The 130,004-nt window shown below is 55.1% G+C and overlaps 5 protein-coding genes and 1 long non-coding RNA gene across 26 annotated transcripts in view; 1 reads left to right on the top strand and 5 right to left on the bottom strand.

Annotated features, from left to right (window-relative positions):
- The window catches only part of TALDO1 (transaldolase 1), a 17,942-nt gene extending 4,214 nt beyond the window's left edge, over positions 1–13,728 (bottom strand). The window contains exons 1-4 of the mRNA XM_045372450.1: positions 13,573–13,728; positions 4,371–4,494; positions 1,931–2,038; positions 394–525 (exon numbers count right to left, since the gene is read on the bottom strand). Coding sequence (XP_045228385.1) covers positions 394–525; positions 1,931–2,038; positions 4,371–4,494; positions 13,573–13,669 — 461 coding nt within the window. The 5' untranslated portion in view covers positions 13,670–13,728. The remainder of the gene's footprint in view (positions 1–393; positions 526–1,930; positions 2,039–4,370; positions 4,495–13,572) is intronic.
- A 15,542-nt stretch (positions 13,729–29,270) lies between these two features.
- On the bottom strand, positions 29,271–50,316 carry EPS8L2 (EPS8 signaling adaptor L2). Of its 12 annotated transcripts, none has more exons than XM_045372458.2 (22): positions 50,229–50,316; positions 49,717–49,921; positions 46,989–47,110; positions 46,832–46,887; positions 45,975–46,039; positions 36,933–37,094; positions 36,386–36,535; positions 36,223–36,302; positions 35,967–36,109; positions 35,818–35,888; positions 35,505–35,631; positions 35,201–35,289; positions 35,013–35,087; positions 34,634–34,782; positions 34,381–34,510; positions 33,688–33,800; positions 32,226–32,331; positions 31,206–31,325; positions 30,899–30,971; positions 30,586–30,766; positions 30,324–30,456; positions 29,271–30,120 (listed from the first exon to the last, which is right to left on the bottom strand). In XM_045372458.2, the coding sequence occupies exons 3-22, from the start codon at positions 47,030–47,032 to the stop codon at positions 30,040–30,042; spliced, it is 2,148 nt and encodes a 715-aa protein (XP_045228393.2). In that variant the 5' UTR covers positions 47,033–47,110; positions 49,717–49,921; positions 50,229–50,316; the 3' UTR covers positions 29,271–30,039. The 12 variants fall into 12 exon arrangements, with proteins under 12 accessions (XP_045228393.2, XP_045228395.2, XP_073868809.1 ...); XM_045372460.2 differs by having other exon boundaries at positions 49,729–49,921; XM_074012708.1 differs by having other exon boundaries at positions 36,223–36,298; positions 49,729–49,921.
- A 2,141-nt stretch (positions 50,317–52,457) lies between these two features.
- TMEM80 (transmembrane protein 80) lies at positions 52,458–62,324 on the bottom strand. 7 transcript variants are annotated; one of them, XM_074012782.1, is made up of 6 exons: positions 62,282–62,324; positions 61,732–61,897; positions 57,943–57,962; positions 56,609–56,702; positions 56,130–56,222; positions 52,458–53,640 (listed from the first exon to the last, which is right to left on the bottom strand). In XM_074012782.1, exons 4-6 carry the CDS (start codon positions 56,679–56,681, stop codon positions 53,435–53,437), a joined length of 372 nt encoding a protein of 123 aa, XP_073868883.1. In that variant the 5' UTR covers positions 56,682–56,702; positions 57,943–57,962; positions 61,732–61,897; positions 62,282–62,324; the 3' UTR covers positions 52,458–53,434. The 7 variants fall into 7 exon arrangements, with proteins under 7 accessions (XP_073868883.1, XP_073868884.1, XP_073868882.1 ...); XM_074012783.1 differs by lacking the exon at positions 61,732–61,897 and adding an exon at positions 54,406–54,510; XM_074012781.1 differs by having other exon boundaries at positions 61,732–62,324.
- A 750-nt stretch (positions 62,325–63,074) lies between these two features.
- On the top strand, positions 63,075–115,040 carry DEAF1 (DEAF1 transcription factor). Of its 2 annotated transcripts, XR_010581133.1 has the most exons (13): positions 63,075–63,372; positions 67,629–67,726; positions 70,663–70,792; positions 71,070–71,216; positions 72,128–72,267; positions 74,011–74,076; positions 79,538–79,664; positions 80,790–80,918; positions 81,534–81,662; positions 86,532–86,779; positions 88,602–88,699; positions 101,699–101,788; positions 114,619–115,040. XR_010581133.1 is itself a non-coding variant. In XM_015434222.3 (12 exons), the coding sequence occupies exons 1-12, from the start codon at positions 63,084–63,086 to the stop codon at positions 114,721–114,723; spliced, it is 1,698 nt and encodes a 565-aa protein (XP_015289708.2). In that variant the 5' UTR covers positions 63,075–63,083; the 3' UTR covers positions 114,724–115,040. The 2 variants fall into 2 exon arrangements, 1 of the variants encoding a protein (XP_015289708.2); XM_015434222.3 differs by lacking the exon at positions 88,602–88,699.
- LOC135967198 (uncharacterized) lies at positions 114,075–115,698 on the bottom strand. Its single transcript, XR_012422882.1, has 2 exons — positions 115,584–115,698; positions 114,075–115,478 (listed from the first exon to the last, which is right to left on the bottom strand). It is a non-coding gene; the product is annotated as an uncharacterized lncRNA (long non-coding RNA).
- Positions 115,699–118,952: 3,254 nt separating this feature from the next.
- DRD4 (dopamine receptor D4) lies at positions 118,953–122,847 on the bottom strand. 3 transcript variants are annotated; one of them, XM_005576764.3, is made up of 4 exons: positions 122,511–122,847; positions 120,174–120,286; positions 119,368–120,065; positions 118,953–119,272 (listed from the first exon to the last, which is right to left on the bottom strand). In XM_005576764.3, exons 1-4 carry the CDS (start codon positions 122,781–122,783, stop codon positions 119,070–119,072), a joined length of 1,287 nt encoding a protein of 428 aa, XP_005576821.3. In that variant the 5' UTR covers positions 122,784–122,847; the 3' UTR covers positions 118,953–119,069. The 3 variants fall into 3 exon arrangements, with proteins under 3 accessions (XP_005576821.3, XP_045228402.1, XP_073868820.1); XM_045372467.1 differs by having other exon boundaries at positions 118,953–119,222; XM_074012719.1 differs by having other exon boundaries at positions 118,953–119,222; positions 119,368–119,484.
- Between the last annotated feature and the right edge of the window lie 7,157 nt (positions 122,848–130,004).

Here is a 130,004-nt window from a genome sequence, read left to right as displayed (position 1 = left end):
TAGGCACTAGCCATCTTGCCCAGGCAGCATGTATTTTATATAACAATAGTTTACTTTTTAAAAATCATGTAAATACAGGCTTGTGTTGATCAGGACAGAGGAATGAAAGAATCTGCAGGTGTTAACTAGTGGCTTTTCTTCTCTGCTGGGTGGGTGGATGGTACTTCCTGGGAAATCCCTCATTTCTGATCACCAGCAAGTGAGGGAGCTGGCTCTGGAGCAGAGCGCAGATCTAGGTTGACATCAGCTGGTCAAGTCCAAGCTGTGGGCTGTGCTCCCCAGTCTGGCATTCCCCAGGGCTGAGAGAGTCAAACTTGCCTGATGCCATGTAGACCTTGCCCCAACAACAGGGGAAAAATCTCTGAAAGCTCCTTCCTTGTGGGGTCCACTTACTTTCCAGCCTGAATTCCTTCCCAGGTTGATGACAGCTTTATAAGAATTCGGTCCTTGCTGATCCCAGCTTCCTTATAGAGCTCGATGAGCCGCCTGGCTCTGGCCACCATCGCATCTTTATCAAAGGAGAGCCTGTAGGAGCAAGAAGAACCCATCCCCTCAGATCATGCAGGCTGCCCAACAAGCAGAGCAAGGTGGAGGCCGGGTGTCAGCCCAAGTCAGTTTTGAGCTGCACCACCGTAAGCACCAACCACTGCCCTCAACCTTCCCCTCACTTGAGGTTTGCAGAATGGCTGTGACAGCAACTCACACCCAGTCTCACAAAGGTCCTCAGTGGGATCCATAGGCTATAATTTGTATTAAAAAACACTAGGCCGGGCGCGGTGGCTCACGTCTATAATCCCAACACTTTGGGAGGCTGAGGGGGGAAGATCATGAGGTCCAGAGATCAAGATCTTCCTGGCCAACATGGTGAAACCCTGTCCCTACCAAAAATACAAAAAAATTAGCCGGGTGTGGTGGTGCGCATCTGTAGTCCCAGCTACTCGGGAGGCTGAGGCAGGAGAATCGCTTGAGCCTGGGAGGCGAAGGTTGCAGTGAGCTGAGATCGCGCCACTGCACTCCAGCCTGGCGACAGGGCGAGACTCTGTCTCAAAAAACAAACAAATAAAACAAATCAAAACAAAAAACACTAGTGGCCGGGCACAGTGGCTCATGCCTGTAATCCCAGCACTTTGGGAGGCCAACATGGGTGGATCATGAGGTCAGGAGTTCAAGACCAGCCTGGCCAAGATGATGAAACCCCGTCTCTACTAAAAATACAAAAAATTATCTGGGCGTGGTGGCGAGTGCCTGTAATCTCAGCTACTTGCCAGGCTGAGGCAGAGAAATGCTTGAACCCAGGAGGCAGAGGTTGCAGTGAGCTGAGATTGCACCACTGTATTCCAGCCTGGGTGACAGTGCGAGACTCCATCTCAAAAATAAATAAATAGGCCGGGCGCGGTGGCTCAAGCCTGTAATCCCAGCACTTTGGGAGGCCGAGACGGGCGGATCACGAGGTCAGGAGATCGAGACCATCCTGGCTAACACGGTGAAACCCCGTCTCTACTAAAAAATACAAAAAACTAGCCGGGCGAGGTGGCGGGCGCCTGTAGTCCCAGCTACTCGGGAGGCTGAGGCAGGAGAATGGTCTAAACCCGGGAGGCAGAGCTTGCAGTGAGCTGAGATCCGGCCACTGCACCCCAGCCTGGGCGACAGAGCAAGACTCTGTCTCAAAAAAAAAAAATAAAATAAAAAATTTAAAAAAAAAAAAAAATAAATAAATAAATAAAAATAAAAATAAAAAACACTAGAGATCAGTTGCTAAACAAGGAGCTCTTGGTCGTCAGTACCAACTGTGGGAAAGCTCAGAATAAACCTCTTGGGCCCCTGGGATGGAGACTATGGGTGCAGCAGCCCCTTGACCTCACGTTGACATCCACGTGTGCAACTGTGGACACCTGACCAGCCTGTCCAGCGCAGGAGCAAGCATCCTTACCTTGCATCTACTTCTGTGGATACTCGGCCTGGAATCTTCTTTAGTATTTCTGCTCCAAACAACACAAAAAGTTTATCAATAGCATTTTTAATCTGGTCCTGTTGTGACCTGAAATTCAAAGGGAAAAAAGCAGGTTAGAAGCTTCTAAGGTTCAAGTGCACAAGAGTCTACAAAATGCATTCTGTTATTTCTTTGCCAAATTTCCTTCCATCTTTTTTTTATCTTAAAACATTTTTTTATTGTAGCCAAATAATACATATAATGTAAAATTTCCCATCTTATCCTTTTTTTTTTTTTTTTTTTTTCCCCCAAGACAGGGTCTCACTCAGTCGCTTAGGCTAGAGTGCAGTACTGTGATTACACCTCACTACAGCCTTGACCTCCTGGGCTCAAGTGATCCGCCCGCCTCAGCCTCCCAAGTAGCTGGGACTACAGGTGCACATCTCCATGCCTGGCTAATTTTTAAATTTTTTTGGAGAGATAAGAGTTTTGCCCTGTTGCCTAGACTGTTCTCGAACTCTTAGGCTGAAGGGATCCTCTCATCTTGGCCTACCAAAGCACTGGGGTTACAGGCGTGCACCACTGCCCCCAACCTGCCATTTTTCAGTATATTCAGCACGTTCACAATTCTGTACGACCGTCACCATCTATCTCCAGAGCTCTTTTCATCATCCCAAACTGCATCCCTCTATCTTTTGGCACTTGCAAAATATTATATTTTCCATCTCTTCAGTCACTGGACAGACACTAGGTGAAGTCCATGATGCTGTTCCAAAATCTGAGTGGCCTCGTTAGCCCACTACACACAGGAAGCCCTTCAGCTAGACGCTCGGGGGTCAGAATTCTTGGGCCAGACCGGGTGCGATGGCTCACACCTGTAATCACAGCACGTTGGCAGGCCAAGGTGGGCAGACTGCTCAAACTCAGGAGTTCGAAACCAGCCAGAGCAACATGGCGAAACCCTGCCTCTACAAACAAATACGAAGATTAGCCAGGTGTGGTAGCGTGCACCTGCATGTAGTCCCAGCTACTTGGGAGGATGAGGTGGGAGGATGGCTTGAGCCCAGGACATCAAGGCTGCAGTGAGCTGAGATTATGAGACTGCTCTCCAGCCTAGGTGACAGAGTCAAACGTTATCTCAAAAAAAAAAAAAAATTCTTGGGCCATCTGGACATGGGGGCAGGGCTCATCTGTTGATCACCCAGCTAAGCAAAGGCACCAGTGTCATCCAATAACAAGAGCACCAAGGCCTCGCGGATGCCACAGGGGCGCAACACCACGAGAGGAGGAAAGGGGAGCTAAGAGGAGAGAGGAGAGGGTCAGACTCAGCGTCCAGAGTGGCTTTCACACATGGTCAGGGGAGCCACTCACCAGCCACCTGGACCTATGCAAGACCAGTACCAGAAAGGGACCTGCTCCTGTGTGGTGCCCACATTGTCTGCTCGGCACCATCTTCAAGCTTTGAATTATTACCCTGAAGAGAATCTAAAATGGCATCTAAAATATGCAAAGCCATGGGCATGAAGAGTGCTCTACAGTTGCTTGGTTGGGTAAGGGGGTGGGACCTACTGCAAACTGGTGCCAGAGAACATTCTGGGAGTTATAAAAGCTATTAAAAAATTAAAAAGCCAGGCACGGTGGCTCATGTCTATAATCTGAGCACTGCGGGAAGCCAAGGCAGGCGGATCACTTGAGGTCAGAAGTTCGAGACTGGCCTGGCCAACATGGTGAAACCCTGTCTCCACTAAAATACAAAAATTATAGCTGGGTATGGTGGCTCATGTCTGTAATCCCAACTACTTGGCAGGCTGAGGCAGGAGAATCACTTGAATCCAGAAGGTGGAGGTTGCAGTGAGCCAAGATCATGTCAGTGCACTCCAGCCTGGACAACAAAAGCAAAACTCTGTCTCAAAAAAAAAAAAAAAAAAAAAAAAAAAGCCAGGAGTGGTGGCGCACACCTATAATCCCAGCTAATTGGGAAGCTGAGGCAGGAGAATCACTTGCACCAGGGAGGCAGAAGTTCTAGTGAGCCAAGATCGCTCCACTATACTCCAGCCTGGGTGGACAGAGCGAGACTCTGTCTGAAAAATAAAAAATAAAATAAAATGACAGCCAGAAGATAAGTATTACCAGAGCTGGGGAGACTGACTGCAGAAGGGGAGGAGGGCCTCTGGGGGTCTGCGAGTGCCCTGCATCCGGACTGGGGTGGTGTTCACAGGGTGTGCACACATTGGCAAGACTCCAAGCTGCTCACTTACCACGGGTGCAGGTCACTCCATGCAGGTTACACTTTGATAAACAAAAACAGGCAGAAAGAAAGGGTTTTTTCTTCCCTTGAGTTCATGGTGTTTGAGAGCTAAAATTCAGTTAGGGAGGGAAACAAGGCCAACTAGACTAGCGTGAGGGCCTAGCTGGGACCCTCCCGAGTCCAGGCACTCACCCGCCCAGCTTCCGGCCATAGGTGATCGCCTCCTCCACCAGCTCCTGGTAAGCGGGCATCTGCGCTGCAGCCAGGATCAGGGACGGGTTGGTGGTAGCATCCTGGGGCTTGTACTCGTCGATGGCTAGGGAAATAGTTTTCAAAAGCCAAAGTAAGTGAAGCGCTTGCCTCCAACTGGAAACACGTGAAGGAACCCTCTAAGTCCCCAGGATGTTAGGGGAGTCCAGAGCATTTCCCAAAGTGGGGTCCAGCCACACTTCTCTCACATTCCTGGTCACCGAAGGTTCATCAAGATGCGGCTGTTTGCACAATGATGAAACAACAAGCACTAAGTGCCCAGAGATCAACTATGCCCCTGCAAGAGCTGACTTGTAACAGCATGGGAGTGAGAGGTGAGACAACTGGGAGAACGCTGGCCGTAGGAAAATATGCTTCCCGCTGCTGTACCACCACAAGGAGGCGCACGGCCTAGAGTCAGTGACCCACCTGTGAACGCGGATCTTCTGGGCTGGGTCATCATCACCACGCCCAGCTAGAACAGAGTCAAAAAGTCAGGGGAAAAGCACTGAGGGTACATAGCATTGCTCCAAAAATAATTATCTGCAAGCCTAGCTGCTGAAGCGGCCTCTAACCTGAAATCAGTTTATCTAATAGTTGCTGAACCGCACTGCTGCAACTTTAAGACTAATTTTACCCACTGCCATCACTCACCAATCATTCTTTTTAGGTTTCATAAAAAGACTAAATTGGCCAGGTGTGGTAGTGCATGCCTGTAGTCTCAGCTACTCAAGAGGCTGAAGCAGGAGGATCGCTTGAGCCCAGGAGGTTGAGACTACAGTGAGCCGTGATTATGCCACTACACTCCCACCTGGGCCAGAGAGCAAGACCCCATCTCTTTTTTTTTTTTTTTTTTTTTTTTTTTTTTTTTTTTTTGAGGCGGAGTCTCGCTCTGTCGCCCAGGCTGGAGTGCAGTGGCGCGATCTCGGCTCACTGCAAGCTCCGCCTCCCGGGTTCACGCCATTCTCCTGCCTCAGCCTCCCAAGTAGCTGGGACTACAGGCGCCGCCACCACGCCCGGCTAATTTTTTTGTATTTTTAGTGGAGACGGGGTTTCATTGTGTTAGCCAGGATGGTCTCGATCTCCTGACCTCGTGATCCGCCCGTCTCGGCCTCCCAAAGTGCTGGGATTACAGGCTTGAGCCACCGCGCCCGGCCGACCCCATCTCTTAAGAAAATAAATTCAGGGCCGGGCGCGGTGGCTCAAGCCTGTAATCCCAGCACTTTGGGAGGCCGAGGCGGGTGGATCACGAGGTCAGGAGATCGAGACTATCCTGGCTAACATGGTGAAACCCCGTCTCTACTAAAAAATACAAAAAACTAGCCGGGCGTGGTGGCGGGCGCCTGTAGTCTCAGCTACTTGGGAGGCTGAGGCGGGAGAATGGCGTGAACCCGGGAGGCGGAGCTTGCAGTGAGCCGAGATCACGCCACTGCACTCCAGCCTGGGAGACACAGCGAGACTCCGTCTCAAAAAAAAAAAAAAAAAAAAAAAGAAAATAAATTCAGGCCGGGTGCAGTGGCTTACACCTGTAATCCCCACATTTTGGGAGGCCAAGGCTGGTGGATTGCCTGAGGTCAGGAGTTCGAGACCAGCCTGGCCAACATGATGAAACCCCGTCTCTACTAAAAATACAAAAATGAGATGGGCATGGTGGCACATGCCTGTAATCCCAGCTACTCAGGAGGCTGAGGCAAGAGAATCGCTTGAACCCAGGAGGTGGAGGTTGCAATGAGCTGAGATCACACCACTGCACTCCAGCCTGGGTGACAGAGACTCTGTTTCATAAATAAACAAACAAACAAATAAATATCGCATTCAGTAGCTTCTGCCGGTAACTTGACAAAACCTGATCTAAGAATCCTTTTAGTTGGAGTGGGCAACTTTGACAACATCTCAAGTTTTTGTTCAAATTGTACTGGTGATCAAAGTTGACATTCTCTGCTTTAATAAACCCAGTCATAAAATGCTATTTAGTGGCTGGGCACAGTGGCTCACACCTGTAATCCCAGAACTTTGGGAGGCTGACGGGGGTGGATCACTTGAGGTGAGGAGTTCGAGACCAGCCTGAGATTGTGCCACTGCACTCCAGCCTGGGCAATGGAGTAAGACACTGTTGCAAGGACAAAAAAAAAAGTTGTTTTCTTCAGAGTAACCAACTAAACAGTTCAAAAAGTCCAAACTTGTAGCCACTGAGTAGCTTTTTTTCTTTTTGACAGAGTCTCACTCCGTCATTCAGGCTGGAGTGCAGTGGAAAGATCTCGCCTCACTGCAACCTCCTCCTCCAGGGTTCAAGTGATTCTCCTACCTCAGCATCCTGAGTAGCTGGCACACACCCTGACACCTGGCTAATTTTTGTATTTGTATTTTTTTATGTTTTATTTTTTTCTGAGATGGAGTCTTGCACCGTTGTCCAAGCTGGAGTGCAGTGGCACAATCTCAGCTCACTGCAACCTCCGACAGCCAGGTTCAAGCAATTCTCCTGCCTCAGCCCCCTGAGTAGCTGGGATTACAGGCACGAGTCACCATACCAGGCTAATTTTTTTTTTTTTTTTTTGTATTTTTAGTAGACAGGGTTTTGCCATGTTGGTCAGGCTGGTCTCGAACTCCTGACCTCAGGTGATCCACCTGACTTGGCCTCCCAAATTGCTGGGATTACAGGCGTGAGTCACACTGAGCCCAGCCTCTGAAGAAACAAACTGAACTGTGTTACTCTGCTCTCATATCAGAATAATCAACACAGAGGACTTCTGTGACCAAATGTGTGGGGATTTCTCCCCATACACCAAACAAGCAATTAATTCTTCAGTGGATACCAGCCGGGTGTCCTCCAATTCAACTCCAACCCTGTCTACCTGGAGACAGCCTCAGATCCCACAGGTTGAGGGCTTAGTCCCATCCAACCATTCTCCACTTCCCACCGGCCACAAGTCTGGGCTCCAGAACTTCTGATCCACTGGCCTCAAGTTGGAGGTGCCAACTTGAATTAACCTTCGTGTTCAGTTAATTTCTGGAGCAGATCACAGAAGTAAGGGAAACACTTAACACGTACTGGCTTATTATACAAATGACACAGAGGAAGAGATGCATAGGGCAAGGCATGTGAGAAGGGGCACGGCGCCTCCATGCCCACCCTGGGTGCACCACCCTTCAGGAGGCTCCATGTGTTCAGGTATCTGGAAGCTCCCTGAACCCTGTCCTCTTGGGCCTTTTATGGAGACTCCACTGGAGAGATATGACTGAAGTATGGGCAGCCCTGTTGAATTATTATCATCTAATGAGCAAGGAAACCCAGCAACACCTCTCTGTTCACATTCTTACTGTCCTCTGTGCAACATTCCTTCCTCCAGGGTATGTGGTGGGACCCCTTCTGAAATGAGGGTCTTAGGACCCACAATTAGAAAAGCAAGTAGAGGGCCAGGCGCAGTGGCTCACGCCTGTAATCCCAGCACTTTAGGGGGCTGAGGCGGGCAGATCACGAGGTCAGGAGATCAAGACCATCCTGGCTAACACCGTGAAACCCCGTCTCTACTAAAAATACAAAAAACTAGCTGGGCGTGGTGGCGGGCGCCTGTAGTCCCAGCTACTTGAGAGGCTGAAGCAGAAGAATGGCGTGAACCTGGGAGGTGGAGCTTGCAGTGAGCCGAGATCACGCCACTGACTCAAGCCTGGGTGAGAGAGCGAGACTCCACCTCAAAAAAAAAAAAAAAAAAAAGAAAAGCAAGTAGAGAATTTCTTTACGGACAGCTCCAAAACAGAAAGAAAGGCAGGAAAGATTCCTCCCTTGGAGAGAGAAAGGAGCAAGTGAGAGAGGAGAAGGTCAGCGACGGAAATTCTGTTTTCCGAGGCCTGCTCCTGAGGCCTAGAGTGCCCCAACATTGTAACAGGACTATAGGAGTTATGAGACAGGAACTGTCCACACACGCATGCATGCATGCACACATAACAATTACCTTCAAATGAGGTTCATGGTTTATTATTATTATTGTTATTTTGAAATGGAGACTCGCTCTGTCACTCAGGCTAGAGTGCAGCGGCGCAATCCCGGCTTACTGCAACCTCCATCTTCTGGGTTCAAACAGTTCTCTCACCTCAGCCTCTCAAGTAGCTGGGATTACAGGCACTTGCCACCATACCTGGCTAATTTTTGTATTTTTAGTAGAGATAGGGTTTCACCATGTTGGCCAGGCTGGTCTCGATCTCTTGACCTCAGGTGATCCACCCGCCTCAGCCTCCCAAAGTGCTGGGATTACAGGCATGAGCCACTGAGGCTAGCCCCAACTTTCTCTCGTTCTTTGGACAGATCGAAGACCACCCAGTCTGCTTGAATTGCAATTATTTCTTCCCAAATAAAATGTTAAATTTAGAGATTTGTCACTACATTTTGACTTCAACACAGATACCACATGGTTATCTTCAACAAGGACTGTTAGCTGGGAGTGGTGGCACACACCTGTAGTCCCAGCTACTTGGGAGGCTGAGGTGGGGGAAATCACCTCAGCCCAGGAGGTCAAGGCTTCGGTGAGCCGTGTTGCACCACGTGACTGCACCACTGTACAGCCTGGGTGACAAAGCAAGACCCTGTCTCAAAAAAAAAACAAAACAAAAAAAACCAAAAACAAAAACCCAAGGATTATTTTCTTTATTCTTAAAACTACTGTTTCTTGGCCGGGCGCGGTGGCTCAAGCCTGTAATCCCAGCACTTTGGGAGGCCAACACGGGCGGATCACGAGGTCAGGAGATCGAGACCATCCTGGCTAACACGGTGAAACCCCGTGTCTACTAAAAAAATACGAAAAACTAGCCGGGCGAGGTGGCAGGCGCCTGTAGTCCCAGCTACTCCGGAGGCTGAGGCAGGAGAATGGCATAAACCTGGGAGGCGGAGCTTGCAGTGAGCTGAGATCCGGCCACTGCACTCCAGCCTGGGCTACAGAGTGAGACTCCGTCTCAAAAAAAAAAAAAAAAAAAACTGTTTCTTTTAACACATTAGTTCTTTCTCACGTAACCAAGCTAGGAATTCAAAGAAGCCAACGAGGCTTAACCTGGGGTCTTGTTGATCAGGCTGTCCAAATGTAAAGTGGAGGTAAAGAGTTATGGCCACTGACACCCATAGAACGGCCCATCGTTCCAGCAGATTAGCCAGTTCAGTAACTTTATTTGGAAAATAAGTACCTTTTTTTTTTTGAGACAGGGTCTCGCTTTGTCTCCTAAGCTGGAGTGCAGTGGTGCAGTCACAGCTCGCTGCTGCCTCAACCTCCTGGGCTTAAGTGATCCTCCCAACTCAGCCTCCCAAGTAGCTGGGACTACAGGTGTGCGCCAATATGCCTGGCTATTTTTTTTTTGTAGGGATGGGGTTTTACCATTTTGCCAAGGCTGGAATAAGTACTTTCAAAGGGTCTTTCAATGACAAAACTATAGAGGTAGAGAACAGGTTAGAGGCTGCCAAGGAACAGGGAATGAGGTGTCTCTCAGGAACACGGGGATCTCAGTGCCTATGGGACAGCTATGTCCTGTCACAGCAGTCACAGGAATTTACACACCTTATGAAACTGTCACATAGCCTCCTTTCCCCAGTACAGGGGGAAACTGGGGAGCCCTGAGCCAGGCCTGCAGTCTATAACAGCATCAGCATCACAGCAGTGCCCACTTCCCGGTGTGGATACCATGCCGTGGTTACATGAGATGTCACCACGAGCGACAGTGGTTGAAGGGTTCATAGGACTGTATGGGCTGATTTTGCAACTTCTGTGCATCTATACCCATTTCAACATGACAAGTTAAGAAAAAGCCTGTCTTGGCACAGTGTTGACACAGGTCTGCCAGAATGCCCTGAATGAAGCACTGAAAACAGCCCATTTCATCCTGTAAAATCACCCCTTGATAAAGTCAGCTTTTAGCAAATGGCTTTTACAAAATTAAAACAAAACCAAGGTCCACTGGGGCAAAAATGGGTTTCAGGGTCCAGGGTCCCTTAAACCGAATGCAAACTGGGGAGGGTCACACTGTGGGAAGAAAAATGGGGAGGGTCACACTGTGGGAAGAAAAATGGGGAGGGTCACACTGTGGGAAGAAAAATGGGGGGTCACACTGTGGGAAGAAAACTGGGGAGGGTCACACTGTGGGAAGAAAACTGGGGAGGGTCAGATTGTGGGAAGAAAACTGGGGAGGGTCACACTGTGGGAAGAAAACTGGGGAGGATCACACAGTGGGAAGAAAAATGGGGAGGGTCACACTGTGGGAAGAAAACTGGGGAGGGTCACACTGTGGGAAGAAAACTGAGGAGGGTCACACTGTGGGAAGAGCATTCACAGCTTTGATTCTATTTTCAGTGGCCTGTGCCTCCCTCCCACAAGGAGTGAAGAATCTTCACTTCACAAAATACAGATCACAAACCCAACAGATTATTTTACAACTACATAACATTGATGAACATATACTATCAATGAATGTATTTTTTTGTTAATATTCATTAAAAAAATATGTCAGGACTTGGGTTTAGAAGATTTTTTTTTTTTTTTTGAGATGGAGTCTCCCTCTGTCGCCCAGGTTGGAGTGCAGTGGTGCTCACTACAACCTCCGCCTTCTGAGTTCAGCGATTCTCCTGCCTCACCCTCCCAAGTAGCTGGGATTACAGGCATGCAACACCGCGCCCAGCTAATTTTTGTATTTTTAGTAGAGACGGGGTTTCACCATGTTGGTCAGGCTGGTCTCGAACTCCTGACCTCGTGATCCACCTGCCTCGGCCTCCCAAAGTACTGGGATTACAGGCGTGAGCCACTTCGCCCGGCCAGAAGATTTCTTTCTTTCTTTTTTTTTTTTTTTTTGAGACGGAGTCTCGCTCTGTAGCCCAGGCTGGAGTGCAGTGGCCGGATCTCAGCTCACTGCAAGCTCCGCCTCCCGGGTTCACGCCATTCTCCGGCCTCAGCCTCCCGAGTAGCTGGGACTACAGGCGCCCGCCACCTCGCCCGGCTAGTTTTTTGTATTTTTTAGTAGAGACGGGGTTTCACCGTGTTAGCCAGGATGGTCTCGATCTCCTGACCTCGTGATCCGCCCGTCTCGGCCTCCCAAAGTGCTGGGATTACAGGCGTGAGCCACTGCGCCCGGCCAGAAGATTTCTTTAAAAAAACAATACAAGGCTGGGCACGGTGGCTCACGCCTGTAATTCCAGCACTTTGGGAGGCCGAGGCGGGCGGATCACGAGATCAGGAGATCGAGACCATCCTGGCTAACACAGTGAAACCCCGTCTCTACTAAAAATACAAAAAAAATTAGCCGGGCGTGGTGGCGGCGCCTGTAGTCCCAGCTACTCGGGAGGCTGAGGCAGGAGAATGGCGTGAACCCGGCAGGCGGAGCTTGCACCTAGTCGAGATCGCGCCACTGCACTCCAGCCAGGGCGACAGAGCGAGACTCCGTTTCAAAAACAAACAAACAAACAAACAAACAAAAAAAACAAAACAAAACCACGAACCCAGGACTCCCCAGGCCTGCTATGGGTATGGGTTTAGGAAAATTCATCTTTATTGGCCCTGCACTGCCGCACCAGCTCTGCCCTAACTGGTGAGGGCCAGCAAGGAACAATACAGATGAGGGCTCTGTCCACCAGGCAAACTGCAAATTATTCTCAGTGCTAAGAAGGGAAAAAACTGGCCGGTCGCGGTAATCCCAGCACTTTGGGAGGCCGAGGCAGGCAGATCACGAGGTCAGGAGATCGAGACCACGGTGAAACCCCGTCTCTACTAAAAATACAAAAAATTAGCCGGGTGCAGGGGTGGGCGCCTGTAGTCCCAGCTACTCGGGAGGCTGAGGCAGGAGAATGGCGTGAACCCGGGAGGCAGAGCTTGCAGTGAGCCGAGATCGCACCACTGCACTCTGGCCTGGGCCACAGAGGAGACTCCGTCTCAAAAAAAAAAAAAAAAAAGAGAGAAAAAAAGAAAGGAATAAACTGAGCAGCAGAAAAATGTGTAGCCCCTTTTCTGGAGCTTTCTTTCTTATAAAGAGAAAGGTCTGGACTACAACAGGGGGCTGTGTGTGTGAGGGACTCACAGCTCTAGCTTTGGATCTCCCAAAGAGGGGTCTGGAGCAGACTGTGGCACCCCAAGCCAGTCGCTGAATCCCCATCTTTGATGGTTAAGCAGCCAAATATGCCAGTTCACTCTCTAGGCTCTGCTAGATAAACAATGCCCTTACTCAGTTACCGAAGAGGAATTAAAGCCTGTTTCTCAAGTCACCATGAGAAAGCAGAAAAGAGAGGAAGTCACTTCCGTATTAGGTACTCACAGCATTCATCCATGAAGCGTTTCATGATTTTCTTAAAAAATATTACTTGTTCTCAACAAAACATACACACAAGGCTCGTCTACTCTGCACTGCAGAGGACAGAACAGCTAAGTATTAATAAAATAAGCCTTCTTATTCTCTCCAATGTAAACAATTCAAGCCCAGGAAAATCAGTATTTAACAGTGGAACAACCCTGTGCTGTCATGGGCACCGGCTTTTACCCACCCGGTGCGCCTGGCGGTGGCTGTCCACCAGGGCACCTGCCGCCCACAGGGTTGTCCCACTGGGCACCGCAGAGCTCAAGGGCGGTGGCGGCACTGGCAGCTTCTGGTCAGAGCTAGCTGATGTCCCCGCTCTACAGACAATATCAGCCCAACAAAATTGCATCTGGCTGACCACAAACTGGCCACGTGGAAGTCAGCTCGAAGCTCTACCCCGAATCTCTCCTGAACTCAAAGGCACTGAAAGCTGCCTCGACCCATGAGGGTGCAGAGGGGCTCCCGTGGGCTGCCCGCAGCCAGTCCCGGGGGCGGGGTCTGAGGGCGCAGCCGACCCCACCCTGGGAGGAGGGCGAGGGCGAGGCTGGGATACCGGTTTCTTGCCCCACGGCTCGCAAGGACCCGTCGGTCCCGCCCGCACCCGAGCCCCTCACGGCTGACCTCAGCTCCTCACTGCTGCCCCCGGCCCCGCTCCCCTCACGGCCGCCCCTGGCCCAAGCAACCGGCACCTGCGCTCATTCCCCCCGGAACCGAGCCGCCTGGGGCACCGCCACCCGGTCCGCGTCCCGGAACTGGGTACCCGGGGAAATCGGGGCGCCGGGGCCTCCGAAGGGCGCTTGCGCCGCGTGCCCGGGCTCCGCGCCGTCCTCACCGTGGAAGTCGCCCGTGTCGGCCACCACGGTGGTGAACTGCTTGAGCTGGTCCAGCGCGGACTCCATCCTCTGACGCTTCACGGGTGAGCTCGACATAGCAAGGCCGAGGGGGCTGCAGCTGCGGCGGCGACGCGACGGGCGCGCGGGCGGCCCACAATGCCCCGCGGGCGCCGGCCAATCGGAGAGCGGCGCGAGAGGGCGAGGCCAGCGGGTCCCTACGCGCCTGGACGAAGCCCCGCCCCCGAGGACGAAGCTCCAGCCCCAAGGCCCGGTCGCGCACCTCAGGGCAGAGAACGCCGCGCGGGTCCTACGGGCGGGGTTTTCCCGGGTCCGCAGCAGCTGCCGCGGACGGACCTGGGAAAACACCGGCACGACACGGGGCGGCTGGCCCTCGGCTCCTTCCTGCCCCGCGGGAAGCACCGGGAGGGCGGAAGGAGATGGACCCGGCCCAGGCGCCGACCCCGCGGGGCCGAACCCGCCAGGGCCGAACGCGGCGCGGCGAGGCGAGATCCCTGGTGGGGCCAGGACTGGGGTCGGGGGCCGCTGTAGGAAGCAGAGGAGGGAGCGGCGGGGGACGCCTTGCAGGTGCGGGAGGCAGAGCAGGGGGCGGCTGCAGAGCTCGGGCGCCGGACGCGGCGGGGAACATCCTTCTGGGAATCTGTACCCCTGAGTGCTAAGCCCAGAGGTATCCGGCCGAACGGCGAGGCAGGCGTAGGAGGCCCAGCTGCCCGGCTTCTTACCATCGCTGACTTGCAGGAGTTCCTGGTACATTTTGATAAAGTCTCTGTCGCTTGTGTCTGTGTTGCAGACACTGTAACCGCCCTATGGGTTCGCCTTGCCCGTTGCCGGTACAGAGTCTATTTTCAAGACAGGGGAATTGCAATAGAGAAAGCATAATTCACACACAGCCGACTGTTTGGGAAACCAGAGTTTTATTCCTCAGTCTCCCCCAAAACTCGGGGATCCGAGTATTTAAGGATATTTGGTGGGTAGGGGGCCAGTGAGTCAGGAGTGCTGACTGGTCAGCTAGGGATAAATCACAGGGAGTAAGCTGTCCGCTTATGGTGAGTCAGTTCCTGCGTAGAGGCCACACACTAGTTGGCAGGTCCCGGTTGTCAGAAATACAAAAACTTGAAAAGACTTTTTTTTTTTTTTTTTTGAGATGGAATCTCGCCCTTGTTGCCCAAGCTGGATTGCAGTGGTGAGATCTTGGCTCACTGCAACCTCCGCCTCCTGGGTTCAAGCGATTCTCCTGTCTCAGCCTCCCAAGTAGCTGGGATTACAGGGGCGCACCACCACGCCCGGCTAATTTTTGTATTTTTAGTACAGACGGGGTTTCATCATGTTGGCGAGGATGGTCTCTATCTCCTGACCTCGTGATCCGCCCACCTCGGTCTCCCAAAGTGCTGGGATCCCAGGTGTGAGCCACCGCGCCCGGCCGAAAAGACGTCTTAAAAGGCAAATCCTAGGCCGGCGCGGTGGCTCACGTCTGTAATCCCAGCACATTGAGAGGCCCACGCAGGCGATAACGAGATCAGGATTTGGAGACCAGCGAGGCCAACATGCGAAACCCCGTCTCTACTAAAAATACAAAATTAGTCAGGCGTGGTGGCACACAGCTGTAATCCCAACTACTTGGGAGGCTGAGGCAGGAGAATGGGGTTGAACCTAGGAGGTGGAGGTTGCAGTGAGCCGAGATCGTCCCACTGTACAACAACCTGGGCTACAAGAAGAGACTCCATTAAAAAAAAAAAAAAAAAAAAAAAAGCGAACCCTAGGTTCACAACAGTGTTGATTGCTATCTTTAGGAGTAATTGGGGAAGTTGCAAATCTTATGACCTCCGGAATAATGGCTGGTAATATTTAGACTTCCAGCCCCTGTCATCCTAACTTGGTGGCTGGTGGCCTTTCATTCATTTTACAAGAGCATTCTAGTTTTGGGGAACGGCTATTATTTAAACTAAACTAAATTCCTTCCCAAGGCTTGTTTGGCCTTTGGCCAGTAATGGACAAGGACCTTTTGACGGTTACAAGCAAGATGGAATTGGTTAAGTCTGTTATCTTTCACTGTCATAATTTCCTTAGTTATAATTTTGCAAAGGTGGTTCCAATACTTCCTCTCAGTATGTGTTCCCTTTTCATTTTAACAGTGTCTTTAATGAAAATTAGCTTTTTATTTTTATTAAGTTCAATGTATCAAGTTTTAACTTTATATTTACTCTTTTGGTATCTTCTCTAAGAAGTTTTTGCTTGCTCCAAAGTGACAAAAATATTTTCTTATGATGTCTTCTGAAGATGTTTTGGTTTTCAGCTTTTATGTTAGAGTCTTTGAGGCCACTCCAGTTGTTTTGTTTTTATTTTTTTGAGACAGGGTCTAGCTCAGTCACTCAGACTGGAGTGCAGTGGTGTGATCATGGCTCACTGCAGCCTCCACCTCCCGGGCTCATGCAATCCTCCCACTTCAGCCTCCTGAGTAGTTGGGACTACAGATGCATACCACTGTGCCTCGCTAATTTTTAAAATTTTCTATAGGGACACCTACTCCTTGTGTTTCCCAGACTAGTCTCCAACTCCTGGCCTCAAGTGATCCTCCGGCCTCAGCCTCCTAAAATGCTGGAATTACAGGTGCTCGCCACCATGCCTGGCTAATTTTCGTATTATCTGTAGACATGGGGTCTTACCATATTGCCCAGGCTAGTCTTGAACTCCTGAGCTCAAGCAATCCTCCTACCTGGGCCTCCCAAAGTGCTGGGATTACAGGCATGAGCCACCACGCCAGGCCCCCTTGATTTTTGTCTCTGACCTGGAAATGGAAAGTAGTTTTTCTCCACCGGTTTCAGCATCTGTTGAGAGGACTTTCTTCTCTCCATTGAAATGCAAAAATAGGAAATATACATCACAGAAGAAGATATAGAGCAGGTGGCCATCTTTTTTTTTTTTTTTTTTTTTTTGAGATGAAGTCTCACTCTGTAGCCCAGGCTAGAGTGCAGTGGCACGATCTCAGCTCACTGCAAGCTCCGCCTCCTGGGTTCATGCCATTCTGCCTCAGCCTCCCGAGTAACTGGGACTACAGGCGCCCGCCCCCACGCCCGGCTAACTTTTTGTATTTTTAGTGGAGACGGGGTTTCACTGTGTTAGCCAGGATGGTCTTTTTTTTTTTTTTTTTTTTTTTTTTTTTTTTTGAGACGGAGTCTCGCTCTGTCGTCCAGGCTGGAGTGCTGTGGCCGGATCTCAGCTCACTGCAAGCTCCGCCTCCCGGGTTTACGCCATTCTCCTGCCTCAGCCTCCGAGTAGCTGGGATTACAGGCGCCCACCACCTCGCCCGGCTAGTTTTTTGTATTTTTTAGTAGAGACGGGGTTTCACCGGGTTAGCCAGGATGGTCTCAATCTCCTGACCTTGTGATCCGCCCGTCTCGGCCTCCCAAAGTGCTGGGATTACAGGCTTGAGCCACCGCGCCCGGCCGTCAGGATGGTCTTGATCTCCTGACCTCGTGATCGGCCCGCCTCGGCCTCCCAAAGTGTTGGGATTACAACCGTGAGCTACTGTGCCTAGCCAGCAGGTAGCCATCTTTTGGCTTCCCTTGCCACACTGGAAGAATAGTCTTGGGCCACATGTAAAATATACTAACAATAGCTGATGAGCTTAAAAAAATTTGCAAAAAAATCTCATGTTTTAAGAAAGGTTGAGAATTCGTGTTGGGCCACATGCTGCCTGCAGGCTGAGGGCTGGACAAGCTTGGTGGTATACAGTATCAGGGAAATGCAAATGAAAACCACCAGGAGATCTGTCCACATGGATCATAGTGAGAACAAAAGACTGGCAACACCAAGTGCTGGTGAGGACGTGGAGCTGCAGGAACACCCATGTGCTGCTGGAGGGAATGAAAGTGGAACAAAGGCTGGGCACGGTGGCTTGCGCCTGTAATCCCAGCACTTTGGGAGGCCAAGGTGGGCGGATCACCAGGTCAGGAGATCGAGACCATCCTGGCTAACACGGTGAAACCCTCTCTCTACTAAAAATACAAAAAATTAGCCGGGCGTGGTGGCAGGCGCCTGTAGTCCCAGCTACTCGCAAGGCTGAGGCAGGAGAATGGCGTGAACCCAGGAGGCAGAACTTGCAGTGAGCTGAGATTGCGCCACTGCATTCCAGCCTGGGCAACAGAGCGAGACTCTGTCTCAAAAGAAGAAAAAAAAAAAGCTGGGCAAGGTGGCATGTGCCTGTAATTTCAGCTACTAGAGGAGCTGAGGCAGGGGGATCACTTGAACCTGGGAGGCGGAGGTTGCAGTGAGCTAAGATTGTGCCACTGCACTCCAGCCTGGGCAACAGAGCAAGACTCCATCAAAAAAAAAAAAAAGAAGAAAAGAGAAAATGGAACAAAATGAGCTGTGGAAAATGGTCCTATGATTTCTCATAAACTTAAGCATGTACTTACCATGGGAACTGGCAGTTCCACTCCTCAATAAAAAGTTATCCACAAGAAGACTGGCACACAGATCTTCATAGTGGCTTTATTGGCAAAAGGTCCAAACTGGAAACAACCCAAATGGCCATCAGCAGAATGGGCCAAACTGCAGCCCCTCCACAAAGGGAGCACTGCCCACCATACAAAGGGGAGCAGCCCCTCCACAAAGTGGAGCACTGCCCACCACACAAAGGGGTTCAGCCTCTCCACAAAGGGGAACACTGCCCACTATACAAAGGGATGGTTCCCAAGGGATGTGGTGAGTGAAAGAAGGCCCACATACACACAGAGTGTGGCAGCTCACACCTAGATTCCCAGTGCTTTGGAGGCCAAGGTGTCAGAGGTGTTTGAACCAGAGCAAACCCATCTTGAATAGAGGCAGGGTAAAATGAGTCTGAGACATGCTGGGCTGCATTCCCAGGAGGTCAGGCATTCTTAGTCATTGGACGAGATAGGAAGTCAGCACAAGATACAGGTCACAAAGACTTTGCTGATAAAACAGGTCATGATAAAGAAGTCTAACCCTACCAAAACCAAGATGATGATGAAAGTGACCTCTAGTCGGCTGGGTGTGGTGGCTCACATCTGTAATCCCAGCTCTTTGGGAGGCCGAGGTGGGTGGATCACGAGGTCAGGAGATCGAGATCATTCTGGCTAATACGGTAAAACCACCTCTACTAAAAATACAAAAAATTAGCCAGGTGAGGTGGCAGGCGCCTGTAGTCCCAGCTACTCGGGAGGCTGAGGCAGGAGAATGGCGTGAACCCAGGAGGTGGAGCTTGCAGTGAGCCCAGATTGCACCACTGCACTCCATCCTGGACAACACAGCAAGACTCCGCCTCGGGGGGAAAAAAAGAAAAAGGAAAAAAAAAAGTGACCTCTGGTCGTCCTCACTGCTCATTATATGCTAATAATAATGTATTAGCATGTTAAAAGATACTCCCACCAGGGCCATGAGAATTTACAAATGCCATGGCAATGTCAGGAAGTTACTCTATATAGTCTAAAAGAGGAGGAACCCTCAGTTCTGGGAATTGCCCACCCCTTTCCTGGAAAACTATGAATAATCCACCCCTTGGTTTAGCATGTAATCAAGAAAGAACCTTAAGTATGCTCAGTAGAGCAGCACACGCACCATGTCCCTGCTCTGCCTATGGAGTAGACGTCTTTTAGTTTCTTTACTTCTCTGATTACCTTTTCTATTTATTCTTTTTTTCTTGTTTTTTGAGATAGAGTCTCGTTCTTGTTGCTCAGGCTGGAGTGCAATGGTGCGATCTCGGCTCACCTCAACCTCTGCCTCCTGGGTTCAAGTGATTCTCCTGCCTCAGCCTCCCAAGTACCTGGGACTGCAGGCACACACCACGACACCCGGTTGATTTTTGTATTTTTAGTAGAGATGAGGTTTCACCATGTTAGCCAAACTGGTCTCGAACTCCTGACCTTAGAAGATCCATCCGCCTCGGCCTCCCAAAGTGCTGGGATTACAGGCGTAAGCCACGGCGCCTGGACTGATAAACTTGTTTTCACATTATGGACTCGCCTTGAATTCTTTTTTTTTTTTTTTTGGTTTGAGACGGAGTTTCTCTCCTGTTGCCCAGGCTGGAGTGCAATGGCGCCATCTCAGCTCACTGCAACTTCTTTTTTTTTTTTTTTTTTTTTTTTTTTTTTTTTTTTTGAGACGGAGTCTCGCTCTGCCACCCAGGCTGGAGTGCAGTGGCCGGATCTCAGCTCACTGCAAGCTCCGCCTCCCGGGTTCACGCCATTCTCCTGCCTCAGCCTCCCGAGTACCTGGGACTACAGGCGCCCACCACTGCGCCCGGCTAGTTTTTTGTATTTTTTTAGTAGAGACGGGGTTTCACCGTGTTAGCCAGGATGGTCTCGATCTCCTGACCTCGTGATCCGCCCGTCTCGGCCTCCCAAAGTGCTGGGATTACAGGCTTGAGCCACCGTGCCCGGCCGTGCTCACTGCAACTTCTGCCTCCCAGGTTCAAGCGATTCTCTTGCCTCAGCCTCTCAAGTAGCAGCTGGGATTATAGGCATGCGCCACCATACCCGGCTAATTTTGTATTTTTAGTAGAGACGGGGTTTCCCCATGTTGGTTAGGCTGGTCTCGAACTCCTGACCTCAGGTGATCTGTCCGCCTTGGCCTCCCAAAGTGCTGGGATTACAAGCATGAGCCACCATGGCCGGTATTTTTTTTTTTTTTTTTTTTTTTTTTTTTTTTTGAGGTGGCGGGCGCCTGTAGTCCCAGTTACTCGGGAGGCTGAGGCAGGAGAATGGCGTAAACCTGGGAGGCGGAGCTTGCAGTGAGCTGCGATCCGGCCACTGCATTCCAACCTGGGGGACAGAGCGAGACTCCGTCTCGGAAAAAAAAAAAAAAAAAAAAAAAAGACCAGCCTGGCCAACATGGCGAAACCCCATCTCTACTAAAAATACAAAAAAATTAGCAGGGCATAGTGGCTCACGCCTGTAATCCCAGCTACTTGAGAGGCTGAGGCAGGAGAATTGCTTGAACCCAGGAGGCGCGGGTTGCAGTGAGCTGAGATCACGTCACTGCACTCCAGCCTGGGCAACAGAGCAAGACTCTGTCTCAAAAAGGAAAAACAAACAAAGAAAAAACTAAAAATTGGACTCTAACCTCCCTTTGCCTTTGTCTTAGAGCTGGCCATAAATAAATTCTCTGACCTACCTTGTCTGTGGGCCACAAGACCCCCATTTCAGAAGGGGCCCTGCCCCATACCCTGGGGGAAGGAATGCTGCACAGAGAGGCCAGGAAGAATCTGCACAGACAGGCCCTGCTGGGTTTAGATCACACCCTTTTGGTCCAGTCCCATTTGTACATGGCTGTCAATCATGCCTATCCAATGAAGTCTCCATAAAAGGCCCAGGAGGACAGGGTTTGGGGAGCGTTCGGATAACTGAACACATGGGGGCCAACAGGAAGGTGAACAGGAACTCCTCTGCGTGCCAGGAGGGTGGAGCACCCCAACTCCACGGGGACGGAAGCTCCTGCTCTAGGAGCGCTTCTACACCCCACCTTGTGCGTTTCTTCATCTGGCTGTCTTTCTATGCTTTTAAATATTCTTTGTGATAAATCGGTAAACGTGTTTCCCTGAGTTCTATGAGCCTCTCTAGCAAATTAATCAAACCCAAAGAGGGCGGTGGTGGGAACCCCAATTTAATGCCATTTGGTGACACCTTCCAGAGACCTGGACTCACAACTGGTGGGAAGTGTGGGGCAGTCTTGTGTGACTGAGCCCCCAGCCTGTGGATCTGGGGCTAACTGCAGGCAGCCAGCCTCAGAAGCGAACTGACTGCAGGTAGACAGCATCAGAAGCGAACTGAAAGGGAGAACACCCAGCCGGTGTCTGTGGCAAAGCTGACGGCTTGCTCAGTGAGAGGGAGAAACAGCTGACTGCCTGCTCGGTGTGCGGGAAAACGGAGCTGGCTGCTTGCTCGGTGTGCGGGAGAAACAAAAGTTCTCTGTGCTGATTATTGCTGTGCAGTGAGAGCAGAGGGAACACGGTTTGAGTTTTTCCACTTTCTCAATGCCACTGAACTGTACAATTGAAAATGGTTAAGATGGTAAATTTTCCTTTTTTTTTTTTTTAATTATCCTTGTTCTTGACAGCCAATTTTGGGGGAAAAAAAAAAGATGGAGCCGGGTGCAGTGACTCGCGCCTATAATCCCAGCGCTCTGGGAGGCGAGGCTGGGAGGATCCCTTGAACCCAGGAGGTCGATGCTGCAGTGAACCCCAATTGCCCCACTGCACTCCAGCCTGGGCAGCAGAGCGAAACGCTGTCTCAAAAACAAAACAAAACAGGCCGGGCGCGGTGGCTCACGCCTGTAATCCCAGTACTTTGAGAGGCCGAGGCGAGCGGATCATGAGGTCAGGAGATCGAGACCATCCTCGCTAACACGTTGAAACCCTGTCTCTACTAAAAATAAAAATTAAAAAAAAAAAAATTAGCGGCCGGGCGCGGTGGCTCAAGCCTGTAATCCCAGCACTTTGGGAGGCCGAGACGGGCGGATCACGAGGTCAGGAGTTCGAGACCATCCTGGCTAACACGGTGAAACCCCGTCTCTACTAAAAAATACAAAAAACTAGCCGGGCGAGGTGGCGGGCGCCTGTAGTCCCGGCTACTCGGGAGGCTGAGGCAGGAGAATGGCGTAAAAACCCGGGAGGCAGAGCTTGCAGTGAGCTGAGATCCGGCCACTGCACTCCAGCCTGGGCGACACAGCGAGACTCCGTCTCAAAAAAAAAAAAAAAAAAAAAAAAAAAAATTAGCTGGGCATGGTGGCGGGTGCCTGCAGTCCCAGCTACTCGGGAGGCTGAGGCAGGAGAATGGCGGGAACCCGGGAGGCAGAGCTTGCAGTGAGCTGAGATCCCGCCACTGCACTCCAGCCTGGGTGACAGAGAGAGGCTCTGTCTCAAAAAAAAAAAAAAAAAAAAAAAAAAAAAACCGCACACAATACAACAAAACAAAACATAAAACAATAGTAGACCATTGAGCTGTGGAACATACGAGGAAACTTACCCAGGAAGATGAGGTTGTGAGTGGCTTATTTTGGGAACTTCTGAAAGTTGTTGCCTAGGACCTGTGAGTGGATACCTCAGCTGGGCTCACAGTCTCCAGACTCACTCCAAACTCTTCATAAATCCATCAATCCTGAACCAATTCCGTCCCAAACATGCCCAATCCTAACCAAGCCTGCTAAAGACTCACCTTAAGCCAGACCCCAAAACCTTCCACACGCCCACCCTTAGCCCTCCTTTCCCCTCAGACCCTGTGAAGACTCTCAGGCGGGTTCCGGCTCCGACAGTGGCGCCCACTCAGACCCTGTGAAGACCCTCAGGCGGGTTCCGGCTCCGACAGTGGCGCCCATTCAGGTCCTGTGAAGACCCTCAGGCGGGTTCTGGCACCAGCTGTCGCGCCCCCTCAGACCCTGTGAAGACCCTCAGGCGGGATTCCGGCTCCAGCAATGGCGCCCCCTCAGACCCTGTGAAGACCCTCAGGCGGGATTCCGGCTCCGGCAATGGCGCCCCCTCAGACCCTGTGAAGACTCTCAGGCGGGATTCCGGCATTAGCCGTCGCGCCCTCTCAGGTCCTGTGAAGACCCTCAGGCGGGTTGCGGCTCCAGCTGTCGCGCCCACTCAGACCCTGTGAAGACTCTCAGGCGGGCTTCCGGCTCCGGCAATGTCGCCCACTCAGGTCCTATGAAGACCCTCAGGCGGGATTCCGGCTCCGGCAATGGCGCCCCCTCAGACCCTGTGAAGACTCTCAGGCGGGATTCCGGCATTAGCCGTCGCGCCCTCTCAGGTCCTGTGAAGACCCTCAGGCGGGTTGCGGCTCCAGCTGTCGCGCCCACTCAGACCCTGTGAAGACTCTCAGGCGGGCTTCCGGCTCCGGCAATGTCGCCCACTCAGGTCCTATGAAGACCCTCAGGCGGGATTCTGGCTCCGGCAATGGCGCCCTCTCAGACTCTCTGAAGACTCTCAGGCGGGTTCCGGCACCAGCTGTCGCGCCCACTCAGACCCTGTGAAGACCCTCAGGCGTGGTTCGGGCTCCAGCTGTTGCGCCCCCTCAGACCCTGTGATGACCCTCAGGCGGGATTCCGGCTCCGGCAATGGCGACCACTCAGACCCTGTGAAGACCCTCAGGCGGTTCCGGCACTAGCTGTCGCGCCCCCTCAGGTCCTGTGAAGACCCTCAGGCGGGTTCCGGCTCCGGCAATGGCCCCCCCTCAGACCCTGTGAAGACCCTCAGGCGGGATTCCGGCTCTGGCAATGTCGCCCACTCAGGTCCTGTGAAGACCCTCAGGCGGGATTCCGGCTCCGGCAGTGGCGCCCCCTCAGACCCTGTGAAGACCCTCAGGCGCGGTTCCGGCTCCAGCTGTTGGCGCCCACTCAGACCCTGTGAAGACCCTCAGGCGGGCTTCCGGCTCCGGCAGTGGCGCCCCCTCAGATCCTGTGAAGACTCTCAGGCGGGATTCCGGCTACAGCATTGCTCCCCCTCAGACCCTGTGAAAACCCTCAGGCGTGATTCCGGCTACGGCAATGTCGCCCACTCAGGTCCTGTGAAGACCCTCAGGCGGGATTCTGGCTCCGGCAATGGCGCCCCATCAGAGTCTCTGAAGACTCTCAGGCGGGATTAGGGCTCCGGCATTGCGCCCCCTCAGACCCTGTGAAGACTCTCAGGCGGGTTCCGGCACCAGCTGTCGCGCCCACTCAGACCCTGTGAAGACTCTCAGGCGGGCTTCTGGCTCCGGCAATGGCGCCCACTCAGACCCTGTGAAGACCCTCAGGCGGTTCCGGCACTAGCCGTCGCGCCCCCTCAGGTCCTGTGAAGACCCTCAGGCAGGATTCCGGTTCCGGCAATGGCGCCCCCTCAGACCCTGTGAAGACTCTCAGGCGCGGTTCCGGCTCCAGCTGTTGTGCCCACTCAGACCCTGTGAAGACCCTCAGGCAGGATTCCGGCTCCAGCAGTGGCGCTCCCTCAGACCCTCTGAAGACTCTCAGGCGGGATTCCGGCTACGGCATTGCGCCCCCTCAGACCCTGTGAAAACCCTCAGGCGGGATTCTGGCTCCGGCAGTGGCGCCCCCTCAGGTCCTGTGAAGACCCTCAGGAGGGATTCCGCCTCCGGCAGTGGCGCCCCCTCAGACCCTGTGAAGACCCTCAGGCGGGCTTCCGGCTCCGGCAATGTCGCCCACTCAGGTCCTGTGAAGACCCTCAGGCGGGATTCTGGCTCCGGCAATGGCGCCCTCTCAGACTCTCTGAAGACTCTCAGGCGGGATTCCGGCTCCGGCATTGCGCCCCCTCAGACCCTGTGAAGACCCTCAGGCAGGATTCCGGCTCCGGCAATGGCGCCCCCTCAGACCCTGTGAAGACTCTCAGGCGGGTTCCGGCACCAGCTGTCGCGCCCACTCAGACCCTGTGAAGACCCTCAGGCGGTTCCGGCTCCGGCAGTGGCGCCCCCTCAGACCCTGTGAAGACTCTCAGGCGGGATTCTGGCTCCGGCATTGCGCCCCCTCAGACCCTGTGAAGACCCTCAGGCAGGATTCCGGCTCCGGCAATGGTGCCCCCTCAGACCCTGTGAAGACTCTCAGGCGGGTTCCGGCACCAGCTGTCGCGCCCACTCAGACCCTGTGAAGACCCTCAGGCGGTTCCGGCTCCAGCAGTGGCGCCCCCTCAGACCCTGTGATGACTCTCAGGCGGGATTCCGGCTCCGGCAGTGGCGCCCCCTCTGGTCCTGTGAAAACCCTCAGGCGGGATTCCGGCTCCAGCAGTGGCGCCCCCTCAGGTCCTGTGAAGACCCTCAGGCGGGCAGACCCTCTGAAGACTCTCAGGCGGGATTCCGGCTCCGGCATTGCGCCCCCTCAGACCCTGTGAAGACCCTCAGGCGGGCTTCCAGCTCCGGCAGTGGCGCCCCCTCAGGTCCTGTGAAGACCCTCAGGCGGGGTTCTGGCTCCGGCAGTGGCGCCCACTCAGACCCTGTGAAGACCCTCAGGCCGGGTTCCCGCTCCAGCAATCGCGCCCACTTGGCTGTGTCAGTGACCCGTGGCTTCGTGGCTGTCTGGGGAGCTAGCGCTTTCACACTTAAATAGCATATTTCTATAAATAGTTATACATTTTGTTTGTTTTGAGACAGGGTCTCGCTCGGTTGCCTAGGCTGTAATGCAGTGGTGTGATCACGGCAACCTCGATCTCCTGGGCTCAAGTGATCCTCCTGCCTCAGCCTCCCAAGTAGCTGAGACTACAGGCACCTGCTACGGTGCCAGCTAATTTTTTTTTTTTTTTTGAGGAGGAGTCTCACTCCATCACCAAGACTGGAATGCAGTGGCGCAGTCTCGGCTCACTGCAACCTCCGCCTCCCAGGCTCAAGGGATCCTCCCCACTCAGCCTCCCAAGTAGCACAGGCACTGAGACCACAGGCACTCAACCAGCACACCTGACTAATTTAGTAATTCTTTTCTTTCTTTTTTTTTTTTTGAGACAGAGTCTCTCTCTGTTGCCCAGACTGGAGTGCAGTGGCGTGCTCTTGGCTTACTGCAACCTCTGCCTCCCAGGTTCAAGCGATTCTTGTGCCTCAGCCTCCTGAGTAACTGGGACTACAGGTGCCTGCCATCATGCCCGGCTAATTTTTTATACTTTTAGTAGACATGAGGTTTCACCGTGTTAGCCAGGCTGGTCTCAAACTCCTGACCTCAGGTGATCCACCTGCCTCGGCCTTCCAAAGTGCTGGGATTACAGGCGTGAGCCACCGCTCCCGGCCTAATAATTTTTTCTGTAGAGATGGGGTCAAGCCATTTGCCCAGGCTGGTCTCGAACCCCTGGGCTCAAGCTATCCTTTTGCCTCAGCCTCCCAAAGTGCTGGGATTAGAGGTGTGAGCTACCGCACCTGGCTGCAAGTCTTTAATTTTGCCAAAATCAAACTCGACTCCTTTTTAAAAATCGTTATTTTATTTTTGAAATGGAGTTTTGCTCTTTTGCCTAGGCTGGAGTGAATGGGGCATGATTTTGGTTCACTGCAACTTCTGCCCCCTGGGTTGTTCAAGTGATTCTGCTGCCTCAGCCTCCCAAGTAGCTTGGATTACAGGCACGCACCACCATGCCTGGCTAATTTTTGTATTTTTAGTAGAGACGGGGTTTCACCATGTTGGCCAGGCTAGTCTCAAACTCCTGACCTCAGGTGATCCACCTGCCTCGGCCTTCCAAAGTGCTGGGATTACAGGCGTGAGCCGCCGCACCCGGCATCCACTGCTTTTGAAGTTTTGGACAGAAAATTCTTCTTCCCCTTTGTCACATGGATATCCTGGCATCTTCTGTGAACTGGTTCGTTTTGCCTTTCATGACGTCTAGTACTTCTGGGGCCGGTTCAGCGTTGTGGGGTTAGTGGGGGTCCCTATTGTGTTTCCCCACACATTTTCCCAGCACCACTCTCACCACCTTCCCAGGTAAGGGGTGCCCCCGGCTGGGGCTGTGGCATCCCCACAGGTGTGAGGAACATCTTACCGCACATGCTGCTGTGTCAGCCTCTTGGGAAATCAACCGTTTTGTTACTTTTTTTAAAAGAAGAGACAGCCCTTCCTGAATGGCATGGGAAGCCTCTCTTGGGTCCTGCGGGGCCTGACTGGGCATGGGTGGACAGGGCCAGCTGTGGGGGTGGACAGAAGGGGAGCGAGTGCCACAAAGACATGCTTGTCTGGAGACAGATGGGCCTTGTTGGTGGAGATATTTGCTTGTGGCTACTGGCAGCCCCATTGGCAGCTCAGGCCACCCACCCTGAGGTCTGAGGTTCAAAGCCCCGCCCTCCCTCCTCGCCCAGTGTGGACTCTCCCACACCCATAGCCAGACCCTTGGCAACCCGGGTCCCACCGGGGCCAGCACCAGCAGACCTTCCTTCTATCTGTGGACCTGCCTGATGGGGAGGTGGGTAGGGAGGCCGGGTAGGGGGTGAGTGGTTAAAGAGACGTTGGAACTAAGAGAGATTGCATGTTAACCCCGGCCCCTGCCCCAAACTCGGGCCTCGAGCAGGTGACCTGGTCTGTCTATGGGTCATTCTTATCTACGCCTGCCTCACGGGGCTGCCGCTGGGGTCTCCGGAGGCCACGGGCAGCACTCAAAACACCACAGACCCCCAACAGTGATGCCCTCAGGGCAGGAAGGGGGGTAATCGTCACCCCTGGGGTGGGTGGCCAGAGGGAACACAGAGAGCCAGCCCACCCGATGCCAGGTGACCCTGTACCCATCACCAGGCCAGTGGGGTCGGTGGTCCCATCTGCTCCTGAGGGGGGTCTCAAGAGGTGGCAGGAAGCCCCTTGGAAGAAACGGGCAATTTCCGGAAGCCCAGAGGTCTGAGCAGACAGCTGGGGCCAGGGTGCCTCGGACTCAGGGCTCCTGGGGTGGGAGCCTGCTTGGGGCCTAGGGCTGGGATTTGGGGGCTGGAGTCTGGGGTCTGGCTTCCTGGGGCCTCCTCAGCTGTCCAGCAGGCAGAGTGGGGCATAGCAGGTCGGGGGGGCTCTAAATGGGGCTGGGGGATGTGGGCAGGGAGGGGACTGCGGAAGCAGGTGTAGATCAGGGACCCTCAGGAGCTGAGCAGCCCAGCCTGGAGGCTGCATATGAAGCCCAGACCATCCTGGTGTAGGCAGGGCCCTGTTGCTGGGGGTGGTCGGGGAGTGGGCAGCCTCCCTCACTTCCAAGGCCCGGCATCCCGGGGCCCACAGAAGCCCCTTTAGGAGCAGATGTAGCCCCGGTGCCTATCCCAGTCCCGAGGTGGGGGCTCGGCAGGCAGCAGGAGCTGAGGGTTGCAGGGAGGAGGGCCAGCGCCCCCATCCCTCCCCTGTTCCTCTTGGGCCTGTCTCTCTCTCCGCAGGGTCCATCTGACAGGGTCTGGAGGCCTCTTCTGGGGGCCTGGAGGAGCCGTGGTGGCCATCAAGCCCAGGTCGTGGCTCAGAGGGCACCAGACACTCCCCGCTATCCCAACCGGACACTGTGGTTACGACTTGGCCTAGTGTGGCCTGAGTCAGGGCTTCTGTGGCCTGGTATCCAGGCCTGGCTGGGTGGTGGATCAGGCAAGGGACACACACCCCCCAGACCAGCCCCACAGTCGCCCCTGCCCAGGCCAAGACCCCAGGACTGCGTCCCCGGATGCTCCGCATCAGGGTTGGGTGCACGGCTGCTATGGGGACACATGGGTTATGGGTTGCCTCCTGCCACCAATCCAGGGTGAGGGCACCCCTGGCGGCCACCCACAGCAGCACATGGAGCAGCCGGCAGAGGGCACCAAAGGCCCCTCCAAGGGTGTGGCTCAGGTGGATGCCAGATGGGCTGTCAGGTGCCCCTCCCAGGCAGGGCGCTGAGTGTGGCCTGCTCCCCCTTCTCGGGAGCCTCCGTCAGCCTGGGCTAAGATCTCCAAATCCAGTTTCGGCCTTGCCCTCTGACTCATGCCCCTCCTAGGGCCTGCCGAACATCTGGCCGAGCTGGCTCTGTCCCCACCACTCCCACTAGGGTTGTGCCCAGTGAAAGCTGGGCTTGGGTGACAGGCTTTGGGCCTTTTGGTCACCGGGCCTGGGAGGGCCACAGGAAGAGAAGTGGGCAGGGTCCCCTCTGGGCTCAGGGGCTGAGCAGCCTGGCTGATGGCCCGCCCTCTGCCTGGCAGTGCTTAGAAAAGGTGCAGTTTTCAGGGACTCCAGGACCCACTCCCACTCCCAGGGAACTGAGACACACGGCTCCTGGGAGACTTAACTGGTTTAATTGTTTCGCCCTGGTGCCTGGGCCACCTCTTATCTCTTGGGTGAGACTCAAGTTCGGGCACCAAGACACAACAGCACCCCCAACACCATGCGGAGATCATTGGCCTGAAACTTGGCCAGAGAAAGCTCCACTCCTGGGCCTGTGAGGGTGGGCGCTGGGGGTGTCTGAAGCCTGCATGGTGTCCCCTGCATCCTCGGCCCTTGCAGGTGAAGCGTGTGTCATTCCCCCCCTTCCCCCCAATGGCAGCCACTGCCTCCTGCTGGAGCCCCTCCCAGGCCCCCCTCAGGGAGCAGAACCCTGCGTGTGTGCGGGGCTCAGCCCAGCCAGCCTGGAGCTCCAGCCCACCCTGGGGTGTGGATGGATGTAGAAGTGGGTGGGGATGGGGGAGCATCACGAGGGCCAGGACCCCCCAGGTGCACAGGGGAGGCCAGGGAAAGAGGCCCCAGCCCCAGGGAGTTCTGTGGCCTCAGGGGAAGGTGGACAAGGGGCTGGCACCACCAGGGGGCAGGTTTGGCTTAGACTGGTCTTGGTATGGGCTGGGGCCTTGGGTACTGCTGGTCCGGCTGGGGCCTTGGGTACTGCTGGTCCTAAGGATGGGCCTTGTGCCTCTAGACAGAGGCAGGGACCCCTAGCCAGCACCGCGCCCCCTCCGCGTCCTTGGTACAAAATACATACACATATAAAAATAATACTCCATGCACTGGGCGTGGGCTTCCCCTCCGCAGGCCCCCGCCCGCGGCAGCCAGGCCTAGCTGTCCTCCCCCCTTCTCTGATTCATGGAATGAAACTTGTTCATGAGTTCTTCCAGCTCCGACCCACTTTGCTGCTTCTAGGGAGAAATGGGGGCAGCCTCAGCCGAGGTTCCCACAGGTCCGGGTGCCGGCCTCCCCCTTGCTCTGCGACCCCAGGAACCGGCGGGGGCGGGAAGGGCGCAGGGGCAGGAGGGGCGGGGGGGGGGCAGGAGGGGCGGGGGGGGGCAGGAGGGGCGGGGGGGGCAGAAGGGGCGGGGCGCAGGAGCGCAGGCGGGCTCACCTCCAGGAAGGCCTTCTGCACGGTGAGCTGGCTGTACACGCGGACGCCCTCCTCCCCGCACACCTTCTTCAGCTCCTCCTTGTTGAGGGAGAAGAGCTGCGGCCCAGTCAGGATTCCCAGGTTCTCCACGATCCTGGGGGCGGGCGGGTGGGCGTCAGGGCCGCACCGTGGGCGAGGCTGCCTGGGCCCCGCCCCGACCGCTGCGCACCTTGGGCCGCGCCTCCCACCCCCCACCCGGATCCCTCGCTCATCCCCCGCTCACCGCGCGCTGAAGGCTTTGGCTTCCAGCCAGGCGCGGACCTCGTCGGGACCCGACTCGTAGGTGAGCGGCTGGCTCACCGGCTGGCTGCGCTCCACGCGGAAGTGCCGCTGTGGCTGCGCCCTGATGTTGCTGATTTTCCGGATGAGCTCGTCGTTGACCTCGTCCATGTGCTGCATGAGCTCTGAGGGGGGGCGCGACTCAGGCCCACCGCTGCCTTGCCCCTGCTCCCGCCCCCGGCCCAGGGACCTCCCCACCCTTCCTCCCCCAGGTGGCTCTGGACCCGGGACCTCCGCCTGGAAGCAGCAGCTCTCACCGTCTTTGTTCCCCGGGAAGCTTGGGGGCAACTTGTGGGTCGGGCTGGCGGGGCCCCAGTACTTCTGACCGACCTGCGGGGGCGGGAGGCGATCAGGCTCCCCACGCCCCGCCCCCGCCTCCCAGCACCTGCCCGGGACCCCACCCCTCCCCTGGCCTGCGGACCAGCCCTTCCCTTCTGCCCAGGGAGCCCTGCACCTGCCCCAGCCTCTCCAGCTGCGGGGCTGGCCTTGGGGCGGGGCTGGGATCCGGCAGGGCTGCTCCAGGAGGCTCGGAGGCTGCGACCCCAGGGACCCCCGCGGGCTCACCTGCTCGAAGGGGGCGCCGGCGTCCTCGGGCTGCGCCTCGCCCAGGATGTTGCAGGGCACGTACCCCGCCTGGCCGCTGCGGCTGCGCAGCTTCCACCACTGCCGGCCGTCCTCCAGCACCTGTGGGGCGCACCGTCAGCCCCTCCCCACATCCAGGCTCTGCGGGGCTGGGACCACCCGCTGGTTCCGCTTTACAGAGGTCGGGGTGCGCCCTAGGGTCTCCCGGAGCCCCGCTTCGCTCCATCCTCTCCGCAGCCCTGTTTCCACCCCTCCATCCCTCGCTGGGCTACTCCTCCCCACCCTGCCTCAGGGAGTCTGGGAGACCCTTCCTTTTTCTCTGAGACAGGGTCTCACTCTGCTGCCCAGGCTGGAGTGCAGTGGTACAATCACTCCCCACTGCAGCCTCGACCTCCTGGGTTCAGGCGATCCTCCCACCTCAGCCTCCCGAGTAGCTGGCACCACAGACGCACACCACTGCATCCAGCTAATTTTTATATTTTTTGTAGAGATGGGGTTTCCAGGTGTTGCCCAGGTTTGTCTCAAATTCGTAGGCTAAAGGGATCCTCCCGCCTTGGCTTCCCAGTGCTGCAGTTACAGGCATGAACCGCCTAACCAGGCTGTGGATGTGGCCCACTCCCCCCAGCCTGCTCCACTTTCTGTCCCCCAGTGGGTGGCCTGGATTCCGGCTGGCAGATGCAGCCAGTGCAGACGTGGGGGCTCCTGGGTGGGTGTGAATGACAGGCCCCTGCTGGGTCCACATGGTGCAGACGCTCCCCCCAGCCTGGCACAGGGGTCCCTGCATGCCTTTGGAGATCCCCAAGATAGGGAGGCCCCTCCAACAGGCTGCAGATCCTGATCAGAGCCCAGGGGCTGGGACCCTGGAGAAAGGGGCAGGCAGCTGTGCCCCATCCTGGCATCACCCAGGCTGGTCCTAGACCGCTCCCCACCTCCCCTGATAGCCCCTCCCTTGAAACCCTGCCCCGTTTCCCCCTCTTGGACCCCCTCGTCCAGCCCCCTCACCTCTAGGACCTCATCCTTGAGCACTGATAGCTCGTTGGCGTTTCGGGCTGTAAAGTCGTACAGGATCTTGACGTACTTGGCCATGGCTGGTATTGGCTGGTAGCCCCTGTGAGGAACAGGAGGGGCTGAGGCCCAGGCTGGTGGGGGTCTTCTCTGAGACCTGGGCAGCGGCTGGGGGTCAGCAGCTTCCCAGGTGCACGGCTGGCTGCCTCTTTTCTGCTCTGGAGGTCACCGTGGAGAGAGGCTGCAGGCAGCGTCAGCCGGGAATGGAAACTGTGACAGCCCCAGAGCTTTGGGGCCCTGCGTGGAGGTGGGGCAGGCAGGAGGTGGGCGTGGCGCAGGGGCCTGTGGCACAGCAAGGCTGGCCCATCCCAGGCCATCTCAGGGGTCTCTAGTCCAGCACCCCAGGGGAACCAGAGCCAGGGGCGTTCCTGGGAAATGCCAGGGTCACAGCTCCCCCAAGCTGGCCAATGAGGGCCAGCATGTCTTCAGAGCCACAGCTCCTCTGAGGACTGAACACAGCCCAAATGGTCCAGTGGAGGATGGGTCTCCAGCTCCTCTCTGTGGGGTGGGACCTGCACCTCAAAAGCGTGTGGGGGGCTGCCTCTGGCTGAGGGGTCCTGGCTTTGGCATGTAGCAGGCCTGTCTACCTGGCCAGGCCGTCCGTCCGGGCCAGTGTGGCCCTGGTCATCAGGGCAGCTCCTGTGTCCAGGCGCTCAGGGAAATGAAGGGGCCATGGACTGTCAGGACACAGCCAGGGTGGACAGACCAGGAACTGAAGTCAAAGGGTGAAATGTTTCTAAGTGTGGTCCTAGGCCAGGACTATGAGAGCCAGGCTGACATTGTGGGCAAGGGGAGGCCATGCTTGCTTAGAAGATGGATTTCTGGCCCCCCTTCCCCCCAAAATTGAATCCTGGGGTGTGGCAGGGTCAGGGGCTTCCCATACAGATCCTGGACCAGGAATGGGAACAGAAGGGAAGAGGGGAGGCAAGGAAAGACAGGACTCCCGGTAGTGCCGTGGGCTTGTTCTTTGTCCTCTGTGGAAACGGTCAGGGCTGGGGGTGGAGGGAGGGGAGGGGCTTTAGTAGCCCAGGACCCCAGTCTCCTCTTGTGGCTCTACCAGAGGTTGGGCCTGAAGCAGTCCCAACAGGGTGACAGTGTTTGGTGAAACCACTCAAGTTCAGTGGTTTAGTAAGTTTCTAACCTTGGTTCTAAAACATACATGTGGATGCACAGACAGAGCTGATATATTAGGGTAGAGAATGTGTGCATGACTTTCGAAATGTTTCCTTTAATTATATATCATACAGTTAAAACCGCTTCAAATCTGGAAAAGTGGTGTTTTAAACCGCTTGACCAATGCACTTGCTACCACCTGGTGGCAGCGTACCCATATGTTTTTCGAGCCTGTAGGTTCTGAAGGGTTTCACTTTCATGCTCCCTCACTTTGAGGGGGGCTTACCTGTGAGTATGTGGGGAGCTGACTGGTGGTAGGGCATCCCCCGTGGGGGTGGGCTCTGAAGCGGGGCTGTGCTTCTGGGAGTTTCGTACGGACTGTCGGCTCACTGGACTCACCTGTGGTGAAGGTGGGCGGCCTGAGCTAGACATGGGGCAGGGCTGGGTAAGGAGGGCAGGGGCAGGCTGGGTCCCAGGACAAGGGGGCATAAGACAGGGACTCGGCTAATGTGCTGTGACTGATACACCACTGAAGGTGACGGAGCCTGAAGCCTGCTGATGCCGGCATGGGCTGCCTCTCCTGGCGGGGCTGGGGGCAGCTGAGCTGCAGCTGAAGGGGTGGTGGGTGGAGGTGGGCTGGGGAGGGGAGCTCTGGGGAGGGGTGGGTGTCGGGGCTGAGGAGGGGAGCTCTGGGGAGGGGTGGGTGTCGGGGCTGGGGAGGGGAGGGTGTCGGGGCTGGGGAGGGGTGCTCTGGGGAGGGGTGGGTGTCGGGGCTGGGGAGGGGTGGTGTTGGGGCTGGGGAGGGGAGCTCTGGGGAGGGGTGGGTGTCGGGGCTGGGGAGGGGAGCTCTGGGGAGGGGTGGTGTTGGGGCTGGGGAGGAGAGCTCTGGGGAGGGGTGGGTGTCGGAGCTGGGGAGGGGAGCTCTGGGGAGGGGTGGTGTTGGGGCTGGGGTGGGGATGGGGGCTGCTGGTGCTCTCACCTCAATGGGGGCAGACGCCAGCCCCTCCACCTCCCAGGGGGCCTCCTGCAGCACATCCACGGGGGGCTCCCAGCCACTGTGGAACTTGGGCACGTACAGGGGCACCTGCGGCTCCCGCGGCCACTCGGAGCTGGGGTGGGAGGTCCTGAAGTCAGCCCTGCCCCTCAAGAACTGGCCCACCCAGGACCCCAAAGCTGACCCCTGTGCAGTGCTGGCCCCCATGCAGCTCCGGCACCACTCCGCCCTGCCATACCGGGGCCGCATCCAGCTCTCTCCCAGCGACTCCCACAGCGACATCTCCTTAGGGACCAGGTGGCCACGCAGAAAGTCCACGGCATCTCGGGAGAGCAGTGGGCAGGAGACGGAGCGTGCGATGTCTGGGCCACCGCAGGTGTTGACGATCTGGAGCACAGCGAGGTTCAGAAGGGACTGAGGCCCACAGATCCCCGTCCAGCACCCCCGTGGCTGGCCCTCGGGAAGGGACTTTGGACCCCAGAGAGTGTGGCCACACAGCGTGAACCGGGCTGCCCAAATCGGGCACCTGCTGCCCCGACCCCGACCCCGGGGAGATAGATGCTCCAGAGGCCTCTGGGCTCCCACCCCGCACGCCCCTGCTGCCCGGCCCCAGGCACCAGGTCCAGAGGCCCGAAGAGGAAGTGCACGAGCTCCGCGGCGCTGGGGTTCTGGATGTGCTTCTGCAGCTTTGCCTGGGGGCAGGAACCAGTGAGCGGGGGCAGGAACCAGTGAGCAGGGGCCGGGGCGGGGCCTCCACCCACCCCTCACACAGACGCTGGGCCAGGGCTGGGGCCGCGGGACTCACCAGCAAGTTAATCGCCAGCTTGATTTTCTGGAAGCAGTCGACGAACTCGCCCTCAGAGGGGGGCCGTGCCCGCAGCGTGAGGACGCCCTCTGGCATGGGAGGCACCGTGTGAGCCGGGCTGGCCCTGGTCTCCCCAGCCCCTGTGCCTTGTGTCCCATGCAGCCCATCTGTGTGGGCCAGACCTTCCCCAGCTCCATGAGTGGCCCCGTCCCTGGCCCCATCCCTGTCCCCTGCACCTGCTGGCCCCGTCCCTGGCCCCGTCCCTGGTCCCTGCACTTGCTGGCCCCATCCCTGGCCCCTGCACCTGCTGGCCCCTTCTTGCCCTTCTTCTTCCCCTTCTTCCGCTGGTTCAGCTGCTTGAAAGCCTCGGCCGCCTTCTGTAGCCGAGCCACAAACCACTCAATATCGTCCAGGGCGCAGTTGAGGATTTGCTGGGGTCAGAGGGGGTCAGGGGTCAGCCTCAGACACTCCCCGCTGCCCCGCCCTGCTGCAGGGATGGCCCCAAACCTGTGGAGGGGCAGCCACAGGCTGGGGACTGGCCGGAGGGGCAGCAGGGACCAGTGCCCACTGGTGGGGGCCTGGAAGGGAGGGGCCACCTGCCATGCCCAGGCACCCACCGTCTCCTTCTCTATCTTCTGAGCCAGCACAGCCCGCGGCTCCTCCTCCTGCGACTCCCGGCGGCGGAAACCTGATGGGGGACATGGAGGCTGCTCACCGAGCCCCTCACAACAAGCCCTGTGGAGCCCCCGCCAGCCCCTCAGCCTACCTGGCTCGCTGAGTGGCACCTGTGGGCCCACGCGATTCTTGGCCTGCGGGGAGTCCCCACTGCGGTGCTGGAAGGGGATGGGCGCCGGGCCCTGGGGAGGGGGCAGGATGGACTGCCGCTGCCGAATCTTCTCCTGGTGTCCCCTGGAGGGTCAGGGGGTCCTGCTCAGCCCCGACGGGAACACACCTGACTCTCCCTCCCTGCCCGGCTCCTCCCCTCTCCGCCCCGCTGTGACCCTGCTCTCCCTCTGCCCTACTTCAGGGTCTGCGGCCGCATCTTCTTGCCCAGCCGGCAGTCGGCCAACGCGCTCTCGATGTCCTCGTGCACCAGCTCTGCCTGGGAAAGCGGGCATCAGGTGGCCGGGAGGGCGGGGCACAACGCTGCGGAGCCCCGCCCTGCCCTGCCCGGTGCCGCCTCACCTCCACCTCGTCGCAGTGGAAGAAGTGGACGTCGGGCTTGCTCTGCTCCGAGTCCTGGCACACAAGCAGCAGCACGGACGGGTAGCGCAGCTGGTTCAGCACCGTCTGGCTGCGCTGCACGGTGGGCAGCGGGAAGTTTTCCAGCTCCTCCTGCGGGGACACGTCGCGCCAACACGACTCACACCGGCAGGGAGTGACCGGAGCTGTGAGCACCCATGAGGCACCGGCAGGGAGTGGCCGGAACTGTGTACACGCCTGGGGCACAAGCCCCTCCGGCGCCGCTGGGAAATGGGCTCCCAAAGATGAGAATGAGGCCCCGACACGCCCCGCTGCTGTGCAGCAAGGCTGACCCAGGCTTCCAAACTTCCCTGGACTCAGTTCCATGCGGCCCTCTCTGCCCACCCTCGTCCCATTCTCTTCCAGGGAGCAGAATGATGGGGCATGGCCGGCCCTGCAGAGAGGCCTGGCCGCACATGGGGGCTGCAGCCAGTGGCTGCCGCCGCCTCTACCCACCGTGCTCCCTGTCCCCACCGGCGCTGGGCCCCACCTGAGACTCGATGTCCAGCAGCCGCAGTGACTGGTCGTTCACCTGCAGGAGCATCTCCTGGGTCCAGATCTTCTCCTTGGAGCTCAGCTGCACCAGCTTCCGGATGGCGTCCTCCACAGACGTGATGGCTTCGCTCTTGTCCATGATGAATGTGGCCAGGTGCTGGGGGTGGGCGGGCGGTCACTGTTAGGCAGAGCCCTCCTTGTGCTGAAAGCCCAGCCCCCAAGGGCCACAGCCTGGGGGGCTAAGGGGCCACAGCCAACCCTGGGTAGGGTGGTAGGACGGGGGCCCGGCCCCGCCTTTGGTGGGGGGAGTCTCTATTCTGCCTTGGCAGGCATCTGTGGGGACCATGCTTGTGTCTTGACAATACCCTCAAAAGAATTCCAATTGCTGCCCGGCCCCGCGCCACCATCCTCACCTGCCCACCTCCTGGCACGGGCTCAGCACCCGCCCACTGCACTGGCTGCGCCAGCCTCCCCAGCTCTCTTCCTTCTCAGACGTCCCCTGTGTGACCACCTGGCTACAATGCCAGCCGTCACCCCATCCCCGACTGCCCTGTTTCCTGAATCAGACCCGATGTCGCGCTGCACGTGGCGTGCTATGTGTCCGGTGTGCTCGCTACTCCCAGGCGGGGTTCCAGTTGCCACTTGCTAAGCTGTGTCCCCAGGTCCAGGGCAGAGCCTGGTGCACAGCGGACCCTCAACAAGTGCGTACGGGATGCACCCATCCCTGAGGATCTGCGGCCAGCCTGGCCCTTGCCCTGTGCCCTCCATCTCTCCTCTTTCCAGGCCTGGCTCAGGCCCCCTCCTCCAGCCAAGCTGCCCTGTTCGCTGAGTAAAACCCTTCTACGAAGGGTCGGCCATTCGGTGCACAATGCTGGCACAGCTGGATAAACACTAACGTGAACTACTATAGGACAGTCAAAGACAACCATAAAATGCAAACCATAAAAGTTTGCGTGGCCGGGTGCGGTGGATCACGTCTGTCATCCCAGCACTGTGGGAGGCTGAGGCGGGCGGATCACCTGAGGTCAGGAGTTCGAGATCAGCCTAGCCAACATGGTGAAACCCTGTCTCTACTAAAAATACAAAAATTAGCGCCGGGCGCGGTGGCTCAAGCCTGTAATCCTAGCACTTTGGGAGGCCGAGGCGGGTGGATCACGAGGTCAGGAGATCGAGACTATCCTGGCTAACATGGTGAAACCCCGTCTCTACTAAAAATACAAAAAACTAGCTGGGCGTGGTGGCGGGCGCCTGTAGTCCCACCTACTTGGGAGGCTGAGGCGGGAGAATGGCGTGAACCCAGGAGGCGGAGCTTGCAGTGAGCCGAGATCACGCCACTGCACTCCAGCCTGGGAGACACAGCGAGACTCCATCTCAAAAAAAAAAAAAAAAAAAAAATTAGCTGGGCATTGTGGCAGGCACCTGTAATCCCAGCTACTCAGGAGGCTGAGGCGGGAGAATCACTTGAACCTGGGAGGCAGAGGTTACAGTGAGCCAAGATCGCACCACCACACTCCAGGCTGGGCAACAGAGCAAGACTGTCTCAAAAAAAAAAAAAAAAAAAACTCGGGCATGGTGGCTCACACCTGTAATCCCAGCACTTTGGGAGGCCGAGGCGGGTGGATCACGAGGTCAGGAGATCGAGACTATCCTGGCTAACATGGTGAAACCCCGTCTCTACTAAAAATACAAAAGACTAGCTGGGCGTGGTGGCGGGCGCCTGTAGTCCCAGCTACTTGGGAGGCTGAGGCGGGAGAATGGCGTGAACCCGGGAGGCGGAGCTTGCAGTGAGCCGAGATCACGCCACTGCACTCCAGCCTGGGAGACACAGCGAGACTCCATCTCAAAAAAAAAAAAAAAAAAAAAATTAGCTGGGCATTGTGGCAGGCACCTGTAATCCCAGCTACTCAGGAGGCTGAGGCGGGAGAATCACTTGAACCTGGGAGGCAGAGGTTACAGTGAGCCAAGATCGCACCACCACACTCCAGGCTGGGCAACAGAGCAAGACTGTCTCAAAAAAAAAAAAAAAAAAAAAAAAAAAAGCTTGGGCATGGTGGCTCACACCTGTAATCCCAGCACTTTGGGAGGCCGAGGCGGGTGGATCACAAGGTCAGGAGTTCGAGACCAGCCTGACCAACATGGTGAAACCCCATCTCTACTAAAAATACAAAAATTAGCCCGGCGTGGTGGTGGGCACCTGTAACCGCAGCTACTCAGGAGTCTGAGGTAAGAGAATTGCTTGAACCTGGGAGGTAGAGGTTGTAGTGAGCCGAGATCATGCCATTGCATTCCAGCCTGGATGACAGAGCAAGACTCTGTCTCAAAAAAAAAAAAAAAAGAATAAGTGGGCAGAAACATGCGAGGGACTATGAGGCCGCTCATCTCTCTGTGAGAAGCAGAGTAGAACCTGAAACATACAATATAACCAAACAAGCAAAACCAGGCTGCTGGGCCACAGAGCAAGTCCCAGTAAATCTCAAGTGACTGCAACAGTACACAATATGTTTTCTAACCATAACAGAATTAAGGTAGAAACCCGTAATAAAAAACCAGAAAATCCTTAAATGTTTAGAAATAAAGCGGCATATTTCTAAATAACCCATGCATCAAAGATGAAGTCACAAGAAAACTAGAAAGCATCCTTGTTGCGGAAAGTCAGGGATCCTGAGGTTTCCCCCGATACATTCCGAACTGAACATGCATATCACAATTTGTGGAATACAACTAAACCAGTGCTGCGAGGGGAATGTGGAGCTTTCCATGAATATATTAGAAAAGAAGAACGACTTAAAATCGATAATCTGGCCGGGCACGGTGGCTCATGCCTGTAATCCCAGTACTTTGGGAAGCCAAGGAGGGCGGATCACTTGAGTTCAGGAGTTTGAGACCAGCCTGGCCAACATGGCAAAAACTGTCTGTACTGAAAATACAAAAATTAGCCAGGTGGGGTGCACGCCTGCAACCTCAGCTACTTGGGAGGCTGAGGCAGGAGAATCGCTTGAACCCAGGAGGCAGATGTTGCAGTGAGCTGAGATTGCGCCGGTGCACTTCAGCCTGGGTGACAGAGCGAGACTCCATCTCAGAAAAAAAAAAAAAAAAAAAAAAAAAGATAAATAATCTAAGGTTTCATCTTAAGCAAGTAGAAAAAGTGAATCAACGCCGGACGTGGTAGCTTACTCCTGGAATCCCAGCTTTTTGGGGGGCCAAAGTGGGCGGATCACGAGGTCGGGAGATTGAGACCATCCTAACACGGTGAAACCCCGTCTCTACTAAAAATAAATAAATTAAAAAAAATTAGCCGGGCATGGTGACGGGCGCCTTAAGTCCCAGCTACTCGGGAGGCTGAGGCAGGAGAATGGTGTGAACCTGGGAGGCAGAGCTTGCAGTGAGCCAAGATCGCGCCACTGCACTCCAACCTGGGCGACAGAGCGAGACTCTGTCTCAAAAAAAAAAAAAAAGAAAAAGTGAATCAAATAAAACCCACAGTAAGTGGAAGGTAGAAAAATAAGAGGAGGTCAGCGCACTTGTATACAGACGTCAGCATCAATAGAGACAAATCAACAGAGCCCAAAGTTAGTTACGAGAAGGTTAATAAAATTGGTAAATCCTTAGCAAGCCTGATCAAGAAAAATACTAGAGAAAACACAAATTCTCAGAAACCAGAACAAAAGAGGGGGCATCACTACAGATGTTTCAGGCAGGAGAAGGAATTAATAACCAAAACCTTCCCACAAAGAAAATCCTGCACTCTGAGGGCGGCACTGGCAAATCCTAACAAATATCTAAGGAAGAAACAATAACAAGCTTTCACAAACTCTTTTTTTTTTTTTTTTTTTTTTTGAGACGGAGTCTCGCTCTGTCGCCCAGGCTGGACTACAGTGGCGCAATCTCGGTTCTCTACAAGCTCCACCTCCCGGGTTCACGCCATTCTCCTGCCTCAGCCTCCTGAGTAGCTGGGACTACAGGCGGCCGCCACCACGCCGGGCTAGCTTTTTGTATTTTTAGTAGAGACAGGGTTTCACCGTGTTGGCCAGGATGGTCTCGATCTCCTGACCTTGTGATCTGCCCGCCTCGGCCTCCCAAAGTGCTGGGATGACAGGCGTGAGCCACCGTGCCTGGCCCACAAACTCTGAAAACAGAAGAGGAGGGAATACTTGCCTGCCCATTTTACAAAACCAACATAACCCTACCACACAACCTGCCATCGGCATTGTAAGAAAATTACAGACCAGGACCTCTAATGGACATCAACACAAAACATTCCTAACCACACTATTACCACATCAGTACCTCAACACAGGAAAAAGGATCACACACTTGGAATAAATGACGACTAGGCTGGTTCAACATTCCAAACAATCAGTGTGGTCCAGTACATTGAGACTCCGTCGCAAAAAAAAAATAACAAGATAAAATAAAATGGATCCTGGCCCTAAACGTAAAAGCCTACACTGTGAAGCATCGAAAAGAAAACACAGGAACTGGCTGGGCGCGGCGGCTCACGCCTGTAATCCCAACACTTTGGGAGGCCGAGGTGGGTGGATCACCTGAGATCAGAAGATCCAGAACAACCTGGCTAACATGGTGAAACCCCGTCTCTACAAAAAATACAAAAAATGAGCCGGGCGTGGTGGCGGGTGCCTGTAATCCCAGATACTCAGGAGGCTGAGGCAGGAGAATTGCTTGAACCCAGGAGGTGGAGGTTGCAGTGAACCGAGATCGCACCACTGCACTCCAGCCTGTCCAGCCTGGGCGACACAGCAAAACTCTACCTCAAAAAAAAAAAAAAAAAAAGAAAGAAAGAAAGAAAACACAGGAACTTCCACAATTAATTCCTAATTTACAAAAAATAAAAGAAAACACGGAAGAAATCTGCAGAAATTTGGTCAAGGGATGACTTCTAGTCACAGGATACCAAAAACCCTAAACCATAAAAGAAAAACACATACAAATGGACATCATCAAAATTGATTTCCACTTATCAAACCACAGTGATGGAGGCCGGACTCAGTGACTCAGGACGTAGTGACTCAGGACACAGTGACTCAGTCCATCATCCCAGCGCTTTGGGAGGCAGGTGGATGACCTGAGGTCAGGTGTTGGGAACCAGCCTGGCCAACATGGTGAAAACAGGTGGATCACCTGAGGTCAGGTGTTGGAGACCAGCCTGGCCAACATGGTGAAACCCCATCTCTACCAAAAATACAAAAATTAGGCCGGGTGCGGTGGCTCACGCCTGTAATCCCACCACTTTGGGAGGCTGAGATGGGTGGATCACTTGAGGTCAGGAGTTCGAGACCAGCCTGGCCCACATGGTGAAACCCCGTCTCTACTAAAGATACAAAAAATTAGCTGGGCATGGTGGCGCACGCCTGTAATCCCAGGTACTGGGGAGGCTGAGGCAGGAGAATCGCTTGAACCCTTGAGGCGGAGGTTGCAGTGAACCGAGATTGTGCCACTGCACTCCGGCCTAGGCGACAGGGTGAGACTCCACCTCGAAAAAAAAAAAAATTTAGCCAGGCGTGGTGATGCGTGCCTGTAGTCCCAGCTACTCGGGAAGCTGAGGCAGTAGAATGGTTTGAACCCCGGAGGCAGAGGTTGCAGTGAGCCCAGATCGCGCCATTGCACTCCAGCCTGGGGGACAAAGTGAGACTCCATCTTCAAAAAAAAAAGACAGTGATGCATATGCATTGACAAGCCACAGACTGGGAGAAGAGCTGGCCAGTCCACACACCCAAGTCTCTCTATAGAGAGCCCCCAGCCACCCGTAAGGACATGTCCTGTCCACTAGGGGCCCTGGGAGGATATGGCCACTAGGGAAGAAATGGCCACTAGGGGCCCTGGGGAAGATGCCGCGTACCCCAGTCGGAGCCTTCCTCTACACTGTTTTCCTTTTCTTTTTTTTTATTTGAGACGGGGTCTTGCTCTGTTGCCCAGGCTGGAGTGTAGTGGTATGATCACAGCTTACTGTAGCCTCAACCTCCCAGGCTTAACCAATCCTCCTGCCTCAGCCTCCCGAGGAGTTGGGATGACAGACATGTGACCACCAGGCTAATTTTTAATTTTTTTTTGTAGAGACTGGGTCTCGCTGCCCAGGATGGTCTTGAATTCCAAGCCTCAAGTGATCGCTCGTCCCGCCTCTGCCTCCCAAAGTGCTGAGATTACAGGCAGAAGCTGCTGTGCCTGGCCCCAGGGTTTTCTTAAAATCAGTTTAGGAATCAGAACACAGACAGCTATAAACTATATTACTTCATTTATAGGATATTCTCAAAAAGACAAAACTGTGGTGATGAGGCCGGGTGCTGTGCTCACGCCTGTAATCCCAGCACTTTGGGAGGCGGAGGCGGGTGGATCACGAGGTCAGGAGTTCAAGACCAGCCTGACCAACATGGTGAAACTCCGTCTCCACTAAAATACGAGAATTAGCCAGGCACAGTGGCTCGTGCCTGTCATCCCAGCTACTCAGGAGGGTGAAGCAGGAGAACTACTTGAACAATTCGGAGGTTTCGGTGAGCCGAGATCGCACCGCTGCCCTCCAGCCTGGGTGAAAGAGCGAGACTCCGTCTCAGACAAACACACAAACAAACAAAAACTGTGGTGATGAAGGGCCGGCAATGTTGCCAGAGGTTAGGGGTGGCCGCCAGTGTTGGGGATTCACAGGTTTGCAGTGACGGGGCCGATGGGTCTGACTGTGGTGGTAACAGAACCACACCCCTCCATACACATGGCTTTTACTGTGTGATCATTTAGAAAAAAGCAAACCACGGACCCAGGCTCAGGTGGCCCCCACCTGGCTGGAGAGATTTCCCACTAGACTCTCACCCTCTCTCTGGGCCCCAGTGTCCTCATCAGGGAGGGGCAGGAAAACCCCACCCACCATTCCGCTCCTCACTCTGTTGGCCCCTGGGCAGATGGGAAAGGCTCCTGCTGGCTGGGGGCCGGGCCAGGCCAGCTGGGGCCAAAGTCCAGGAGCCAGGCTGAGAGGCTCCAGGATCCTCCTCAAGAGGGCAGAGTCCTGTAGGCTTAGAGCACAACCGGGAGCCCGGCTCGTACCCAGGCTTGGACCACAACCGGGAGCCCGGCTCGTACCCAGGCTTGGACCACAACCGGGAGCCCGGCTCGTACCCAGGCTTGGACCACAGCCGGGAGCCCGGCTCGTACCCAGGCTTGGACCACAGCCGGGAGCCTGGCTCGTACCCAGGCTTGGACCACAGCCGGGAGCCCGGCTCGTACCCAGGCACAGGGGCCTTTTCTTTTTCTGGGTTTTGTTTTTTTTTTTTTGAGACGGACGGAGTCTTGCCCTGTCCCCCAGGCTGGAGTGCAGTTGCATGATCTCGGCTCACTGCAACCTCCACCTCCCGGGTTCTAGTTCCAGTGATTCTCCTGGCTCAGCCTCCCAAGTAGCTGGGACTACAGGCTCCCGCCACCATGTCTGGCTAATTTTTGTGTTTTTAGTAGAGATGGGGTTTCACCATGTTGGTCAGGCTGGTCTCGAACTCCTGACATCAGGTGATCCACCCGCCTCGGCCTCCCAAAGTGCTGGGATTACAGGTATGAGCCACCGTGCCCAGCCCCTTTTCTTTCTTTCTTTTTTTCTTATTTTGAGACGGAGTCTCGCTGTGTCACCCATGCTGGAGTGCAGTGGCATGATCTCGGCTCACTGCAACCTCCACCTCCCAGGTTCAAGCGATTCTCCTGCCTCAGCCTCCCGAGTAGCTGGGATTACAGGTGTGCACCATGATGCCTGGCTAATTTTGTATTTTCAGTAGAGATGGGGTTTTGCCATGTTGGCCAGGCTGGTCTGAAACTCTTAACCTCAGGTGATCCAGCCTCCCAAAGTGCTGGGATTACAGGCGTGAGCCACCGCGCCTGGCCTAAGACTTTGTTGCCCAGGCTGCTGGAGGGCTGCGGTGGGATCCTAGCTTGAACTCCTGGGCTCAAGCGATCCTCCTGCCTCAGCTTCCCAAGCAGCTGGACTACAAGCTCACGCTACCAGGCCTGGCTAGGAGGTGGGAGGATTGCTTGAGCCCAGGAGTCTGAGACCAGCCTGGGCAACATAGGGATCCTGTCCCCACAAAAAACAAAATAACTAGACAGACATGGTGGTGCCCGCCTGTAGGCCCAGCTACTGGGGAGGCTGAGGCAAGGGGGTCACGAGCCCGGGAGGCGGAGACTGTAGAGAGCCAAGATCGCGCCACTGCACTCCAGCCTGGGCACCTGGGTGACAGAGCTAGACTCTGTCTCAAAACAAATGAGAGAGAGAGAGAGAGAGAGGAAGAAAGACACACACACACACACACACACACACCCCCACACCCACCAAAAAAAAAAACATGTTTCCTGAGTTCTCTGTGTCAATGAAACTGACCTAGGAAAACAGAAAAGCCCTCAGGGCGGGCTGCTGGTCCTGCGGGCGCAGGCAGCCCAGTCTGGGCCCTGAGAAGCAGCCTGGGTCTCCCTGCAGCCTCCATCAAGGGCGTCTTTGTTCTGCCTGCTCCCTCCCGATCCAGTTCCTTGTTTTGGGGCCAGGATGATCATTTCCTCCACGGGCTCTTCCCATCCACGGCTGTGCAGCAGCCACAGTGTTTCCCAGCACACCCTGGGCCGCCTCACCCCTCAGACCGCCAGTTCCCAGGACTGGAACCAGAGGGACGCTTTCCCCTACCCCGTGGCTGAGCCCGGCACAGTGTGGGCAGTTCTGGCTCTGGCCTCCCCCAGCCCCTGCGGGTGTCGGAACATGGGCTGACCACTCTCCCTGGAGCTCTCTCTCTTTCTCTCTTTCTTTCGTTTGTTTTGAGACAGGGTCTAGCTCTGTCACCCAGGTGCCCAGGCTGGAGTGCAGTGGCGCGATTCTTGGCTCACTACAGCCTCTGCCTCCCGGGCTCGTGACCCCCTTGCCTCAGCCTCCCCAGCAGCTGGGCCTACAGGCGGGCACCACCATGCCTGTCTAATTTTTTTTTGTGGAGACGGGAGCATGAGGACAGCCATGTCCTGGGGGTGCTCCCTGGGGGCAGGGCCTTACCTGGGGGCGGGGCCTTACCTGGACGTGGTACTGCGAAGTCTCGTGCATGATGACGTTGGAGTTGGAATACTTCTTCCTCTGCTCTGAACGGGGAGACACCAGTCACTCACCCCCACGGGCGGGACCCACAGCCCTCCGTCCAGTTGGGACTGGACCCACAAGGGAAGGTGGAGTCAAGCGGAGGGGGGGCTGCTCCGTGGACCTCTTGGCCACCAGGAAGGATGTGGGTGTGAAATCAGGACCTGCAGGAAGCCCCCTCCTTCCCTCCAGGGAAGCCCCCTTGGAGAAGGATGCAGCTCGGAGAAGGCGACGGGCTTGCTCAGAGTGGGGACTGGGGAGCCTGTGCCGGGGGGCTTCCTGTCCCAGAGGGTGAGGGGACAGGAGGGGGGTCGCAGCCATGCTTGTTCCCACTCTGAGAGCTGCCAGCTTCACCCTCCCTGCCCTCCCAGGGCTTCTTGCTTTCCAGACGAGGCACCTCGTCCAAAGTCACAAGGGAAGGGGGCGTCTAGCTAGGGAGAGGGTGGGGTCGTGTCTGGGGAAGGGCAGAGTGGGGGAAAGTGGGGGCTGGCCAGGCCCCCCTCCCGGAGCAGACAGCTGGCGGCTCATCCTGCCTGAACCCCCTGTGATCAGGTTGCAGCAAGGAGTGCAGTGGAATCAATATTGATGCTCCCTGAATTATTAGTAAAGGCCTCTCCCCTTACAGCTGTGGGGGAGGGGATCCAGCGGCCAGGAGCTTTCAGAAGGTTGATGAGGGTCCACAGGGATCCCCTGGGCCAGGCCAGGCACAGCTGTGGGGCAGGGGCGGCTGTCCCTGGCCTGGACGCAGTGCCCATTTCTCCCCTGTGACGTCTAGCACGTTCTCAAACCTCACTCACCAAACAGGTCCTTGGGGCTCATCCTGGCCACACTGTCGGACCGGCCCAGGCTGCCGCTGTAGGGGAGGGGCTGTGAGGGCAGGGCCGAACTGCACCCCTCCCTGGGGACTACTCAGAGGGTGAGGGTGGGGTATTCGGGATGGGCGGGGGGGCTCACTTGGTGGCACCCGGGCAGCAGCTCACAGCCCCGGACTGGCTCATGGTGTCCCGGGCAGCGGCCAGCAGGAGAAGGGCAGACCTCAGTGTGGCCCAGGTCTGAGGCCAGTGCCTGTCTCAAACCTGGGTGGACAGAGGGGCTGTGCTGACAGTTCCTCCCGGCCTGGCTGGCGTCTCCCCTCCTTCCCTGGGCCAGAGCCCTGACTGGCCTGGCCTGGGTAGGGGTCTCTTGGGGGGCAGAACCCCTGCCCCACATCCCAGACGGCCCCACGTCCCAGTTGGCAGTCGTTCAGCCTCATCATGCCCCAGACCCTAGGCGCTCCACAGGGACCCCCAGAGGCTGCCTGGAAGGCTCTGTTGAGGGTCCTGGGGGGAGAAGGCACTTTCCAAGCCGGGCAGCATTGAGTTCAAGGCCCTAGTGCTGGGGGGAGAGGGGACGGGGTGGGGAGGGGGAGGGGAACATGCTGGGGGTGTTGGGGGAGCGGGTGGGGAGAGGGGGTGGGAGTGTAGTGGGGGGGTGGGGAGGGGGATGGGAATGTGTGGTAGGGGGTGTGGAGGGGGGCAGGAGTGTGTGATGGGGGTGGGGAGGGGGTGCGGTGGGGGTTGGGGGAGGGTGGGTGGGAGCTGTAGAATGGCAGGAGAGGTGAGGCTGGAGCTGGGAGTGGGGGTGGATCCTGAAGTCCAGAGGGAGCCCGGCTGTAGCTGCCACTCCTGCCCCACCCCAGGCCTGCACCCCAAGGGGCTCCTGCACATGCATGTGGACTTGCCACCCACGCATGCCACCTCTGTCCAGGCCCCAGCAAAGAGGCCAGCTCTTGGTTCTTTCCTGGGCCTGGGAGGCCTGGCTGGGAACAGTCTGTGCGGGCAGGAAACCCTGGGGTTCCCGGGGTGTGGCATTTCCTCACCCCGAGGGCAGGGATGTGGCCCCGCGGCCAGCACAGGACCCTTGGCAGCCGAGCCCAGGGGAGGGACTGGAGGGCGGGTGTGGTGGGGGCTGAGACCGGGAGCCAGTCCAGTGGCCCCAACACACAGTATCACTGCCCCTCCGACGAGGTAGGGCGGCTATGGGGTAGGCAGCTGGCGCCTCTGGCCTCCCCAGGGGCAGAATCCCCAGAGCCTGTCTCTGGGCTCCCAGCGCTGCCCTCTTCCCCGATGCATTTTGGGGAAACTAAGTCCCAGCTGCCAGGGCAGGCAGGTGGGTCTGATTTGGGCTGGGCCCTGGGGCCTTCCCAGGGGGATGGGCAGAGCCTGATGGCCTTGAACCAGACTGACTTGCCCCAAGGGGACTATGCCCTGTGGGAACCTGGCTGTTCTGTGGCTCTGTGACCAGCTCCCCACAGGTCCATACCATCCGCCTCCTGCCAGGGCCACAGGGCCGTCCCCTGTGGCTTCAGAGTTTGGGTCTGCCAGGGTGGGGGTCACCGGCCAGCGTTGCTGGTATGGAGGGTCAAGGGAGTGGCCCGCAGCACCTGGGACTTTCTGGTTTCACCAGGTCTGGCCTAGAGGGAGGGTCTGGGAGGCCCGGGGGCACTGCCTCTGCCATGAGGGGCTGGGTGCACCAAGGGGGCGTGGCCACTTCCTCTGTCTCTCCGTGGAGAATGTCTGGAATGTTCACGGGCTCAGTGGCAAGCCTGAGTGTTTGCTTAATGGGATTCCTGGCGGGGTTCACCAAGGGCACCAGGCACGTGTGTCCAGGCACACACCTGGGCAAGACACCAATGCGCCCTCGCACCCAGGCCTGCAGGCACACAAACACAGAGGGCTGTGACACACGACCCCCTGGGGAAGGCTAGGTTCCCGTCCTTCGTCCTTTGGTTGCCTGCAGGGTATGGGGGGTACCTCAGGCCCAGGCAGGGCTGGGCTGCAGTGGGGTGGGTCCAGGTGTGGTGTCTGGGTCTGAAGCACCTGGGTATGGGGCTGCCTCCTGACCCGTGGGAGCCCCGCCCCCCTGGGGAAGCTTCTTTGGCCCACTGGGGGTGGGGTCCAAGCCCTGGAGGCCCAGGCTGCACTTTGTACTGTGGTCATTTTCCCGGTGTGAAGTGGGGCAGAGCGGGGTGCCTTGTCAGTCAGGCTGTGGAGGGGAGGAGGTCCCAGCAGGGCAAGAGGGTAGAGAGACAGGCTCCAAGTTCAAATTCCAGCTCCACATGCTGAGTGACCTTGGGTAGGGGTCAGCTGAGTCATGGGGGCTCCAGGCTGCCCTCATGGGAGCCGGGTGGGGCCCTGGAATGGGGGTGCCCCTCAGGCCCTGGCCGTGTCCTGGTTTGGAAGCTACATCTTGAAGGAGAAAGGGATAAGCTGGGGAAGCTGAGGGTAGGGAAGGAGACCCAAGCAGGCAGAGGAGGCCCCGTGGGAGCGCTGTGCCAACAAGGCCTGGGTGCTAAGCAGGCCCAGGAGAGGCTGGGACCAAGGAGGGGCAGCAAGGGGAGGAGGGGCCGCGAGGGGAGGGGCCGTCAGCAGCTGGGCCTGCCTCCCCAGGACTGGGCACGGGGTGGGTGGGGACAGAGGTCCAGGCATGCCCGGCCCTGCCTCCCCCTCCCCTGCCACCAGGGACACCCCACAGCAAGGGGCAACGCCAGGCAGCTGGACCCAGGGACCAGGAATCTGGGATGGCCGAAGTTCGCCTGCCCACAGGCTCCTGCCAGCCCACCCTACTGCCTCACCTGGCAGGGCCTCTGCAGCCCCCGTCCCAGCCTCCCCTACCCCCTGAAACTCCCACCCCCGACCCTGACCTGGAGACTGACCCAGCTGGTGCTTCCCAGGCCACTGGCTTCCTTCTGGGCTCCGACACCCAGGAAGTGCCTCTTGGCTCCGGCCCACAGGGAGTGGGCGTGCGGTGCTCACCTCGGGAAGGTCCTGCGGCCCACAGAAGCGGGAGAAGCCTCCGTACCACCTGCGCTCTCCGGACGCAGGGATTGCCCCCACCAAGCCCCAGAGCTGGGAAGGGGCAGGACGGGGCGGGTGAGTCACCCATCGCTGGCTTAAAAATATCCTTGCTTGCCAGCCGCCGCCCAGGACCGACGTGGGCAGGCCGGGCTGCAGCAGGACCCGTCCAGGAGAGGCGGGGGCCCGGCCAGGACCCCAGCCCCCTGCCCCGCGTCCCCGGCCCAGCCGCCCTCCAAGTGCTCCGCGCCCTGCGACGCCACGCCTGACCCGGTGTCCGGAACCAGAAGCCCCGCGTCCCATCACCACTGGGGAAACTGAGGCCCGGGGGGGCGCGCTCCCCCGCGTCAGCTGCGCTCACCTGCTCCGGGCGCCCTGCGCTCGGCCTGTCCCCTCGGCGCTCACCCGTGCGTCCGTCTGTTCGCGCCTCGGCCGCGGCGCCCGGTCTCCCGCGGGCGGCTGGGACGCTCGGCGGGGCCGGGCCGGGGCGGGGCTGGGAGAGGAGAAACCTGAGCGACAGGTTGCGGAGTCACCAGAGAGCGAGCGGGCGGGCGCGCGGGGGAGGAGGGCGTGGGATGGAGGCGCCCCCGCTGGTCTCGGACCCAGCTCCGCCCCGCCCCCGCCCCCGCCCCGCCTGGGCTCTAGCCCCAGCCCTCTCCGCCCTCCCCAACACCCACCTGGAGCTGGGGCGCTGGGGAGAGGCGGGGCGCAGGGCCGCCTCCGCGGGATGAGCAGGACGAGGCCTCGAGCTCTTCTTTGGACAGGGCCTAGCTGCGCCCCAGCAGGCCGGGGGGCACGGGGGGACGCTGCCAATGGGACTTCGGGGGCAGCGCTGGCGTGATGCTGGGAGGGCTCCAGCCCTAGGGAGGTCAGAGCCTTGGCCGAGCCAGGTGCGCCCCTCAGGTGCGCCAGGCCTGGGGCAGAGTCGCTTTCCTTAGCGGGCCCGCCCCAGGTCTGGGGAAGCTGGGGTAGAGGCTTCGGTGAGCGGGTGGGTGTCAGGCAGGACCCAACCATGCCACAGACCTAGGCTTGGGGCTCTGAGCTCCCGGAGTGGGATGGGGCCTCCCTTCCTTACAGTGCAGGGGCTCCTCCAAGGCCCCTTTTCTGCCCAGCCTGGGCACTGAGAGATTGGGTGTCGGGGGCGGTGGGGACACCCGAGGCCCTCTCAGGATGCCTCTTCTTGCACTGCCCCGTGGCCAGGCCCCACCCTCTGCCCACCACAGGGGGACTGTCTGGTTCTGTTCTCATCTACCTGGCTCCCAGGATGGCCCTTCTGCCCAGCTGCTCTGACCGCTCAGAACAGGCCAGGGTGCAGCGGACACAGCGGGTAGCACCGGCTGCCACAGCAGTAAACTGGACAAGGAGGAAGTGAAGGGGCACAAGGCACCCCAGGCGCATGCAGGGACCCAAGGCTCCGGCTGCCGTCCTGGGTAGGGGTGGGAATGAGGGGGTGGGAATGAGTGTGGCCAAGAGTCTGGGTCCCCGGTCCCCGGTCCCAGAGGGGCAGGGCTAGCGTGTTTACCCTGCTCTGGCCAGAGCACTTCCTGGGGAGGTGCCACAGGTGAGCTCGGCAGAGGGGTGGCAGGAAGTGGCCCTCCTCCTTCGGGCCCAGTGCCTGCCCCTGAGCCCGGGCAAGGCCTGGCTTCCTGGTTTACGGCCTTTGCAGTTTGATCCTGCAGTTTGCATGCCAAGATCCTGCTCCATGCATGAGCTTGCCCTGACCCAGAGCTCAGGGGTCACACACACCAAACCCACGGTGCACCCTTGCCCTCACCCTCCCTGGAGGCAGAGCTGGGAGTGGCCAAGTGGGAAACAGGCGCTGGAGGGCACAGGCGAGGTGGGGGCGTCCCTCTCCACTCCTGAATGGGTGCCTGTCAACACGATTGTGAGTGCAGAGCCTGCCCTCAGGAGACGGTACAGGCTGGTCTCTCAGGCCCCATCCACTCCGGACCACCTGGAGCCATGCGTTCCCTGTGGAGCAGGTGACCACTGCCTGTGTGCCCACTGAGACTGGAGGTGTCAGGATCCATTAACCATGAAGGCAACAGGTCTCTAGCCTTGGGGAGGAGGCCCTTCCCTGGTCTGCATGGTTCATGGGCTGAGTCCTTCAGATGGCAGGCATGCCCAGCCAGTCCTCTGCCAGTGCAGGCGCTGGTGAGGGACAGGGCCCAAGGCGCTCAGGCGCTGGCGTGTGTGGTTCTGCTGCAAGGGCGCAGGGGTGGGAAGCGGGTCCTGAGGGCTGTCCTGCAGGTCAGCCTGCAGGTCCTCACCGTGGCCTCTGGGGGCGACAGGCAGGTCAAAGCAAGTCCGCCCAGGACAACCGGGTGCTCCTATCGCTTCCACGAAGACAGGCAGGAAAGTCTGTCCGGGTGCCATAGCCACCCCAGCTGAGGGAGCCCCAGTGGAGGCCCAGGACAGCCCCGCAGCCTCCTGCCCTCAGGAGTCCACCGAACGGAAGGCGCCCAGCAGCCAGGGCCCGAGGGCGAGGCCAGCCAGGAATTGACCAGCTGGCAAGCAGGGTGTGCTCTCTTGAAGGGTGGGAGAACTGGCAATGGGGTGGGGGAGGTGGCCATAATTAGGAGAATTCAAGGAGACATACACATCTCTTTTATTTACAAAATGCAGTGAAGAGAAAATATCTAGGTATTAGGATGTGATTATTCCAAACATAGAGAACACACAATAGAACCAAATGAAGGGAAAGCTACTATAACAGCTTAGATACTTTTTAAGGAGAACTTACAGTAAATCTGGGAATGGGAAAAAAATCACAGAGCTAGAATTTGTTTAGCACTCAGTGCAAAAGGCAAAAGTTGCTAAAACTGGAGTGGACGGAGGCTCAGAATGTGGGCCCCGCAGCTGCTCTCTCTCCTGCAGTTCCATCCCCAGCCTCAGCCCTGACCTCTCCTCCGAAGCCCCTAAAGGGAGGAGTGTGGCTGAGATGGAAATTCTCAAGCACCAGAGCTGTTGGCTTGTTTGCATTTATTGCTTTGGGAACCCAGAGTGCACTCTTGCCCCCGGGGCCTGCCTGCCTGTGAGGCAGAGCTGGGGGCACTCAAAGCACAAGGCCTACCCCATCCTGCTTCTCCAGCCGGACTTGGAAACACAGGTGGGGCCTGGCCACAGAGTAAACTGGGCTCTCAGAGCACAAATTAGGACCATCAGGGAACTAGGGGGTGATGGGGGAGGCGGTGAGACGAGGCCTCTGTTCTGAAGGGCTCTGTCCTCCCTCTCAGCCCTGGGGGCCCATAGGGGTCCATGGAGGCCTGGCTACTGCAGCCAGACCCCACTGACAGGGCTGAGTGTGCGCTCCCGGGACTCACCTTGAAGGCAGTTCTGTGTGGTCCCTACCCTCCCTGCAGCTGTTCCCAACACCAGGGCCTCCAGCAGTTTGTTCTGCTCTGGCTCCTGCTCCCACCCCTGCCAGGACAGATGGAGCCGTCCGAAACCATCTATGGCCAGTCGCTAGGAAAAGTGCCCTTCCTGTCCAGGAATGGGAGTGACAGCTGGGGGACTGGTCGGGCCCAGGAGGAGGGCCCCAGTGTGGGGTGTTCTGGGTGCCCGCAGCTACCTGGTGAAGGCTGCAATGGCAACCACCTGCAGGACGGCCTCCAGGCCGTGAAGGGCCAGGAGTGTGGCACTGAGGGCCCAGTCTGCCCACAACACCAGGGTCTGCCAAAGCAGGAAGTAGGCAGAGAGGAGGGCGGTGCCGGCCGTGAGGGCCAGGCTGGCGGCCAGCGGCCTCTCAGCCTCTGTCAGGTTGCCCCTGGTACCTGGAGAACAGAGCAAAAGGGGGAGTGAAGGTGGCGCAGGGTGATCCCCAGAGCCCACTGCCCGCAGGTACCTGGCAGGCTGCTGGGACCAGAGCAGATCCTTGCCCTACGTTCCTCGGGGGCCTGGGGAATTCCAGGGAAACAGCCCCCATGGCCACCCAGAACTCAGGAGAGCCAGAGAGCGTGTGCAGCACGGGCGTGAGCCCCTCCTGGGGCAAGTGCCCCTGCAAAACCAGTGTGATCTGTCTCTGGGTCTTCTGGGTCGGCTGTGTGGGCGAGGGTGAATTTGGTTTCTAAAATGATTCAACTGCATCTGCCACCTTTTCCTAATTCCAAGTGGAACTGAAGGGATTTTTTTGAAAAATTCCCAAAATATTTTTCTCTGGTCCAAGGCCAGTTCTGGAAAATTTCATGGATATGTATTAAAAACAAAACTGCGTATTTAGCAAACAAATGAGTCAGGCACTAGCTGAGCCGAGGTGCCTGGAGACCCTGCAGTGTGCGGCACGCTTGGGGAGGGTCCCAGTTGGCCTAGCAGCCCCCAGCAGGGCCAGACCACACCCTGTCCCCACCACCTTGGGGCAGGCCCAAGCCCCTGAAGATCCGGCCAAGAACCGGGCCTCCGTGCAGCAGTGGCGCTCGCACCCTCCCAGCAGTGCCCACTCTGGGGGGCAAGCTGTAGAGGCTCCAGGACCATCTGTAAGTGCAGACAAGACACTGACGGCCGGGCACCCCTCAGTGGAATGGGCAACTGACAGAACTCGCCTCCATCCTCCTAGTGTGTCTGAGGCCTGGTAACAAGAGGAACGGTGGGGGCCACCCTTCTCTGCAGCCTCGGTTCCTCACTGGACATCGAGCATCGGGGTATATCTGTGTGTCAACAAGAGGGGTCCAAGATTCCAGCCTGGCAGGCGCAAAGTGCCCTGGAAGTGCCCACTGCGTTCCCCACGGCAGGGCAATGTTTCACAAACACATGTGTTTAGGTGCACGTGTTATGACCATGAGCACACAGAGGGCTGGAAGCCTGCACCCCACTGGCCACAGAAGTGAGCTCTGGGGAGGGCAAATTTCCATGTTTTACTTCTGCACCCCTTGAATCTTGTACAAGAATATATCCTTGAACAAACTGTGTGGTTAAAAAAAGGGGAGTGAGGTCAGGCACTTTGGAAGGCCAACGTGGGCAGATGGCTTGAGCCCAGGAGTTCAAGACCAGCCAGGGCAACACAGTGAAACCTTGTTTCCAGCCGGGCATGGTGGCTCACACCTGTATAATCCCAGCACTTTGGGAGGCTGAGGTGGGCAGACCACGAGGTCAGGAGATCGACACCATCCTGGCTAACATGGTGAAACCCTGTCTCTACTAAACATACAAAAAATTAGCCGGGCGTAGTGGCAGGCGCCTGTAGTCCCAGCTACTCGGGAGGCTGAGGCAGGAGACTTCTGTGAACCTGGGAGGTGGAGCTTGCAGTGAGCCGAGTTCGCGTCACCGCACTCTAGCCTGGGTGACAGAGTGAGACTCCAACTCAAAAAAAAAATTAGCCAGGCGTGGTGGCGGGCGCCTATAGTCCCAGCTACTTGGGAAGAGGGGGAGGGCTGAGGCAGGGGGATTGCTCGAGCCCAGGAGGTCAAGGATGAAGTGAGCTGTGATTGCACCACTGCATTCCAGCCTGGGCAACTGAGTGAGACCTCTCAAAAAAAGTAGGTCACTTGAAGGGGTTGCAGACTTGGGGATCCCTAGAGCTGGACTCGGGACGCTGGGGGCTCCCACCCCTCTAGACTCTGCTGCCTTTTGGGACCTGGCAGAACTCTCCAGGGCTCTCTCCTCAGACAGCCGAGGCCAAGGGGAAGGGGGTGCTGGTGAATATTCCAGAGCTCCGGATGTGGTGGTGGGCTGGGCTTCTGATCTCAGTGCCATTACCCAGTGACTTCTACAAGACACACTTCCAAACACAGACTCTCCCAACGATGCCCCCAGCGTTGTTTGTCTGTGGGACAAAACTTCTCGATTAATACTTAATGACACTGTAAGGTGAGCCTGCAAAGCAACTGGGTAAGCAGTTTGGATAAAAAACGTCTCCGAGAACCATACTGTAAAATAATTACTATTGAAAGGTTGTGGTAACAGAGAGCAACTCTTTTTTTTTTTTTTTTTTTTTTGAGACAGAGTCTTGCTCTGTCGCCCAGGCTGGGGTGCAGTGGCCGGATCTCAGCTCACTGCAAGCTCCGCCTCCCGGGTTTAGACCATTCTCCTGCCTCAGCCTCCCGAGTAGCTGGGACTACAGGCGCCCGCCACCTCGCCCGGCTAGTTTTTTGTATTTTTTAGTAGAGACGGGGTTTCACCGTGTTAGCCAGGATGGTCTCGATCTCCTGACCTCGTGATCCGCCCGTCTCGGCCTCCCAAAGTGCTGGGATTACAGGCTTGAGCCACCGCGCCCGGCCCAGAGAGCAACTCTTAGGACAGGTTCTTCACAGTGTTAACATGCACTCACCCAGGTATAACCGCAATGCTTCCAGAATCCCCATCAGAAACAGCAGAGCAAGATCGAGGACCAGGTAGTGGTGAGGACAGCTGAACACCTGACCTGGAGAGCAGAGGTGCAGATGGAACACAAGTTACCTGGCGCAGCAGCAGGCGCCGCCTCAGCTTGCCTTTTCCTTTTCCTTCTTTTTTTTTTTTTGAGACAGGGTCTTGCTCTGTCACCCAGGATGGAGTGCAATGGCGCAATCTCAGCTCACTGCAACCTCCGCCTCGTGGGTTCAAGCAATCCTCTCACCTCAGCCTACTGAGTAGCTGGGACTACAGGCGCCCACCACCAAGCCTGGCTACTTTTTGTGTTTTTAGTAGAGATGGGGTTTCCCCATGTTGGCCAGGTTTGTTTCGAACTCCCGACCTCAAGTGATCTGCCCGCCTCGGCCTCCCAAAGTGTTGGGATTCCAGGCGTGAGCTGCCGCGCCCAGCCTGACTTACTTTTATACGTGATCATCAGGAGCGTGGCGAGGAAATACAGGGCGTAGTACGTTCCACTGAGATAAAACAGCATTTGAAGGGGAACTGAAGAGAGCTGGTGAGTGGTTAAGAATCCTCAAGCTCAACGGACCTGGGAGCAGCCTCCTAGGTGGCTGAACAAGAGGGGCTGGTTCTGTCATCTGTTTGGTGGCCACAGACACCACGGGACCACGGGGTCCTGGCAACGGCTCACTGCCCGTCTGAGGCTTCTACCACTATGCTGGCTGCCAATGGGGTCCCATGAGCTGGCAAGGCCTTTGTGGGACCCCCCCACCGTCCACGCCAGAACAATGCAGTCTGTGCACCGCAGCTTCTGCCCTCAGTGACTGTGGACTGGTCAGGGGACGCCTCCACACACTGGCACTCCCAGTGATGTCACCCTGACTCTGGCCCCAGTTATGAGTTAGAGAGAAAAAATAACTTTGTCATTTTCTTTTTTTTTTTTTGAGATAAGAGTCTTGCTCTGTTGCCCAGACTGGAGTGCAGCGGCACAATCTTGGCCCACCGCAACCTCCGCCTCCTGGGTTCAAGTGATTCTTCTGCCTCAGCCTCCTGAGTAGCTGGGATTACAGGCGTGCACCACCACACCCAGCTAATTTTTTGTATTTTTAGTAGGGACAGGATTTCACCACGTTGGCCAGGCTGGTCTCAAACTCCTGGCCTCAAGTGATCTGCCCACTTCAGCCTTCCAAAGTGTTGGGATTACAGGCATGAGCCACTGCGCTCTTCAGAGGAAATATATTTCTGTTTGGGGGGACTTAAGTATCTACTAGCCATTTCCTGAGCTGTGTACATTTCCTATTTGTTTATGCCAGTATGAGTCTATGGGGCCAGGCACAGTGACTCACGCCTGTGATGCCAGAGCTTCAGGAGGCTGAGGCTGCAGTGAGCCGTGATTGCCACACTCCAGCCAGGGTGAGAGCAAGGCTCCGTCCTTAAAATAAAATAAACAAACAAAAATAAAATAAAATGAATCTAGGGACATTCAAAGTGAGGGATTTCCATCTTCCTGCCACTACTGGCCGAGACAGAGGCAGGTGGCCATCCTCTTCGGAGCCGGGCAGTCTGGTGTGCTTAGCCACTTTGTGCAGGGCTGAGCAGGCAGGGGATGGAGCCAACACAACTGATCCAAGGAAGTTACATCAACTCTCTAAATCTGTCAAGCAACACCCCCCTCTCCAAAGTGGAATTACTAGACAGAACTTAAGGAAAACGTGGGGTGAGGCCGAGTGCTCTCTGCGTGGCAGCAATTCGGGCCTCTGGGTGCTGTCCTGGAGGGGCACGCAGTAGGATACCACTGTGGAGGAGCCTCTCCCTGAAAGAGAAAGGGGCTGTGAGCAAGTCCCGACAGCCACCAGGAGGCTTTCCTGGGGCTCACTCCACACTGATAGGAACCACCCCTGCTTTATTCTCTTTTGATCTCATATTTGTAGAAAGCAGTAAACATATACCATGCGCCTGCCCCTAGGTATCTCCCGTGCCTCTCTAGCCATCCTTCAACGAGGCTAGGAGCCTCTGCCTTTCAGAACCTGAGGCTGGAGGCAGCGAGTATGGGAAGAACCATGGTGGGAAGTGAATCTTCCACTTCACCCTGGGCCAGACCCACCTGGCCCTCAGGGAAAGCAGCACCCTGAGCCTACCCAAACAGCAGCTCTCCTCGTTGTCTGTGGCTTCTCTGTATTTGCCACACATATATGACTAACGAAAACCTTTTCGGTTGGGCGCGGTGGCTCACGCCTGTAATCCCAGCACTTTGGGAGGCCGAGGTGGGCGGATCATGAGGTCAGGAGATCGAGACCATCCTGGCTAACACGGTGAAACCCCGTCTCTACTAAAAATACAAAAAATTAGCTGGGCGTGGCAGCGGGCACCTGCAATCCCAGCTACTCGGGAGGCTGAGGCAGGAGAATGGCGTGGACCCAGGAGGCGGAGCTTGCAGTGAGCCAAGATCGAGCCACTGCACTCCAGCCTGGGCGACTGAGCGAGACTCCGTCTCAAAAAAAAAAAAAAAGAGGCCGGGCGCGGTGGCTCAAGCCTGTAATCCCAGCACTTTGGGAGGCCGAGACGGGCGGATCACGAGGTCAGGAGATCGAGACCAGCCTAACACGGTGAAACCCTGTCTCGGCCGGGCGCGGTGGCTCAAGCCTGTAATCCCAGCACTTTGGGAGGCCGAGGCGGGTGGATCACGAGGTCAGGAGATCGAGACCATCCTGGCTAACATGGTGAAACCCCGTCTCTACTAAAAATACAAAAAAAAAACTAGCCGGGCGTGGTGGCGGGCGCCTGTAGTCCCAGCTACTCGGAGGCTGAGGCAGGAGAATGGCGTGAACCTGGGAGGCGGAGCTTGCAGTGAGCCGAGATCGCGCCACTGCACTCCAGCCTGGGTGACACAGCGCGAGACTCCGTCTCAAAAAAAAAAAAAAAAAAAAAAAAAAGAAACCCCGTCTCTACTAAAAAATACAAAAAACTAGCCAGGCGAGGTGGCGGGCGCCTGTAGTCCCAGCTACTCGGGAGGCTGAGGCAGGAGAATGGCGTGAACCCGGGAGGCGGAGCTTGTAGTGAGCCGAGATCGCGCCACTGCACTCCAGCCTGGGCGACAAAGCGAGACTCCGTCTCAAAAAAAAAAAAAAAAAAAAAATTCCTCTGGAATTTTATCCCCAAACATCCCTCCAAAAATAAGAATTTTCAAAACTAGCAATGCAGCAGTCCAATCTTTTTATCATGCAACCTCTTGGGCCTTCTCCCACCCCCACCTGAGAGATGACAGGAAGCTGGAGGAGTGAGTGGAGCCTCTTTCCGCATTTTCGATTCTGAGGTTTTGCATCTGAAGACTCCCCTGACTCATCCTGGATCCACGGTGACCTGGGTCAGACTAATTGTCTGAAAAGGGCTCACGCTAGTTGCACATGTGGTATGTGCACGTCTCTACATGTGTAAATACATCAATATAGATCTAGAATTGGGTGGAAACCTCTCATAAAAGGAGGCTCAAGCTGCACCGCTGGGCGGCAGGCAGGACAACAACCTGAACACAGCCTCTCTGTTCCATTTCCACTTCAACGCCAGGGAGGGCAGGACAGAAACCTGGCGTTAGTGAGATTTTGTGGCTGATCCCACAGCTTCTTGAGCAGATCTGGGGCCTTCTGTGCCAGAGTTTGTGGAATCTCACATGGGCAAGAGTCTTGAGCCGGTAAATACAGGACATTGGCATCAGAGACTCAGAACAGGGCTCCTGGAAGAGGCGCCACAGGCTGGAAGCAGGAAGCCAAGTGCACGGCAAACCATGTCGCATCGTGTTACCGGCAGACCACTCTTTAAACCTGATCTGTTCTTTTCCAGGCCCTAGCTAAACCAGGCTACCTAAATACCTGTCATTATCTGTGATGATTTTGCATTAATTGGGGTTTTTGTCCCTTCTGTTCCTTTTCTTAGAGGTTGGCTTCTTAAACACTTCCAATGTGTCTGCTAGTTGCTCATTGCTACAGATTGAAGTTGTGGCGTTCGGGGGAAAACTGTATAAAAGTCTTAAGTGATGTAACATTTAAATAATTAATATGAAGGGCGGCTATAACCAGCTGTTATAGGGCGGCTGTTCTAACAATTCTAGACCTGCAGGAGCTCATTCTGACTGAACGTCGCCCTGGCTTTCAGGACATTTTTGGTCAGTGACTTACTGTAATCACAATGTGGCTATGAATAGCTGTGTCAGGCAAAGTTAAACATGGAAGTAAAAGAGAACAAATGTTTTCCCTGATGTAACGGACAAGGTGTGTTAAGAGATCTTGTTCTGGTATACACTTAATTTTTTTAGAGACAGGGTTTTGCTCTATTGCCCAGGCTGGAGTGCAGTGGCGTGATCACAGCTCATTGCAGCCTCAGCCTCCCACGCAGCTGTGACCACAGGCTCCCTGGGGAAATTTTTTTTTTTTTTTTTTGAGACAGAGTTTCGCTCATTGCCCAGGCTGGAGTACAATGATGCGATTTTGTCCCACCACAACTTCTGTCCCCACAGGTTCGAGTGATTTCTCCTGCCTCAGACTCTCATGTAGCTGGGATTACAGGCATGCACCATCACACCAGGGTAATTTTGCATTTTTAGTAGAGACGGGGTTTCTCCATGTTGGTCAGGCTGGTCTCGAACCCTCGACCTCAGGTGATCTGCCCTCCTTGGCCTCCCGAAGTGCTGGGATTACAGGCGTGAGCCACTGCGCCCGGCCTTCCCCGGGGTAATTTTTAATTTTTTTTTTGTAGAAGGGGGTTTCGCACTGTTGCCCAGGCTGGAGTGCAGTGGTGTGATCATGGCTCACTGCAGTCTCAACCTCTTGAGCTCAAGTGATGCACCAGCTTCAGTCTCCCACGTAGCTGGGACCACAGGCTCCCCGGGCTAATTTTTAATTTTTTTTTTTTGTAGAGGGGGGTCTCGCTCTGTCGCCCAGGCTGGGGTGCAGTGGCGCCATCACGACTCACTGTAGCCTCGACCTCCTGGGTTCAAGTGATCAGCCAGCCTCAGCCTCCAGAGTAGCTTGGTCCACAGGGGTGCGCCACCACGACCGGCTGATGTTTACAATTTTTCTGTAGAGAGGGTGTCTTGCTATGTTGCCCAGGCTGGTCTCAAATGATCCTGCAGCCTCGGCTTCCCAAAGTGCCAGGCTTACAGGCGTGAGCCACTGCGCCCAACCTAAATTTTTTTTTTTTTTTTTTTTTTAGACGGAGTCTTGCTCTGTCACCCAGGCTGGAGTGCAGTGGCCGGATCTCAGCTCACTGCAAGCTCCGCCTCCCAGGTTCACGCCATTCTCCTGCCTCAGCCTCCCGAGTAGCTGGGACTATAGGCGCCCGCCACCTCGCCCGGCTAGTTTTTTGTATTTTTTTAGTAGAGACGGGGTTTCACCGTGTTAGCCAGGATGGTCTCGATCTCCTGACCTCGTGATCCGCCCGTCTCGGCCTCCCAAAGTGCTGGGATTACAGGCGTGAGCCACTGCGCCCGGCCTAATTTTTAACCTAATGAAAATACACAAACAAACCTGATTACTAGAGGCTGCCCTGCCTATGGAATAGCCATTCGTTATTCCGTTAAAACAAAGCACCTGATTTCCAGAGAACGCGCTCGAAGGTGTGGCACTTCAGCGCCCGCGTTTGAGCGCTCTGGCTGCACCCACAGACAGCAGAAGGCGGCCCCTCTGCAGCACGGCCGATTTACTGCTTTGGTCTGTCCCTTCCTCCTCTCGGAGGCGAGTCTCTCACGCAGGACGCCTGAGGCACGGGCACCCGCGGTTTCTTTGGCGAAGGTTCCAAGGCTACCGAAACCCCGCGCCCATCCCGCCCACGTGTCTTCACAAAAGCCACGCGCGGGACAAGAGCTGTCGGGGACCGGGTCCCCGAGAGCCGCTCCAAAGCCGCTCCGCATCCACCCTGCCCGGGCCCAGGCGCCCGCGCGCGGGGGAGCTCCTCGGGGCGCAGGACGCCCGCCACCCAGGCCAGGCCGCGCTTCTCAATGGGGTGACGGAGCTGTCTCGCTCACGTAGAGACGCTGGCACAGCCCCGTGAGCGCACCGAAAACGGAAACCAGATTGTCACCACAGGGAAACGCCGCGCCCGCCGCTGCTAGCCCGGAAGCCCCCACCCGCCCGAGCTCACCTCGCCGCGCGGCCGCCATCTTACCCGCCCCGCCCGCCGGTCCGTCGCGATCCCGGCAGCCTCTCGGCCAGCGCCGCTCGCGCTCCTTCGGCCATTTTCGCGTCTCCTGACGAAGGGGCCCGACCGCGCCGCGTTTCGGGAGCGGACGTCCGAGCCACGGCCGTAGTCCGTCCGGCACCGCTCGGGCACTTTCGGAAGGGAGGAGGCGGAGAACCGAGGTTCGGGAGCATTCGAGCTCGGGGACATTCGGCTCGTCTCGGCTCGGCCTCGGGCTGACTCGGCTCCCGCCGGCAGCGGGAACGGGCGAAACCCGCGGCACTAAGCTCTGTCTCTGAGAGGCAGAATTGCGCCAGGCGCCGGCGAAAATCTGCCTAGAGCCGTCCAGCCCTGTCGGCCGGGGACAACAGCCGTCTCAGCCTGTTAGGCAGTGAGGAGAACCGGGGCTCAGTCTCTCGGAAGCCCTCGTGCGGACTCGGACCTATTCGGACTGACTCGGCTTCCCACTTCGGGGAGCTTCGACCCTCCTCGGTTCAGGACTCGGTCTCGGCTCGGCGGCTTCGTGCAGGTTCGGCTCTTATTCGGGCAGCCTCGGTTCGCCTCGGTTCGCCTCGGTTCCGCTCCACGGGCAGACTCGGCTCGGCTCTGCTCGGCGGCTGGCTGCCTTTTCGGTCCCTGTTCGGGCGGCGGCTTCGGGCGGCCTCGGCCCAGCTCGGGCGTCCTCTTCGGGCCCCGCTTCGGGCTCCGCAACCGGCGCTTCGGGCGGCCCCGGACGGCGCCTTCGGGAAGGCTCGGCGGAGTCCGGATGGAGGACTCGGACTCGGCGGCAAAGCAGCTGGGCCTGGCTGAGGCGGCGGCGGTGGCGGCCGCGGCCGCTGTGGCGGCGGCGGCCGCGGCCGCGGCGGGAGGCGAGGCGGAGGAGCCGGTGCTGAGCAGGGACGAGGACTCGGAGGAGGACGCAGACTCGGAGGCGGAGCGGGAGACTCCGCGGGTCACGGCAGTGGCGGTGATGGCGGCGGAGCCCGGGCACATGGACATGGGTGCCGAGGCCCTGCCCGGCCCCGACGAGACCGCCGCTGCCGCAGCCTTCGCAGGCAAGTGCGCCCGCCGGCCTCTCGCCTCGTCCGGTTCCCGCGCGCCTACCCCGCACACCTGCCCCGCACAACTGCCCCACGTGACCAGCCCGCCACACCTGCCCCTCACACCTGCTCCACGTGACCAGCCCGCCCCACCCGCCCCACCCGCCCCGCACAACTACCTCTCACACTTGCCCCACATGACCACACTGCCCCACCAGCCCATCCCACCTGCCCCACATACCTGCTGCAGGTGACCAGCCTGCCCCACCTGCCACAGACACCTGCCCCACCCGCCCCTCACACCTGCCCCACGTGATCAGCCTGCCCTACCTGCCCCACACACCTGACCCACACACCTGCCCCTGGTGACCCACCCAGCCTCACCTGGCCTGCCCTGCACACACCTGCCCTCACCTCCCCTTTTCTTTGTGGCAGCCCTGCCTCCTACTGGTCCCCCTGTGCAGCCCTGCCCCTGCCCTGCCTTCATCTATCCTGGCTCCCCCCACCCACCTGTCCTGGAGAAGCCCGGGGGTGGATGGGCACCTGTGGTCACCAGGAACCCCCACGTCCTGAGGGCCAGTTCAGGTATGACCTGAGCACTGAGGAGCCAGGGGTGGGCAGCCTGCTGGAGGCCATGATGCCAGAGGTCAGCATGGCTGTGTGGTGGCCCAGGGGACCCGCGGAGTTAACTGTGCAGGCTCCTCTCCCAGTCCTCCCTCTTCCTCTTGCCTTTTTCCCTAAGGACCTGCTCCTTCTGCCTCCTTGTCGGGCTCCCTGTGGGGAGGCCGCCGTGGCTTGCCAGCCCATATTTTTCTGTAAGCTGCTCATAGTTTCTTGCCACACAGAGCAGCCTCCTTCTCAGGCTCCAAAACACTGGGAGCCCGGGGCAGAACTCACAGATGCCCTACAGGGCTGTTGCCATCCAGCACCTCCTGTGTCCCGCCCTTGTGTCAGTGGGGCATAGACTTCCCCGCCCACCAGCTTCCCAATGCACTGCGCTCTTCCCCATTGGAGCTCCCGAGTGTCCCCCAGGGACTCGCAGCTCAGTGTTCAGACCCTTGGAGGAGCCCCTTGTTGCGTTGTGAGGCACTTTTCCCTTAAGGAGCTTTGCGCGTTTAGGAACTGGACCCCAGTCCTGGTGTGCCAGGTATGTCAGGGCGTTGCATGTGCTCTGGGTGCTGCTTTGGCCCGGGGGCTGTCCCAGCAGTGTCTGGGCTTCCCTTAGTCCACTGAATGGCCCTCAGAGGCAAGGGGGTCACTGCTGCTTGTTTGGTTGGTTAAGAAGAAAAAGGGAGGGAAAGCTTTGTGACTCTCAGGTTGGCTTTCGTGGCTAAACTCTGGTTTGACGTTGGGATTTGGAGCCATGATGTTGACTTCAGGTTTTTGTCATTTTTGCACGTATTTTTCTGAATGCATAAAAGAAAAATGATGCTGTCCATCATGATGTCAGAGAAATACGTTGACGTATGTTTTTTTCTGAAAAATATGGTAGTTGTGTTTTGATGTGGTAAAAGCTGAAGTCAAGTGGTTTCCAGGTTTAAGGAACTCAGCAGGACACGCTGCCGCCTGAGGCGGCTTTGGGCGGATGCTCCCAGGGCTGCCGTGGGCCTGGCGTTCAGCTCTCACTGTGGCCCCACACCGCCTGCTGGGGATTGTGGTGCTGAGAGGCGAGGATGAGTGAGCCCTGCACCTGGTGTGATCTGGTCGTGGAGACAGACAGCAAACAGGCTTTTTTTTTTTTTTTTTTGACACGGAGTTTCGTTCTTGTTGCCCAAGCTAGAGCGCAGTGGCGCGATCTTGGCTCACTGCAGCCTCCTCCTCCCGGACTCAAGCGATTCTCCTGCCTCAGCCTCCCGAGTAGCTGGGATTACAGGCATGCGCCACCATGCCCAGCTAATTTTGTAATTTTAGTAGAGATGGGGGTTTCTCTATGTTGGTCAGACTGGTCTCCAACTCCCGACCTCAGTTGATCCACCCGCCTCTGCTTCCCAAAGTACTGGGATTACAGGCGTGAGCCACTGAGCCTGGCTGCAAACAGGCATTTTTAAGGGCAGTTTGGGTGAGTGCTGGGTTAATGGTATGGATGGTATGGTCAGGACGCATTCAACTAGTATCTTTTTTTTTTTTTTTTTCCTTGAGATGGAGTCTCACTTTGTCGCCCAGGCTGGAGTGCAGTGGTGCGATCTCAGCTTACTGCAAGCTCCGCCCTCCGGGTTCACGCCATTCTCCTGCCTCAGCCTCCCAAGTAGCTGGGACTACAGGCGCCCGCCACCATGCCCGGCTAATTTTTTGTATTTTTAGTAGAGACGGGGTTTCACCATGTTAGCCAGGATGGTCTCGATCTCCTAACCTCGTGATCCGCCCGCCTCAGCCTCCCAAAGTGTTGGGATTACAGGCGTGAGCTACCACGCCCGGCCTCAACCGGTATCTTTTTTTTTTTTTTTTTTTTTTTTGAGACGGAGTCTCGCTCTGTCGCCTAGGCTGGAGTGCAGTGGCTGGATCTCAGCTCACTGCAAGCTCCGTCTCCTGGGTTTACGCCATTCTCCTACCTCAGCCTCCCGAGCAGCTGGGACTACAGGCGCCCGCCACCTCGCCCGGCTAGTTTTTGTATTTTTTAGTAGAGACGGGGTTTCACTAGGTTAGCCAGGATGGTCTCGATCTCCTGACCTCGTGATCCGCCCGCCTCGGCCTCCCAAAGTGCTGGGATTACAGACTTGAGCCACCGCGCCCGGCCAACCGGTATCTTTTAAGCATCTGCTGTGTGCCAGACATTGCCCTGGGCACAGAACATTCTAGAACTCGGTGACAGAAGAGCCACTTGCTTGGCCTGGGAGCATCACAGGAAGACTTCGCAGAGGCAGAGTGGAGGGTGTGGGGGTGTTGGCAGCAGAAAGTGTTTCTCTAGAAACACTGCAACACGCAAAGGCTGGAGCTGCAGGACCTGTCTGGGATGACAAGGGCAGGAGGTGGGGTGTAGCTGACCTCTGTGGTACCTGCCCTGTGTGCAGACGCTGCCAGAGGGCCTGTCTGCATGCCAGGGGGCCGAGTTCCATGTTGTAGGGGGTGCGGTGGGGTGGCACCAAGGGGCACAGGCAGGTTAGATGTACTTTTTTTTTTTTTGAGACGGAGTCTCGCTCTGTCACCCAGGCTGGAGTGCAGTGGCCGGATCTCAGCTCACTGCAAGCTCCGCCTCCCGGGTTCACGCCATTCTCCGGCCTCAGTCTCCCAAGTAGCTGGGACTACAGGCGCCCGCCACCTCGCCCGGCTAGTTTTTTTTGTATTTCTTAATAGAGACGGGGTTTCACCGTGTTAGCCAGGATGGTCTCGATCTCCTGACCTCGTGATCCGCCCGTCTCGGCCTCCCAAAGTGCTGGGATTACAGGCTTGAGCCACCGCACCCGGCCGTTAGATGTACTTTTTAGGAGGCAGGGGTCAGAGACCAAGGGCAATGGCGGTAAGCATGGGGCTGAGGTCACCTGACGGTGGTGGCCTGACCCCTGTGGTAGAGGAGAGGCAGGAATGGAGCTGCAAGAGTGGGTCCAGGAGGTGTCCTCACCTGTGGGGAGGCCGAGAGCTCATTGTAGGCGCAGGGCACACCTGACTGGCAGGACACAGCCACGCCACAGAAGGAGATAGAGTCCCAGTGGTGATTTGGTGGAGCTGGGGCTGGCTGGGGCATGGGGATGGGCGGGTTTGTTGTGTGCATTTTTTTACTGCACATAAAAGGCTTTACTTGGGAAGAATAGATTTCCTTTCTCTTTCCTGGAAGAGCCAAATGACTTAGACTGTGGAATAGAAATGGTAGTCGAGCGCCCATTCATGCAAGTGTTTTTTTTTTTTTTTTTTTGAGATGGAGTCTCGCTGTGTCTCCCAGGTTGGAGTGCAGTGGCATGATCTCGGCTCACTGCAAACTCCGCCTCCCGGGTTCACGCCATTCTCCCGCCTCAGCCTCCCAAGTAGCTGAGACTACAGGCGCCCGCCACCACGCCCGGCTAGTTTTTTGTATTTTTAGTAGAGACGGGGTTTCACCATGTTAGCCAGGATGGTCTCGATCTCCTGACCTCGTGATCCACCCGCCTCGGCCTCCCAAAGTGCTGGGATTACAAGCTTGAGCCACCGCGCCCGGCCATCATGCAAGTGTTAAGGTCTTCCCGGGTTACAAATGCGCATACCCCAGGGAGAGTCGCTTTGTTTGAAGCGCCTGAGTGAGGCTGTTCGCTTTGTCCGTTCTGGCTTTCGTTGCTTCTTAAATGAGGCTCCTTCTGTTGCAGAGGTGACCACAGTGACAGTGGCCAACGTGGGGGCTGCTGCAGACAATGTCTTCACCACGTCTGTGGCCAACGCGGCGTCCATCTCAGGACACGTTCTGGTAAGCTGTTCTGTGCGAGCGGTGCCACGCTGGGGGCCTCGGGCTTCCCTGAGGCTCTCCCGGGGTTCAGCCCATCGTGCGCGTCTGCTCTGTGAGCTGGGGAGGGAGGCACTGGCTGGCTCTGCTCTCAGAAGCCTTCAGCTGTGCTGGGGTGGGAGAACTTAGAGCTGAGGCAGAAGCTGCCTCACAAGGGCCGGGTGAAGAGTCACACTTCATCGGATGGGCTGGTGGCCTGCATCGGGCGGGGACTCCCAGCTCCTGACCCAGCCCAGGCTGCTGTCTGCCCACAGTTCAGCCTCTGCCCGAGGCCCGGCGCTACCTGTGCTCCTTACTCCTGTAGCTGCAGGGCCAGCTGAAGGAAGCAGGGCGTTTCCCTCCCCCATATCCTGTTCTCATAGCGTTTGTGGCACAGTCTCCCACCCTCCTTCATTCTGCACGCCTGACTGCCGTCTGCTTAGGAAACTGCTGAAAGCCAGTTGTGTGTCAGATAGTGTCTGTGCCACCTTCAGAGCCCTTTCGTGATCATGTTGTATCAGCTTGTTTTATGTTTTATATGTGGGGCCTTCGGCGACCTGGGGACATCGGGTCAACCAGGGCAGGCAACCTTGTTTCCAAGTGGCAGATGCCGGGGTGGGTCCAGTCTCCAGAAAGGGGTTTTCCCTGGGACCACTGGCACCTGTTACTTGTAGTCTTTTTAGCCTTGGTCACGCACCTGGGACATCATCCTCATATACCTGAAAGCAGAGTGGTTGTTTGTGTGTTTTGTTTTTGAGACGGAGTCTTGCTCTGTCACCTAGCCTGGAGTGCAGTAGTGCGATCTAGGCTCCTTGCAACCTCTGCCTCCTGGGTTCAAGCCATTCTTGTGCCTCAGCCTCCTGAGGAGCTGAGATTACAGGTATGTGCCACCATGCCAGGCTAAGTTTTGTAATTTTAGTAGAGACAGGTCACCATGTTGTCCAGGCTGGCCTCAAACTCCTGACCTCAGGTGATCTGCCCGCCTTGGCCTCCCAAAGTGCTGGCGTGAGCCACCACACCCGGCCAGAAAGCAGAGTTATTGTTAGAATGGCAGTAAACAGAAAACTTGTGAAGGACTTCAGTAAAAACATAAGAAACTTGGAAACTTCCTTCCCTCCCTCCCTTCCTTCCTTCCTTCTTTTTTGACAGAGTCTTGCTCTGTTGCCCAGACTGGAGTGCAGTGGAGTGATCTCAACTCACTGCAACCTCCACCTCCTGGGTTCGCCATGTTGTCCAGGTCGTCTCAAACTCCTGATCTCAGGTAGCTACCACCTCGGCCTCCCAATGTGCTGGGATTACAGCATGAGCCACCGCGCCCAGCCCAGACACTTGGTTTATTTCTGATGGGTGTGAGAACACACACAGGCTGACCCGTGGCCATGCGATGATCTGTGCTTTCGGTCAGGCTGCTCCTTCCTGGCAGCGGGGTCTGGGCGCCTCCTCATTTCCTAGGAGGGGCTGAAACCCAAGGCACCTGCGGGTGCCTGGAACATGCTGCCATCATGGAGCAGCGGTGTCCTGCAAGTGCCTGCAGAGGCCAAGGCTAGTCTTCTCCCCTCCAGGCCAGGAAGACCAGAGACTGGTGTGTTCCTGTTTAGAAACTGACAACAAAGCAGGGCACGGTCTGAAATAACTGTATGTTCCCTTCCTAAGAAAAATAGTCTGTGACTCTTAAACAGACACAAGACATTCCCTTTCTCCAGTGAAGAGCTGCCGGTCTTTGGTGACTCAGGCACAGTGGTAGGACCCCCATTGTGAGGTGTTGGCCCGTGGGCCTCCGTGAGCCCAGGCGCCAGGCATGTGTGTTGGGGGACCCTCAACTCCATGAGAAACTTCTCCTCAAGTGCCCTGATTCGACAGTGACATTTTCAGATGTAAGAAACAGTTGTCAACCGGGCGAGGTGGCTCACGCCTGTAATCCTAGCACTTTGGGAGGCCGAGGTGGGCGGATCACGAGGTCAGGAGATCGAGACCATCCTGGCTAACACGGTGAAACCCTGTCTCTACTAAAAATACAAAAAATTAGCTGGGCATGGTGGCAGGTGCTTGTAGTCCCAGCTACTCGGGAGACTGAGGCAGAAGAATGGCGTGAACCTGGGAGGCGGAGCTTGCAGTGAGCCGAGATCAAGCCACTGCACTCCAGCCTGGGGACAGAGTGAGACTCCGTCTCAAAAAAAAAAAAAAGAAAAAGAAAAAAAAGAAATAGTTGTCTTCTCGCTTTACCTCGGTTGGTTTTGTATTCAGAATTAAAATCTTGGGGCACCCAGAACGCTGGGTTTGGAGATGCCCCTGGAAGTCTCTGGTCTGCCCCACTGCTGGGGCAGAGCCTGCAGGCCAGAGTTTGTCAGACGACTTGACCAAGGTGGGGTTCAAGTTCCAGCAGTGGTGTGTGGGCATGGGGACTCTGGCTGCCTGTGGTGGGGTCTGTGCAGCTTGAAGGGTGATTTTGGAAGCAGGCAGCAGTTGCAGCAGCTTCAGCCAGCGTGGAAATGTGTTTTTGAGGCCCCGGTCTCCCGTCGCCATCTGGAAGGGGCTCTGCAGGGTGGTCCTGCACGAGGCCTCGTCTGTGGTGGCCAGCGCGGTCTGTTGGAGACCCTGCATGAGGACGGTGACCTGTGGGAGCTGCTCAGGCAGACGTCAGGGTGTTTCCTGTTCGTGGAGCACGTGTCTTCTTTCCATTGGACAAACGATGGCCGGCGTTTTCCTCAGCACCACACAGACTTCGGCACTGCCTGCTCTTGTTCTTGGCTCTGTTTTTGAGTCTTTGAGAGATATCTTTGGAAAAGATATGGGGTGCCTAGGCGAGCGTCCCTTCTTGGTGAGAACAGCCATAGCCCTGTTGGAGGACGGCCCGGCTGGGCTCAGGGACACACCTCGTGTCATGCTCGGACGTGACCTGACGGAGCGGTTTTTCCTTCTAGTCTGGTAGGACGGCCCTTCAGATCGGGGACAGCCTGAACACCGAAAAAGCCACACTGATTGTCGTCCACACAGATGGGAGCATCGTGGAGACCACCGGGCTGAAGGGCCCGGCAGCTCCCCTCACCCCAGGTACAGCAGTGCCTGCTCCCCAGGCCTGGGCAAAACACGTTTCAGAATAGCTAGAATTTATTTCAGGAATTTATTTACTTCTTTTTGTGGTAAATTTGGAATATCAACTATTAATGGATTTTAAGTAGAAGCCGTGGAATTCTCCTGGCGGAGAAGAGTTTTCCCGCCGTTGAAGGAGGTGGTGCTGCTGGGGAGGTGGGTGTCTGTGAGGGGAGTGCATGCTGTATGTACTTCTTGGCGTCCCGCCTCTCACCTTCACACACTTTCTCTGCCCAAGGTCCTCAGTCTCCTCCAACCCCTCTGGCTCCCGGCCAAGAAAAAGGTGGAACTAAATACAACTGGGACCCCTCTGTGTACGACAGTGAGCTGCCCGTGCGGTGCCGGAACATCAGCGGCACTCTGTACAAGAACAGGCTTGGCTCAGGTGAGGGCTGCCGCTTCAGACTCCAAAGTTGTATTTCCCTTTGTAGCCCCACTAGGATAAATTGGGGGCTGAGAAAGATGAAAATCGTGGCACCTAGAACTAGTTAGGAAGACAGGGCCGGGCGCGGTGGCTCACACCTGTAATCCCAGCACTTTGGGAAGCTGAGGCAGGCAGATCAAGGGCTCAGGAGATTGAGACCGTCCTGGCTAACACGGTGAAACCCCGTCTCTACTAAAAATACAAAAAATTAGCTGGGCAAGGTGGCGGGCGCCTGTAGTCCCAGCTACTCCGGAGGCTGAGGCAGGAGAATGGCGTGAACCCGGGAGGCGGAGCTTGCAGTGAGCGGAGATCGCGCCACAGCACTCCAGCCTGGGCGACGGAGCGAGCCTGTGTCTCAAAAAAAAAAAAAAAAAAACAACAAAGAAGACAGAAGGTGCAAGTGACACCCAGTTCCTGTGAACTAGAGCTGAGGCCTGGGAGAGGCACGGGGCAGGGCTGGGCCTGGGACCCATTTAGGGGTGAAAAACCATCGTGACCCACGGGATAGGAGACAAGCAAGAAGAAGTGGGAGGGAGGCAGGGCTGGGACGTGTTCCTCAAGTTGCCAGGTCAGCTTGGGACTTGTAGACAGAGGCTCTGGAAGTGGGTACTAGAGGTGCTCAGTGTGGGACCTGGTCGAGCTTGCAGTGCCTGCGGACAGTGGATGGAGAGATCACATAGGGGATCAGAGGCACAGGCTGCAAAGGCAGACCCGTGGTGGCCCTGTCAGGGCCAAGTACACAGGTGGGTGAGATCACACAAGCTGCTGGGGTACTGGTGCTCGTGGAATGGCGGGGGAGGTCCCAGGAGGGAGGCGATGGCAGAGGCGACATTCCTACCTGCTGTCATCGTGACTGCTGCTCTTCCTTGCAGGCGGCCGGGGACGGTGCATCAAGCAGGGGGAGAACTGGTACAGTCCCACCGAGTTTGAGGCCATGGCAGGAAGAGCCAGCAGTAAGGACTGGAAAAGAAGCATTCGCTACGCAGGCCGACCCCTGCAGTGCCTCATCCAGGTATCGTTTGTGTGTCCTCACCTGTGCTCAACACACAGCTTGGATGCGGGGCCTCCGAGGTGGCCCAGCCAGAGGGCGGGCACAGACCACGGGGTCAGACACACGGGGTTTGCAGCCTCCACCTCGTGTCCGTGTGGCCTTGGATGAGTGACTGACCCTCTCGTATTTCAGTTTCCGGATTTTTCACATGGGGATGATGATGATCGTGACCCTGTGAGGATTGTTGGGAGAAGTGCATGAGGTCACAGCGCCTGGCACAGAGCAGTTGTAGAAAGGGGGTGTGTCAAATACACAAAAAATGGAAACAGTGGAAGTTAAGATAATCGTTCCTGTTTGAATGCATGTGACCCTTTCAAAGTCGCCTAACTTTTCTTCTGTCTGCTAAAAAGGAGGACTTCTGATTCCTATTCCAGTTTAGCTCCTGTGTGTTGTTAAGGAAGCAATTCCTCTAGAGCCTTTTGCAAATCTTGAAAGGAAAGAGATGGGTTCTGCCACCAGTAATGGCACTGTGAAGAAGAGAAGTCTCTGGAAATTACTGGTGGTCGTCTGCTTCTTTTTTGGAGACAGTCTCACCTTGTTGCCCAGACTGGAGTGCAGTGGTTTGATCTTGGCTCACCACAACCTCCACCTCCCAGGCTCAGAGGATTGTCCTGCCTCAGCCTCCCAGGTAGCTAGGATTACAGGCGCCCGTCACCACACCTGGGTTTTTTTTTTTTTTTTTTTTAGTAGAGATGGGGTTTCACCCTGTTGGCCAGGCTGGTCTTGAACTCCCGACCTCAAGTGAGACATCCACCTCAGCCTCTCAAAGTGCTGGGATTACAGGCGTGAGCCACAGTACCTGGCCTGATTTTTAATGGAGATCGGATTTCACCAGGCTTGCCAGGCTAGTCTCGAACTCCCCACCTCAAGTGAGCCGCCCGCCTCGGCCTCTCAAAGTGCTGGGATTACAGGCATGAACCACCATGCCCGGCCCTCATTTCTCAGAATTTTTTTTTTTTTTTTTTTTTTTTTTTTTGAGACGGAGTCTCGCTCTGTCACCCAGGCTGGAGTACAGTGGCGCGATCTCAGCTCACTGCAAGCTCCGCCTCCCGGGTTCACGCCATTCTCCTGCCTCAGCCTCCCGAGTAGCTGGGACTACAGGCGCTGCCACCACGCCCAGCTAGTTTTTTGTATTTTTAGTAGAGACGGGGTTTCACCATGTTAGCCAGGATGATCTCTATCTCCTGACCTCGTGATCCGCCCGCCTCGGCCTCCCAGAGTGCTGGGATTACAGGCGTGAGCCACCGCGCCCGGCCATTTCTCAGAATTTTTGTCTTTATGAGGTTGGACACGGTGGCTTACTCCTGTAATCCCAGCACTTCAGGAGGCTGAGGTGGACTGATTGCTTGAGGCCAGGAGTTCGAGACCAGCCTGGCCAACATGGCAAAACCCCGTCTCTACTAAAAATACAAAAATTAGCTGGGTGTCGTGGCACAAGCCTATAATCCCAGCTTCTTGGGAGGCTAAGGCACGAGAATTGCTTGCGCCGGGGAGGCAGAGGTTGCAGTAAGCCGAGAACGTGCCACTGCACTCCAGCCTGGGCAACCCAACAAGACTCCGTCTCAAAAAAAAAAAAAAAAAAAAAGAGTTTTTGTATTTATGAATGACAGGTAAATGGTAGAAGTGGTTGAAATCTTCTGTTATTGAATGATTCACATTTAGGGGCTGACTTTCTAATGCGTGGTGCTTCTTTTTGCATTTCAGGACGGGATCTTAAACCCTCATGCTGCCTCTTGCACCTGTGCTGCCTGCTGCGACGACATGACCTTAGTAAGTTGCCAGCATGTCTGGAGCAGGAGCACTTGGTGGAGCTGGGGGTGGCTGAGTGGGTCCCACAGCCCTTGGCCCCTTGGCTGTTTCCCTCTTGCCCTCTGCCTTGGAGAGGGATACTGTCCTTGCTTCTCTGCTGCTCTGTCCCCTGCTCCCTGATACACCACAATGAAACCTGATGTCTCGATGCGGGGGCACGTGGTTGGCGCCCAAGATGTTGCTCAAAGAACATTTATGGAAACCTTAAGTAATGAAAAGCGGTTATAATGTCACCGCCTTAACTCTAAAACTAAACATACACACTTTTACTTGTATGTGTGCTGTTAGATATTCTGCGTTTTATAACGTGTCAGAAAAATGCTACTGTAAACTTATTCATGAATAGAGCTTTTAATATCTTTTTGACGTATTTCCTTATTCTGAATTCTTAACTATTTGACAAAGACCCAAAATAATTTTCTTTTTCTTTTTTTTTTTGAGACGGTGTCTCACTCTGTCACCCAGGGTGGAGTGCAGCGGCGCGATCTTGGCTCACTGCAACCTCCGCCTCTGGATTCAAGCAATTCTCCTGCCTCAGCCTCCCGAGTAGCTGGGATTACAGGTGTGAGCCACCACGCCCAGCTAATTTTTGTATTATTAGTAGAGATGGGGTTTTGCCATGTTGGTCAGGCTGGTTTCAAACTCCTGACCACCGGTGATCTGCCCGCCTCGGCCTCCGAAAGTGTTGAGGTTACAGGCGTGAGCTACTGCACCTCAGAAAAAAAAACAAAAAACATGGAGAGACCTACCATGTTCTTGGGGTGAAACAGTAAACACCCTAGAATTGTCTAGTTTATATATAGATTTCATGTGATTCTAGTGGAAAAAACAATTTTGTGAGTGTAAAATAATTTTGAAGTTGATTTGGAAAAGCCAGTAGGTGAGACTCTTAGAGATGCTGGAGGAGTAAAGGAGCCGGGAGGAGGCGTCGGTCCCATTGGCAGTCGAGCCTGCGGGTAGATCATTTGCAGGGGCTCCAACGCTGAAGTACTTCGATGTCAGTCTAGGAAATCATGAACAGGGTCTGTATGTGGAAGGTACTGAAAAAAATGCTAAAGAAAGAGACCAGAGAAGATTGAAATACATCAACAGACATCCTGTGTCCGTGGATTAGAAGACTCAATATAGTAAAGATGTGACTTTTTCCCAAGTTGATTCATAGGTTTAACACGATTACTATCAAAATCCCAGCAGGATTCTTTTTAGATGCAGACAAACTGATTCTAAAATTTATATAGAAAGGTAAAGGAAATTTAAAAAGCCAAAACAGTTTTGAAATAAACATTTAAATGGTTGGAATCACATTGCGGGGTCTTGGAGTGCAGTGGCCGGATCTCAGCTCACTGCAAGCTCCGCCTCCCGGGTTCACGCCATTCTCCTGCCTCAGCCTCCCGAGCAGCTGGGACTACAGGCGCCCGCCACCACGCCCGGCTAGTTTTTTGTATTTTTAAAGTAGAGACGGGGTTTCACCGTGTCAGCCAGGATGGTTTCGATCTCCTGACCTCGTGATCCGCCCGTCTCGGCCTCCCAAAGTGCTGGGATTACAGGCTTGAGCCACCGCGCCCGGCCTACATTGCGGGGTCTTAAGACTTACTAGCTCGTGACAGTAATCAGGACAGTGTGGCATTGGCAGAAGAGACCCCCAAAATCTGGGTCAGACTAGAGTGTCGTAGACTCCAGCAAATGGCCTTGGAGCGACTGGACGTTCATCGGCAGAGACAAAGGATGACCTAAACTTCACACTTGATACAAAAATGAATTCAAAATGGGTCACAGATCTAAAGTAAAAGGTAAAACTATAACATTTTTAGGAGAAAACACATTGGAAAATCTTCCTGACCTAGAGTTAGAACTAGGATTTCTTAGATTGGACTTTATCACATTTTAAAACTTTTGGCTTCCACTTGGGGAATGGTGGTGTGATAAGCTCAGTGGACCAACTCTCCACAGAAATAACTAGTGAAAACTGTGAAAAAATAACCCCTTAAGGTCTCCGGAAATTGTCCTAGGTGCATATAGCAAATAAAGAAACATCCAGGAAAATGTACTGAGTCTTGGAAAGAGCAGTGAGGATTGTGACATTTAAGCTAGGACCAGCTCCTTCCCCCTCTTTCTGCCCCCAGCTCCCTATGGAGGAGGCTCCATTCTGGGTGGTTGTGACCAAGAAAACAGGGTTCCCACTCCTCACAGCTCCCGGTCAAGGGATGTGGTATCTCACTGGGAGGGGCAGGCCACTAGCGGTTCTCAACCCCTTCAGCTCCAATTTGCAGTAAATTCCTGGGAAGTGTGACTGAAAATCTCTTCAGTCAGCCCCACTCAGAGGGCAGAGGCGTTACTCAGAGGTGGGAGGCCAAGCATAGGGAGGCCCCAATTTCCCTCAACCCAGGTTGCCCATGGGGTGGAGCGTCCACGCAGTGAGAGGCTGCCGCCCCCCCTCACAGAGCCCGGCTGATGCAACAGAGTCCCTCTGATCGACCCAGGCGCTGTTCCCGCCTCGAGGTCTGGAGTAGGGGCTCCAACATTCAGCCCCAAAGAGAGAGAGGCTGTAAGAACACAGAGTTCCAAAGCCCTTCCCAAAGGAACTGACTTGATTTGAAACAGGAAGGGGATGTTCAAAACAATGGACATTTTGGTGGTCAGCAGTTAAGAGGAGGCCAGCAGTTCCATTAGAGCAAGAAACTAGGCCGGGCGCGGTGGCTCAAGCCTGTAATCCCAGCACTTTGGGAGGCCGAGACGGGCGGATCACGAGGTCAGGAGATCAAGACCATCCTGGCTAACACGGTGAAACCCCATCTCTACTAAAAAATACAAAAAAAAAAACTAGCCGGGCGAGGTGGCGGGCGCCTGTAGTCCCAGCTACTCGGGAGGCTGAGGCAAGAGAATGGCGTAAACCCGGGAGGCGGAGCTTGCAGTGAGCTGAGATCCCGCCACTGCACTCCAGCCTGGGCGACAGAGCCAGACTCCCTCTCAAAAAAAAAAAAAAAAAAAAAAAAAAAAAAAAAAAAGAAACTAAACTAGGTCAGCAGGTTTACCAGAGAGGCGAGGAAAGCCACAGCTAAGAACCCACTGGGGAAACAAGCCCTCAAGTTCTAACCTCTTGGTAAAGAAGCCCTAATTTAATCGGCTCAGACAGTGGAGCAGTGTGTGCCCCAGGGCATTGTTGGAAGTAATGGAGCAGGCAGCTGGCGGTTAGTTGATTCTGACACTTGACTCAACCAACAGCTTAACAGAGATCAGGGAGAGAGACAGCCAAAATCCCCACCACCAAAGGTGACTGCACCCCCAGGGCTGAGCCCTCAGAGGAGCAGCAGCCGAGGCCGCCCCAGGAGAACAGTTTCAGTTAAAGGGTCCAGCCCCATCCCTGAATAATAAACAAGCAGACAGCAGCCAGGAGCTGGGGGAAAGGAGAACAGCTTTCTACTGTTGCTACAGTGTATCACCTGTGTTGTCTGATTCTTAACAAAAGAGTCTAAGACATGCAAAGAGCCATGAACCATACACAGGAGGAGAGCAACAGAAATTGCCTGGAGTGGCCGGGATATTGGGTTTAACAGGCAAAAGCTTTAAAACAGCCATCCTCAGTATGTTCAGAGGACTAAAGAAAACCACAGCTAGCGACTGCATGGAAGGTCTGAAGACACTGTCTCCTCACTGGGGAATGTCAATGAAGAGATAGAAATTATTAAAAAAACAAAAACAAAAACAAAGTCGGGCGCAGTGGCTCTCATGCCTGTAATCCCAGCACTTTGGGAGGCCGAGACGGGCGGATCATGAGGTCAGGAGATCGAGACCATCCTGGCTAACACGGTGAAACCCCGTCTCTACTAAAAAATACAAAAAACTAGCCGGGCGTGGTGGCGGGCACCTGTAGTCCCAACTACTCGGGAGGCTGAGGCAGGAGAATGGCGTGAACCTGGGAGGCGGAGCTTGCAGTGAGCTGAGATCCGGCCACTGCACTCCAGCCTGGGCGGCAGAGTGAGACTCCGTCTCAAAAAAAAAAAAAAAAAAAAAGTCAAATGGAAATTGTAGAATTGGAAAGAAGAATAACTGAATGAAAAATTCACTAGAGTCTCAACAGGTTTGAACTGACAGAATAGACGTTCTGAGCATGTGTCCGGCAGCCTTGTGTGGTGCTGGGCTTGTGAGGGTCTCAGGTCGGAGGCGGGAGTGTCCCAGGCCCAGCTCCGTGAGGGTTTGGCCTCTTTCATGGGATATCTTTGGTGACTTTTACCGTTTTCTTTAATTGATCCCATGCCTCCTCCTGTCTGGTGCGGTGCTGCTGAAGCTACGCCCTTGTGCTGCCAACTTTCTCCTCTGTGGCTTCTTCTCATTCCTCCCTTGCTTGGCCCTGGCCCCCATCTATTTTCTGTCTTCTAGGAATTCCTGACCCTTTTTTTTTTTTGAGACGGATTCTTGCTCTGTCGCTCAGGCTGGAGTGCAGTGGCGCGATCTCTGCTCACTGCAAGCCCTGCCTCCTAGGCATGCCCTTCTCCTGCCTCAGCCTCCCGAGTAGCTGGGACTACAGGCGCCCACCACCACGCCTGGCTAATTTTTTGTATTTTTGGTAGAGACGGGGTTTCACCATGTTAGCCAGGATGGTCTCGATCTCCTGACCTCATGATCCGCCTGCCTCAGCCTCCCAAAGTGCTGGGATTACAGGCATGAGCCGCTACGCCCGGCCCTGAATTTCTGACCTTTAATCTGTCTATGACACTTTGTTATTTTGCTGCACTGGTATTCGTATGTTCTTTTTTAAAGTATCCTTTCTGTCATGTTAAGGGATTTGGGGCCTAAAGAGGTGGAATTTTGGCCAGGCGCGGTGGCTCACACCTGTAATCCCAGCACTTTGAGAGGCTGAGGCTGGCGGAGCACCTGAGGTCGGGAGTTTGAGATCAGCCTGACCAACATGGAGAAACCCCGTCTCTACTAAGAATACAAAAATTAGCCAGGTGTGGTGGTGTGTGCCTGTAATCCTAGCTACTCAGGAGGCTGAGGTAGGAGAATCCCTTGAACCTCGGAGGCAGAAGTTGCAGTGAGCGGAGATCGTGCCACTGCACTCCAGCCTGGGCAATAGAGTGAGACTCTGTCTCAAAAAAAAAAAAAAAAGAAAATTAGCCGGGTGTGGTGGCACATGCCTGTCATCCCAGCTACTCAGGAGGCTGAGGCAGGAGAGTCACTTGAACCCAGCAGGCGGAGGTTGCAGTGAGCCGAGATCGCGCCACTGCACTCCAGCGTGGGCAACTAGAGTGAAACTCCATCTAAAAAAAAAAAAAGAGGTGGGATTTTTAGGGGCGCTTACCATCTTAATGTGGTCTCGCCATGTGACTCACACACCCCGCGGTGCCCCCACATAAGAGGAGCTGCAAGCGCAGCATAGCTTTTGCACATACCAACGCGGTGGCCTGTCTCCTTTCTCCCCCAGAGTGGCCCAGTCAGGCTTTTTGTGCCTTACAAAAGGCGCAAGAAGGAGAATGAACTGCCCACAACTCCTGTGAAGAAGGACTCCCCCAAGAACATCACGTTGCTTCCAGCCACCGCGGCCACCACCTGTGAGTCTGAGAAAACATAGCTCTAGTTTACTGAGGGGACCTAAGTGCATTGCCTTCTCTCGTCACCACTCCCACGGCCACTGTGGGATTCTCATTTCTAAAGCACATTGCGTGGCCGGAGGGATGTCAATGCCTTCATGCTCCTTTGCAGTGCGGCTCCCGGGTGGGAAGGGCTGTCCCAGTGCCCAGCTCTGTCTTGCTTCCCTGGGATCTGGGCGCTGTCGGCCTCGTCCTGGGCTGTTTCCCAGTGTCAGTGAGCAGAGCCGAGTGCCCAGCACACGCTTGAGGGACGTTTCCTGACAAGGGTGTCCTTGGTGAGGGATTCTCAGTGCGTTGGATGAGGGCTGCACAGAACTCTGTGGGTCTTTCTCTGTGGCCGGGCTGGAGGGCAGCGTCAGGATCCAGGCTCACTGCAGCCTTGACCTCTTAGTCTCAGGCATTCCTCCTACTTCAGACTCCCAAGTAGCTGGATCCACAGGCACGTGCCACCATGCCCAGCTAATGTTTTTATTTTATTGTACAGACAGGATTTAAATGGGGAGAGATAGCAATAGGAGAAAATGTCTTTGTAACAGGCTTCTGTTAACTAATGTAAGTCTGGGTTTTTGCTTTTATAGAGCAAGGTCTTTCTAAAACACTCTGTCGGCTCCTTCTCGAGGCCCTGGGTGGTGGGTGCGGGAAGAGTCCCACAGCAGCAGAGTCTCGAGATCTGTCGCCAGGATTTTTTTTTTTGAGCTGGAGAGGCAGCCTTGCTGTGGGACATGGCTGCTTTTTACCTTCAGCTTGGATTAAATACTTTTTCTTAATTTGAGCCACAAAGTATTTAAAAGTCATTGGAAGTTTTATTTTATGTTTGTTTTCTGGCTGGGCAGCAGTTTCCATGCTGGGGAGCACAGTTTAAACAGTGAACAATTGGTGGTGGCAAGTTGCCATCCTGGTTTTCTCCTCTGAGGTCTTCTCCAAGGTCTGGGATTTCCCGTGTGTCCTTCACATGGGAGGGTACGGTTACCACTGCCTGCACTTTAGCCCAGGCCCCCTCAAGGATTGGTGCCCATGGGTGGCACAGGACCTGTGTGCCGTGGGTGCCACTGCCTGGCCACGTGAAATGTGCTTCTGCCTTTCCAGTCACCGTGACCCCTTCAGGACAGATCACGACCTCGGGGGCACTGACCTTTGACCGGGCATCCACAGTAGAGGCCACTGCTGTCATATCCGAGAGTCCGGCCCAGGGTGACGTCTTCGCAGGAGCCACAGGTGAGCTGCTCCAGTGCCCGCCTGACATGTCCTCGGCATATCCTTGACCATGACATCACATCCCCAGTGCCATATTGGGCTTCGTAGGCTGCTGGGTACCTCGAGAGGGAACTTGAACCAGGCATTTATTGGTGGGGACAGCGTGTGAGCCACGTCAGTTGGGCGGTGCAGTGTGGGTGGGGTTGGCGTGGCAGTGGGTTACTTGTGACAGATGCCAGGGCCGGCAAAGCTGAAAATACTCTCTGTCTGTTGGCTCCTGCTTCTGACTACAGTTGTGCAACAGAAGTGCGGCCTAGCCGGATGTGTGCTGGAGAATATTCTAGTAGCCACACTGAGGAAAATAAAGGAAAGAGCTACAACTGATTTTTATAATCTATTTTATTTTAACTGATATAGCCCCAATCCTATGTCAATAATTCAGGCTTGCCCCTTTCAGGGACTCAGTAGCCGCGTGTAGCCATAAGCTACTATGTGTGCTGAATGGCAGGGACTCAGTATCCGCGTGTGGCCATAAGCTGCTGTGTGTACTGAATGGCACAGCCTTACAGTGTGATATTTAGGGCCTGCTGTGCAGACAGTCGTCCCGAGGTTCCCTGTCCCTTCTCTCGCCAACAGTCCAAGAGGCCAGCGTGCAGCCCCCATGCAGGGCCAGCCACCCTGAGCCTCACTACCCCGGCTATCAGGACAGCTGCCAGATCGCCCCGTTTCCAGAAGCTGCGTTGCCAACGTCACATCCCAAAATAGGTAGGTTTGAAAGAATTCACACGTGTACAGGTAATTTTCCTCAGAACTGCTTCCTGTGAAAGAATTTCTAGGTGAAATCGGATTTGTTTTGGTTTGTTTTGTTGTTGGTATTGATGCAGTAGATCAGTGGCTGGCAAAGTGTGGCCCACTGCCTATGTTTGTAAATAAAGTTTTATTGACACACAGCCACGTCCATTCATGTGTGTGCTGTAGAAGCTGCTTTTGGTACAACAGCAGGGCACACCCCTAGAAACCAATTGGCCTGTGGAGCTGAAGTTCTTTCTGGTGAGTTTGCTGTTATCCTCTTGAAGGTAGACACTCCTCAGTGGCAGGTCTTGGTCTCCCCAGAGCTGGCATGGGCATTCGGTATCTGGTGAAAGAAAGAAAAACCACAGGCCGGGCACGGTGGCTCAAGCCTGTAATCCCAGCACTTTGGGAGGCCGAGATGGGCGGATCACGAGGTCAGGAGATCGAGACCAGCCTGGCTAACACGGTGAAACCCCGTCTCTACTAAAAATACAAAAAACTAGCCGGGCGAGGTGGCGGGCGCCTGTAGTCCCAGCTATTTGGGAGGCTGAGGCAGGAGAATGGCGTAAACCTGGGAGGCAGAGCTTGTAGTGAGCTGAGATCCGGCCACTGCACTCCAGCCTGGGTCCACTGCACTCCAGCCTCAAAAAAAAAAAAAAAAAAAAAAAAGAAAGAAAAACCAAGATTGATATCACATGTGGCCTAAATCTTTAAAACGATGATACACTGTAAACGCATTCTAACTTTGATTTTTCGTTTAACTGCACTTTTTTTTTGAGATGGAGTCTCGCTCTATTGCCCAGGCTGGGGTGCAGTGGTGCAATCTTGGCTCACTGCAACCTCTCCCTGGTTCAAGCCATTCTCCTGCCTCAGCCTCCCAAGTAGCTGGGATTACAGGCATGCACCAGCACACCTGGCTAATTTTTGTATTTTTAGTAGAAACGGGGTTTCACCGTGTTGGTCAGACTGGTCGCGAACTCCTGACCTCAAGTGATCCATCTGCCTCATACTCCCAAAGTGCTGGGATTACAGGTGTGAGCCACCACATGCAGCCAAGATTTCTGTATATTTATACTTTTTTTTTTTGAGATGGAGTTTCACTCTGTCGCCCAGGCTGGAGTGCAGTGGCATGATCTCGGCTCACTGCAACTTCTGCCTGCCAGGTTCAAGCAATTCTCCTGCCTCCGCCTCCCGAGTAGCTGGGACTACAGGCGTGCACCACCATGCCCAGCTAATTTTTTTTTTTTTGTAGTTTTAGTAGAGATGGGGTTTCACCATGCTGGTCAGGCTGGTCTGGAATTCCTAACCTCGTGATCCATTCGTCTCGGCCTCCCAAAGTGCTAGGATTACAGGCGTGAGCCACCGTGCCCGGCCATCATTATACTTTTTTAAAGGGTGCATATGATCAATATATGATTTATTGAACCCTCCCCTGCTGGTGGCAAATGCATGTTTTCCATTTTTCACTATCACAGACAGTGCAAGAAACTTGTTCATGAAAAACTTACCTTATCATTTTCATTTGCTTGTTTCATTATTCTCTCTTTTGCCTATCTAAACTCTTTCCATCTTTAAAGCTTACCTCAGGCTGGGCGTGGTGGCTCACTCCTCCTTTTTTTTGAGACGGAGTCTCGCGCTGCCGCCCAGGCCGGAGTGCAGTGGCCGGATCTCAGTTCACTGCAAGCTCCACCTCCTGGGTTTATGCCATTCTCCTGCCTCAGCCTCCCAAGTAGCTGGGACTACAGGCGCCCGCCACCTCGCCCGGCTAGTTTTTTGTATTTTTTAGTAGAGATGGGGTTTCACCATGTTAGCCAGGATGGTCTCCATCTCCCAACCTCGTGATCCGCCTGCCTCAGCCTCCCAAAATGCTGGGATTACAGGCTTGAGCCACCGCGCCCGGCCCCCCTTTTTTTTTTTTTAGATGGAGTCTTGCTCTGTTGCCCAGTCTGGAGTGCAGACTACAAGCGTGCACCTCCATGCCTGGCTAATCTTTGTATTTTTAGTAGAGACGGAATTACAGGCGTGTAATCCCAATTACAGGGGGATTAAATCACCCCTTTAATCCCAGCACTTTAGGAGACCGCGACCAGGAGTTTGAGACCAGCCTGGGCAACATAAGGAGACCCCATCTCTATTAACTGGAAAAAAAAAAAAATGTGGGGTGGGTGTTGGTGAAGTATTTATACCAAGAAATCAGCAAATGCTTGAAATCAGGGCTTTTTCTCCAGGAGGGCTGGGGGTTCGCATCAACCGCTCACCCCGGTGCAAGGTGTGCATGTGGCTCCTGGATCTCTGTGCCCGGGTGCCCTTTGCGGGCAGAAGTCGGAAACGTTCTCATGTGCACGTGTGCACGTTTGTGCTCCAGGTCTGTGTGTGTTGAAAGCCGTGAGTTTGCCCCAGTGTCTCTAGTTCCAGTGCAGAACCTCAGGGTTTGTTCTAGTTCCTTTCCTTTCCCACTTTGTAACTTCCTTCTCCAATTGCAAGAAACCCCACTGGGCGATGGCTCATGCCTGTAATCCCAGCACTTCGGGAGGCCGAAGTGGGCAGACCACCTGAGGTCAGGAGTTCGAGACCAACCTGACCAACGTGGAGAAAGCCCATCTCTACTAAAAATACAAAATGAGCCAGGCCTGGTGGCAGATGCCTGTAATCCCAGCTACTCGGGAGGCTGAGACAGGAGAATCACTTGAACCCGGGAGGCGGAGGTTGTGGTGAGCCGAGATGGCGCCATTGCACTCCAGCCTGGGCAACAAAAGCTAAACTCCATCTCAAAAAAAAAAAAAGGAGAGAGAAAAGAAAAGAAGCCCACCTACCATTATCTTTAATAAATCTCCTATGTGTGACTGCAGGCGCCCAGGAAGACTTTCCAGGTGGGTGGAGTTGAAAGCAGGGTTTCTTTTGTCAGCTTGACTCTTTAGAAGATTTAGCCTGGGGCCGGGCGTGGTGGCTCAAGCCTGTAATCCCAGCACTTTGGGCACCCTTGGATCACCTGAGGTCAGGAGACTGGCCTGGCCAACATGGTGAAACCCCATCTCTACTAGAAATACAAAACCAGCCGGCCGTGGTAGTGGACGCCTGTAATCCCAGCTACTCGGGAGGCCGAAGTGGGCAGACCACCTGAGGTCAGGAGTTCAAGACTAACCTGACCAACGTGGAGAAACCCCATCTCTACTAAAAATACAAAATGAGCCAGGCCTGGTGGCAGATGCCTGTAATCCCAGCTACTCGGGAGGCTGAGGCAGGCGAATCGCTTGGACCCGGGAGGCAGGGAGCCAAGATGGCACCACTGCCCTCCAACTTGGGCAACAGAGCGAGACTCTGATTTAGCTGCTTCCCTCCCCGGTCATTGTCCTCAGCTCTGATTCCGTGAACGTTTCCAGGTCCAGCAGCCACATTCGGATGAGTTTTACAACGTGGAGCTGGGTGGGTGGAGCGGGAAGGGATGGGACATCTTCCTGCCTCTTTTGCGCGCTGGGGGGATGTCAGGTGCTGGGAGGTGTCAGGTGCTGGGAGTGGTCAGGTGCTGGGGGTGTCAGGTGCTGGGGGGTGTGTCAGGTGCTGGGGGTGGTCAGGTACTGGGGGGGTGTCAGGTGCTGGGGGTGTCAGGTGCTGGGGAGTGTCTGGTGCTGGGGGTGGTCAGGTGCTGGGGGGTGTCAGGTACTGGGGGGGTGTCAGGTGCTGGGGGGGTGTCAGGTGCTGGGGAGATGTCAGGTGCTGGGGTGTGGTCAGGTGCTGGGGGTGTCAGGTGCTGGGGAGATGTCATCGGGCAGTGATTTGTTGTTTGTTGGTCAGTTTTTTACCCGACTTCCGACATTATGTGAGAGTTTTCTTTTTTTTTTTTTGAGGTGGAGTCTCACTCTGTCACCCAGGCTGTAGTACAGTGGCATGATCTCAGCTCACCGCAACCTCCACCTCCCGGGTTCAAATGATTCTTATGCCTCAGCCTCCCGGGTAGCTGGGATTATAGACACTTTCACGCCTAGCTAATTTTTGCATTTTTTGGTGGAGATCGGGTTTCACCATGTTGATCAGGCTGGCCTTAAACTCCTGACCTCAAGGGATCTGCCCGCCTCAGCCTCCCAAAGTGCTGGGATTACAGGTGTGAGCCACCATGCCTGGCATTTTTTCTTTTTGAGACAGGGTCTCAGGTCACCAAGGCCAAAGGACGGTGGTGCAGTCATGGTTCTCTGTAGCCTCGACCACCTGGGCTCAAACCATCCTCCCGCCTCAGCTTCCTAAGTAACTGGGATCACAGGTGAATGCCACCATACCTAGCTAGTTGTTTTTGTTTTTGATTTTTGTTTCATAGAGACAAGGTCTTGCTATGTTGCCCAGGCTGGTCTTGAACTCCTAGGCTCAAGTGATCCTCCCACCTCAGCCTCCCAAAGTGTAGGGATTATAGGCATGAGCCACTGCGCTGAGTGATTAGAATTTTTTTATTTTATTTTATTTATTTATTTATTTATTTATTTATTTGAGACAGAGTCTCGTTCTGTCACCCAAGCTGGAGTGCAGTGTCACAATCTCGACTCACTGCAAGCTCTGCCTCCTGGCTTCACACCTTTCTCCTGCCTCAGCCTCCCTAGTAGCTGGGACTACAGGCGCCCGCCACCACGCCTGTCTAATTTTTTGTATTTTTTTTTTTAGCAGAGACTGGGTTTCACCGTGTTAGCCAGGGTGGTCTCCATCTCCTGACCTCATGATCCGCCCGCCTTGGCTTCCCAAAGTGCTGGGATGACAGGCGTGAGCCACTGTGCCCAGCTGATAATTTTTAACGGGGGCCATTTTGAAGCTAGGAAATTGATTCATTTCTTGGTTTATTTTGCTTTCCAAATGCTCTAGTGTTGACATCCCTGCCTGCGCTTGCTGTCCCACCCCCGACTCCCACCAAAGCGGCACCTCCCGCGTTGGTCAATGGGCTGGAGCTGTCAGAGCCGCGGAGCTGGCTGTACCTGGAGGAGATGGTCAACTCCTTGCTCACCACCGCACAGCAGCTGAAGACGCTGTTTGAGCAAGCCAAACATGCCAGCACCTACCGAGAAGCTGCCGCAAACCAGGCCAAGATCCACGCTGACGCAGAGCGGAAGGAGGTAACCTTGGAATAAATGGGTAGACACGACCTGTGCTGAGTCCCTCAGGCCGCCCTGGCGCCTGCGCCCAGCCGTGTAAGACCCACCTTGGCCCACAAGGCCCCTGCCCCACCTTTCTGGAAAAGGGAGCGGTGGAGAGTCATTTACTTACAAATGAAGCTTTTTCTACAGAAAAGTGGCAGCTATTAGTGTCAAGGTGGTTTTGGTTTTTGTAGAGAAGGTTTCTTTGTTTCAGAAAGGGAAACGATTTTATGCACATCAGCCATTCTGAATACTCAGCTTTTCTAGACGTTATTCATACTTCAGGTTGTCTTCCCCTAGTGAAATGTGCTTATATTTTATGAAATTTGGAGAACATCATCTGTTGAGTCTCTGAGTATCAGTGACTGGCAGGGCGAATGCTCAGCGCCTCCCTGGTGCCAAGCTCCCTCCATCTGCTGTTACAAAGCTCTGCCAGCTCTGGCATGTTCTTCAGAAGGCGGCTCCTGTGCGTGGTGGGAGGCTCCCAGGCGTTGTACCCATGTTTTCTGCAGCTTCCTCTTACTGCAGCACAAGCAAAAGGTCACTTAGGCCCCTTCGACCTCTTTTCATATGAAGTCTCTACTTCATATGAACCCTTTACTTAGATTGAAGACTTTTAGGTAATGTAAAGGTTTGGGTGGGTGACATGAATAGAGTAGAGAGAAATTACTAGAGCCCGAGTAAGCTGGAGAGAGGATTTCACCTTGTCACCCAGGCTGGAGTACAGAGGTGTGACCTCGGCTCACTGCAGCCTCAAGTTCCCAAGCTCAAGCAATCCTCCCGCCTCAGCCCCCCAGTAGCTGGGACTGTGGGCATGTGCCACCAGGCTTGGCTGATTTGTGTATTTTTCATAGAGAGAGGGTCTCGCTGTGCTGCCAGGCTGATCTCCAACTCCTGAGCTCAAGCCATGCACCCACCTCAGCCTCCCAAAGTGCTGGGAGTACAGGCGTGAACCACTGTGCCCGGCCAGAATGTTTCGTTAATTAATTAGCTGGATCACTTGATCCCAGGGGATAGAGGCTGCAGTGAGCCGTGATCACGCCACTGTGCTCCAGCCTCGGCAACAGAATGAGACCCTGTCTCAAAAAATCAAAAAGAAGTGTTTTATGATCATGTATATACTCTTTGTGGTGAATATTACATATACCCTTGAAAAGAGTTTTATTCAGTCATTGGTTTTCATTTTCTGTAACGTCATTAGGTCAAGGTGGTTCATAGTGTGGTTCAAATCTTGTTTTTCTTCAACCTAAAGATGTACTTTTAGCATTTCTTTTCATATCGGTCTGTTGGCCATGAATTCTCTGTTTTTGTTTATCTGTAATGTCCCTCTTTCACCTTTATTTTTTATTTTTTATTTTTTTTAATTTTTTTTTTTTTTTGAGACGGAGTCTCGCTCTGTCGCCCAGGCTGGAGTGCAGTGGCCAGATCTCAGCTCACTGCAAGCTCCGCCTCCTGGGTTCATGCCATTCTCCTGCCTCAGCCTCCCGAGTAGCTGGGACTACAGGCGCCCGCCACCTCGCCCGGCTAGTTTTTTGTATTTTTTTAGTAGAGACGGGGTTTCACCGTGTTAGCCAGGATGGTCTCAATCTCCCGACCTCGTGATCCGCCCGTCTCGGCCTCCCAAAGTGCTGGGATTACAGGCTTGAGCCACCGCGCCCGGCCTCACCTTTATTTTTGAGGGACATTTTTGAGTGATGTGGAATTCTGGGTTGTCACTTACACACACATATATATATATATATATATATGTATTTTTTTTTTTTTTTTTTTTTTTGAGACAAGTCTCGCTCTTGTTTTCCAGGTTGGAGTGCAGCGGCGCAATCTTGGCTCACTGCAACCTCCGCTTCCCGGGTTCAAGCAATTCCCCTGCCTCAGCCTCCTGAGTAGCTGGGACTATAGGTGTGTGCCACCACACCCAGCTAATTTTTGTATTTTTGGTGGAGACGGGGTTTCGCCATGTTGCTCAGGCTGGTTTGAACTCCTGGGTTCAAGTGATCCACCCGCCTGGGCCTCCCAAAGTGCTGGGATTACAGGCATGAGCTAACACACTGGCCTATTTATTTATTTATTATTTTTTGAGACATAGAGTCTTGCTCTGTCACCAGGCTGGAGTATAGTGGCCCCATCTCGGCTCACTGCAACCTCCAGCTCCTTGGTTCAAGTGATTCTCCTGCCTCAGCCTCCTGAGTAGCTGGGATCACAGGCACACACCACCATGCCCAGCTAATTTTTTGTATTTTTTTTATTGGAGATGGGGTTTTGCCATGTTGGCCAGACTGGTCTTGAACTCCTGACCGACCTCAGGTGTTTCACCCACCTCGGCCTCCCAAAGTGCTGGGATTACCGGCGTGAGCCACCACGCCTGGTCTCAGGATCTACTTCTTTTGGCTAATTTTTCCCTTCACCGTGGATCCTGTTATCCCTTCTTCACACGTCTAGTACTTCCTGATTGTCTGTTGGAATTTTAGTTTATATACTGTTAATATGGTGGAGTTTATATGGTAGAGACTCTGAATTCTGTTGGATTCTGTTGTCTTCCCCTGAAGAGTGTGGGCTTTGTTCTCGGAGGCTGAATTCCTGCCGATCACCCTGAAGAGGCTCAGTGTTTATGCTGTTAGGGCAGGTCTGACTGGCTTTTGCTTCTGCCTGACACATCCTTAGTCTTGGATCTGCGAAGGTGTGGTTTTTCTGGATGTTCCTGGGAAGCCTGAGGTGTTTTTAAGCCTCTAACTTGTGAAGGTTGAAACTCCAGACTCTCAGGTGGTGAGCAGCAGCCGCCGTCTCAACTCAGTGTTCTCCGTCCTCCAGCCGTCCGTTTCTGCTGGGCCCCTGGGAGTCTTCCCCACACACTGCGTCAGCAGCTCAGGGTCAGACAAGTACGTGGGGAGCATTTATGTGCTGGATGGGGATGTCTTCTCTCTGTGCCTGCTCCTTTCTGGGGTTTCTCCCCTCATTTTCCAGGCACTTTGTCAGCTCCGGCCAGGGTGACTGCAGCCTCCTACCACGGTGTGGCCACCCACGTCTGGTGGCCTGGGTTGGCCTCTGGGAGAAGCCATCCTGGCTCCATCTCCCTGCTGCGTCACCTGTCCCTGCTGTGTCACCTGTCCCTGCTGCGTTACCTGGCTGCCTCTGTCCCCTGCCCATTCGGCAGTCAGAGTGTCTGATGCCGCTGGATCAGCCGGGTCCCTGCCCTGAAAGCCTGGGCTTTGAATTTTATTTGTACTTTTATGTACTTCTGTGAAAGAAATGTGACATGAAATCCCTTTTTCTTAAAATCCCATTTGGTAGACGGCTAAGCCTTTTAAAAAGTTAGAAAGGGCGGCCCCTTTCTCAGCTGGAAGCAGCTGTTGCAGTGAACATCCCATGCTTCTGAAAATGTCAGGAGTTAGAAGAAATGTCAGGAAGTGTTAGAAGCATTGCGTGCCCTTTCTCTCAAGCTGTGTATCGGATGTGTCATTTGTAAAGCCATTAGTTGAATCGCTGAGTCAGGACTTAGAGGGACCAAGTGTGAACCCTATCCCCCTCCTCTCAGTGTGAATAGCCGAGCCAGGACTTAGAGGAACTGAGTGTGACACCCTGTCCTCCTGCTCTCACTGTGAATAGCCAAGCCAGGACTTAGAGGGACCGAGTGTGACACCCTGTCCTCCTCCTCTCAGTGTGAATCGCTGAGCCAGGACTTAGAGGCTCTGAGTGTGACACCCTGTGCTCCTCCTCTCAGTGTGAATAGCTGAGCCAGGACTTAGAGGGACCAGGTGTAACACCCTGTCCTCCTCTCAGTGTGAATAGCTGAGTGAGGACTTAGAGGGACCGAGTGTGATGCCCTATCTTCTCTCTTCCTCCTCTCAGTGCCATGGCTTGGGGTGGATGCTGCTTCACACTCCTGCATGGTGGCCCAGACACAGTGGGTTTCATTTTCTTTTCTTTTTTTTTTCTTTTTTCTGGTAGCTACAAAAGTGAACTGTTTTTTTTTTTTTTTTTCCTTTTTCTTGAGACAGAGTTTCGCTCTTGTTGCCCAGGCTGGAGTGCAATGGCGTGATCTCAGCTCACTGCAACCTCCACCTCCTGGGTTCAAGCGATTCTTCTGTCTCAGCCTCCTGAGTAGCAGGGATTACAGGCATGTGCCACCATGCCTGGATGATTTTGTATTTTTAGTAGAGATGGAGTTTCTTCATGTTGGTCACCTGGTCTCGAACTCCCAACCTCACATGATCCGCCCGCCTCAGCTTCCCAAAGTGCTGGGATTATAAGGCGTGAGCTACTGCACCCAGCCCTGTTTTGTCCATTTTCTTGAGACATCTTAAATGAACCTACAACTTTGGGAAGCCATGCTAGCAGACAGGACCACGGTGCTTCCTGTGATGGGGCCATCTCCTAGAGTCCAGCAGACCAGACCTTTGCAAGAAAAACCACTGAGGAGATGGAGGAGGAAAGGTCAAAAGCCTGATATTCACTCCAGAGGTGTCTTTTTTTTTTTTTTTTTTGATGAGTCTTGCTCTGTCACCCAGGCTGGAGTGCAGTGGCAGGATCTCAGCTCACTGCAACCTCCACCTCCCGGGTTCAAGCAATTCTCCTGCCTCAGTCTCCCAAGTGGTTGGAATTACAGGTGTGCACCAGCACGCCTGGCTAATTTTTGTGTTTTTAGTAGAGATGGGGTTTTGCCATATTGGCCAGGCTGGTTTTGAACTCCTGACCTCAAGTGATCCACCCTCCTTGGCCTCCCAAAGTGCTGGGATTACAGATGTAAGCCACAATGCCCAGGTAAGTTTTGTGTTGTTTTTTTTTTTTTTTTTGAGACGGAGTCTCGCTCTGTCGCCCAGACTGGAGTGCAGTGGCGCGATCTCGGCTCACTGCAAGCTCCGCCTCCCGGGTTCACGCCATTCTCCTGCCTCAGCCTCCGGAGTAGCTGGGACTACAGGCGCCCGCCACCACGCCCGGCTAATTTCTTTTTGTATTTTTAGTAGAGATGGGGTTTCACCGTGTTAGCCAGGATGGTCTCGATCTCCTGACCTCGTGATCCGCCCGCCTCGGCCTCCCAAAGTGCTGGGATTACAGGCTTGAGCCACCGCGCCCGGCCAGTTTTGTGTTTTTTATAGAGACAGGATCTCGCTATGTTGCCCAGGCTGATCCTGAACACCTGGTCTCAAGAAATTTGCCCAGTCAGCTTCCCAGAGTCTGGGACTCTAGGCATGAGCCCCTGCTCTTGGCCCCCAGGCCAGTAGTGAAAAACAAGATATCATCCCTTTCAGAGCATCAGGACGGCGGTTGTGCTCAGGGAGGCTGGGAACGGGCATCGTGCCCTCTGGGGGTGCGGCAGGCTCACTTGACTGGAAGAGATTTTCATGGTGCTGCTGCCCCCTGCTGTCCTGCTGACCGCTCTGCTCTCCTGCTGACCCCCCTGCTGCCCTGCTGACCCCTCTGCTGCCTACTGACCCCTCTGCTGCGCTACTGACCGCCCTGCTCTCCTGCTGACCGGTTGCTCTGCTGCCCTGCTGACCCTTCTGCTGCCCTGCTGACCCCTCTGCTGCGCTACTGACCCCCCTGCTCTCCTGCTGACCCCCCTGCTCTCCTGCTGACCCCCCTGCTGCCTGCTGACAGCCCTGCTGCCCTGCTGAGGGCTCACCTGGTGAACAGTCACAGGCTCTTGCAGACGTGGTTGCCCGTGCCCATGCCGTGTGCATGCAGCCATTCTAGCAAAGGTGATGGTCACTTGGACCATTGTGGTGACATGATGGCTACAGCACCCAGGCCGGAGCAAGGCTGCTGGGGTCTGGTGAGATGATGGCTCTGAATCAGACGCGGAGATTCTGTTGAGATCAGCCCCACAGGCATCTTACGAGAGCTCGGAGGGGAGGCCCATCCTACCAGGACTTCTGTGTCTCTTCAGCCTGTGTCCCTTCAGCCGGTGGCGACAGCAGCACAGAGCAGCCTCCGGAGCCTGGGGGTGCAGACTGGGACGGGCGGGAGTTGGAAGTCGGCGAGGGGAGGAACGTGGTTGCATGTTGGCCTCCTCCTGCCCTGTAGGAAGGACCGAATGGTTCCCCCAACAGTAGGATGAAAGTGAGTTTTCGTGGCCACTGCAGAATGGGAGGAAGGCTTTATGCTGGGGTGTCCAATCTTTTCTCTTCCCTGGGCCACACTGGAAGAAGAGGAATTGTCTTGGGCCACACATTAAAAATCTCATCTTTTTTTTGTTTTTTCTTTTTATGAGACGGAGTCTTGCTCTGTTGCCCAGGCTGGAGTGCGGTGATGTGATCTCAACTCACCACACACAACCTCTGCCTCCCGGGTTCAAGTGATTCTCTTGCCTCAACCTGTCGGGTAGCTGGCATTACAGGTGCGCACCACTGCGCCCAGCTAGTTTTTTTATTTTTCTTAGTAGAGACAGGGTTTTGCCTTGTTGGCCAGGCTGGTCTTGAACACCTGACCTCGTCATCCACCCGCCTTGGCGTCTCAAAGTGCTGGGATTACAGGCATGAGCCACCGTGCCCGGCCCATAATGTTTTAAGAAAGTTTATGAATTTGTGTTGGGACTCATGCAAAGCCATCCTGGGCTGCATGCAGCCCACGGGCCATGGGTTGGACAAGCTTGTTTTGTGCCACTAAATAGTTATTTGTAATTTGTGCTGGAAAGTCAGGGTTTGACAGGTGGACGGCACTGTCTCTGAATGGAAAGGTCCACGTGTGGGGATGAGGAAGCCTCACTCGTGAGCACCCATCACAGAGCTCCCGTGCCTCCAGCAGTGGGGAGGGGAGGCCTGACGCTGCCACTTCAACATTTTATCTGGAATGGGTTTTTTTTTGAGATGGAATTTCGCTCTCGTTGCTCAGGCTGGAGTGTGATGGCACAATCTCAGCTCACTGCAACCTGTGCCTCCCAGGTTCAAGCGATTCTTCTGCCTCAGCCTCCCAAGTAGCTGGGGTTACAGGCACTTGCCACCACGCCTGGCTAATTTTTGTATTTTTAGTAGACGTGGGGTTTCACCATGTTGGCCAGGCTAGTGTTGAACCCCTGACCTCAGGTGATCCGCCTGCCTTGGCCTCCCAAAGTGCTGGGATTACAGGCATGAGCCTCCGTACCCGGCCTTTTAGCTGGAATTAAAAAAAAAAAAAAAAATCAAGTGTAGCCCAGCTGAAGCTATTAAGGGGATTGTTTCCAGTTTTAACCATGGGAAATCTGCATTCGTGTGTATGTAATGAGCTCTGCAGAGATTCAGCAAGGCAGAAGAGCAGATGCCCTTGGCCGTCAAGGGCACAGTGTCCAGTGGAAGCCAGCCGAGTGGCTGCGGGGTCTTGGACTCACGGCTGTGGCCCCAACTTGTTGTTGGCCATGCTGCCCTGAGCCCAAACCCCATTCCTCCAGCCTATCCCTGTTTCTAGTAGCTCTCTCTTAGGCTTTCTTCAGTCTCCCTAACTTCCTTTTAAAGTATTAAATATAGCACAGCACAGAAGTGTATGAAAGGGAGAAGAATATGTAAGTTGGACAGTAAATAACAATGTCATTGACTCCTAGGGAGCTCAGAAATAGGTCTGTGCTGTGCCCGGATGGTGCCTTCGTGCCTGGGGATCTGGAAGGGTGGAGCCAGACCCAGAGCAGCCGCTTCCCCGCGGGCCTCCGACACTGTAAGGCCGCCGGTGCCACAGGCAGCGCTGAGAGGGGCTTGTGTTTCGGTGACATTTCCCTGAAGTCCAGGCATGGGGGTTTTGTAAATGAGGGCTTTGCCTGCCTTGTTCTCTAGTGTCAGCCTAACATTCACGTGAGCCAGATCGGCCTGGCCAGACCCAAGGCAGCTCAGTCAGCTGTTCTGCATCAGAGGGCAGATTCCAAAGCCGGACCTGTGTCCCGCCGTGGCCGAGTGAGCGAGGGTTGCTGGTGTCTTTGGGATACTCGGGAGCAGCCCGCCATCCCCACGTCTCCAGGGAACTCTTTGGAGCACGGCCGGCAGTGTGGAAGCCCCCAGAAACGCAGCCTCGGAGTCTCCCGAGGGAGCTGGGGGTGTGGTGAGACGGGAGGGGCGGCCAGGTGCCCAGAACAGGGTGAAGCGGCACTGGTGGGGCAGGCTGGGAAAAGCACAGAGGTGGCTGCGCGAATATTCCCACCTCAGCGGGACCCAGCCTGACCAGCGGGACCCAGCCTGACCAGCGGGATGAGGTGTGTGGGCTTTCGGGGGCAGGGGTGGGGCAGGTTGTAAATTTGATTTTGCCCGATGCTTCCTCAGAGATCTGTATCATGGTCATTTCATAGAAACGGCAAACTCTGTCCCAGCTCAAAATGATGCTGTTAGACTAATCCTTTGATCTCCTTACGCGTGCGGCTCAGCTTTCAGCTAAATCTGCTTGATTTTATGAGGGTTTTCTCTTATTTCTGTTGCTTCCTCAAGGGAGAGTAATCCAGTCTAATTTACATTTATCTTACTTTTAAGCTGAGCTGCTGCACCCTCACGGGACACAGTCATGGGGAGCCCTCTGCCCCATGGTGGGCGTCGGTGAAGCCACAGTGGTCCTGGGGGCAGACCTCAAGGGTGCGCAGCAGCAGCCCCCGGGCCCCGTCTATCCGAGCCCCGCCTGGCCCTGCCTGCCCTGTGTCGGGGGCTTTGTATTTCAGCCTCCATGCAGGGTGACGCTGGGGCTCCCCAGCGTCCAGTTCACAGCTTCAGGGTCCAGCAGGTTCTCCTGAAGCCCCGTCCACCACTGGCTTCCTGCTCACTCTCCCCTCTGTCTCTCCAGAGGGGCCAGGCCTATGGAACGAGGCGGTTGCTTCACCTAAACTCACCGCAGTGCCGGGAAAGGAGCCTCTGGGACGAGACCCAGGAGTGGATCTGCAAAGGGTACTCAGGGTTCTCCCAGCGACTCTGAACCCCAAGGCCAAGTCGCCCTCCAGTCACCTGGCTCCTGAAGCAAGCGGAGGCCCCTGTGGCCACAGTCAGTTCAGGAGTGATGGTGACATGGAGTCGGCTCCAACGAGGCCCCTGGCAGCGTTCACATCCTCTGAGAATAAGTCATAAAGAAAGCACTCCCCGTGAGATACACACTCCACCAGGCCGCCTCCAACCACAGCCTCAACTCCATCCTGGGTGTGTCTAGGTTTTCTTTTTTATTATTATTATTTTGTATCGTTCCAGACATGTTCTCCCTCTGTCACCCAGGCTGGAGTGCAGTGGTGCGACCTCAGCTCACTGCAACCTCCACGTCCTACGCTCAAGCGATCCTCCCACCTCAGCCTCTCTAGTAACTGAGAGGTGCATGCCACCATGCCCAGCTAATTTTTTGTTGTTGTTGTTGTTGAGACGGAGTCTCGCTCTGTCGCCCAGGCTGAAGTGCAGTGGCCAGATCTCAGCTCACTGCAAGCTCCGCCTCCCGGGTTCACGCCATTCTCCTGCCTCAGCCTCCCAAGTAGCTGGCACTACAGGCGCCCGCCACCTCGCCCAGCTAGTTTTTTGTATTTTTTTTTTTTTTAGTAGAGACGAGGTTTCACTGTGTTAGCCAGGACGGTCTTGATCTCCTGACCTCGTGATCCGCCCGTCTCGGCCTCCCAAAGTGCTGGGATTACAGGCTTGAGCCACCGTGCCCGGCCTGCTAATTTTTTTTTATATATATAGACAGGGTTTTGCCATGTCACCCATGCTGGCCTTAAACTCTTGGGCTCAACGATGCTCCCGCCTCAGCCTCCCAAAGTGCTGGGATTACAGGTATAGCCACAATGCCTGGCCAGTATCTAGGTTTTCAAGTTAGACTTAGCTTTATTTGCAGAAAGAATAATGAATACATTATTAGCTTATTCTTTGATGGTTAAAAAATTAATAGGCATTGGCAGGCAGCGGTGGCTCACACCTGTAATCCCAGCATTTTGGGAGGTCGAGGCGAGCAGATCACGAGGTCAGGAGATGGAGACCATCCTGGCTAACACGGTGAAACCCCATCTCTACTAAAAATACAAAAAACTAGCCGGGCGAGGTGGCGGGCGTCTGTAGTCCCAGCTATTCGGTTCACGGGAGAATGGCGTGAACCTGGGAGGCGGAGCTTTCAGTGAGCCAAGATCTGGCCACTGCACTCCAGCCTGGGCGACACAACGAGACTCCGTCTCAAAAAAAAAAAAAAAAGAAAAAAAAAATTAATAGGCATTTTATATGTGATCTTATGGTCTTACTCTTGGTTGGCTGTTTCTGAAGGAGTGGCTTTGTTATCTGTAATTTGTCTAATTTAAAAATCAATTATAATGAAACCAGCATATGTGATTCACAAGGCTTTTTTTCCACCTGGACCAAAGTACACCAGCTATTGTGTTGCCAGAGGTGTGTTCCCATTGTGTGATGTGCAGGTGGGGGCCCCTGCAGCAAGGAAGGCCGGCCCGGAAACCCCTTCGCAGTCTGTGCTGAGGGTGCTCTGCTGCAGTCTCATCCTCTGCCCGCCCGCAGCCCAGAGAACTCTGAATGCCAGTGGCAGTGCCACTGCTCGGCAGCATGAGCTTCTCGGGGTGTCCGGGCAGGCCTGGGCACTTCTGTCCTCTGTGCCGTCCACAGTCCTGTGATTTCCTGACGGTTTCCTGAAAGTACAGAATGGACTCATCAATGTCCTTGGCAGCAGAAACGCGGTGTCTTGTCCTAACCTTCTGCAACGCAACTCACCTCTTCCACAGTAATGAATGGGTATTTTTTTATTTTATTTTTATTTTTTGAGACAGTCTTGCTCTGTCGTGCAGGCTGGAGTGCAATGATGTGATCTCGGCTCACTGCAACCTCTGCCTCCCGGATTCAGGCAATTCTTCTGCCTCAGCCTCCCGAGTAGCTGGGACTACAGGCGCCTGCCGCCACGCCCAGCTAATGTTTGTATTTTTAGTAGAGATGGGGTTTCACCATGTTGGCCAGGCTGGTTTCGAACTCCTGACCTTATGATCCGCCCTCCTCGGCCTCCCAGAGTGCTGAAATTACAGGCGTGAGCCACTGCGCCTGGCCAATGAATGGTTATTTTTAAAAATAAACGTATTTCGGGATAATTTTAGGTTTACAGAAAAGTTGCAGAGTGAGCACAGAAGATCCCTTCTGCCACTCCGCAGCCTCCTTTCTGTAACTTCTGAGTCCACAGGGCGTGGCTGTTGTAGCTCAGAATCCAGCACTGGGTGTCACTGTGAACTCCAGACTTTGAATTTCACTATCAACATCCTGTTTCTGCTCCAGGACCTTGTCCCCGCTGCCACCTGTGGGAGATGGCCTCCCGTGCGCCATTTGCCCAGCACCCTCAGGCCTGTGATGGTCTCTCAGTCTTTCCTTGTCTTCCGTGCCCTGCAGTTCTGAGGGGTCTGGCCAGGCAGTTTGTCCAGGTGCCCCAACCCAGGCTTGTCTCGTGCTTTCTGGTGGGGGTGGATGACAGGTTTCAGGGAGGAGTGCCGCCGCCTGTCTTACACCACTGTGGCGTCTCTGACATCCAAGTGACATTACAGACAGCTCTGACCTTCCTCACCAGAGTCAGGGTGTCTGCGGCTGTCTCCTTGGTAACAGGGCTGCTTCTCCCCTTGCACGTTTAGTCAGGGGGCAAGTCCACGGCCGGGGGCTCCTCCTAGACAGGGGAGGACCGGAAGAGCTTGGACTTGTATTTATTTATTTGATCATTTGTTTGTATCAGGATGAGCTCATTTTATGTATGTTTTAAACTCTGAGCTAGAATACAATACTACTTTTTTTGTGATTCACACTATCTGTCCTTGGCCCTGGGGAGCTCCTGCAGTCAGCTCCTGGGTCCCCTGACGCACCCCCATCAACAGATTTTTCATTTTGGGCCACGTCCTGACTTCCTGGCACTGTAGGGTGCTCTAGGCTCCTCCTGCATTCCCTGCCCTGGCCCGGGAACCAGCCCCTTCTCCAAGGAGCCCAGATCCTTTTACTGGAGAGTCTTAGAGAGTGAGGCCTGGGTGCCAGGTGGGTCCGGTGCTGCTGGGATGTTGTCGCTTGGAGGCCGTCAGCTGCAGAGCAGGGACGAGGGTGTCACCTGTGTCACCCTCGTATGAACGTCTCCGCAGCCGTTTCTGTATCTGTGAGGAGAACATGAGTTCATGCTACTGCCTCTGACTCTAATTCAGACCCCAAAACTCCTTCTAACCTTCCTAAAAAGTTATTTTTTTGTGTTTTTTTTTTTAAAAAAAAGGTTGTGCAAAGGGTGTACTGCGAAAGGGCCGAGCGGTTGAAAGTCCCAGCTGAGGCCAAAGAGGTGCCCGCGAGGCAACAGGACGTTCGGTTCAGGGGTGCTGTCCTCCAGGAACTATGCTGGGGGGCAAGTACAGGACGTCCTGGTGTGTGGTGCACAGGGACTGCTGGACGCGGAGCCTCGTGCCCTTCTCAGCGTGGGGGCACGCCGACCACGCTCCCGCCAGCCTCCCACCCCACCTGACCCAGGTCTCTGAGGGGCTGGACCCGGCCATCCACAGAGCAACCCAGGATGTTAATAAAGCTACAGAAGCTGTGTTCTTCTTCGAGGAACTTCTGTGTGGTCACAGACTTTCCAAGAAATATTTTGTCATTTAAAGTAGAGGCACAGGCCAGGTGTGGTAGCTCATGCCTGTAATCCCAGCACTTTGGGAGGCCGACTCAGCTGGATCATTTGAGGTCAGGAGTTTGAGACCAGCCTGACCAATATGGTGAAATCCCATGTGTACTAAAAATACAAAAATATTAGCTGGGCGTGGTGGTGCGTGCCTGTAGTCCCAGCTGTGGGGAGGCTGAGGCACAAGGATCGCTTGAACCCAGGAGGCGGAGGTTGCAGTGAGCCAAGATCGCGCCACTGCACTCCAACCTGGGCAACAGAATGAGACTCCCATCTCAAAAATAAATAAATAAATAAATAAAAGGCTGGGCGCAGTGACTCAAGCTTGTAATCCCAGCACTTTGGGAGGCCGAGGCAGGTGGATCATGAGGTCAAGAGATCAAGACCATCCTGGCCAACATGGTGAAACCTTGTCTCTACTAAAAAAAAAAAAAAAAAATAGCCAGATGTGGTGGCAGGTGCCTGTAGTCCCAGCTACTCAGGAGGTTGAGGCAGGAGAATCACTTGAACCCAGGAGGCGGAGGTTGCAGTGAGCCAAGATCGTGCCACTGCACCCCAGGCTGGCAACAGAGTGAGACTCCATCTCAAAAATAAATAAATAAATAAATAAATAAAGTAGAGGCAGGGGACAACCTAAATTAGTACCAAAATGCCTCCTGTTTTCTGAAGTGAGTGAATGTTGGAGCTCTGAATGTCTTACAACTGGAAAAATGCTAAAGATCACGTTTGCGAAGAAGGGAGGCAAGCATCAGAACAGAGCCTCAGAGCCGGGCTGCGCGTGCAGGAACCGTGAGGCCGCACTGGGGTCGTTTCCGGAGCTGCTTGCAGACGCTGCCACTCACCCACTGGCCACGGCCTCTCCCGCAGTGCCTGCGGATGATCTGGGCGCGTACCGGGCGTGCGGGTCCCGGTGCTGAGGCCTCTCCTAGGCCCGGTGGCCTTCTCCGTCTCCGAGAGCATTGACATTGACGGCGGAACTCACAACTGTCAAGCACCTTAGTCATGCCACAAACGTTAATCATTGACAGCATGTTGATCTATGCGCTGATTAGAAAGAAAAGCTGCAATAATGTAATTCCAGGAGAAAGTACACAAACCTCTGGTGTCATTTTTCTGTTTTCTTTTTTTTTTTTGAGATGGAGTCCCGCTCTGTCGCCCAGGCTGGAGTGCAGTGGCCGGATCTCAGCTCACTGCAAGCTCTGCCTCCTGGGTTCAAGGGATTCTCCTGCCTCAGCCTCCTGAGTAGCTGGGACTACAGACGCCCGCCACCACACCCGGCTTATTTTTTGTATTTTAGTAGAGACGGGGTTTCACTGTGTTAGCCAGGATGGTCTCGATCTCCTGGTCTCGTGATTTGCCTGCCTCGGCCTCCCAGAGTGCTGGGATTACAGGCATGAGCCACCGCCCACCGCGCCCAGCCCCATGTCATCTTTTCAATCCACCACAGAAGCCAGCTCGGGTGGGGGGTGGGGATGTCGGCTGTGGTGCCGCCGCTGCAGTTTGGGACACACGCCTGCCACAGTGCACCCAGGCTGGCGCCACCCAGGCTACCTGCTCAGGAGTGTTGGGAGTGGTGGACTCCTGAGTTTGATTTTCTGTGCTGGCCTGGCTGGAGTGAAGCTCTTTGGAGTTTGGAGAAAGATTTCCATGCTGATTTCCCTTTTTTTTTTTTTGAGACCGTGTCTCGCTCTGTCACCCAGGCTGGAGTGCAGTGGCGCAGTCTCCGGGTTTCACCGTGTTAGCCAGGATGGTCTCGATCTCCTGACCTCGTGATCTGCCCACCTCAGCCTCCCAAACTGCTAGGATTACAGGCGTGAGCCACCACGTCCGGCCCTGATTTTCCTTTTTTTTTTTTTTTTTTTGAGATGGGAGTCTCACTCTGTTGCCCAGGCTGGAGTACAGTAGTGCGATCTCGGCTCTCTGAAACCTCTGCCTCCCGGGTGCAAGTGATTCTCCCACCTCAGCCTCCCAAGTAGCTGGGATTACAGGTGGCCACCACCACACCCAGCTAATTTTTGTGTTTTTAGTAGAGACGAGGTTTCACAATGTTGGCTGTGCTGAACTCCTGACCTCAGGTGATCCACCTGCCTCGGCCGCCCAAAGTCCTGGGATTACAGGTGTGAGCCACTGCTCCTGGGCCATGCTGATCTTCCAGTGAATGAATGTAGGGGGCAAACTGCACTGAGGCTAGGAAAGAGCTGATTCTGGAGGTGACGAGAACGTTCTGAGCAGCACTGGGGCAGAGGTGCAGTCAGGAGTCCAATGGGCAGACCTCAGGGCCTCCCGCCTGCACCTGCCTCTGTCCCCAGTGTCTCAGGGGCTCTCCGCAGCCACGTCACTGACCAGCCTCTTGTGTCCTTCTTGCAGCAGTCCTGCGTTAACTGCGGCCGGGAGGCTATGAATGAGTGTACGGGCTGCCACAAGGTCAACTACTGCTCCACCTTCTGCCAGCGCAAGGTAGGCCTCACCCACACCGCGCTCAGTGCCCCTGCCTCCTCCCTCGCTGCAAAGACCCCTGGGTGGCCCTCCCTCCCCGTGTGCTCCTGGTGCCTCGGACCTCGCCTGACTCCCCTCCCTGTCCCTCCCTCTGGGAATCCGGGGCTGCTGCTTGGCTCCGCGAAGACCCTGCAGGAGGCTCACATGAGCCATGCCAGGTAGTGCTCTCATGGGAGGCCCCACACGTGGTGGCCAGAAACCCTGAGGGTTGCTGGTCAGTGCTTCCCAGCCGTCCACACCCCTGCAGAGCCACACAAGAGAGACTGTCCATGGTTCCTCTGTTTCTGTTACTCAGCCCTCTGCTCCACAAAAATTCAAGAGAACTTTTGTAGGCTAGAAATGGTAGTTCAGGATTGTATAACTTTTTCTACCATAATCAGAGTACTTGGGAGCGTTTAGTCACTCCAATTTTTTTTTTTTTTTTTGAGACAGAGTCTCACTCTGTTGCCCAGGCTGGAGTGCAGTGGTGCGATCTCGGCTTACTGCAACCTCTGCCTCCCGGGTTCAAGCGATCCTCTTGCCTCAGCCTCTCCACAGCTGGGACTGCAGCCACTACCACACCCAGCTAATTTCTGTATTTTTAATAGAGACGGACAGGGTTTCACCATTTTGGCCCGGGCTGGTCTCAAACTCCTGACCTCAGGTGATCCGCCCACCTTGGCCTGCCAAAGTGCTGGGATTGAGAGGCATGAGCTGCTGTGCCCAGCAGCTTTACTAATCTTTTTGGTGTTTGTTTTTTTTCCTCATATTTATGAGAGATGCTGGTCTATATTTTGTCCTGCTATGTCTTTGTCTCATTTTGGTGTCAGAGCAACACTGGCCTTCAAATCAGCTGGGAAGTGTGCCCTTCTGCCCTCCTTCTCTGTTTTCTTTTTGAGACAGTTTTGCTCTGTAGACCATGCTGGAGTGCAGTGGCACACTCTCGGCTCACTGCAACCTCCGCCTCCTGGGTTCAAGTGATTCTCCTACCTCAACCTCCCGAGTAGCTGGATTACAGGCTTGTACCTCCACCCTTGGGTAATTTTTATGTTTTCAGTAGAAACAGGGTTTACCATGTTGCCCAGGCTGGTCTCAAACTTCTGGCCTCAAGTGATCTGCCTGCCTCAGCCTCCCAAATTGCTGGGATTACGAGTGTGAGCCACGGCACCTGGCCTGTGTTTGATTTTTATTCAGTTCGAATATTTTATTCAGTTGGAAATATTTGCCGTGTGATTTTTTTCTGTGACCTGTGAATTATTTGGAAGTGAGTGCTGGGTTCAGGAGTAGATCTAAAAAAGAAATAGAAGTATACTAATTTCAAATATTTGTGGATTTCTTATTTTTTTTTTTTTTTTTTGAGACGGAGTCTTGCTCTGTCACCCAGGCTGGAGTGCAGTGGCCGGATCTCAGCTCACTGCAAGCTGCTCCTCTCGTGTTCACGCCATTCTCCTGCCTCAGCCTCCCGAGTAGCTGGGACTACAGGCACCCGCCACTTCGCCCGGCTAGTTTTTTGTATTTTGTATTTTTTTAGAAGAGACGGGGTTTCACCGTATTAGCCAAGATGGTCTCGATCTCCTGACCTCATGATCCGCCCGTCTCGGCCTCCCAAAGTGCTGGGATTACAGGCTTGAGCCACCGCGCCCGGCCATTTGTGGATTTCTTAAATGTACCTTTATAATTAATTTCTACTTTAATTACATTGTGGTTCAAGAACATACTTAGTATTTTTCAGTACCTTTAAATTTATTGAGATTTGTGTTAGGGCCTAGCGTATGGTCTTATGGAGAATGTTGCTTATATATTCTGCTCTGTTGGGTGGAGTGTTAGATAGGTATCAGTTAGGTTGGTTAATAGTATTGTTCAACTCTTTCATATTCTTGCTGATTTTCTCTACTTGTTCCACCCCTTATTTAGAGTGAAGTGTTGAACTTGTCAGCTATTACTGTTGAATTAGCTGGGTTTTTTTTTTTCTTTTTTTTTTTTTTTTGAGATGGAGTCTTGCTCTGTCGCCCAGGCTGGAGTGCAGTGGTGCAATCTTGGCTCACTGCAACCTCCACCTCCCGAGTTCACGCCATTCTCCTGCCTCAGCCTCCCGAGTAGCTGGGACTGCAGGCGCCCACCACCATGTCCAGCTAATTTGTTGTATTTTTAGTAGAGACGGGGTTTCACTGTGTTAGCCAGGATGGTCTCGATCTTCTGACCTCAAGATCCACCTGCCTCAGCCTCCTTTCAAAGTCCTGGGATTACAGGCGTGAGCCACCACGCCCGGCTGAATTATCTCTTTATCTGCAATTTTGCCTGTTTTTGCTTCATTTATTTTGGGACTCTGTTGTTAGGTGCATATATGTTTAATTTATAATTATCGTGTCTTCTTGATGAATTAGCTCTTTTATCATTATAAAACATCCTTCTTTGTCTCAGTAAGTTTTTTATTTTTTTTTTATTTATTTTTTATTTATTTATTTATTTATTTTTTTTTGAGACGGAGTCTTGCTCTGTAGTCCGGGCTGGAGTGCAGTGGCCGGATCTCAGCTCACTGCAAGCTCCGCCTCCCGGGTTTGCGCCATTCTCCTGCCTCAGCCTCCTGAGTAGCTGGGACTACAGGCGCCCGCCACCTCGCCCGGCTAGTTTTTTGTATTTTTTTTAGTAGAGATGGGGTTTCACCGTGTTAGCCAGGATGGTCTCGATCTCCTGACCTCGTGATCCGCCCGTCTCGGCCTCCCAAAGTGCTGGGATTACAGGCTTGAGCCACCGCGCCCGGCCAAGTTTTTTATTTTTTATTTATTTCTTTTTTTTTTTTCTTACAGAGATGAGGTCTTGCTATGTTGACCAGCCTGGTCTCCATCTCCTGGCCTCAGCCAATCCTCCCATCTCAGCCTCCCGAAGTGCTAGGATTATAGGCATGAGGCACTACACCAGCCAATAGAAGTTTTTATATTAAAATTTATTTTTGCTGGCTGGGCATGGTGGCTCACGCCTGTCATCCCAGCACTTTCGGAGGCTGAGGCAGGTGGATCGCCTGTTAGAAGTTTGAGACCAGCTTGGCCAACATGGTAAGACCCCATCTCTACTAAAAATACAAAAATTAGCTGGGCATGGTGGTGCATGCGTGTAATCCCAGCTACTAGGGGGGCTGAGGCAGGAGGATTGCTTGAACCTGGGAGGCGGAGGTTGCAGTGAGCTGAGATTGTTCCACTGCACTCCAGCCTGGGTGACAGAGTGAGACTCTGTCTCAAAAATATATATATATTTTTTTCTGATAGTAGTATAGACACTCCACCTGTCTTATGGTTAATGTTTGCATCTTTTGTTTTTGAGACAGTCTCACTCTGTCACCCAGACTGGAGTGCAGTGGCATGATCTTGACTTACTGCAGCCTCTACAGATACACGCCCCATGTCCAGCTAATTTTTTGTATTTTTAGTTGAGACGAGGTTTCGCCATGTTGCCCAGGCTGGTCTCGAACCCTTCGACTCAAGTGTTCCACCCCCTGCTTGGCCTCCCAAAGTGCTGGGATGACAGGCGTGTGTCACTGCACCCAACCTGCATCTTTTTAGAAAACATCTTTTTGGCTGGGTGCGGTGACCCACAGCAGTAATCCCAACACTTTGGGAGGCCAAGCGGGGAGGATCACTTGAGCCCGGGACCAGCCTGGCCAACAAAGCGAGACCCTGTTTCTATTTTTTAAATAAATAAATATATAAATAAACAAACATCTTGTTACTTCTAATTTGTGTCCTTGGCTCTTAAGCATTCCCTTAGAGACAGAATGTGCTTGGATCTTAGGTTTTAATCTAGTCTGATAGCCTCTGCTTTTGTTGTTGTTGTTGTTGTTGTTGTTGTTGTTGTTGAAACAGAGTCTTGCTCTGTCGCCAGGCTGGAGTGCAGTGGTGCGATCTCGGCTCACTGCAAGCTCTGCCTCCTGGGTTCACGCTATTCTCCTGCCTCAGCCTCCCACGTAGCAGGGACTATGGGTGCCCGCCACCACGCCTGGCTAATTTTTGTATTTGTTTTAGTAGAGACGGGGTTTCACTGTGTTAGCCAGGATGGTCTTGATCTCCTGACCTCTTGATCCGCCCGCCTCGGCCTCCCAAAGCACTGGGATTACAGGCGTGAGCCACCGCGCCCAGCCTTTTTAATTTTTTTTTTTTGAGACAGAGTCTCACTCTGTCGCCAGGCTGGAGTGCAGTGGCGCTATCTCAGCCCACTGCAAACTCAACGTCCTGGGTTCAAGTGATTCCCCTTCCTCAGCCTCCTGAGTAGCTGGGATTACAGGTGTGCGCCTCCACGTCCAGCTAATTTTTGTATTTTTTTTTTTTTTTTTTTTTTTTTTTTTGAGACGGAGTCTCGCTCTGTCGCCCAGGCTGGAGTGCAGTGGCGCGATCTCGGCTCACTGCAAGCTCCGCCTCCCGGGTTCACGCCATTCTCCTGCCTCAGCCTCCCGAGTAGCTGGGACTACAGGCGCCCACAACCGCGCCCGGCTAATTTTTTGTATTTTTAGTAGAGACGGGGTTTCACCGTGGTCTCGATCTCCTGACCTTGTGATCCGCCCGCCTCGGCCTCCCAAAGTGCTGGGATTACAGGCGTGAGCCACCGTGCCCGGCTGTATTTTTTTTTGAGACGGAGTTTCGTTCTTTTTGCCCAGGCTGGAGTGCAATGGCGCGATCTCAGCTCACCGCAACCTCCGCCTCCCGGGTTCAAGCGATTCTCCTACCTCAGCCTCTTGAGTAGCTGGGGTTACAGGCATGCGCCACCATGCCTGGCTAATTTTTGTATTTTTAGTAGAGATGGGGTTTCTCCGTGTTGGTCAAGCTGGTCTTGAACTCCCGACCTCAGGTGATCCACCCGCCTTGGCCTCCCAAAGTGCTGGGATTACAGGCGGGAGCCACCACGCCTGGCCTAATTTTTGTATTTGTAGTAGAGATATGGTTTCTCTGTGTTGGTCAGACTGGTCTCGAACTCCTGACCTCAGATGATCCACCCGCCTTGGCCTCCCAAAGTTCTAAGATTACAGGTGTGAGCCACCGCACTGGCACTAGGCCTGTTTTGTTTTTTGAGTTGAGACAGAGTATCGCTCTGTCGCCCAGGCTGGAGTGCACTGGTGTAATCTCAGCTCACTGCAACCTCTGCCTCCTGGGTTCAAGGGATTCTTTTTTTTTTTTTTTTTTTTTGAGACGGAGTCTTGCTCTGTTGCCCAGGCTGGAGTGCAGTGGCCGGATCTCAGCTCACTGCAAGCCCCGCCTCCCGGGTTCACACCATTCTCCTGCCTCAGCCTCCCCAGTAGCTGGGACTACAGGAGCCTGCCACCTCGCCTGGCTAGTTTTTTGTATTTTTTAGTAGAGACGGGGTTTCACCGTGTCAGCCAGGATGGTCTCGATCTTCTGACCTCGTGATCCACCCGTCTCGGCCTCCCAAAGTGCTGGGATTACAGGCTTGAGCCACCGCGCCCGGCCGGTTCAAGGGATTCTTGTGCCTCATTCTCCCGAGTAGCTGGGACTGCAGGAGGGCACCACCAGACCCAGCTAATTTTTGTATTTTTAGTAGACACAGGGTTTCACCATGTTGGTCAGGCTGGTCTTGAGCTCCTGACCTCAAGTGATCCGCCCGCCTCGGCCTCCCAAAGTGCTACGATTACAGGTGTGAGCCACTGCGCCCAGCCTTTTTTTCTTTTTTTTTTTTTTTTTTGAAGTGGAGTTTCACTCTGTCACCCAGGCTGGAGTGCAGTGCAGTGGCACAATCTCAGCTCAGTGCAGCCACCGCTTCCCAGGTTCAAGCAATACTCCTCCCTCAGCCTCCCAAGTAGCTGGTATTACAGGCACCTGCCACCATGCCCATTTTTTTTGTTGTTGTTGTTTTGTGATACAGTCTTGCTCTGTCTCCCAGGCTGGAGTGCAGTGGCACAATCTCTGCTCACTGCAACCTCCGCCTCCCAGGTTCAAGTGATTCTCCTGCTTCAGCCTCCCAAGTAGTTGGGATTGCAGGCATGCGCCACCATGGCCAGCTAATTTTTGTATTTTTTGTAGAGATGGGGTTTTGCCATGTTGGCCAGGCTGGTCTTGAACTCCTTGACTCAAGTAACCCGTCCACCTTGGCCTCCCGAAGTGCTGGGATTACAGGCATGAGCCACCTCGCAAAACGTAATCTACTCATGTTTAATGTAATTATCGATGAGTGGATTTGTGTTTGTATTTGCAGTTTATGTCTCATGTCTTGCTCCTCTGTTCTTTCACTAACTTCTTTTCTGTTAAATGTGTATTTTCTAGTTGTATTTTCTAGTGTACCAGTTCTTTTGTTGAACAATTTTAAACAGTATCTTTTAAGTTATGAGTTATTTTCTTACTGCTATAGGTATTACAATATACATTTTAATTTATCTCAATTTCAGTGGGAGGATAGAATTTCCTCAAGCAGAGAAAGCGTACTGCAGAGGCCGAGTATATACATTCCTGGCAGAAGCTTTTTGGGCCCCAGTATAAGCACTCGCTGAGCTCCTTTCACCAACAAAATGAACACATCCCGTTCTTTTTTTTTTTTGAGATGGAGTCTCACTCTGTCACCCAGGCTGGAGTGCAGTGGCGCGATCCCGGCTCACTGCAACCTCCAACTCCCAGGTTCACGCCATTCTCCTGCCTCAGCCTCCCAAGTAGCTGGGACTACAGGCGCCCACCACCACGCCCGGTTAATTGTTTTTATATGTTTAGTAGAGACAGGGTTTCACCATGTTAGCCAGGATGGTCTTGATCATCCTGGGATTACAGGCATGAGCCACCACGCCTGGCCACATTCCGTTCTTTAAAAAGCTGCCTTCCAGCCGGACCTCCAGCCCTGGCCACCCTGTCTCCAAGCCTCCCTCAGATCCTGTTCTTTAAAAAGCTGCCTTCAGCCAGGCATGGGGGCTCACCCCTATAATCCCAGCACTTTGGGAGGCCGAGGCAGGCGGATCACGAGGTCAGGAGATCGAGACCATCCTAGCTAACACGGTGAAACCCCGTCTCTACTAAAAATACAAAAAATTAGCCGGGCGTGGTGGCGGGCGCCTGTAGTCCCAGCTACTCGGGAGGCTGAGGCAGGAGAATCGCTTGATCCCGGGAGGCAGAGGTTGCAGTGAGCCGAGATCACACCACTGCACTCCAGCCTGGGTGACAGAGCGAGACTCTGTCTCAAGAAAAAAAAAAAAAGCTTAGTTTTAAATTCATAACTTCAAAATTATATATGATAGGAAGTTGAAGTCCTCATATTCTCACCCGTTAGAGATAACAAAAATTTAGTGTTTGGTTTTCTAATGTCTTATTTTTATTTGTTTAGTTTTTTTTTTTTTTTTTTTTTTGAGACGGAGTCTCGCTCTGTCGCCCAGGCTGGAGTGCAGTGGCCGGATCTCAGCTCACTGCAAGCTCCGCCTCCCGGGTTCACGCCATTCTCCTGCCTCAGCCTCCCCAGTAGCTGGGACTACAGGCGCCTGCCACCTCGCCTGGCTAGTTTTTTGTATTTTTTAGTAGAGACAGGGTTTCACCGTGTCAGCCAGGATGGTCTCGATCTCCTGACCTCGTGATCTGCCCGCCTCGGCCTCCCAAAGTGCTGGGATTACAGGCTTGAGCCACCGCGCCCGGCCTATTTGTTTAGTTTTGAGATGGAGTCTCACTCTGTCACCCAGGCTGGAGTGTAGTGGCATGATATCCGCTCACTGCAACCTCCACCTCCTGGGTTCAAGCAGTTCTCCTGTCTCTGCCTCCCGAGTAGCTGGGACTGCAGGCACACACTACCACATCTGACTAATTGTTTGTATTTTTGTAGAGCTGGGCTGTCTCCACATTGGCCAGCCTGGCCTCGAACTCCTGACCTCAGGTGATACGCCCACCTCTGCCTCCCAAAGTGCTAGGATTATAGGCGTGAGCTACTGCGCCCGGACTCTAACATCTTACTCTTAAAAAGCGGTGATAGGTCAGGTGTGGTGGCTCATGCCTGCAATCCCAGCTCTTTGGGAGGCCAAGGCAGACGGATTGCTTGAGCCCAGGAGTTTGAGACCAACCTGGGCAACATACATGAGACTCCATCTCTACAAAATACGAAAGAATTAGTTGGTGTGAGCCTGTGGTCCCAACTACTTGGAAGGCTTAGGTAGGAGGATCCCTTGAGCCAGGAGAGGTTGAGGCTGCGGTGAGCTGAGGTGACTCCAGTGCACTCTACCTTGGGCGAGAGAGCACAACCCTGTCTCAAAAAAAAAAAGCAGTGCTAATTTTAAAAATTCATTATAGAGGACTTGGTGTGTACACAAAAGTATACACATGAGTTTATGCGTGTTATGAAACCCCAACAGGAATCCCCTGCACCCACCACCCACCTGAAGAAAGCCAGCCTTGGGGGCCAAGCTCCGTGTGGTCCAGCCCCTCCTGGGCCTGGGGGCTGTCAGCTGAGGCGTGTTTCTGGCACCCGTACTCTTTATGCTTTCTCCACACACGCGCGCCTGTAGACAGGGTACCTCTGCAGTCCCCACGGCAGGGCCTGTTCCCAGGAGGGTTTGGGGGCTCTGGGCATTTTTCCCCACCCAGCCCTGGTGTCCTGCCTGTGGCCTGCTCCCAGCACCACCCGGACTGAATCACCCACCTTCTTTTTTTTTTTTTTTTTTTTTTGAGACGGAGTCTCGCTCTGTCGCCCGGGCTGGAGTGCAGTGGCTGGATCTCAGCTCACTGCAAGCTCCGCCTCCTGGGTTCACGCCATTCTCCTGCCTCAGCCTCCCGAGTAGCTGGCACTACAGGCGCCCGCCACCTCGCCCGGCTAGTTTTTTGTATTTTTTAGTAGAGACGGGGTTTCACCATGTGAGCCAGGATGGTCTTGATCTCCTGACCTCGTGATCCGCCCGTCTCGGCCTCCCAAAGTGCTGGGATTACAGGCTTGAGCCACCGCGCCCGGCCGAGTCACCCACCTTCTGTGGTGCCAGCACTTTATTTTAACCCTTAACTTGAAAAATGTGACACGTGCACAGGAGTGGGATCGCCCAGGAGAGACCCGTCAGCCTCACCTGTGTCAGCTGCTTTAGCACCTGCCCTTCTGGCTTGTCCCCCCGCTCTTTGGGCTGAGGGCTGAGCATTTTAAAGCAAGCCCCACGCATCATTATTTTCATTTGTGAGGCCTCGATCACTGTAAGTCAGATTTGGATTGTTTCTTAATTGGATTTTTAGTCACTGTTATTATTTCATTACTTATTTTTGGTTTTTGTTTGTTCGTTTGTGTTTGGTTTTGTTTCTGTTTTTGAGACAGAGTCTGGCTCTGTCACCCCGGCTGGAGTGCAATGGCGCAATCTTGGCTCACTGCCACCTTCACCTCCCGGGTTCAGGTGATTCTCCTGCCTCAGCCTCCCTAGTAGCTGGGACTACAGGTCCGTGCCACCATACCTGGCTAATTTTTGTATTTTTATTTTTATTTATTTATATATTTTGAGACCAAGTCTAGGTCTGTTGCCAGGCTGGAGTGCAGTGGCATGATCTTAGTTCACTGCAACCTTTGCCTCCCGGGTTCAAGCAATTCTCCTGCCTCAGCCTCCCAAGAAGCTGGGACTACAGGTGCGTGCCACCAGGCCCAGCTAATTTTTGTATTTTTAGCAGAGATGGGATTTCACCATATTGGTCAGGCTGGTCTTGAACTCCTGACCTCATGATTTGCCTGCCTCGGCCTCCCAAAGTGCTGGGATTACCGGCATGAGCCACCATGCCCAGCCTATTTTAGGTTTTTTATAGACAGGGTCTCGCTTTGTCACCCAAGCTGGAGTCCGGTGGTGCCATCATGGCTCACTACAGCCTCGACCTCCTGGCTCAAGTGATCCTCCTGCCTCTGTCTCCCAAGTAGCTTGGACCACAGGCATGAGCCACCACACCCAGCTAATTTTAAAACATTTTTTATAGAAATAGGGTCTTGCTATGTTGCTCAGGCTGGTCTCCAACCCCTGACCTCAAGTGACCTCAGCCTCCCAAAGTCATGGTTTTTAAACTCTGTGATGTTGGCTTTTGTCATTTATTTGTATCAGGCACTGTCACTGTTAGCTTCTTTTTTTTTTTTTTGAGATGGAGTCTCGCTCTGTCGCCCAGGCTGGGGTGCAGTGGCCGGATCTCGGCTCACTGCAAGCTCCGCCTCCCGGGTTTATGCCATTCTCCTGCTTCAGCCTCCCGAGTAGCTGGGACTATAGGCGCCTGCCACCTCGCCCGGCTAGTTTTTTTGTATTTTTTAGTAGAGACGGGGTTTCACCGTGTTAGCCAGGATGGTCTCGATCTCCTGACCTCGTGATCTGCCCGCCTCGGCCTCCCAAAGTGCTGGGATTACAGGCTTGAGCCACCGCGCCCGGCCTTCACTGTTAGCTTCTTGTGAATTTAACCATTTTTTTCTATTTTTCGAAAACTAAAACACTAATTTCTAATTCTGGCTTTTCAGATAATGATTTTTTTTTTCAAAAGTATTTTAACATTATACTGTAAGAAGCATCACATTGGCCGGGCGCGGTGGCTCCAGCCTGTAATCCCAGCACTTTGGGAGGCCGAGACGGGCGGATCACGAGGTCAGGAGATCGAGACCATCCTGGCTAACCTGGTGAAACCCCGTCTCTACTAAAAAATACAAAAAACTAACCGGGCGAGGTGGCGGGCGCCTGTAGTCCCAGCTACTCGGGAGGCTGAGGCAGGAGAATGGCTTGAACCCGGGAGGCGGAGCTTGCAGTGAGCTGAGATCCGGCCACCGCACTCCAGCCTGGGTGACAGAGTGAGACTCCGTCTCAAAAAAAAAAAAAAAAGATGGAAAATTTTGCTTTAAAAAAGAACTCAGGATGTCTGATTTTTAAAAGTCAACCCTGGGCATTTGCCTCTTTGCTTGGAGAACTTGATGGAAGCTTCTGTAGCTCAGAGTGAACACTGACGTGCGCCCCCTCTCCCTCCATCTGCACAGGCCCCAGGATGTGGCTCAAACCTGTAGACCAGAGAAAAAGCATCTAGAACTCCTGGGGGCCTTATCCAGGGCCCACATCCTCTCAGTGGGGGCAGCTCCCATGAGGGGTGCAGGCCCCTCGCCCCACACAGAGTCTGGGCAGGAACCGGAACCCGTCCTGGTTGCCCCGGAGTGGAGGCCGGGGAGGGGCGGGCGGTGGGTCTGCACCCGATGCGGCGGTTTGCTGATGTGTGTTTTCATGCCATGTAGATTTATAGTCTGTTACCAGGAAATTTTTTTTTTTTTTTTTTATGAGACATAGTCTCTCTCTGTTGCCTGGGCTGGAGTGCAGAGGCACAATCTCAGCTCACTGCAACCTCCACCTCCCAGATTCAAGTGATTCTCGTGCCTCAGCCTCCCAGGTAGCTGGGATTGCAGGCGTGCGCGACCACAGGTGGCTAGTTTTTGTATTTTTAGTAGAGATGGGTTTTGACATGTTGAGCAGGCTGGCCTCAGGTGATCTCTTCATCTCCTGGCCTCAGGTGATCTGCCCACCTCGGCCTCTCAACATGATGGGATTACAGCCCTGAGCCACTGCGCCTAATTTTGCTTTTTTATTATAATCAGCTGGAATTCTGCCCTCTAGGGAATAACCCGGTCACCATTTGGACGCGTTTATTTCTGCTCTGTGTGTTGTGTGTGTACCTGTCACGCCCCCGTGCAGGGAGCTGCCTCTGTCTGACGAGGCCGCCTCAGCTTCAGCACCTGGCGCTTCCTCTAGACCTCTGCTGTGTTCCGAGGTGCTTGAGGTAGCAGGAGGTGGGGCCTGGTTCCGTGTGCTGACCTCACCGGAGCTGTGACTTCTCCCAAGCACCATCCCCCTCCTTCTCTCTGCAGAGCCCCTCTGCAGCCACAGGCTGGTTCCAGTTTGCTTTTTCATCTTTGCCATTAAAAACAGAACTGGGGCCGGGCACAGTGGCTCACGCTTATAATCCCAGCACTTTGGGAGGCTGAGGTGGGCAGATCCCCTGAGGTCAGGAGTTCGAGACCAGCCTGACCAACATGGTGAACCCCTATCTCTACTAAAAATGTAAAACATTAGCCAGGTGTGGTGGCGGGCACCTGTAATCCCAGCTACTAGGGAGGCTGAGGCAAGAGAATTGCTTGAACCCTGGAGGTGGAGGTTGTAGTGAGCCGAGATTTTGCATTGCACTCCAGCCTGGGCAACAAGAGCAAAACTCTGTCCCAAAAACAACAAAAAAAACCCCACAGAACTTGATCATGTATTTAAATGTTTTTCTGCATGTCTGATATTTTTTGTTTACATCCCTAACACAAAACAACTGCTTTGGAGAGTCTTACCCTGGTTTGTTGTTTGACTTTTATTTTGATATGGAGTTGTTCTCTCCCATGGGCTGGAGTGCAGTGGCACCATCTTGGCTCACTGCACCCTCTCCCTCCCAGGTTCAAGCAGTTCTCCTGCCTCAGCCTCCCGAGTAACTGGGATTAGAGGTGCCTGCCACCATGCCCAGCTACTTTTTGTGTTTTTAGTGGATACGGGGTTTTACCATGTTGGCCAGGCTGGTCTCGAACTCCTGACCTCAGGGGATCCACCTGCCTGGGCCTCCGAAAGTGCTGGGATTACAGGCGTGAGCCACCACGCCCCACCTGTTGTTTGCCTTTTGATCCAATTCCTCAAACCAAGAGAGTGTGGAGAAGGCTGTATTGGAGCAGAGGCCACCAGAGTGTGGGCGCACTGGGGAGGGCATTCTCTCAGTACCCCCAGGTGGGCTCACAGGGGGCTGCACCCTCTGGGTTGAGGGTCCTGGGGTCCACCTTGGGGACCCTGCTCCAAGGCCCTGCTGCACCCACTGACCCCGCGGACATGGGTGTGTCCTCCCTTCCAGGACTGGAAGGATCACCAGCACATATGCGGCCAGTCAGCAGCTGTCACGGTCCAGGCCGACGAAGTCCACGTGGCTGAAAGCGTGATGGAGAAGGTGACCGTGTGAGGCTCCATCGGCCGCCCTGGGAGTTGGGGCCCCTCGCACTCCTGTGAGGCTTTTGCAGGTCGAAGGCCCCCCTGAGGACTCTGGGGGGACGTTGAGAAGAGGGGTGTGGGAAGGTAAAGAAACTTGCTGGACAAGTTATTAACACACTTTAAGCGAATGGTGCCCTGGGGAGCGGACTCCCCCCGCCCGGGCCCCCCGCCCGCTCGCGGAGAGATTTTTTATCCCTGGGATCATGAGCGTCCGGTCTTGCCCACAGGGCCTGTGCTGCGACGCATGTACATACGTGTTGTGTCTGTCAATAAAGTGTAAATAAGGTCTCCCTGCCCCACGCGGGCGGCCGGTTTCAGTGCCAGCCCTCAGGGGGGTTTCCTCCCCTTCCTTCTCCTTGTGCAGGTGGGAATCCCAAGCCCACCGCATCTCCAGTCCACAGGGCAGCGCGGCCAGGTCGGAGCCTCCGGTGCACGGGGCAGCACGGCCAGACTGAAGCCCTGGCATCTGGTGGCACCTGTAGTCCAGGAGGTCTTCATTCCTTCTGTTCCACGAGAACCTCGTGGCTGCTGGCAAGTGCAGCAGGCCTGCGGCCCTTCCCGCCAGGTTTCTGTGCACCCGGTACCCTCCTGTGCCCAGGCTTCCTGAGCAAGCCCGATGGCCCAGTGCAGCCTGTTCAGTCCATGTGGACGGCTCGGTGGCCTTGGTCCAGGGATCCACATGCAGAGCCTCATGGCCTCCTGGTCTCCCGCTTGTTTCTCATGGCCCTGGTGCCAGGTGGAGGAAAGAGAAAGGACTGAGGCCTGCATGGGACACAAGGGGGCATGTTCAGTGTGTTTGGGCACTGGGCTGGGCCTGGACATGGGACCCACCTGCCCTCCTGACTGAGAGCTCTGCTGGAGCAGCGTCACTCTTGTTCTGGAAGCTTCTGCGCTCATGGCCTGTGTTCTCTGCACACTGAAGGCTCCACGGCTGTGGCTGCACTGGGGCAAGAAAGTACAGACTCAGCAAAAGCTCAGCAGGCACCTGGGGTGGGCTGGCAGCGCCAGGAGGAACCTGCACCAACGATTCTGATGTTTGCCTCTAAGCGCTTTCTGCACCAGCTGGAGCTCTACGAGAGGCGGCCAGAGTTCCCCTGGAAGGGGTTGTGCATGGGGGCAGGGCTCACTGGCTCTGTGGGCCCTGCAGAGAACCCCCCACCATATTTGAGTCTCTGGGTTTCTCAGGACCACCTGGTTTATTCTGGTTTTCTATTTTTTTTTTTTCTTTGAGACAGTTTCACCCTGTCACCCAGGCTGGAGTGCAGTGGCACAATCTTGGCTCACTGCAACCTCTGCCTCCCAGGTTCAAGCGATTCTCCTGCCTCAGCCACCTGAGTAGCTGGGATTATAGGTGCTCACCACCATACCCAGCTAGTTTAGGAATTTTTGGTAGAGACAGGGTTTCTTCGTGTTGGCCAGGCTGGTCTCGAACTCCTGTCCTCAGGTGATCCACCCACCTCGACCTCCCAAAGTGCTGGGATTACAGGCGTGAGCCACTGCCCTGGCCTATTTACTTAGTAAAGTCTCCACCCAGCCGGGCCAAGCCCCACTGATGTTTCATCGTCCTGCTTAGACGCACTCGGTGCTGCCCCGTTGGTGCTGCCAGTGAGCAGTGGAGGCTGGAAAAGGTGTCTGGCCTGCTGCAGCACCCACTCCAGATGCTGCCCTCACCCCGCCTGTCCCTCACCCCACCTGTTCCTTCCTCTGACCCTCACCCTGCCTGTCCCTCCTGCCTCTCCCACCGAGATGCTCTCCCTCCTGTCCCTCACCTCACCTTTCCCTTGGTCTGACCCTCGCCCCGCCTGGCCCTTCCTCTGACCCTCGCCCCGCCTGGCCCTTCCTCTGACCCTCGCCCCGCCTGTCCCTTCCTCTGAGACTCTACACTGAGTGGCTTTTCGTCCAACCCAGCAGGGTCCGCCATTGCCACAAGGTGGAGGCATCTTAGAGGCTCTGCTTGGCCTCGGCACTGTCCAGGCAGGTGGGCCGTGGGTTGACCTCCATGAGGCAGCAGGGCTGGGCCTGCTCCTTTGGGTCTTTTTTTTTTTTTTTTTTTTTGAGACAGAGTCTCGCTCTGCTGCCCAGGCTGGAGTGCAGTGGCGTGATCTTGGCTCACTGCAAGCTCCGCCTCCCGGGTTCACGCCATTCTCCTGCCTCAGCCTCCCGAGTAGCTGGGACTACAGGTGCCCAGAACCGCGCCCGGTTAGTTTTTTTGTATTTTTTAGTAGAGACGGGGTTTCACTGTGTCAGCCAGGATGGTCTCGATCTCCTGACCTCGTGATCCGCCCGTCTCGGCCTCCCAAAGTGCTGGGATTACAGGCTTGAGCCACCGCGCCCGGCCTCCTTTGGGTCTTAACCAACATAAAGGTGGCAGGGAAGTGAGGACCTGCACCTCTAAGAAGAATCCCCCAAAGCTGGAAACACCAGCGTCTCTGTGCAGAGAGCACAGCCGCAGAAGTGGCCAAACCCCCGCCTGGTGGGGAAGGCACCGTGGGAGCCCCTTGGCACCGTGACCCCACCAGCAGTGATGCACCTGGCCGCCTGCAACCAGGCTCTGCAGGAGTGGAGTGGGGGTGTTCCCTGGAATTGTGGGGGCAACTTACTCTTCCCCGATTTTCCGTAAAATGGAAGCCGGAGCACCACACATCTCTTGGGATCCCAGGTTCCCACAGCTCCTCCTTTCCAAGCCTGGGAGGCTGATGGCCAGAGGTCGCCCCGCCCCAGGGCTGTCAGCACCCCCAGGACCCCCAGATGCGTGTGCACCTCCCGTGGCCTCCAGCACTGTCAGTGAGGCATGTGTGGGGCCGTGGGTCCTGGGACAAGGCTGACGGGAGCCCCTCCTTTACTCTCATGGGTGTCCGACAAGAATCCATTGTGACTCAGTCTGTTCCAGGGGCTGGCTGGGACAGGCTGGTCCTGGGAAGTAGGTAGTCGGGGAAGGTGTCCAGGAGGAGGCAGCCGCTGAAGCTGTGACAGAAGTACGTGGTCAGCAGACGGGACGGGGCAGCTGCACTGACGTAATTGGGCTTGGTCGTCTCTCCACCCAGTATTTCTTCTTTTCTTTTTTGAGACAAGGTCTCACCCTGTCACCCAGGCTGGAGTGCAGTGGTGTGATCTCAGCTTACTGCAGCCTTGACCCCCTAGCTTTAAGGGATCCTCCTGTCTCAGCCTCCCGAGTAGCTGGGATTACAGGTGTGACACCACACCCAGCCTGCACTGAGTATTTTAGCTGAGGTTGTACCCACTGCTGTAGACTGCACAGCCCAGTCTCTCAGTGTTCAGATGGGAGCTTGGCACCATGACTGGCCGCCCTGGCTGTAGATGCTGCATCCCCAGCACAGTAAAGCTCCAGCCAGCAGGACTGGGAGGCGGAGGGCCTCCCATTTCTCCCACAGCCTGGGCCTGGGAGAGAGCTGGATCCAGTCCAGGGTGGGCTGTTAACTGCACTGAGGGCCCTGGGAGCCACCCCTCCTCCCCCAGGGTCAGGGGCTGTACTATGGTTGACAAAGCCAGGCAGCCCAGGGCAGACAGGCAGCCTGGGTCGCTCTGCCCACCCTCTGACCCTGCTGCCTCCTCCCTACTCCTACCCCTTGGCCCAGCCACATGGGTGGATGCTGGGCAGAGGCTGGCTGGGTGACTGAGCATGGAGCTCCCTCCAGGGAAGCCTCTTGGTGGGACCCCACCTATCACCACAGGCCCCTTCCTGTGGGGCTTGGGGCATCCTCTGGCCAGGGACTGGCAGGAAGCTGTGCTCTGACCTCAAGGCAGCTTCTAAAATGATATATCAGGCTCCCCCGCCTGGGTCTGCTGGGACAGCAGAGCCAGGAGACCCTGTGCTTCGTCCTCGGAGGCGGGAGTTGGCCTGGGCAGGGCCTGGCGGCTGACCGCCCCCCCAGCCCCTCTCGCCTCATTCATTTCTTCCCATTGGAACTGGGCTTCCCCAGGAGACACCTTGCTCTGCTCGGTGCCATTTCCTCTCCCCTGCAGAGAGGGTAGGCTGGGCCAGAGCACTGCCGAACTGAGTGGGTCTCCAGGGGCCCCTTCCCCCGCTCACTCTGAGCAGGGGGCCGGCTTGGTGGGGTCTGCTCTGTGGGCTTCCTTGGCGGGAAGGAAGGGGTTAACTGGCTGGGCGGCCTGGGGCCACTGGGGCAGAAGCCCTTCCTCCTCCCTTCCCCATCAACCCCAGGAGCCTTCACAGCTGAGTTTGGGAAGGAATTTGTTTAATTAACGTACAAAACCGCCCTCCCCATATCCTTGGTCCCGGAGGCCTGGCCACCAGGCCGGTGCCCAGGCCGCGGGGGGTGGGGGTGGGGGTCCGGCTCAGCAGCAGGCACGCAGGGCCTTGCGGAAGACATTGCGGAACTCGGCGTTGAAGACAGTGTAGATGACGGGGTTGAGGGCGCTGTTGACGTAGCCCAGCCAGGTGACCGCACTAACCAGCCGCGGGGGCACGGAGCAGGCAGGACACAGCGCCTGTGTGATGTGCACCACGAAGAAGGGCGTCCAGCACAGCAGGAAGGCCCCTGGGGGCGCCGAGAGCCACGTCAGCGCCCCCTGCCCCTCCGCGCCTCGTACTCCTCCCCTCCTCTCTCCCCAGCCCCCCAGGGCAGGAACGCACCGACTACCACAGGCAGGACCCTCATGGCCTTGCGCTCCCGGCCGGTGATCTTGGCACGCCGCCTCCTGCGGGTCTGCGGTGGGGTCTGGGGTGGGAGCGCAGCGGCTCGGACGGCGTCTGGGGGCGCACAGTTGGAGTCGCAGGAGTCCGGGGGGAGGCCGGGCACGGGGGGCGCACAGTTGGGGCCGCGGAGACCCTGGGGAAGGCCGGGCGCTGGGGGCGCACGGTCGGGGCCGCAGGGACCCTGGGGAGGGCCGGGCGCGGGGGGCGCGCAGTCGGGGCCGCAGGGGTCCTGGGGGAGGCGGGGCGCCGGGGGCGCACAGTCAGGGCCGCAGGGGTCCTGGGGAAGGCGGGGCACAAGGGAAGGAGGGCCGGGGCCGCTGGGTCGGCGGGGCGCGCGGCCGTGCAGCTTGGCGCGACGGGCCACCTCCCAGCGCCGCAGGCCGCGGAACGTGGCCCAGTAGAGCAGCAGCATGAGCGGACAGGGTAGGAAGAAGGAGCACACGGACGAGTAGACCACGTAGTCGCGGTCCTCCAGGCGGCACACGGCGGGGTCACGGCCGCGCACGTCGTTGAGGCCGCACAGCACGGGCGCCGCCACCGCTGCGGACAGCAGCCACGTGGCGCCGATGAGCAGCAGCTGCCGGTGGCTCCCGCCCTGGCGGTTGTAGCGCAGCGGCACGGCCACGGCCACGAACCTGCGGGGAGCGCCGAGGGTGCGCGGGACAGCGCGGAGGCCGCGGTGAGGGCGGCGGCGGCGGGAGGGGCGCGAGGGCGCGGGGGCGCGGGCGGGGAGGGCGGCGCACCTGTCCACGCTGATGGCGCACAGGTTGAAGATAGAGGCGGTGCACAGCATGACGTCCATGGCCATGAGGGCGTCGCACAGGCGGGGGCTCAGCAGCCACGCGCCACCCTGGACCTGCGCGGCGACACCACAGGCCCTGAGGTTTCCCAGCCACCGCGGGCCCTTGTGACCCCCTCTCTTATGGGTAGTTCCAGGGCTGAATATGGAGGAGGGGGCCCGCTGTGAACCAGAGGCCAGAGGAGCAGGCAGAGAAACAACCCCTCTGCACTCAGGTCTCCCTTTGTTTTCAGTTAGGGTCTCGCTCTGTCACCCAGGCTGGAGTGCGGTGGCTCCATCATGGCTCACCGTAGCCTGGAACTCCTGGGCTCAAGCGATCCTCCCACCTCAGTCTCCAGAGTAGCTGGGACTACAGCCGCGCGCCACCACCCCCCAACTGATTTATTTATTTTTTATTTTTGTTTTTCTTTTTGTTTGTTTTTTTGAGACGGAGTTGCACTCTTGTTGCCCAGGCTGGAGTGCAGTGATGCGATCTCAGCTCACTGCAACCTCCGCCTCCCGGGTTTAAGCGATACTCCTGCCTCAGTTCCCCCGAATAGCTGGGACAGCAGCCGCATGCCACCATCCCAGGCTGATATTTTCATTTTTTTTTTTTTTTTTTTCTGAGAGGGAGTCTCGCTCAGTGGCGCAGGCTGGAGTGCCCTGGGACGATCTCGGCTCACTGCAAGCTCCGCCTCCTGGGTTCCCGCCATTCTCCTGCCTCAGCCTCCCAAGTAGCTGGGACTACAGGCGCCCGCCGCCACACCCGGCTAATTTTTTGCATTTTTAGTAGAGACGGGGTTTCGCTGTGTCAACCAGGATGGTCTCGATCTCCTGACCTCGTGGTCCGCCCTCCTCGGCCTCCCAAAGTGCTGGGATTACAGGCGTGAGCCACCGCGCCCGGCCGATATTTTAATTTTTTGTAGAGACCCGGCCCGGTATGTTTCCCAGGCTGGTCTCAAACTCCTGGGTTCAAGCGATCCTCCTGCCTTGGCCTCCCAAAGTTCTGGGATTACAGGTGTGAGCCACCACTCCTGACCTTGGTCTCCCTTTTGTTACAAACATGAGAACGGGCCTGGGGAATTCCCTGGGGGCGGGGCCTGATGTCATCGGGCTCAAGGAGAGCCCCTCCCCAGCCTGGGGTAGGCAGGGTCCCCGCTGGGCCTAGACATGAAGCTGGCTGCTCTGTCCTTCAGGGCATGAGCCAGCCTGTCTGGTGAAGCTCTCTGTGGGAGACTCGGGCGCATTAATTCATTTGTTTCCTCATCTGTAAGACGAGGATGATGATAGTATCCACATAATTGTCTTGAAGATAAATTATAATTAAAAATATGAAGACCTGCCCAGTGCCCAGCGTAGGAGTCCACGTGGAGTGACTCTCTTCAAGGGCAAAGGAGCAGGCAGCCCCCTTAATCCCTTCCCGCCGATTTGGGAAGATTAGGAGCTTAAACGTCGTCACTGTGACGTCTGCGGCTCGAAAGGAGCACAGGTCATGCGTGTCCCGTGCTGCTGGTCTCTGCCCCAGCCGCCAGGACTCACCGTGTCTACCAAGGGGAAACCCCGAGTCCCCCCTCCTCCACAGTCCGGGACACCGCGTCCCCAGCTCAGCCTTAAGCTGCTTTTCTCTGGCTGCAGAGGGGCTGGCACCAAGTCCAACCCATCCGAGGGCCAGATCTGGTGTGGAGTGTGGGATCCATCCCCCAATTCCCCCTCGGGCTTCTCCCCAGGGTTCTCAGCAGGGGCCTGGCCCCCACACACCCTCCCCTGGGTTCTGTCCAGCCCAGGTCTCCCCTGTGAGCTGTGAGCCTCCTGGGGGTGAGCCAGCATCCGCACTGGGTGTGCGTGGTGGTCTGTGGCTGTGGCCATGTGCAGTGCGTGTGTGCAGTGCGTGTGTGTGTGTCCCAGGGCAGCCAGGGGGCCGAGCCCGCATCTGCCTGCCTGTCCAGCTGGTTGCCCTGGGGGTGAAATCCAGCTGCCGGGCGGCGGGAGGGGGCTGGCTTGACAAAGTCGCCTATTTCTGGGGTCCCTAGATCGAAGGACGGGCATCTCCTGGATAGCAGACGCCAAGACAGAAGGGGAAGGGAGGAGAGGAACGGGGGTCGGGGGACAGCGCAGCGGGGGGAAGGACGCGAGGTGGCGGCGGTGGGTGTAGCGCGGAGGGACCAGGCCCAGCGCCCCTGCCGCCGCCCCAGCTGGAGGCTCCGGAGCAGAAAGGGGCCGGGTCGCGCCGGGTCCTCCGCAGGGACAGGGACGGAGAACCGAGGAGCAGATGAAGATGCTCGTGCGGCCAGACGGGGCTCACCTCGGAGTAGACGAAGAGCGGCAGCACCAGGAGAGCGAGGAGGAGGTCGGCGGCCGCCAGGCTCACGATGAAGGAGTTGGTGGGCGTCTGCAGGGCGCGCTCGGTGGCCACGCTCACGCACACGAGCGAGTTCCCCGCGAGCACCGCGCCGATGAGCAGCACGCCTCCAACCAGCGCCGCCGCGCCCGGCCCTGCCAGCCCCGCAGCCGCCCCCGCGCCCGGCCCGCGTCCGGCCAGCAGCCCGTCCGGGTCCGCGGTGCTGCGGTTCCCCATGGCGCGCCGGCCCCAGGCGCCCGGGCGGGCGCTGAGCACCGCGGACAGCGCCGGGCCGCAAACCGGGGAGTCCCTCCCCTTGGGCACGCCCCGGCCAGACTCTGGTCCCGCCCCCGCCCCGCCCCGGCTCAGGGGGGCCCCCGCGGCGCTCCACCGTGCGCCCAGTATTTGCTCATCTTGGAATTTTGCGCAGGGAGAGACGGGCAGGCGGACGAATGCGGCGGCCCAAAGAGACGGGAATGCAGCGAGGTGGTGGCCATGGGCAGGCCCAGCATCGCCTGGTGCGGCGCGGGGTCCGCACCCCGAGAAACCAACAAGGATGGAGGGGCAGCCAGACCAAGCCCTGAAGCGCGCGGGCATCGACGCCAGAGCCATCCTGCCCGGCCCCTGCGTGCGTCCCGGCCCTCGGGCCGTCCACCTAGTCCACCTGGTGTCTGGGAAAACGTCCCTCCCAGGCCCGTTCCGCCAGTCGCGGGAAGACCGGAGCTTAGGCTCTGCCCGCCTCCCGGGGGACTCGCCTCGACCTCGCGCGCACCCTCCTGCCCGCGACTCCGCGCCCGACCCAACCGCCGACGCCTGGCTCGTACCCCCGCTCCCCAGCAGCCTCTGGTCCTCAGCCCCCGCGACCACCACAGTCAGCCGCGGCCCCACCCATTGCACAGTTGGTCCTCCCGTGGCCGCCTCCGATAGTGGGCCGGCACCTCCCCCCGACCCTCCACCCCCGGGCGGACAGCTGAGCGGTCGACCCTGCTCCCTCCTCCAGTCCCTCCGGCCCAAGACCCTGAGCTAGGTAGGCGTCCCTCTGACCCTGGGCAGGGGGTCCGGGGACCGGACAGTAGGTTCAGCCCGCGAGGAGGCAACGAGAAAGACAAGACAGGCCCTGGGAGGTTCCAAACGTGCAGAAGAGAAAGTGCTTGCAAAGTGCAGCAGAGACAGTTCTATGGACTCTTCATCAAATCGGGGTGACCCATGACCTGAGGGGTATTTTCTGTAGTCCTGTCACTAAAGGGGCCTAGAAGGCACTAAAAGGAGGCACCACTCTGTGGGACCCTGGGCGATGCACATCTTGCTCTTGTCTTTGTTTCTGGGAGGACTGGAGTGGAGGGGCCGTGCCAGGAATTGAGGCCCCTGACCTCAAACGTATGGAGGACACGGGCTGGACGAGGTGCTGATGGGGTGTGCATTAAAGGGAGAAACGAGGGCTCTGAGAAGGAGCAGGCACCGTGAGCGTCACAAGGCAAGGTCCTGGGGTCTGTAGGGGAAAGGCCTGCACCAGGGTCAGGTGTCCACAGACATCAGGTGCAGCCGCAGCCAGGCTAAGTCCCTCTTGTGCAGACCAGACTCCTGCCCGTGAACCCTTGTGCAAAAGAAGTCACCACAGAAGAGGCTGGGACAGTGCAAGTGTCTTCTCTTCTAGGATGGAACCCGGGAGGGTGGCCCTGGGGTCTCCGGCTGGGTGCCCAACGGTGAGTCCAGCCCAGCCTCTGGTCAGCTTAGAATTCCTTCAAGTGGCCCCCAAGATGTCTGCGACCACCAAGAGTGAAAACAAAGCCAGGCGGAGAAAGGATGTTTGCAGTACACATCTCTGGTACAGAATGCAGATCCAGAATATATAAAGAGTGCTTTTAAAACAATGAGAAAAGACAGACAATTCCAGTTTTTTTCTTTTTTTTTTTTTTTTTTTTTTTTTGAGACGGAGTCTCGCTCTGTCGCCCAGGCTGGAGTGCAGTGGCCGGCTCTCAGCTCACTGCAAGCTCCGCCTCCCGGGTTCACGCCATTCTCTGGCCTCAGCCTCCCGAGTAGCTGGGACTACAGGCGCCCGCCACCTCGCCCGGCTAGTTTTTTGTATTTTTTAGTAGAGACGGGTTTTCACCGTGTTAGCCAGGATGGTTTCGATCTCCTGACCTCGTGATCCGCCCGTCTCGGCCTCCCAAAGTGCTGGGATTACAGGCTTGAGCCACCGCGCCCGGCCCTTTTTTCTTTTTTTTTTTTTGACATAGAGTTTCTCACTCTTGTTGCCCAGGCTGGAATGCAGTGGCACAATCTTGGCTCACTGTGACCTCTGTCTCCCAGGTTCAAGCAATTCTCCTGCCTCAGCCTCCCAAGTAGCTGGGATTACAGGTGCCTGCCGCCACACCTGGCTAACTTTTTTGTATTTTTAGTAGAGACGGGGTTTCATCATGTTGGCCAGGCTGGTCTTGAACTCCTGACCTCAGGTGATCCACCTGCCTTGGCTTCCTAACGTGCTGGGATTACAGGAATGAGCCACTGCCCCCAGCCTATACTATATACTTCCGTTGTTTATCTGAAAATCAAATGTAACTGGATGTGATCGCATCTCACTGCAATCATGGCTCACTGCAGCCTCAATCTCCTGGGCTCAAGTGATCCTCCGGCTCCAGCCGGAGACCACAGATGCGTAGTGCCACACCCAGCTAATTTTCTCATTTTTTGTAGAGACGGGGTCTCGCCATGTTAGCCCAGCTGATCTCAAACTCCTGGGCTCAAATGATCCTCCCACCTCAGCCTCCCAAAGTGCTACGATTACAGGCATGAGCCACACACCCAGCCTAAACAATTTTTAATAAGGACCTCCACTCATACCTTACACATTAAAAAATTAACTCAAATATGCTGTCAAGAGAATCAAAAGACACAGACTGGGAAATGATATTTGCAAATGGCCACGTCCGGCAATGTTTTTTTTTCCATTTTAGTGTAGTAGGACGTCGTTGATTTTCCTGATGGCTACTCACGTTTGACCACTTCGCATGTGCCTGTTAACTGTCAGTGTGCCCTCTTCTGGAACGTGCCTGTTAAAAATCTTTGCTTTTGTTAAAAATTGGGTTGTCTACGCCAGGCGCAGTGGCTCACGCCTGTAATCCCAGCACTTTGGGAGGCCGAGGCGGGCGGATCACGAGGTCAGGAGATCGAGACCATCCTGGCTAACACGGTGAAACCCCGTCTCTACTAAAAAATACAAAAAACTAGCCGGGCAAGGTGGCGGGCGCCTATAGTCCCAGCTACTCGGGAGGCTGAGGCAGGAGAATGGCGTGAACCCGGGAGGCGGAGCTTGCAGTGAGCCGAGATCCGGCCACTGCACTCCAGCCTGGGTGACAGAGCGAGACTCCGTCTCAAAAAAAAAAAAAAAAAAAAAAAAAAAAGACCAGCTTGGCCAATATGGTGAAACCCCATCTGTACTAAAAATACAAAAAATTAGCTGGGTGTGGTGGTGCGTGCCTGTAATCCCAGCTGCTTGGCAGGCTGAGGAAGGAGAGTTGCTTGAACCCAGGAGGCAGAGGTTGCGGTGAGCAGAGATCACGTCATTGCACTCTGGCCTGGGCAACAGAGCAAGACTCTGTCTCAATAAATAAATATAAAAAAATAGAAACAAAAATTTTAAAAATTAGCAAATCATATATCCAGCAAATAGCTTGCATACAAAAAATATTAATAATTCTCAAAACTCAACATTAATGACATCACAAAAAGAAAATTCCAGATGAGTATCCTTTATGAATATAGATGCAAACGTTCTTGGCAAAATATGAGCAAACACAATCCCTTTTAAAGTGCTGCCCGTCAGAGAAGCAGCATTTTTTTTTTTTTTTTTTGAGACGGAGTCTCGCTCTGTCACCCAGGCTGGAGTGCAGTGGTACAATCTCAGCCCACCACAACCTTCGCCTTCTGGGTTCAAGCAATTCTCCTGCCTCAGCCTCCCAAGTAACTGGGATTAGAGGTGTGCACCACCACACCCAGCTAATTTTTGTATTTTTAGTAGAGACAGGGTTTCATCATGTTGGCCAGGCTGGTCTCAAACTCCTGACCTCATGATCCACCCACCTCGGCCTCCCAAAGTGCTGGGATTACAGGCATGAGCCATCGCGCCCGGCTGAAAAGCAGCATTTTTTAAAGGATTATGTACCATAACCCAGTGGGATTTATCCCAGGAATGCAAGGGTGAGTGAACAGACGAAATTCAATGTCATACACCAGATTAACAGAATGAAGAAAAACCCACGCAATCATCTCAATTGATGCAGAAAAAAAATTTCATAAAATTCAAAATCCTTTCATGATAATAAGACTCAATAAACTAGGAGTAGAAACAACTTCATCAGGCCAGGCACGGTGACTCAGCCTGTAATCCCAGCACTTTGGAAGGCCAAGGAGGGTGGATCACTTGAGGTCAGGAGTTCAAGACCAGACTGCCCAACATGTTGAAACCCCACCTCCACTAAAAATACAAAAATTAAAATTAGCTGGGCATGGTGGCGCACGCCAGCTTCTCAGGAGACTTGAGACACGAGAATTACGTGAATCCAGGAGGTGGAGGCTGCAGTGAGACGAGATCGCACCACTGCACTCCCCCCGAACACAGAGGGAGACTGTGTCAAAAAACAAACAAACAAAAAACAAACACAGCTAACATCATACTCATTGGTGAGAAACTAAAAGCCTTTTAAAGAGACGAGGATACCCACTGCTGCTGCTTCTGTTCAACATTGTTCTGGATGTTCTAGCCAGAGCATTAATCAAGAAAAAGAAATTAGGCCGGGCACGGTGGCTCAAGCCTGTAATCCCAGCACTTTGGGAGGCCGAGACGGGTGGATCACGAGGTCAGGAGATCGAGACCATCCTGGCTAACACGGTGAAACCCCGTCTCTACTAAAAAAATACAAAAAACTAGCCGGGTGAGTTGGCGGGCGCCTGTAGTCCCAGCTACTCGGGAGGCTGAGGCAGGAGAATGGCGTAAACCCGGGAGGCGGAGCTTGCAGTGAGCTGAGATCCGGCTACTGCACTCCAGCCCGGGCAACAGAGTGAGACTCTGTCTCAAAAAAAAAAAAGAAAAAGAAATTAAAGGTATCCAAAATTGGAAAAGAAAACTATTGCAGATGACATGGTCTTACGTATAGAAGATCCTCCAAAAACAGGCCAGGCTCGGTGGCTCACACCTGTAATCCCAGTACTTTGGGAGGCTGAAGTGGGCGGATCACGAGGTCAGGAGATCGAGACCATCCTGGCTAACACAATGAAACCCCATCTCTACTAAAAATAGAAAAAATTAGCCGGGCGTGGTGGTGGGCACCTGTAGTCCCAGCTGCTCAGGAGGCTGAGGCAGGAGAATGGTGTGAACCCGGGAGGTGGACCTTGCAGTGAGCCAAAATCAATTCCACTGGGTGACAGAGCAAGACTCCGTCTCAAAAAAAAGAAAGAAAGAAAGAAACCCCGTCTCTACTAGAAATACAAACATTAGCTGGGTGTGGTGGCATGAGCCTATAATTACAGCTACTTGGGAGTCTGAGGTGGGAGGGTCATTTGAGTCCAGGCGGTTGAGGCCACAGAGAGCTGTGATTGAGCCAATGTACTCCAGGCTGCCCCAAAATAAAATAAATAATGAACATGGGTAAAGGACTTGAACAGACATTTCTTCAAAGAAGATACACAAATGGCCGGCGCAGTGGCTCATGCCTGTAATCCCAGCACTTTGGGATGCCAAGGCAGGCAGATCCCTTGAGTTCAGGAGTTCAAGAACAGTCTGGCCAACATGGTAAAACCCCATCTCTACCACAAATACAAAAATCAGCCGGGTGTGCTGGTGGGTGCCCATAATCCCAGCTACTTGGGAGGCGGAGGTGGGAGAATCACTTGAACCGGGGAGGCAAAGGTTGCAGTGAGCCAAGATCGCACCACTGCACTCCAGCCTGGGCAACAGTGCGAGACTCCATCTTAAAAAAAAATATGGCCAGGCACGGTGGGTCACGCCTGTAATCCCAGCACTTTGGGAGGCTGAGGTGAGCAGATCATGAGGTCAGGAGATCGAGACCATCCTGCCTAACATGGTGAAACCCCATCTCTACTAAAAATACAAAACACGGCCGGGCGCGGTGGCTCAAGCCTGTAATCCCAGCACTTTGGGAGGCCGAGACGGGCGGATCACGAGGTCAGGAGATCAAGACCATCCTGACTAACACGGTGAAACCCCGTCTCTACTATAAAAAAAAAAAAAAAAAAAAAAAAAAAAATCTAACCAGGCGAGGTGGCGGGCGCCTGTAGTTCCAGCTACTCGGGAGGCTGAGGCAGGAGAATGGCGTAAACCCAGGAGGTGGAGCTTGAAGTGAGCTGAGATCCGGCCACTGCACTCCAGCCTGGGTAACAGAGCGAGACTCCGTCTCAAAAAACAAAACAAAACAAAACAAAACAAAACACTTAGCCAGGCATGGTGGCATGTGCATGTAATCCCAGCTACTTAGGAGGCTGAAGCAGGAGAATCGCCTGAAACTGGGAGGCAGAGGTTGCAGTGAGCCGAGATCGCGCCACTGCACTCCAGTCTGGGTGACAGAGCAAGACTCCGTCTCCAAAACAAACAAACAAATAATATATATACACACACACACAAAAAAAAGGCCATGAAGCACTTGAAAAGATGCTCAACCTCATTAGTCACTGGGGAAATGCAAATCAAAACCACAGTAAGATACCATTCCATATCCATTAGGATGGCCATGATAATAAATAAATAAAAATAGCAAGTGTTAAGGATGAGGAGAAATTCACTGCTGTTGGGAATGTAAAACAGTCACTGTTAGAAAAAGTCCAGCAGTTCCTCAACAAGTTCCACACAGAGTTACCATATGACTCCATGGATATGTTATATACCCAAAAGAAGTGAAAACAGGTGTTCAAATAACAGCTTGTATGTAAATGTTCACAGCAGCACTATTCACAATATACAAAAGACGCCAGGCATGGTGGCTCATGCCTATTCGAGACCAGCCTGGCCAATATGGTTAAACCCCGTCTCTACTAAAAATACAAAAATTAGCTAGGCATGGCAGGTGCCTGTATTCAAGGAGAATAGCTTGAACCCAGGAGGCAGAGGTTGCAGTGAGCTGAGATCAGGTCAGTGCACTCCAGCCTGGGTGACAGAGTGAGATTCCATCTCAAAAATAAATAAATAAATAAATAAATAAATATTTTTTAAAATGCAAAAATTAGGGGGGTGTTGTGGTGCATGCCTGTAGTCCCAGCTACTTAGGAAGCTGAGGCAGGGAATCAAACCTGGGAGGTGGAGGTTGCAGTGAGCTGAGACTGTACACTGCACTCCAGCCTGGGCAACAGAGCGAGACTCCGTCTCAAACAAACAAACACACACACACAATATATACAAGGTAGAAATAAACCAAGTGTCCTCAGCAGGTGCATGGATGAACCAAATGC

This window comes from Macaca fascicularis, chromosome 14 (assembly GCF_037993035.2).
Source record: "Macaca fascicularis isolate 582-1 chromosome 14, T2T-MFA8v1.1".
In the NCBI taxonomy this organism is placed as follows: Eukaryota; Metazoa; Chordata; class Mammalia; order Primates; family Cercopithecidae; genus Macaca; species Macaca fascicularis.
This window is presented reverse-complemented; position numbering and strand designations above follow the sequence as displayed.

Coding starts and splice junctions, on each gene's coding strand:
- EPS8L2 (XM_045372458.2), bottom strand. CDS start 47,032: ATGAGCCAGTCCGGGGCTGTGAGCTGCTGCCCGGGTGCCACCAA. Junction 35,889..35,966: donor GGTGCCACTCAGCGAGCCAG/GTAGGCTGAGGG, acceptor GTCCCCCATCAG/GTTTCCGCCGCCGGGAGTCG. Junction 30,767..30,898: donor CTTCCCGGGGAACAAAGACG/GTGAGAGCTGCT, acceptor GCCCCCCCTCAG/AGCTCATGCAGCACATGGAC.
- TMEM80 (XM_005576762.5), bottom strand. Junction 56,703..57,942: donor GGAGAGGCTCCTCCACAGTG/GTATCCTACTGC, acceptor ACCACTCACCAG/CTCTCTTCAGTTCCCCTTCA. Junction 53,641..56,129: donor AGCATTGCGGTTATACCTGG/GTGAGTGCATGT, acceptor TCTGTTCTCCAG/GTACCAGGGGCAACCTGACA.
- DEAF1 (XM_015434222.3), top strand. CDS start 63,084: ATGGAGGACTCGGACTCGGCGGCAAAGCAGCTGGGCCTGGCTGAGGCG. Junction 72,268..74,010: donor CCCTGCAGTGCCTCATCCAG/GTATCGTTTGTG, acceptor TTTGCATTTCAG/GACGGGATCTTAAACCCTCA. Junction 86,780..101,698: donor CTGACGCAGAGCGGAAGGAG/GTAACCTTGGAA, acceptor TCCTTCTTGCAG/CAGTCCTGCGTTAACTGCGG.
- DRD4 (XM_005576764.3), bottom strand. CDS start 122,783: ATGGGGAACCGCAGCACCGCGGACCCGGACGGGCTGCTGGCCGGACGC. Junction 120,066..120,173: donor TGCGCCATCAGCGTGGACAG/GTGCGCCGCCCT, acceptor CGCTCCCCGCAG/GTTCGTGGCCGTGGCCGTGC. Junction 119,273..119,367: donor GGTCCTGCCTGTGGTAGTCG/GTGCGTTCCTGC, acceptor CGGCGCCCCCAG/GGGCCTTCCTGCTGTGCTGG.